The 112,846-nt window shown below is 45.9% G+C and overlaps 1 protein-coding gene across 1 annotated transcript; it reads right to left on the reverse strand.

Moving 5' to 3' along the window:
- Positions 1-37,305: 37,305 nt before the first annotated feature.
- LOC132831218 (brain-specific angiogenesis inhibitor 1-associated protein 2-like protein 2) lies at positions 37,306-108,189 on the reverse strand. The gene is made up of 14 exons (XM_060849229.1): positions 108,139-108,189; positions 102,335-102,410; positions 87,495-87,581; positions 82,000-82,061; positions 78,903-78,974; positions 77,170-77,286; positions 69,322-69,468; positions 65,548-65,652; positions 61,414-61,546; positions 60,446-60,653; positions 55,911-55,982; positions 51,496-51,721; positions 39,566-39,606; positions 37,306-37,381 (listed from the first exon to the last, which is right to left on the reverse strand). The coding sequence occupies exons 1-14, from the start codon at positions 108,187-108,189 to the stop codon at positions 37,306-37,308; spliced, it is 1,473 nt and encodes a 490-aa protein (XP_060705212.1).
- Positions 108,190-112,846: the final 4,657 nt, after the last annotated feature.

Below are 112,846 nucleotides of genomic sequence, written 5' to 3' on the forward strand. Positions count from 1 at the left end.
GACCCTATAACAACCAGAACTACTGGGAGATGGTTCAATTTAGTAGCTTCACAATGAAGCCTTGATCTGCAAGTGTCCGATAAATAGTCAAGTTTATCTGTAACATACTTCCTGATTTTTTAATTTCAAAAATGTGCTTTATTCATAAAAAAAATCTTTGTACTGTACATATAGAGGCACAAATGTAGATCTGTTCTGTATTGTTGTATATCAAGGAAACAACAAACATTGGAGTTTGACTCTATCCAAACAAACCAAAGACATCTCTTACATATAGAATATTATAATTACAAACATTCAGACTAAGGACCAACCAGAACTAGGTGGCAGTAGTGGCTGCTGGTAAGAGACAGTGCACTGTAACACCTGACTCCCTTCAAGGTGGTAGTAAGTGAGGACTGCAGATGCTGGAGATCAGAGCTGAAAATGTGTTGCTGGAAAAGCGCAGCAGGTCAGGCCGCATCCAAGGAGCAGGAGAATCGACGTTTCGGGCATGATCCTTTCTTCAGGAATGGCTCCTGCCCGAAACGTCAATTCTCCTGCTCCATGGATGTTGCTTGACCTGCTGCGCTTTTCCAGCAACACATTTTCAGCTCCCTTCAAGGTGGTGGTTATCAGTGACTCACAGACAACAGCAGATGTAACACAAACCTGCCTCAACTGGGTAGGACCGAAGGCTGGTGCCAGGATTTGGTGAATTCTCCTCCAGTCATCATTATCTGGCTGAAAGAAACTCTCACTAAATGGACATTTTGAGCGGTGAGTCTGAGGGGGAAAAGGAGAAAGGAAAATGAATCAGAAGACAAAAGAAGCATCATCTATAAATGAGTGAAGAGTACCCAGACACAGTTTGAATATAAACAATAGACTTAAACACTTTTATATTTATTTCCAAAGAAATGGGAAAGGTTTTTGCCTTGATATAGCACTTTGTACAACTTCAGGATGACCTAAAGTGCCTCACACCCAACTGGGCACTTTTACAGCATCATTGCTGCAATCAGTACAGAGGGAGTGCTACACTGTCAGGGTCACTGTCCTTCAGATGAGACACTGAACTGAGCAAAACCCCACCCCATCCTTCATCAACGGTGTGGACATAAAAGAATACATGGCGCTATCATCAAACCACGGGGTAGGTCACGTTCCATGTCCTGGTCACTGTTTATCCCTCAGCCAGTGGCTAAACCAATGCAGAAACATGGGAAACACCACCACTTGTAAAGATCCCCTCTAAGCCACTCACCATTCTGATGTGGAATTGTATCGTTATTTCTTCACCTTCACTGGGACAAAGTCCTGGAACTCCCTTCCCAGCAGCTCTGCAGCTCGCCTTCTATCACCTGGACTGTAGCAGCTCATGAAGGTAGTTCAGCACCACATTCTCAGTGGCAATCAGGGATGGGCACTTTATTGTGTAAGGCACTGGTTCTGAAATGGTTAATGTTAGCAACTGCATTAAACTCCACCCAAGGTGATGATGCTGCACACACTTGGGTGGGGAAAATTCAAGTCTTGCTCAACAATGGCCTTTGCAATTATGTCTCAATAGCCAATGTAACTTGTCCTTACTGTTATGACGATGTAAACTAGCTCTTGTTCAAGTAAGTGTCTCTTCTTATTAAGACTTGTGAGACTTGTCCATCATTTTCTACTTGGGGTGGCACAGTGGCTCAGTGGTTAGGACTATTGCCTCACAGTGCCAGGGACCCGAGTTTGATTCCAGCCTTAGGTAACTGTCTGTGTGGAGTTTGCACATTCTCCCTGTGTCTGTGTGGGTTTCCTCCGGGTGCTCCGGTTTCCTCCCACAGTCCAAAGGTGTGCAGGTTATGGAGGAAGGCCATGCTCAATTGCCCATTGTGTTAGGTGTATCATTCAGAGGGAAATGGGTCTGGATGGGTTAGTCTTCGGAGGGTCGGTGTGGACTTGTTGGGCCTGTTTCCACATTGTAGGGGAATCTAATCTAAACACGTCCCCCTCAGTTTCCTCTGCACTAAGGAAAAGGAGCCCTTCTCATGATTCAATCATTGATTCCACCCACCCCCCCTTCCCCCCCCCCCCCCCAACCAAAGGGTGAAGATTTATCCCATCTAACTTCTCTAGAGATGAGTTGTAACATTAAGTTGGTTAGAGATATCTAAAAGGGAGCATTTCAGATCTTTGTTCACATGTCCATGTATAGGATTTATGTGGAGTCTATTGGCTCAGTGCACATCTTTCAGGATGACTGGTTTCCATAGCAGTCTGGGTTGTACCTCCATCCCCAAAATGATATCTTCATTTAAATTTGATCAGTTTCCATTGCCCTTTAGTAAATTGCCATTAACATCGTGACATTTTTTGTCGCTGTGCCCCACTGGGGGCAGTTTAAAGCATGTATTTGTTCATTTTACAAAGAGTGGAAAAGGGGATTGGTGGTACAATTTTACCCTCGATTGTCAGCAGGTTGTGGTTGGTTCCACAGCACAGATGACAGAATCAATGCTGGCTCAGCTAATGTACCCCATGGATAAATAGCAAAGGAAAACACAACTAATCTCAACTGTACTGCCTTACTCTCGCAACAAAAACAGAAAATGCTGGAGAAACTTAGCAGAGTTCACTTCAGAGTGCCTTGGATGTAACAAGAGGAGGCTCAGTGATTAGCACTGCTGCCTCTACCTCGCCAGGGACCCAGGTTCGATTCCCACCTTGGGTGACTGTCTATATGGGGTTTACACGTTCACCCTGTGTCTGCGTAGGTTTCCCTCTGGGTGCTCTGGTTTCCTCCCACAGTCCAAACATGTGTAGTTTAGGGTAGATTAGCCATGGGAAATGCAGGAATAGGGGAAGGTGGTATATGTGGGTGGGATGCTCCTTTGGAGGATTGGTGCGGTAGGGTTCTATGATTCTGGAAAATATCCAGGCTTGAGCTGGCAAGTGCCAATTTTGCCACATTAATGCAAGGCAATTACCTCCTCAAATAAGAGACAATCCAACCCCCTTGACATTCAGTGGTTCTACCATCACTGAATCCTCCCACTATCAACTGGGGGGGGGGGGGAGTGGGGTGGTACCATTGACCGGAAACTCAATTGGATTTGCCACAAAAACACAGTGGCTACAAGGGCATGTCAGAGGCTAGGAATACCACGGTGAGTAACTCACCTCCTGACTCCCAAAACCTGTTGACAAGTCAGGAGTGTGGTGGAATATTCCCCACTTCCCCTGGATGGATGCAGCCCCAACAACACTCAAAAAGCTCAACACCGTCCAGGGCAAAGCAGTCCGCTTGAGTAGTAGCAGCTTGTACTATCTACAAAACCACTGCAGAAATTCACCAAAGACCCTCAGACAGCACCTTCCAAACCCACGACCACTTCCACCTAGAAGGACAAAGGCAGCAGATACTTGGGAAAATGCAAGTTCCCCTCCAAGTCACTCGCCATCCTGATTTGGAAATAGATCGCTGTTCCCTGACTGTCGCTGAGCCAAAATCCTGGAATTCCCTCCCCAGGGGCATTGTGGATCAACCCTATAGCATATGGAACTGCAGTGGTTCAAGAAGGCACCTCACCAGCACTTTCGTGGGGGGCAATAAATGCTGGCCCATCCACATCCCACGAGCGAATATAAAATAATTTCAGAACCGTTGTGAGGAAGGTCCACTGGGCCCAAAACATTAACTCGGCTTTGTCCCCACAGCTGCTGCCGGTCCTGCTGAGTTTCTCCAGCAATTTCTGCTTTTGTCTCTGATTTCCAGCTACCGCAGTCCTTTGCTTTTGACTTACTTTAGCGCTGGCAAAGATTTTGCCATGATCTTCAACAAACACCTTGTGGATTATCTCAGTATCAGTGAGCAGTAGGTACGCTTGACGGCCCAAGTACAACCTAAACTTTTCAGTTGGATGTCAAAGACATAGAACATTGATCAGTTGAAGCAAAGACAAATGCAGGCTTAAAAGTAGTTGTCTTAAGATGTACCACCAAAGTGTTGTAATGTCTGCAAAGCTTGCAATTCCTAACTGACAGAGCCCTAGGAGTAGCCAGTCCACCTATTCTCTTGGTTTTTTTTTTAGATTAGATTACTTACAGTGTGGAAACAGGCCCTTTGACCCAACAAGTCCACACCGACCCTTCAAAGTGCAACCCACCCAGATCCATTCCCCTACACCTAACACTACAAGTAATTTAGCACGGCCAATTCAACTAACCTGCACATTTTTGGACTGTGGGAGGAAACCAGAGCACCCAGAGGAAACCCACGCAGATACAGGGAGAAGGTGCAAACTCCACACAGTCAGTCGCCTGAGGTGGGAATTGAACCCGGGTGTCTGGCGCTGTGAGGCAGCAGTGCTAACCACTGTGCCACCGTGCCGCCCAGGAGAGGTGAGTGAGAGCTAAACCATTGTAAAACAAGGGTTAGGATTCCATTAGGCAAGGCTTGATGATGGGATTTTTAGAACAAAGAAACAAAATTGGGATTTAACAGGTGTGCTCAGAATTACAAAGGGACTTGAGGTTGAGGCAATATGGTGGAACTATTTTTCCTGAAGTGCTCCAGTCAAAGGAGATTGGAAGGACAACTTGAAGGAAGACATTTTTTTATTTGCAGGCAGTTATTATTGATCAGGGATGCACTTCCCGAAAGGGTGATGGAAGCAGATTCAATAGGAACATTAACATTCTGAAATACATTTGATAAGAAACTGAACTGGACCAGCCATATCAGTACTGTGGCCACTAGAGCAGGTCAGCGTTACTCTGTGAGTAACTCACCTCCTGAATCCCCCACAGGCTGTCCACCATTGACAAGGCGTGAGCCAGGAAGGTGATGGAAATCTCCCCACTTGCCTGGATGGATGCAGATTCAGCTGCATTCAAGAAGCTTGACTCTACCACCTGATGAAGGAGCATCGCTCCGAAAGCTAATATGCTTCCAATTAAATCTGTTGGACTATAACCTGGTGTTGTGTGATTTTTAACTTTGTACACCCCAGTCCAACACCGGCATCTCCAAATCAGGATAAAGCAGACTGCTTGATTGGTACACCCTCTGCAAACAATCACCCATCCACCACCTTCAACACTGACACATAGTGTCAGAAGGGAATGGCATCTACAAGACTTTTCAACAGCACCGTCCATTCATCAGAAATGGCCATCGCTAGTTGTACCAGCTTTTATTGCCCATCCCTAATTGCCCAGAGTGTAGTTAAGAGTCAACCACGTTGCTGTGGGTCTGGAGTCACATGTAAATCAAGATGGCAATTTCCTTCCCTAAAGGTCATTAGTGAACCAGTTGAGTTTTTCCGACAACACAGTCATCATTACACTCTTAATTCCAGATTTTTATTCAATTCTAATTCCACCATCTGCCCTGGCGAGATTCAAACCCAGATCCCCAGAACATTACCAGGGTCTCTGGATTAACAGTCCAGCAATAATATCACTACGCCATCGCCTCCTTTCTACGCCACTTAGAATGGCAGCAGATACATGGGAATACCACCACCTGCAACTTCCCCTCCAAGCCACTCACCATCCTGATTCAGTAATGTATTGCTGTTCCTTCAGTGACGCTGGGTCAAGATCCTGGAAATCCTCTCCCTGAGGGCACTGTGGGCCAACCTACAGAGCGTGGACTGCAGCGGTTCAAGAAGGCAGCTCACCCATCTCCTTCTCATAGGGGCAGTTAGGGGTGGGACAATAAACACTGGCCCAGCCCGCAACCTGTAAATAAATTTAGCTTCAAAGAAGCAGCGCAGACAGATTGGGCTGAGTGGCCTCCTTCATGAATCTGTGCTCCTTGTCAACGTGGTGGAGAGAGAGAGAAGGAAGCAACAAAGGCCACTGGCACAATTACAGGGTGAGGTAACAGAGCACTAGGAGAATCCACAACCACCCCATTGTGTTGATGAGTGCTGCTAAAGAATAGATTCCATCACACACTATCGAGGAGATCAGTATCTGAGGGAATTTCAATAATTAATCCATTATTATCCATTCTACCTCCAGGAGCCTCAATAACATTGGCTAAATTATTTTGAGAAGCTAATTAAGTTCTGCCCAAGAGAAGATAACCCAAGACTTATTTCCCCAAGTGCCATGTTGTGTTGCCATAGTCTTACGAGACCATAGGACGGCTCTCTCATCAAAGAGAGAGAGAGAGAGAGAGAGAGAGAGACAACTGGTGGTGATTTAATCTGAGGGCTACCATGTCTCAAGCAAGGGGAGAGGCTGAGGAGAAGAATCCTTCATGATAACCTCAGCCACAGATGGGAACTGGACCAATGCTGTTGGTATCTCACTGCTTTGCAAATCAACTATCCAGTCAACTGAGCTGTGCATAGGGTCAAGCAGCCATAGCACACTGAACTTAAGGTATAGACTGAGCTAAGCTTGTCACAGGAGAATAATGATCCATATATCTGTCAATGAATGGTTTTGAAAGGTCGTAGAGTCATAGAAATGTACAGCACGAAAACAAACCCTTTGGTCCAACTCATCTATGCTGACCAGATATCCTAAATTAATCTAGTCACATTTGTCAGCATTTGGCCCATATCCCTCTAAACCCTTCCTATTCATAAAACCATCCAGATGTCTTTTAAATGTTGTAATTGTACCAGTCTCCACCACATCCTCTGGCAGTTCATTCCATGCACGCACCATCCTCTGCATGAAAAATTGGCCCTTAGGTCACTTTAAAATCTTTCCCCTCTCAGTCTAAACCTAGGCCCTCTAGTTCTGGACTCCCCCAAGCCAAGGAAAAGACCTTGTCTATTTATTCTATCCATCCCCCTCATGATTTTATAAACCTCTATAAGGTCACCCCTCAGCCTCCGATACTCCAGGATAAACAGCTCCAGCCTATTCAGCCTCTCCCTATAGCTCAAACCAGTCTCAAATGTTAACTCCATTTCTCTCTCCAGAGATGTTGCCAGACCCACTGCATTCCTCCAGTGCCACTGGGGGGGGGGGTCACTTAGCTCAGTTGGTTGGATGGCTGGTTGGCACTATGAAGTGATGTCAACAACATGGGCCCTATTCCTGCGCTGGCTGGAGTCACTGTGAAGGAGTTTTGTTCTTGATCTTTCCCATCACCTGAGACGTGATGGCCCTCAGGTTAAATTGTCACCAGTCGTCTCTCTCATGAGACAGCAGTACTATAGTCTGGGAAGATAATAGCAACATAATACTGTAATACTCCAAGTCTGATAAGACCAAGGCATCCATGCCTCTTACCAGTCTGCTAGGTCCTCCCAGGCATCTCACTCCTATCAAAGTTAATAACCCAACCCTAAATACATGCTGAAAAGTTCTAAATCAACTTTGTTCAAATGTCTGTTTAGATCAGAGTGTTGCTGGAAAAGCGCAGCAGGTCAGGCAGCATCTGAGGAGCAGGAAAATCGACGTTCCGGACAAAAACATTTGTTCAAATGTCGGTCCATCTAAAGCCAGTAGGATTTCAGTCACCAAAATAAGATAACATGAGGTTCTTGTCAAGGGCTTACCTGGAACTTTTTGCTGCATGTTTTGTGAATCAGACAACCCACTAGTTTTATATATATATATATATATATATATATACACACACACACATACACACAAAACAGTTCCAGTCCAATGTCTGTGTATCCTGATGAAGCATGGCTGGCACCGTGGCTCAGTGGTTAGCGCTGCTACCTCACAGCGCCAGGGACATACGTTTAATTCCAGCCTCAGGCAACTATCTGTGTGGATTTTGCACATTGTCTTTGTGGGTTTCTTCTGGGTGTTCCAGTTTCTTTCCACAGTCCAAAGATATGCAGGTGAGTTGGATTAACTATGCTAAATTATCAGTAGTGTGCAGACTAGGTGAATTAACCAGGGTAAAATGCAAGGTTACAGGGATAGGGTGGAGGTCTGTGTTTGCTCTGCAGAGGATCAGTGAAGACTTGATGGATTGAACACCTCTTTCCACATCCTAGAGATTCTATCAACATCTCAATTTTCCATCAGCTAAGAGCTTCCAATAGAGCAGTTGGGTTGTTCAAAGCATTTAGTCCCATTTTGTGACTGGCTTAACTCTAGGTTCCCATAGAACCAGTAGGATGCTGTTTGTCTAATCTAGACCATGCCAGCTCTGCGCAGAGCGAGAAAAAGCCACAATCTTGACATTATTACAGGTACATTCCCACCAAACCAACAATATAAAAAAACAGTGTTGCCCAAACGAAGGATCGGTGTGGACCTGTTGGGCCGAAGGGCTTGTTTCCACACTGTGGGGATTCTATAACCAAAAAAATGCCTTTTTTCTCAGAATATGCCAGGACTTATTTTATATTTTACTAGACTCGATTCAGATTAACCTATTTGGACAATTCGGCTGCGTGCGAAATTGCTGCCTCTTTTGCCACTTTGCACGCTCCAAACTACCTTTGACCCCACCTGATCCAGACTAGCGCAAACCACCCTGTGGCCCAGAGCTCCTGAACCGACACCTGACAAAACACAGCACGGGTTACTGTGTCCAAAACTGTCTGTTTTGAGAGAGGGTACCTGTAGCATCGCGCTCTATATCTAACTGGGTTGCCTGGCTGTTTTGCTCCCTCTTTGACAAAGCTTCCTCTCTGCCTATCAACTTTCAATTCAAACATGGATTCCCCAAAAGTCAAAAAAGTGCACTGGCAGGAAAGCAGAAAGGGGATATTCCATAGCTTTGGCAGATAAGGCTACAGAGAATTCAAGGCAATTCTATAAATACATTAAGGGCAAAGGAGCAACTACAGAGAGAATAAGGCCCCTTAGAGATCAACAGAGGCTGACTATGCATAGAGCTGCTGGAGATGGGTGAGATACTAAATGCATATTTTGCCTCAGTATTTACTGTGGAGAAAGACGTTGAAGCTTGGGAACTTGCGGAAATAAGTAGTGATGTCTTGAAAACAGTCCACATTACAGAAAGTCCTGGAAGTTCAAGGTTTGTGCGAAGATTTGTGGCTCGGGTGCTCGTTGTTGTGGTTCTGTTCACCGAGCTGGAAGCTTTTGTTGCAAACGTTTCGTCCCCTGGCTAGGCGACATCATCAGTCGCCTAGCCAGGGGACGAAACGTTTGCAACAAAAACTTCCAGCTCGGCGAACAGAACCACAACAGTCCTGGAAGTCTTAAAACGCATAAAGGTAGCTAAGTCCCCAGGATCTGATCAGAAAGGTTTAGAGGGATATGGATCAAATGCAGGCAAATGGGACTAGTTTGGTTTGGAAAACCTGGTTGGCTCAGAGGTGCTGAACGTGGAAGGGCCTGTTTCTGTGCTGTCTGGCTCTGCGACTATATGATTCTACGGCTGCACTCCTGTGTACTTCCAATGTTTCATCCTTCTTTAAAATACGCTCCAAATAAATATAAGTTGGCTTACCCCCAGATATTGCCAAAAATATTGTAGCATTCCATATCTACAAAATGCAGGTCCTGCAGATGAGAAAAGGAAATTAGGTTACAGAGCACACAGAAACAGTTAGAGACACTTACCTTGAAGCCTGAGGTCTAGAACATAGATGCTGTGGCTTTGAAGTTGTTGTGGTACAAAAGTCTTACCAGACCATAGGAGCTGTTCACTCATTAGAGAGAGAAGCCACAGGCGGAGATTTAGATTAGATTCCCCTACAGTGTGGAAACAGACGCTTTGGCCCAACGTGTCCACACTGACGAGTAATTCACCCACACCCATTCCCCTATCCTACGTTTACCCCTGACTAATGTTTACACCTAACACTATGGACAATTTATCATGGTCAATTCACCTAACCTGCACATCTTTGGACTGTGGGAGCACCCAGAGGAAACCCATGCAGACACGGGAGAATGTGCAAACTCCACACAGGCAGTCACCCGAGGCAGGAATCGAACCCGGGTCCCGGGCGCTGTGAGGCAGCAGCGCTAACCACTGAGCCACCAAACCTCAGGCAAGGGAAGAGGTTGAGAAGGAGAGTCCTTCATGGTACTCTCAAACCAGTGATGGGAATTGAACCCACTCTGTTGGCTTCACTCTGTCAACGGAGCTAAACCTTTGACCTGTAGATGGTACCGGGCTCTGTGTCAGGAGCCAAGGGCAAATGTAAAGCCAAACTTGACAAACTGGGTCACCCTATTGGAAGATAAAGTGAAAGTGATCAAGGATACCTCAGCTCTCATGCCTGCACTGGAGCTTAGGTCTTTCCTTGGCCCGGTGAATTATTACAGAAAATTCATGCGGAACCTGGCTGCCATCCTGCCACCTTTGCATTAAAAGGGTTGGACTTGGGAATGGTCACGGAGCCAAGTCGTAGCTTTCAGGCAAGTGATGAAGTAGCTATCATCCTCTAATATGTTGACACACCATATTTCCTAGTCGAGATCTGGTATGCGATGCCTCCCTGTGGGTATTGGGGGAGTATTAGCTCATAGGTGGCACAATGAAGAGGAACACCCAATAATGTATGCAACTAGGACTTTACCTATGGAGAGTGTAAATATACCTAGATAGAGAAGGAACATTTGACAGTCATATTTGGAGTCAGTAAGTTCCACCATCACCTTTACGGACATAAATTTGTAATAATAACAGTCTCTGCTGGGTCCACTTAAAGAGGACAAGGCAATGCCACCCATAGATTCAGGCCAAATTCAGCAGTAAACTCTCATACCAATTGCGTATAAATATGAGTTGGAACACTGTCTGGGGGGTGAAGTAGCGAATGCGGAAGTGTTGAGTTACCTCCCACTGGCAGATACATGACCAATGGTACCACCACTGGAAGAGTCCATAATGACACACTTCCAGTCACAGCTGAAAACATCAGACTTTCGATGCAGAAAGATCCGGTCCTGGCAAAGCTGAAACAGCTGGTGGTGATGAGGGAAACCAAAGGGCCATCACGACTAGAACTGAAACCTTTTTGGACCCAGAGAGACCAGATCATAGTAGAGTCGCTGCCAGTTACTGACTGAACTCCACCAACCAGAATGAAGACATTGGCGAGGAGTTGTGTCAGGATTGGATACAGACTCAGTCACTTTGGTGGGGCAGGGCCCACAGTGCCAACAAGGACAGAAATTACTGGCAACAGCTCCTGCCGCATTCGTGGGAATGGCCAGGAAAACCCTGGGCTTGTTACATGTTGACTATGTAGGTCCTTTCATGGGTTCACATTCTTAGTCATTGGGGACGCCCACCCAAAGTGGCTGGACGTGCATTCATCAAACACAGGGATGAAGATGGAAAAACTCTGAACCTTTTCCAATACACGGACTCCTGGAAGTGTTGGTCACAGACAATGGAGCATCATATACCAGCAGGGAATTTGAGCATTTCCTAAATATTTGACTTATAAAGACATATACCATCCGTCCTCCAATGGTCAGGCACAAACAACAATCCAAACTTTGAAGGCAGGCATAAAGAAAAAACTGACAGCTTCATTAGATCCCAAACTGTCTCAGTTCCTGTTTGATTACAGGACCATTCCTCACACAACTACCGGAATGGCTCCACCAGAGTTGCCGATGGGGAGTAGACTCTACATCAGGTTAAATCTAATCTTCCTGAACCTGGGAGGGGAGGCTGAAACAACACCAGGAATGCCAATGCCAGACGCAAGACTCCGCTAAGTGAGAGACTGTTTACTTTAGGTGATGAAGTTCGAGAGTGGCCCTGCATGGGTAAGAGGTAGGGTCAACGCGAGGTCAGGTGCAGTGATGTATAATGTTCGGGTGGGTGTGACAGTCCTGAACAAGCACGCGGACCATCAGAAAGCTACAAACTCACAAACAGGGCAGGAATAAATCGCACGCGGCTCCTCAATAGCCTTTCCGACCTTTTCAAAACCCGTGGGCTCTCCCTCTCCATCAGGGATTGAAGAGACCTCGGAATCTGAGATGAACACTGGTGGATGTTGCTGCCTCGATGCCTTTGCCCCCTGAAGAAGAGACTGAATTTCTTCCGAGTCGCCCCAGGGACCAGAGGCTAGGGACTGTGTGTTACACATTGCCCGGATCTGAAGCAGAGTTGGAGAAACCTGACCCTGTGCTAAAACACCCCAGGAGGAGCTCCATAAAAGAAGAACCAGCCCATATCCTCGGACCCAGAGGGGGAGGGATGGAGTGATTGTAACAGTCAGGTGGATTTCATAAAATCTGAGTTCCCTGACTGGTCCAATCAGCGAGTCCTGCCTGACAGATATAAACAGAAGTGTCAACCTTTTCATCTGCTTTTGGCTGCACTTCAGTCCCACGCTCCTGATCTTCGGGCACCCGGTGCAGAGGAGGGGAGGGCAGGTCAGAGGACCCCCTCATGGGTGTGCTCCTGGGCCTGGCCAAACTGGCCATAAACAGGTCCAGGCAGCGGACCGTGGAGGGGGTCGTTAGGGCCTACTGCCTGCCCCTCTTCCGCAGTTACGTTAGAGCCCGGGTGTCCTTGGAGAAGGAGCACGTGGTGTCCACCAACACCCTGGAGTTGTTCAGGGAGAGTTGGGCGCCGCAGGGAGTAGAGTGCATCATTTCCCCCTCCAACTCTATTTAGATTTAGTCCCCGCCCTCCCCTTCACTGTTTGATCACACAGCATTGCCCTTTGATGTGAAGGGCACTGCTTGTCACTGGCCACTCGGATGTTTTCCTATCTTCCTGGTGGTGGAAACTGAATAAAGACTCGTGCACCTTGTGTCGCATCACTGTGTCTCACACTTGCACACACACACACACCAAATAAAAAAAAGGAGTGTCAGAGGTTCTATTCTCTCTGAGAGCTAGCAAAAAAATACAGGGATATCAGAGGTTCTGCTCACTGAGAGCTGGCTCTGAGGGAGCTGGGTCAGTGTGTGTGTGCGCGCGTGCAAAAAAAAGAATAAACAGGAGTGTCAACCTCCTCCTCCGCTTTTGGCTGCACTTCAGTCCCATACTCTTGATCTTTGGGCACTTGGTACGGAGGAGGGAGGGCAGGTCAGAGGAGCCCCCCGTGGGTCTGCTCCTGGGCCTGGCCAAACTGGCCATAAACAGGTCCAGGTAGCAGGCCGTGGAGGGGGTCAATAGGGCCTACTGCCTGCCCCTCTTCCGCGGTTACGTTAGGGCCCGGGTGTCCTTGGAGAAGGAGCACGCGGTGTCCAGCAACACCCTTGAGCTGTTCAGGAAGAGGTGGGCGCCGCAGGGAGTGGAATGTATTATTTCCCCCTCCAACTCTATTTTGATTTAGTCCCTGCCCTCCCCTTCACTGTTTGATCACACAGCATTGCCCTTTGATGTGAAGGGCACTGCTTGTCACTGGCCACTCGGGTGTTTCCTATCTTCCTGGTGGTGGAAAGTGAATAAAGATTTATGCACTTGTTATTTTTCACTAAAAAGAGAAAAGAATAAACAGGAGTGTCAGAGGTTCTGCTCACTCTGAGACTGGCTCTGGGGGAGCTGGATCAGTGTCAAGGACTCTCCACATGGAAATAAAGGGTGACAGGATGCTGCCCTCTGTGGAGTTATTCCAACCACTTTCCGTGTTGGGTCTTGAACCCATATCCTCAGAATGTCACCTTAGAGGCTTTTATTGCATTACTAGGCCTTGGGTGGTGTGGTGGCTCAGTGGCTAGCACTGATGCCTCACAGCAGCAGGAACCTGGGTTTGATTGCCACTTTGGGTGACTGCCTGTGTGGAGTTTGCACATTCTCCCCCAGGTCTGCATGGGTTTCCTCCCACTGTCCAAATATATGTAGGATAGGGTGAATTGGCCATGCTAAATTGCCCATAGTGTTAGGTACATTAGTCAGAGGGGAATGGGTCTGGTGGGTTACTCTTCAGTGGGTCGGTGTGGACTTGTTGGGCCGAAGGGCCCGTTTCCACACTGTAGGGAATCTAATCCAATCCATGGCATTACCACCACACTAATACCTCCCTGACACCTGAGATGGGGAGAAAGATGTTTTCCTAAATTCACAATCACCTTTATGATGGTGTTGGCACTTAGGTGTAACATTCCTCCCTCCGTACAAACAGAATTGTTCTTTTAAAGAAAAGTTTCTTGATTTTAAAATCCAAGTTCGACATAAGTTTGACTTTCTCCAAGTAATCGTTGACTGCGACACTTCCAGCGAAAGTGCCAGAAGTGGTGCTGTCTCAAAGTATATCCTCTTTTGACAGATCACATTGGAATCAACAGCCTGGAGGTCCCATGTATGATCCTGTGTACATTCAGGACTCGTTCCCTTTTGTCTAAACCCTCACCTTTCGGTATATGGATGGAATCGACCCAAGGAATAGCCTCGGGGAAGGCCCGGGAATACACTGCTCCTTAAACGTACTGTATGGCCATACAGCATATCTGAAACCGAATCAAACAGAATCATTCAATCACATGGCACTGCAAGAGACCATTTGGTCCATCAGGTAATACTAGCCCCTTTCTTCAGTTACTCGCTCTCCCGCTCTTTCCACATATCCTGGAAAAGTTTCCTCCTTTAAGTTTTCAATCCCTTCTCAAAGCCACTCTTGAACCTTTGTCCATCTCTTATCAGGTAGTGCATTCAAATGTAAAAACGATTCGGACGCTATAAAGAGTAATGGAGGTTCGGAAACCTTCCTGACAGGCTGGAGAGACTTGATAATGCCATCATGTTCCTACTTTATTGAGTGGGATACTTTTCAAGTGGAACATGATGGCTCAATGGTTGGTGCTGCTGCCTCAGGAACGTGGGTTTGAATCCACCCTCGGGCGTCTGTCTGTGAAGAGTTTGCGCGTTCTCTCCATCCCTGTGTGGGTTTGCTCTGGTTTCCTCTCACAGTTCAAAGATATGCAGGTTAGATGGATTGGCCATGCTAAAGCATCCAAGGATGTGCAGGGTAGATGGGATAGCCATGGGAAATGCAGGGATAAAGTGCGTCTGTGTGAGATGATCGTCCAATGGTCAGTGTGGACTTGATGGGCCAAATGGCCTGCTTCCACACTGTAGGGATTCCATGATCCCAGTCTTAGGATCCCTCCAGAAGGCATGGAGGGGAATGTGATGTGATGGAAAAGAAGGATCTTAGAGACTCATTGTGTGACAGGGTTTATCATATTGAGCATTAATGGGGACAATATCAATAAGAGGGTAACAGCTTGTGGCCATAGTGCGTGGGGAAGGGGCAAAACCAGGAGGTCAGTGAAGAGTGAGGTTTTGGGACTCATCCTCAAAGGGTGGCAGAAGCTGAGTCTTTGCATATTTTTTAAGGCTGATGGATATATCTTTAACCAAAAAGAGGAATGAAGGTTATCAAGACTTGGTGGGAATGTGGAGTAATTAAATCAGCCATGATTTTATAGAATGGGCCAACAGGCCTCAATGGGCTGAATGGGCTGGTCCAGATTCAAAAATTTGTCATGAAGTCATAATACGTGGAAACAGGCCCTTCAGCTCAACTTATCCATTCCACCCAGATTTCAGAGTTAAATGCATGCATTTGGTCCATAACCCTCCGCACCTATTGCAACCCTGTACCTATCCAAGTGTTTCTTAAATGACAAAATTGTACTCACTTCCACCACTACATCTGGCAGCCTGTTCCAGACACTCACCACCCTCGCTCAGGACCCCTTTGTATCTCTCCTCTCTTACCTTAAACCTGTGTATTTATGAAAAGTGTCCAGCGCACCTTTGCCTGGAGTGATAGAGAGAGATAAGGCCATGTCAGGATAATGAATACAAACCAGGAGAGAGAATGGCTTTCCTGGTATTCATTATGATCACTAAAGGCAGAACTCACAAGACACCAGGTTATAGTCCAACTGGTTTCTTTGAAATCGCAAGCTTTCGAAAGGTGAAGTGACTAGTGACTTCTGAACTTTGTCCACCCCAGTCCGACACTGGCACCTCCATAATAAAGGCAATTTCTTTCTCCACAGTTGCCCAGAGGAAAAAGCATTCAGATGTGTACAAAACCTCAGGACCAACTTTAACATCAGCATCCTCATGTTGACTGTCGACACTCAATAACTTGACACACAACCTTTGACCCTCTTGGGCAAAATGCCAGCTCTGGGTGGAAGTGCACCCTCTTATAAGGTGCCATTTACAGAAGGGGAGAGGACGAAGGAGAAGGAAACATTGAAGAGGAGAGATTGAAGAAGACAGACGAACATTTCAACCTCTTGTAACAGTGAATGCTAGAAATTGCTGGTGTCTGAGGGGGGCGTACTCACATGACAAATAGTCCTATCGTCAGTACTCTCCACAGCCAGGGATTGGATGTGACGTCACACAGGAATAGCCAGGAATCCGAGCTGACGAGGGGGATCACCCAGGGAGGTATCAGGAATTCTTGGATTAGGTCCATTGGAAAACCTGAAAAGCTATATCAAGAAACCCCATTGCATGAGTGAGATTTATTCCTGACTCTCAGGGATTTGCCCATGTCTAGCTGTTACGTAACATAGTGTGAAAATGTTCAAGGGCTCAAATACCACTGGTGTTTTGTGCATCTTCAAATGGTTATGCCTGTCCAGCCCAGTTAGTAACAGTGCAGTAACAGTCGTATAATATTGGGCCCGTTAGGGTAAAATTCCAGGGGCATGTTACGTTGTTTGTTTGGCTTTTTTGCTCTCAAATTTAAAGCTTTAAGACATACCTGCTGGAGATTCAGGAACTAAATATAACGGCCAAGAGCACACACACAGGGTCTTTGCTTGTACTGCAGTTGTCTACTCAAATTTGTTTTGAGTCTGCAGTTGACCCGATCTGAATGTGCAACTTCTCAATCACGCGATGGATAATTCCCTTGACAGCGCAAACACTTGCACCTTCCCACCCATTGCTTCCTCTCCACCCTCTTCCTGCCCTTTCCCCCACTCTCAAGCTAGAGGCAGCACAGTGGCTCAGTTGTTAGCACTGCTGCCTCACAGCGCCAGAGACCGGGGTTCGATTCCAGCCTTGAGCGACTGTCAGTGTGGAGTTTGCATATTCTCCCCTTATCTTTGTGGTTTTCCCTGCGGGTGCTCTGGTTTCTTCCCACAATCCAAAGATATGCAGGTTAGGTGGATTGGCCATGCTAAATTGTGCCCCATTGTGTCCAGAGATGCGTAGGTCAGGTTGCGGGGATAGGGTAGGGGAGTAACTGTGGATGAGATGATCTTCAGAAGGTCAGCCTGGCCTCGAAGGGTCGAAAAGCCTGCTTCTAGACTGTAGGGATTCTTCAGTGCAGTGGTTAAGTGCCCCAGGGCCTCTTCGATGGAGATTTACACAGAAAGAGGGCCCTTAACTGGAGGCGGCATGATGGCTCAGTGTTTAGTACTGCTGCTTCACAACGTCAGGGACCCATGTTCGATTCGTGCTTCAAGGGCAATCCTGAGGCAAATCCCACATCCAAAGATGTGCTGGTCAGGTGAATTGGCCATGTTTAATTGCCCATAGCGTTAGCTGCATTACTCAGGGGTAAATATACGGAAGGGGAATGGGAATAGGTCTAGGGTGGGCTACTCCTCAGAGGGTTAGTGTGGACTTGTTGGCCTGGATGGGCCTGTTTCCACACTGTAGGGAATTTAATCTAAACTTGTGGCAATCCCTCCAAGAATCAGAGGTGGAGGAAGAATCCATTAGAGATGGTGATGTAATGGCCTGGAACCAGAGGCCTAGGAGATATGAGTTCAAATCCCACCATAACCACGACACTTGCCACAACTTGACTTATGCTGCCGATGATCAGGAGAAAAGCCCATCTGCTTCACTAATGTTCCTCAGGGAAGGAAATCTGCCATCTTTACTCAATTTGGCCTACATGTGACTCCAGACCCACAGCAATGCGTTAACTCTTAACTGCCCTCTGGGCAATTAGGGATGGACAATAAATGCTGGTCTCGCCAGAGATGCCCAAGTCCCGTGCATGAAGTTTTAAACAAAAATTAATAAATAAAAAGCCAAAAACGGGAACAAGGGGAGGATGGGGTCTGTGTGGTGCAGAAAGGTTTGGAATGGACTCCAGTCATGTGAGAACTGAAGCCAAAGTGTGTTAATGGTGGTGGTGGGGGAGTACTTGGAGGGGGAGGCAAAACTTGGGGAGGCAGGTGAAGAGGGCAATACCCTTCCCTCCCTTACCCACGCTACCCGCTTGAGGCCTTGCTCACTGCCCTTGAAATGGCAGCCAGGCCAGGGGGGGATGGGGGTTGGAGGGGGAGGGTGCTTGGGAGCTGGAATGGGACCCCACGGAATTTCAAATCCCTCCCCGAGATCCGTCCTGTCCAAAATCTATCCGGGAGCAGCCATACGTCTCAAACGAGAGGCACCATTTGTCACGTGGAGTGGCATCACTCATTTCACCTCTTACTCTCTGGGCACCCTCACTGTCTGATCCACTCATTCCTCCTCCCCGCTGCTTTCGCAGCCCAGCACCCATCACCTGTCCAGCCCCAGGCAGTCCTGAGGACAAGTCCTATTGGGCGAGACGCATTGACTCTGTTTTCACTCCCTCCCCAGATGTTGCCAGAAGTTGCCCCCACACTTTCTGTCGTTAAATTAATGAGACACTTATGTTATTAAGTGGGGCAGCACATTGCAGGCAATGCCAGAGGAGAGCAAGTTGAGTGGAATACATGTCAAAGGTTTTCGAAATTAATTTTCAAAACCGTGTGGTAATTCAGAAATAGAGACTTATGTCATTTGTTCATTCTCATGTAGGCAGTTATGTAAATAACTAGACAATGAGGTCAAACAAGGCAAGGGAATACATGATGAACAGTAACACCCTGGGAATCATTGAAGATCAGAGAGACCTTGGCCTACACTGGTGGCTTAGTGACCTGTCTTCTCCTGTGCTGTTTCTGGTCTTGTCTTTTTGTTTAATTTAATTCACTTAATTTGTTGATTTGAATGCATGTCATGTTGTCCATCATGTTTTCTACTGGAGCAATACGTATCCTTCAGGTAGAGGCCTAGGAGACAGCTTCCATATTTTGAGGTGAGAGATTTAAAAAAGACATGAGGGGCAAGTGTTTTACAAAAAGAGTAGTTTGTCTGTGGCATGAACGTACAGAGGATGTGGATACACTTATAACGTTTAAAAGACATTTAGATAATTACACGAATAGGAAGGGTTTGGAGGGATATGGACTAGGAGCAGGCAGTGGGACGAGTTTACTTTGGGATTATATTTGGCATGGACTGGTTGGACTGAAGGGTCTGTTTCTGTGCTATATTTCTCTGTGGTGTGGATGCCCCCCAGTCCCTTCAGGTGACGCAATGGGAAGACTAAAGGGGATAAGAAGGCACATGCGATACTTGTCTTTATCAGACGAGGCATAGAGCTTAAGAGCAGAAACGTTGTGCTGGAGCTGTATAAAACGTTGCTTCGACAACAGCTGGGGTGTTGCGTGCAATTCTGGAATCCACATTATGGGAGGGATGTGATAGCACAGCAGAGAGTGCACAGCAGATTTACCAAGGTGGTGCCTGGGCTGGAGAGTTTCATTGATGAAGAGGGATTGGACAAAACCGGGGCTGTTTTCCATGGAGCAGATGAGGTCAAGAGGGGGCATGATTGAGACGTGTAAAATGATGAGAGCTATAGACAGGGTTAGACCTTTCCTCTTGACTGCAGGAGTGATGACCAAGGGACAAAAATTTAAGGGAAGGGGAAGAAGGTTTAAAGGGGATGTGACAAAAATAATTTTCACCCAGAGGGTGTTGGGAATCTGGAACTGACTGCCTTTAAGAGTGCTGGAGGCAGAAAACCTCATAACACTAAAGTATTTAGATTGTGGTGCCAAGGGCTACAATAGATCGAATCCCTACAGTGTGAAAACAGGCCATTCAGCCCAACAGGTCCACACTGACTCTCCAAAGATCATCCTTCTCAGGCTCACCTCCGTAACCTATCCCTGTAACCCTGATTTCCCATGGCTAATCCACCTAACCCACACACCTTTGGAATGTAGATGGAACCCACACAGACACGGGAAGAATATGCATACTCCCCCCAAACGGTCACCCGAGGCAGCAATTGAACCCAGGTCCCTGGGACTGTGAGGCAGCGGTGCTAACCACTGAGTCACCATACCACCTGGTTATGGGCCAAGTGCTGGAAAATGGGATTACAGTAGTTAGGTAGTTGCTTTTGACCAGCACAGACTCAACAGGTGGAAGGGCCTTTTTCTGTGCTGAAGACCTCTATGACCCTAACTTAACTTGGCTTCTCTCATTGCAGAAGTGCTACCTCTCATTTTAAGCTTCTATTTCGAGTTGCTTTCGGAACACTTTCATGGAGTCGTTTTGGTTTGAAATGACCACAGGAGGAAGGTCAGAGTCGATTCACAGAATAGAAATGGACATGAGAGGAAGAACAATGTGAGTCTTGGAATGATTATCCTCCCAATTGCCATCCCATTGAGCGATTCGAACAGCGATTACAGACATACCTTTGAGCGATTTCAGATCTTTCCACATACATTCAGCCAACTGCCAGCATGATTTAAACCACTCGGTGAAGTTCCAAGCTGTTATGAGGTCACTGAGACACCCTCACACTCAGAAACCAGCCCCGACGATATTGAAGTGCCAGGCTAAAAGGGGTTCTTGTGGCACTGTCCCAGTCTCTGAGTCAGAAGGCCTGGGTTCAAGACTTACCTGCTCCAGAGGTATGTCAGAACATTTCTGAACAGGTTTATTTATAAAAAACACTTGCACGCATCACTTCGTTTGTAAAAGTCCTTTCTCGTAGGAGGTGGGCATCATTGGCAAGAGCAGAATCTGTTGCCCAGAGTGCAGTTAAGCGTTAAGCATATTGCTGTAGGTCTGGAGTCACATATAGGCCAGACCGGGTAAGAGCTATTCAATTTCCTTCTGAAAAGGAATTACCGAACCAAATGATTTTCCCAACAAATAATGATAGTTTTTTTTTAAATGTCAATTCAAACCTCACCAGTTACTACCCTTTTAGCCAGGCACCTCAATATTGTCAGTGCTGGTTTTTGATTGTGGTTTGATTTGATTTATTGTTGTCACATGTGCTGAGATACAGTGAAAAGTTTTGTTCTACATGCAAAATGTATTAGGGTGATAGAACAGAGTGAGGAATGCAATGTTACAGTTGCAGAGAAGGGGTGCAAAGAGAGCGAGATCAACATTAAGTTTAAAATTTGGAGCTCCATTCATCAGTCTAATAACAGTGGGGAAGAAGCTGTTCTTGAACCTGTTAGTATGTGTGTTTAAGCCTCTGTAACTTCTGTCTGATAGTAGAGATTGGAAGAGATTATAACCGGGGTGGGATGTGTCTCTGATGATGCTGGCTACCTTCCTGAGGCAGTGGGAAGTGTATATGGAAGGAATGTTGGACTGGGTGATGTTCACAACTCTTTGTACTTTCTTACAATCCTGGACAGAGCAGTTGCTATATTAGGACATGGATTATGAACCCTTTTCCCACAAGCCTTGTGCATAGTTGTCTGGTGGTATCACTCCATTAGCATTGTACCCCTTACAGCATCAAAGACCAAAAAGCTCATTTTAATTAATAGTTAAGCAGTGGATTCAATCCTGACCTTAACACGTCTCTTTTTTTTTGGTTAAACCATTTTGTGGAGCACTGAAACGTGACGCAGCCTAGACCAAAGCACATCTCACCAATAATAAAGCCTCTGCATCCTACCACACAAAGATACATGAACTCAACTCCGTACTTTATTGTAAGATTCACTCTGCAGGAAGGTGGGGAGGTATCTGGTTCAGTGGTTAGCACAGCTGCCTCAGATTCCTGGGTTCAATTCCACCCTTGGCTGACTATCTGTATAGGGTTTGCACGTTCCCCCAGTGTCTACATAGGTTTCCTCCCATAGAGTGGGATCCATTTTGGAGGGTTGGTATGGACTTAATGGGCTGAATGGACTGCTTCTGCAATGTAGGGATTCTAGGGTCTTTATATTCCCTAAAAGCTCTCTGGAAATAGATTTACCAAATTTCTATTGTAAGATTGTTAAATGAATAGCTGAGTTATAATAAAAATTGAAAAGACATTTTTATTGAGGATATTTTGCATTATCTCACATTCTTGATTCTGCAAAGAGTGATAGATATTGTACAGTACAGAAATAGATCCTTCAGTCCAACTCCACCAATGCTGACCAAATATCTTAAATTACTCTAGTCCCATTTGCCTGCATTTGGCTCATATCCCTCTAAACCCTTCTTATTCATACAGCCATACAGATACTTTTGAATGTTGTCATTGTGCCAGTCTCCAGCACTTCCTCTGGCAATTCATTCCATACACGCACACCATCCTCTGTGTGAAAAAATTGCCCCTTCGGTCCCTTTTAAATCTTTTCCGATCCCTATGCCCTCTCATTTTGGACATCCCTACCCTGGGAAAAAAAGACCTTGACTGTTCACCCTATCCATGCGATTTTATAAACCTCTACAAGGTCACCGCTCAGCCTCCGCTGCTCCAGGGAAAACAGCCCCAGCCTATTCAGCCTCTCCCTATAGCTCAAACCCTCTAACACTGGCAACATCCCTGTAGATCTTTTTTAAATCATTTCTAGTTTAACAACATCTTTCATATAACAGGGAGGCCAAAATTTAATGCAACATTTCAAACCAATGTCCTGTACAGCCTCCCAACTCCTATAGTCAATGTACTAACCAATAAAGGCAAACATACAGATGCCTTCATCACTCTCCCATATAACTGGGACTCCACTTTCAAGGATAATATAAGTTATAGCCTTTTTTTCTCAAGTTATCACAATTGAGCTGAATGACATATTACCTGTAACAGCCTCAACTTTACATTCGTTATTTTCCAGGTATCCATACTTTTAACATTAATGAAATCTCATTTGAGATCTATGGGAGTGAATCCAAGATTTATCAGAGAGTGTACTGAGGATCTAAAGTTTGGATTTAGGCTGTTGTCAGGAGCAATCATTTACTAACGACAAAATGGCTTCTTGATGCAAGTAACATAAAGTAACATTACAAAATGGCTTCTAGGCTGCAAATGGACAATTCTGTTTAAAATGGCTTTTAGCATTGCTAAGAGCTTCATTCCTGAACTAACTAAACCAACGATTAGCAGACAATGCTTCCTTCACAGTATGGAACTAAGGACATTACTAATCATCCTAGCTAACCTTGGAGACTCAGGTGCCGAGAGATAAGATGTGTAAACAAAGTTAGTTCCCAGGAATTATCATTGGCTTTACCTTATGGTCTATAATGTCATTTTATTACATTTTTATTGGATTTGCTCTGTAATTAAGGCTGTACTATTCCTTAAGAATCATATGGCTTTATTTTAAGCCATTTGTGCAGTTTCTCCATGGGACACAAAAGGGTTTAACCTCTGTGTTGCTGGACAACCTGAGCAAGGCTGTGATAATGAGGTGTGAAATCTTGCTGAACCCGAACGAATTACTAGTGTTCTTTTGACCAATCACGGAACTGAGGGACCCTCGTGTGGGTTGAAATCTTCAGTGGAACAGTTTGGAAATATAATCAGAACTTCAGTTCTGGAGAAGGGTCACTGGACCCGAAACATTAACTCTGCTTTCTCTCCATAGATGCTGCCACGCCTGCTGAGTTTCTCCAGCAATTTCTGATTGTGTATAGCATCTGCAGTTCTTTGTGTCTGTTTTTCCCCCAGTTTGGATCTTGGGACATGGGATGGCGATCGATAAATGAATGACAAAGTCTCAGGTTATACATTTGGGGCTGATATGAGGAAACATTTCTTCACCCAGAGAGTAGTGAATCTGTGGAATTCTCCACCACATAAGATTGTAGAGGCCAAGTCACTGAATATATCCAAGGAATGTTTTTAAAGCATTTAAAGGCAGCAATGGGTAATAAGACAAAGCAGGAAGGTGGAGGATCAGCTGTGATGGTATTGAACAGCACAGCAGGCTCAATGGGCCGAGTTTCTATGTTCTATGGATTCAACAGCTGAACGCGTTACATGTCGGATTATTAATGCCACTTCTCACTCCATCTCATCATTTTGTACTGCTCTTCTGGAGTACTGGAGAGAGAGGGAGCTGGAGGCATGGCAGCAGCTGGGGGTCCGGAGGAGTATCATCTGGAGGTCCGAGCAGGGACGTCTGGGGGTCCTGAGCGGTGTTGGCAGGGCGTCCAGAGCGGAGTTGGCTGGAGGTCCGGAGCACTGCCGTATGGGGGTCTGGAGCAGTATCGTCTGAGGGTCCAAGCAGGGTCATCTGGGAATTTGGAGTGGAGTTGGCTGGGGGTCCAGAATTGTGTCGGCTGGGAGTCTGGAACAGTGTTGGCTGGGGGGTCTGAAGCGGAGTTGGCTGGGGGTCCAGAACAGTGTTGGCTGGGGGCCCAGAACAGTGTTGGCTGGGGGTCCGGAACACTGATGGCTGGGGGTCTGGAATGGTGTTGGCTGGGGGTCCAGAACGGTGTTGGCTGGGGGTCTGGAACGGTGTTGGCTGGGGGTCCGGAAAGATGTTGGCTGGAGGTCCGGAACGGTGTTGGCTGGGGGTCCGGAACGGTGTTTGCTGGTGATCCGGAACGGTGTTGGCTGGGGGTCTGGAACGGTGTTGGCTGGGGGTCCGGAACGGAGTTGGTTGGGGGTCCGGAACGGTGTTGGCTGGGGGTCCGGAACGGTGTTGGCTGGGGGTCCGGAATGGTGTTGGCTGGGGGTCCAGAACAGTGTTGGCTGGGGGTCCGGAACGGTGTTGGCTGGGCGTCCGGAACGGTGTTGACTGGTGGTCTGGAACAGTGTTGGCTGGGCGTCCGGAACGGTGTTGACTGGTGGTCTGGAACAGTGTTGGCTGGGCGTCCGGAACGGTGTTGGCTGGGGGTCTGGAACAGTGTTGGCTGGGGGTCCGGAGTGGTGTTGGCTGGGGGTCCGAAACAGTGTTGGCTGGGGGTCCGGAATCGTGTTGGCTGGGGGTCTGGAGTGGTGTTGGCTGGGGATCCGGAACTGTGTTGGCTGGTGGTCTGGAACGGTGTTGGCTGGGGGTCCGGAATGGTGTTGGCTGGTGGTCTGGAACGGTGTTGGCTGGGTATCCGGAACGGTGTTGGCTGGGGGGTCCGGAACGGTGTTGGCTGGGGGTCCGGAACAGTGTTGGCTGGTGGTCTGGAACGGAGTTGGCTGGGGGCCCGGAACGGTGTTGGCTGGGGGTCCGGAACGGTGTTGGCTGGGGGTCCGGAGTGGTGTTGGCTGGGGGTCCGAAACGGTGTTGGCTGGGGGTCCGGAATCGTGTTGGCTGGGGGTCTGGAGTGGTGTTGGCTGGGGATCCGGAACTGTGTTGGCTGGTGGTCTGGAACGGTGTTGGCTGGGGGTCTGGAACGGTGTTGGCTGGTGGTCTGGAACGGTGTTGGCTGGGCGTCCGGAACGGTGTTGGCTGGGGGTCCGGAACGGTGTTGGCTGGGGGTCCAGAACGGTGTTGGCGGGGCGTCTGGAGCGGTGTTGGCTGGGGGTCTGGAACGGTGTTGGCTGGGGGTCCGGAAAGATGTTGGCTGGAGGTCCGGAACGGTGTTGGCTGGGGGTCCGGAACGGTGTTTGCTAGTGATCCGGAACGGTGTTGGCTGGGGGTCCGGAACGGTGTTGGCTGGGGGTCCGGAACGGTGTTGGCTGGGGGTCCGGAACAGTGTTGGCTGGGGGTCCGGAACGGTGTTGGCTGGGCGTCCGGAACAGTGTTGACTGGTGGTCTGGAACAGTGTTGGCTGGGCGTCCGGAACGGTGTTGGCTGGGGGTCCGGAACGGTGTTGGCTGGGGGTCCGGAGTGGTGTTGGCTGGGGGTCTGGAGTGGTGTTGGCTGGGGATCCGGAACTGTGTTGGCTGGTGGTCTGGAACGGTGTTGGCTGGGGGTCCGGAATGGTGTTTGCTGGTGGTCTGGAACGGTGTTGGCTGGGGGTCCGGAATCGTGTTGGCTGGGGGTCTGGAGTGGTGTTGGCTGGGGATCCGGAACTGTGTTGGCTGGTGGTCTGGAACGGTGTTGGCTGGGGGTCCGGAATGGTGTTTGCTGGTGGTCTGGAACGGTGTTGGCTGGGGGTCCGGAACGGTGTTTGCTAGTGGTCTGGAACGGTGTTGGCTGGGTATCCGGAATGGTGTTGGCTGGTGGTCTGGAACGGTGTTGGCTGGGTATCCGGAACGGTGTTGGCTGGGTATCCGGAACGGTGTTGGCTTGGGGGTCCGGAACGGTGTTGGCTGGGGGTCCGGAACGGTGTTGGCTGGTGGTCTGGAACGGTGTTGGCTGGGGGCCCGGAACTGTGTTTGCTGGTGGTCTGGAACGGTGTTGGCTGGGGGTCCGGAATGGGGTTGGCTGGGGGTCAGGAACGGTGTTGGCTGGGGGTCCGGAACGGTGTTGGCTGGGGGTCCAGAACGGTGTTGGCGGGGGGTCTGGAGCGGTGTTGGCTGGGGGTCCGGAACGGTGTTGGCTGGGGGTCCAGAACGGTGTTGGCGGGGGGTCTGGAGCGGTGTTGGCTGGGGGTCTGGAACGGTGTTGGCTGGGGGTCCGGAAAGATGTTGGCTGGAGGTCCGGAACGGTGTTGGCTGGGGGTCCGGAACGGTGTTTGCTAGTGATCCGGAACGGTGTTGGTTGGGGGTCCGGAACGGTGTTGGTTGGGGGTCTGGAACGGTGTTGGCTGGGGGTCCGGAACGGTGTTGGCTGGGGGTCTGAAGCAGGGAAGTAGCTGTGATCCTGAGTCCAATGTGATCAGAGTGAGCCTGATGTGTCGATGATGGAGCTTCTCCAGCATCTGAGGAGTTGGGAGCAGGAAGCCCAAGGTTTCCCAGAGAGCAGGAATCCCGGGGTTTCCCGGAAAGCAGGAATCGCAAGGTTTCCCAGAGAGCAGGAATCCCGAGGTTTCCCGGAGAGCAGGCTGAAGCTGGGGAGGCTGAGCCCGTACAGGGAGCACACTTAAGAAAGATTGTAGAACTTTGACCTTCATTGTTTTATTTTTTTCACTCAATACCATGAAGGACTGTAATGTTAACTTTTAACTTCATCTCTTTTATTTTTCTCCTTATACGATGAACAACGGGAATGCTTCACTTTGAATTTTGTTTCTCGATGTTGTGACTTGTCCATATGTTTTGTCCCTCGGTACCTCCATGTGTTGGTGACATTATAAACTTTTCACTGTACTCCAGCACTTGTGACAGATAAGCTTACATCAAAAAAAATAAATCAAATCAATTCTCTACACCTGGTGACCTGGTGGCAAGTGTCAGGTTAGGTTCCACACAAGTTTGGGTCAGTGGGAATTAAAATACATTCCCTGAAGATAGAGAGGAGAGTGATGTCCATGGGAAACTGTTTATCCTATCTCTATTTGAGGTGGCACAGTGGCTCAGTGGTTAGCACTGCTGCCTCACAGCACCAGGGACCCGGGTTTGACTCCAGCCTTGGGAGACTGGCTGTGTGGAGTATGCACATTTTCCCCTTATCTGCGTGCTCCCATTCCTTCCACAGTCCAATGATGTGCAGTTTAGGGTGAATTGGCCATGGGAAATTGCCCACAGTGTTAGGTGCATTAGTCAATGGGAAATGTGTCTGAGTGGGTTACTCTTTGGAAGGACGGTGTGGATTTGTTGGACTGAAGGGCCTGTTTCCACACTGTAGAGAATCTAATCTATCACAGGTATCCGGGAACGTGCCCAAGATAGGACCTGGCCTCATTTTTAAGGATTTACTCCATGCCATGCCAAGAGACTGGCCGGGCACTCAATATGATCCTCTGATACGAGGATGACACCAAAAGGGCGAAAGAAGATGTCCACTAACACTCTTGAGAGGTGGGAAGCTCTAACTGATGATCAAAGCAAATAGCCACCAGCAGTTGAGCCTGGCATTCCGCCCACCCTGCCAACATGTGCTTTGGGAAACCTCAAAGCAGGTACCCACCCTGCTGGAGAAAATCCTCCCAGAGGAATTGGCCAACTTCCTGTGTGGCACCTGTGGCAGACTTTGTCTTTCCCGAGTTGCCCTGTTCAACCATCATGTAAAGGTCACAAGGCCCGACCTCACCAACGTCCTGAGGCAGCACTCCCACCATCTCTCTCAACGACAATCCAAACCATCCTCCAGATACTCGGGGCATTTAGGTGCCAACATCAGTAATTACTTTGCAAATGACCAAAATTACAAGCCAGAACTAAAAAAAAGGTGTGGTGGGGGGGATATCTAGAGAAAAGGTACTGGAGGGGGAAATGTGATAGAGGCGTGTATGATTATGATCTGATAGACCAAGAAAAGCTCTTCCTGTGAGCTGGTGTTGACAAGAACTAGGGAACACAGATTTCAGGTTGTGGGTATGGGTTGCCGGGAGGAATGGGAGGAGAAACTATTCGACTCTGCGAATGCTCACAACTTGACGCTCACTGCCTCTGAAGTTGATGGAAAGAGAAACAGCATTGAATTGGAGGTAGCTCAGAGAAGGTTCACTCGATTAATTCCAGAGACAAAAGCTTGTCTTATGAGGAGAGATTGTGGCATTTAGGCCTGCGCTCACTAGAGTTTCGAAGAGCAGAGAGGATGTTCCTCGTGTGAGGCAATTAGATTATTTTAGATTAGATTATTTACAGTGTGGAAACAGGCCCTTCGGCCCAACAAGTCCACACCGACCCGCCGAAGCGCAACCCACCCATACCCCTACATATACCCCTTACCTAACACTACGGGCAATTTAGCATGGCCAATTCACCTGGCCCGCACATCTTTGGACTGTGGGAGGAAACCGGAGCACCCGGAGGAAACCCACGCAGACACGGGGAGAACGTGCAAACTCCACACAGTCAGTCGCCTGAGGCGGGAATTGAACCCAGGTCCCTGGCGCTGTGAGGCAGCAGTGCTAACCACTGTGCCACCGTGCCGCCCCACGCCACCGTGCCGCCAATGTAGAAGGAGAAGTCATAGTTTTAGGATAATAGGCAGCAGATTTAAAACAAAGATGAGGAGGAATTACTTCTCCCAAAAGATGGTGAATCTATGGAATCCACTCCCCCAGAGAGCGTGGTGAGTGCTGGGATATTGAGTAAATCCAAGGAGGAGATTTCAAATCAGTAATGGGTTAAAGGGTTATGGGAGCGGGCAGGAAAGTGGAGTTAAGACCAAGGTAAGTTCATAAATGATCATATTAAATGATGGAGCAGGCTCAAGAGTCTGAATGGTCTATCCCTGATCCTAGTTCTTACATCCTTGTCAATTTTAAAAGGAAATTGAATGAGCACAGGAGGGAAATAACATTACATGGCTATGGAGAAAGCGATAGCACAATGAGACAAACTGGATAGTTCAAGCAGAGAACAGGGAGGCACTTCTGTGTCGCCTTGACAAAATACCCTGCATCATCAAGGTTAAGACACGATAACCCTGGAGGGTTGCTTCTCCATTAGAGAGAGAGAGATGACTGGTGGCAGGTTTAACCTGAGGGTCACCACACCTCAGGCAAAGGGCAAGCTTGAGAAGGCAGCACTTTCATGGTGGCATCAGCTAGTGCAGGAATCCAACCCACGCTTTTCGCATCACCCTACATTGCAAACTAGCTCTCCAGCCAACTGAGCTAACCAACGTCCATCAGCATTGCTTTGATATTATTCCTAAATATCTGAATGTTTCCTTTCCAACATCATAGAGTCATTATGGTAGAGAAGAAAGCCACTTGGTCCCTCAAACCAATGATATATGACAAAAATCTCCTTTAGTTATTGAGTTCCAGCTCTCTAGAGTCATAGAGTCATCCAATACTGAAAAAAACCCTTCAGTCCACCCAGTCCATTCCAACCCATAATCCCAAACTAAACTAGTCCGCACCTGCCTACACTTGGCCCATATCCCTCCAAAATGTCCTATTTGTGTACTTATCCAAATGTCTTTTAAACATTGTAACTCCACCCACATACATCACTTCCTCTGGAAACCATACTCTGTGTAAAGAAAATTGCCCCCCATGTCTTTTTTTAAATCTTTCTTCTCTCACCTTAAAAACATACCCCCTAGTCTTGAAATCCCCCATCCTAAGGAAAAGAGAATTGCCATTCACCTTATCTATACCCCTCAGGATTTTATAAACCTCTGTAAAGCTCACCCTTCAACCACTTATTCTCCAGTGAAGAATTCCCAGCCTATCCAGACTCTCCTTATAACTCAATCCCTCCATTCCCAGCAACATCCTGGTCAATGTCTTCTGAACCCTCTCCACTTCAATAATGACCTTCCTATGACAGAGCAACCAGAACTGGCTACATCACAAGAGGCCTCAGCAATGTTCTGTTCAACTGCACAACCTCAACATAACTTCTAATCCCTGAACACCCCAATACTCTAGTACTATACCACAGCTAGTCTTGCCTGTAGGGCCCTATGTCAGGGCACTATCCACTTCATGACTATTGTCTACTCAATCAGACGCAAAAGAACAGAGAGAATTCTAAGCTGCCTTGACATTAAAACCCATACTGTAACACTGAATGTCTCCAACCCAATGTCTCTCCTTGGCTGGGCTGCCCAGTACAGAAAGGCTTTTATGTTGAAACTCATGTCCATCTGGAACTGGTATCAAAGCTGGTTGCTAAGGACTCTCCATTTAATCTGTCTGAACTGCTTTTGAACCTGGGTCCCAGAGATGAAAGAAGAAAGTTGGTTCCCAACACGAAACTGGAGCCATCAGTAACTTGGTCTGACTTGGATCTGAACCAATCCAAAAGAATCCACGGGAGCCGTGAAACTGGAGAAGGCTCTGACCCCTTAGTCACTTAACGTCCTGCATCTTGTAGCCTCAGATCTCTATCAGGAGAGGATGTGGCCTTGAATCGCACTTCTGGCCTTGGCTAGTCAAGTCACCCCGGTGTCGCTCGGAGCAAATCGGCACTTGGTTTATCCTTTATGAGACATGGGCATCACTGGCAAGGCCAGCATTCATTGCCCATTCCCGAATTGCCTGCCAACTGAAACCCGTCTCAGAGGGCATTTAAGGGTCAACCACAAATCTACAGGCCTGGAATTGTTGCTCATCCCTAATTACCCCTCCAACCAGGTGGCTTGCTGAAGCCATCCCAGACGTCAGATAAGAGTCAACCTCATTGCTATGGGTCTGCATTTGTTGTCCAATCCTAATTACCCCTCCAACCAGGTGGCTCAGGAGGGCTATCCCAGGAGGCAGTTAAACGTCAGCCAAGTTGTTGTGGCTCTGGAGTCTCACATAGGACAGACACAGATTCCCTTTCCAAAAAATGGTTTTATTGAATCGCTTCTGCGTTAATTGGTAACTGTTTGCCCAGCCCCTACCATCGAGACTAGTTTCCCACTTCAGGTTTGAATCCCACCAGATGTATTGGTGCTGGGATTCAAACTCATGGCTCCTCCTGCCCCTCTCCCAGACATCAGCCAGGGCCACCCTACCATCAGGAGAGACAGCAGAGAATAACTATATTGCTCTTCTCCTGAAGGGATTAGGAAGGGGGAAGTGAAGACCCAATAGTATCATGACTGAACTAGTCATCCAGACTCACAAGTAATGTCCTTGGGGATCTGGGCTTCAACCAGGGCAGATTGTGGCATACAAACCCAATAAAAATCTGGAAAACGGGCGGCACAGTGGTTTAGTGGTTAGCACTGCTGCCTCACAGCGCCAAGAACCCAGGTTCAATTCCATCCCCGGCAACTGTCTGTGGAGTCTGCACATTCTCCTCGTGTCTGCGTGGGTTTCCTCCAGGTGCTGCAGTTTCGTCCCACAACCCAAAATGTACAGGTTAGGGTGAATTGGCCATGCTAAATTGCCCATAGTGTTCAGGGTTGTGTAGGTTATGTGCAATAGTCAGGGGTAAAATGCAGAATAATAGGGTAGGGGGAATGGATCTGGGTGGGTTACGCTTCAGAGGGTCGATGTGAACTTGTTGAGCTGAAGAGCCTGTTTCCACACTGTAGCGATTCTATGACTCTATGTAGTACAGTTATAATGGACAGTGAAGAAGGTTATCTAGGATTACAAAGCGGTCTTGATCAATTGGGCCAATGGGCTGAGGAGTGGCAGATGGAGTTTAATTGGATAAATGTGAGGTAATACATTTCAGTAAACTAAACATGGACAGGACTTATATAATTAATAGTAGGGCTCTGGGTAGTGTTGCAGAACACAGGGACCAAGAGTTTCAGGTACATAATTCTTTGAAACTGTGTCACAGGTAGGCAGGGGAGTTAAGAAGGCATTTAGCACACTTGTCTTCATTGCTTAGACCTTTGAATATAGGAGTTGGGACGTCATGTTGCAATTGTACAAGACATTGGTGAGACCTCTTCTAGAGTACTGTGCCGAGTTCTGGTCACTCTGCTATAGGAAGGATATTATTAAGCTGGAGAGGGTTCAGAAAAGATTTATCAGAATGTTACTGGGAATGGAAGGTTTGAGATAGGGACATTTTCCAAAGGAGCATAGGATCTTATTAAGGTTTATGAAATCATGAGATGCATAGATAAGGTGAATGACACCCACGGATGGGAGGGGTTCAAAACTAGGGGGAATATTTTTAAGGTGAAAGGAGAGATATTTAAAAAAGACAGGAGGGGCGATTTCTTTTTACACAGACAGTAGTTCCTGTACCGAATGTACTTCCAGAGGAAGTGGTGAATATGGATACAGTTATGATGTTTTAAAAACATTTGGATAAGTACATGAATAAGAAATGTTGAAGGGATATGCAGGTGGGATTAATGTAAACGCAGAAGGTGGGGCTCATGTAGTTTGGGATTATGACCAGCAGGATCTGGTCGGACCGAATGGTCTGTTTCCATGCTGTATGACTCTACGACTCTATTGATCTGATCTGGTTCACTACTGCCCTTCTGGAGAAGGTAACCGCTGTCCTTACCTGGTCTGGCCTACACAGGACTCCAGGTAGATCTTTAACTACCCTCTGGGCAATTAGGGATGAACAATAAATACGGGTTTTTTTAAAAAATCACCATTGTAGGACTTGTTACATCAAGCAGACAGAAAAGCCCTACGGAATAAGGTCTGCATCTGAAGGACCAGACCCAACCCCACGGCCAATCCTCCCTGACCTGCACATCTTTGGACTGTGTGAGGAAACCGGAGCACCCAGAGGCAACCCACACAGACACGGGGAGAATGTGCAAACTCCACATAGACAGTCACCTAAGGCAGGAATCGAACCTGAGACCCTGGTGCAGCACTCCCTGAAAAACAGTTTGGCATGTCTTGTTCTGAAATCCTAATGTGGGATTTGAACAAGGTAAGGGAGCTACAGGCTGAGTGACAGGAAAGCTGCTGCCGGTTTACACACTGTAATCAATTTCCCCTTTGGAACTATGACTACAGCTTCTCTGGAACTGTGTCAACTTTTGTGGAGTTAGACAGAAGATTGATACTCCCACAACCTTGGGCAATATGCAGAGGTTCTGTGATGGGAGGTTCTCTCTTTAGTCACCTCCACCCATTGAAAAACAGAAAAACATTTGGAAGCTTCACCAATATTTATTAATACAGACACAAGGGAGATATACTCTTCCCATGGGAAAAATCCGTCTCCCCGAGCTGTTACCCAACACTAATTTTCATGCTACTTTTTACATGGTGTTACATTATCAGAACGTAGCAATCACCTAAAGTAGACGTGATTCTATTCAATCATAGAATTCTTACAATGAAAAGAGGCCATTCCGTCCATGAAGTCTGCTCCAAAGAGACCCCCCCCGCATGGCTAATCCACCTGACCCGTGCATCCCTGAACACTTTGGGCAATCGCCCGTGGCCAATCCACCTAACCTGCACATCTTTGGGTTGTGGGAGGAAATCCACACAGACACGGGGAGAAGGCGCAAACTCCACACAGTCGCCCGAGGCTGGAATCGAACCTGGGTCCCTGGTGCTGTGAGACAGCAGTGCTGACCACTGAGCCACCTAATTCCACTCAGCTCCAATGTTTGAAGAGTAAATTAATACCAGGGCACGTGTGCACAAACCGGAAAGTAAATAGACAGCAAATTGCTGTGTCTTTAATCTTGTTTGGACAGGACATCTAACCGTTATTCACTGGAATATCTTACCTGGTTGTTGCCCAGTACAATGTCTAAGGGGGTACATCTAGGCTTCCATTCAAGATAAAGGAAGCATTTACTCTGGGCATCATTCAGACTGGAGTGCTATCCTTCCTCTGCCCTGCAGGAATCTTTCGTACCTCTGGGACATGACCGTTTGTTATAACCCTCTCTACTCTGGTTGTGCCACATTTGTACTGCTAACATATCTGACCCCAAGCAACCTTAATACGCTAGATTAGTTCATCCATTTTCCTAATCTCTGTGACTTGCCCCAAATGCTAACCTACTGAACATTTATTAAACTTTTATTGTACTTAATTATTTCTCTTTCAGCCAGCGTGTCAATACTGGCAGGAGTTTTCTTAGCCCATCTCCACAGAACTTCCAGAAAAACAAGTGTCAATGTTTGGAGAGTACAGTTTACCCAGTGTACCGATAATTACAGGTGCTTCCCAGGAATCTGCCAAAAAGGAGTGGGTGTTCCAAAATACAGGAGACAAATAGCATGCCATGAGAAATGACCTCCATTGTCCATTTGTGCACATGCACTCAACGGGATTACCATCTCTTCTAACTATCCCTTAACTTTATTTCTTTATTTTTCTATTTTTATGCTAAGAAGACTTGTAATGCTGAACTTTTTAACTTATTTCTTTACTTTCCTATTTCTGTAACTGAGATTTTGTATCCAGGTACTTTGTATCTAAGATGGCGTCACATGATACACTTTGCATTGTACTCATGTACTCCATACGTGACAACAAGACGCAAGTCTAAACCTATAACTTGCAGCTTGGACAATAATAAGTCTGGTCTAGTGTGCCCTTGTTATAATTGTGGATTACCAAACTGCAATGTAATTGCAATTTTGCATTTAGGTTTAAAGGTCATATACAGTTAGTGTCTTCAACCCAACTGCCACGCAACTCTTCTAGAATGGTGTTAATAACGCTCAAATTCAATTTGTTAACTCAACCGATTTAGACCATCACACGGTCATCATATCCCGAGGTGGGTCTTGAGATTGCATCTTCTTCCTTGAAGACAGATTCACTGAGGTACAGGTACACCACCTCTGCTATCAAACAGCAGTTGGATGGGAGTAGTGATCCGCCCACATTATATGTCGAGCTCCCAGAAGCTTTGATCAATATTCCAACCCGCCCCTCATCATAAACTCACTAGGTGAAGCACCTGATAGAGAAGGGTCCAAGCTGACCAGTAATGTCAGCTTATGTTTCTATCCCCCTTTTCAGATTGCTATGTCGCTCCTGATTACAGTGAGGATAGATAAATGTTATGAGAATATAAGGCTTGGCAGCGGGAGTAGGCCATTTGGCCCTTCTAGCCTGCTTCACCGTGCTATAAGACGCTGAGACATTCCAGCATTTTCTACAGCATTCCAGCCCCCTGTCAGCTCGAAAATCACAAAACAGAGCGGGATATAAACGGAGTTTTTCTCAGCCTGGGTGAGGCAGTAGGCCTCTGTAGATACAAAAGAATCAGGCCCGAGTTTCTCTGTCCTTCCTTTCCGATCAGCCTTCCCACTCTCAGGCAAGCACTGATTCTTAGCAAGTCATTCACCATCAATGTCTCATCAATGAGAAGGAAAAACATCCAAGCCTGCTTTTGTAGCTGGACTGTGTGGAACACACGCTTCCACTCTGCGCTGGCCCATCCCATTTTTTCCAATTCCCTCCCTACTCTTCACACAGCCCAGAATAAGGCCTTTCTGCCCATCGTGCCTGTACTGGCCTTTGGGAGGAAATGAAGACACAACGTTCCAACGCCACAACAGACAGCCGCCCAAGGATGGAATCAGACCCAGGTCCCTGGCTCCGTAACCACTGAGCCAACCACAAAGGAGACTGTTTCACCCATAGGATGTTTCCTCTTTCAGGGGAGCTGAAAGCAGTGGGGACACAGTTTAAGAGTAAGATGCCCCCTTTCTAAGATAGAGATGCAAAGAGTGTGGAAGGTGACAGAAACCTGACCCTTAAATATTTATTTACGGCTGAGTGAAATCGTTTTCTGATTGTCAAGGGATTCATAGTCTCTTGGGAGCAGGGGTGGGGGGGGGGGGGGTGGAGAAGGAAAGCTAACAGGAAAGTGGAGCCAAGACGACAACCAGAGACCACAGCCCTACAATCTTCCCAAAGCAGCTTCACCCCTCATGTCAAATGCTTTGCCTGGTGAGTGTATAAGGAGAGGCTGCTGAAAATGTGTTGCTGGAAAAGCGCAGCAGGTCAGGCAGCATCCAAGGAACAGGAAATTCGACTTCATCAGGAAGGGCTTATGCCCAAAATGTCGAATTTCCTGTTCCTTGGATGCTGCCTGACCTGCTGAGCTTTTCCAGCAACACACTTTCAGCTCTGATCTCCAGCATCTGCAGACCTCACTTTCTCCTATAAGGAGAGGCTGGTTGCAATATTGGCAGAAGGAGCTCCAGACATACTGAGGGCTGATCATAACCATCTAGACTCCCATCCAACTGTGCTTTGATATCAGAAACAGTGTACTTGTACCGCAGAGAGCCCAGGTTTAGGACCCACCTTAGGATATGTTGGCCATTTCCAAATTGGTTAATTTAAGAAATATATTCTGAAGCAGGATTGAAGGGCCAAATGGCCTACATCTGCTCCCATTCCCTATGTCTGACGTTCTTACAATTTCTTTTATCCTCACTCCAATTAGAAAGAGCAATGCTTCCACACCGCCCACTGAATTGAGTTAAATCTCATCATAAACCCAGTCCCTCACCACTGAAAACCCAGTGCTTGATAATTAACACATCGCTTGTGTTCAATGAATCAACTCGGCGAAAGTGAGGACGGCAGATGGCTGGAGATCAGAGTCTAAAAGTGTGGCGCTGGAAAAGCACAGCCGGTCAGGCAGCATCCGAGGAGCAGGAGAGTCAAATTTTCGAGCATGAGCTCTTCATCAGGAATGAGGAACCTTCACAGTCGGGAGCTTCACATTCCTGATGAAGAGCTCATGCCCAAAACGTCGACTCTCCTGCTCCTCGGATGCTGCCTGACCAACTGTGCTTTTCCAGCGCCACACTTTTTGACTTCAATGAATCAAGACTCACTGAAGAAGACAGTGGACTCATTCACTGTCTGTTTACTGTGACCAGTGTGTTACTCATTAAAATTCCTGAAGCATTAAAACATTTCTTATTGAATGGCTTTTCAGTGAAAATCAAGATACTTGTCTTTGCCTCTGGCATCTGAAGTTCCCAGAAAGGTTTGAAACCAAATCAACAGTTACTGATTATGCTGTCCACCAGCAGTTTGAAGTGCAATTTGCTTTGCTTTTTCAAAATGTCCGCACTGTTCACTTTTATCGCACAAAGGGTCTCGAACGGTCATTGGTAATAGTAGGCCGCAGCTTGACAGTGGCAAATGGATTGGTTCCCCTGTGAATAAAGACACAATTAATTAGCAACCACTCCCATTCTCACCCCCCTCTTCCAAATTTCATCAGAGCACAAGATGTGGGAGCAAGAGTAGGCCTTTGAGCCTGCCTCGCCATCCTGACTAATCTGATGTGGCCTACACTCCATTTTCCTGCCTGCCCCTCCGAGATCTCAGCACGTCAAAGACCTTTCTAACTCAGTCTTGATTAAAATATGTGTCCCAGACTCTACTGCTGTCTGGGGAATAGCACTCCAAACATTAACAATCCCCTGAGAAAAGAAATTCCTCGTCATCACTGGCTTAAATAAGAGACCCCTTTATCTTTCTAAATCATGTCTTCTAGATCCAGGTTCCCCACAAAAAAGTAGTTTCCTTTGACCTTTGCAGCGTTGGTGTGGGTGTCACTGGCAGGAACAGTATTGTTTGCCCAGCCCTAACTGCCTCTTGGACTGAGTGCCATGCTTGGCTATTTGAGGGGGCAGTTAACATTGCTGTGGGTCTGGAGTCACAAGTAGGCCAGGTCTAGTGAGGAGATTATCTTCTCTGAAGGACACGACTGAATCAGATGAATTTTAGTAACAGTCGACGATAGTCTTACAGTCACCGTTACTGAAACTAGCTTTCTGTCTGAGTTGTTTTAATTGAATATTAAAGTCCATGAGCTTACCATTGTGGGATTTGAACCCATGTTCTGAGACCATTAGCCCAAAATCTCTGGATTACTTAGCCAGGGACTTGGCCAATGCACCACTATCTTCTTTGTGGCTCAACATGGAATAGTCAAACTCGTTTGGAGATATGGGCCAGGGGCAGGCAGGTGGGACTAGCTTAGTTTGGGATTATGGTCAGCATGGACTGGATGGACTGAAGGGTCTGTTTCCGTGCTGTATGATTCTATGAGCCCGCACTGCTAATTGGTCTGTCCTTACACTTACCATTGCTCATCCTACACACTCTTCTTTGTGATGCAACACTGACCACTTGGAATGAAAGTAGACTCCTCGCTAAGGGAGTCCTTCAGAACATAAGACCATAAGAAATAAGACTAGGAGTAGGCTGTTCGGCCCCTTGAGCCTGCTCCACCATTCAATACGATATTGGCTGATCCAACACATCCCTATCCTTTTCGTTGGCAGCACAGTGGCTCAGTGGTTAGCACTGCTGCCCCATAGCACCAGGGTCCCAGGTTCGATTCCAGCCTCGGGTGACTGCCTATGTGGAGTTTGCACATTTTCCCCGTGTCTGCGTGGGTTTGCTCTGGTTTGCTCCCACAGTCCAAAGATGTGCAGGTCATGCTAAATTGCCCATAGTGTTAGGTGCAGTAGTCAGAGGGAAATGGGTCTAGGTGGGTTACTCTTCGGAGAGTCAGTGTGGACTGGTTGGGCCGAAGGGCCTGTTTCCACACTGTAGAGAATCTAAACTTTTCCCATAACCCTTGATTCCTCTCCTACCTCTCTCAACCTTAAATATACCACTGTAAGCAAGAGAAATAGAGTTAGTTAGCTCAGTTGGCTTGTAATGTAAAGTAATACCAACAGTTTGGGGACAATTCCCACACAGTCTGAGGTTACCAGAAAGGAATGTCCTTCTCAACCTCTCCCCTCACCAGAGGTGTAGTGACCCTCAGGTTAAACCTCATCTCTCTCTATGAGAGAGCAGCCCTGGTAACAGTATGGCAACTTTATCGGTTTTTTTTTATACCCCTCGTTAACTAAGTTGCTAAAACCTGACTGGCCATCAAACAGCCTTCTCCTACATTTTTACAATTACAAAAAGGGAACTGTTCAAAAATATTATTTTGAGGAGATTTAATTCCTGAAGACAGCCCTACTTATTGGCCATACTTATTGAGCATTTCCGAATGACCGACCTCAGAACATTGCATTGCACTAAAGGCCAATCTGTATCTGAAAGGGATGGACAGAGAAGAAAGGCAAGGGCCTGAATATGAGAAGCAGATAAAGACCAGCATGGAAAGGTGAAGATACACAGAAAACTGTAGCAACATTGCACCAATTAACACACACGAGATTGCATGACTTCAATGGTCGAACAACACTGTTACCAAGTAAACTTGGCAGCCAAAGGGCTGTCATACTCAAGGTCAACTCTCACACATTAAGACATTTGAATATGTCAAGCGTTTCTCAAATGTTACCTATATTCTCGAGAAGATGTCTTACCTTGGGAAGAGCTCTGGCTGGCTGTCGGAGCTACTTAATTTCTAAGAAGACAAGAAGAAATGAAAAGTTACTGTTCATTAGGATGAAGGGTCTTAATGCAGTAAATCCGCAGTTTTGGGTTCTTTGAGAGATACACCTGGACCGTTTCAGAAATTTATTGGTAGTTTATGAGCCATAATACTTTCTTTTAGATCAGAGAGACATTTTATGACAAAGTTACAGCAGTATTTATTGTTAAAATTGTGGGTGATTGGTATAACATCTGTTTTTTATGAGTAACTTGCACATTGTGTATTTCTAAGATATCCTGCAGAAATGGAACTTCAAGATTTTATGCAGCTAAGGATTATGTAGAGTGATGAAAAAAATGCACTGTAAAGGGTGAATAGGAGGAACTCAGGGAAGGATCATGAATGAGGGGGACACAGGTTTAAAGAAGCTTGTAAAAGACACAAATATTAAGAGTGTTTCCCACAGCAAGTGGTTAAGGAATGGAATGCACTGCCTCAGAGTGCGGTGGAAGCAAATGAACGCAAGGCACCCCAAAGGGAATTAGACAGTTCTTTGAAAAGGAGCAATGGGTAGGGCTTTAAGGAGAAGGGGCAGTCAAAAAGGATGGCTCTGGATAAGCACAGCAGGTCAGGCAGCATCCGAGGAGCAGGAGAGTTGATGTTTCGGCATCACATTCCTGATGAAGGGCTTATGCCCGAAATGTCAACTTTCCTGTTCCTCAGATGCTGTCTGACCTGCTGTGCTTTCCCAGCGCCGCACTTTTCGACTCTGACTCTCCAGCATCTGCAGTCCTCACCTTTTCCGTTAAGGAGAAGGGGAATGGGACAGGAGGTGCTTTGGAGAGCTAGCATGGATACATTGGGCTGAATGGCCTCTGTCTGTGCTGTAACAATTCTGGGTTCTGTTTGAGACCCCAACTTAAAAAGTAAGTTTCACAATACACCAAAATTTTGTTGGGCTTTTCGCAAATATTTAGTTTTCATAACTACTCACACAAGTAAACACCCATCCCACCAATCTTGATAGCTCTCTTACACCCAGCCCCTCTGATATCATCACTTTGGTGTCACATCAAGAATAACTTCTGAAAACATGACTTGATTCAATTAGTCTCCCCTTCCTAGCTACTGAATACCAGTCCTTTGCCCCCTTCCCTTTACCTCAACCAGCCTTAAAAAGCACACGAACTGAATATTCTCTTTGCAAACCCTTAGTTCCATATGAAACTAAGACAGAGAGTGCTGGAGAAACTCAGCAGCGCTGGCAGCATCTGTAGAGAAACAGAGTTAATATTTCGAGTCTGGTGACCCCTCAACAGAACTGTAGATTAATATTCAGTTTCATCTTCCTGAAGTTACCGTTGACCAGAAACTGAACTAGCCCAGCCACATAAAGAGTATGGTTGCAAGAAGAGGTCAGAGGCTGGGAATTCTATGATCAGTAATTAACGTCTTGACTCCTCAAAGCCTATCCACCATCTACAAGGCACAAGTCAGGAGTGTGATGGAATACTTCCCACTTGCCTGGATGGGTGCAGTGCCAACAACACTCAAGAAGCTTGATACCATCCAGGAAGAAGCAGCCCACTTGCCTGGCACCATATCCACCACCTTCAACATGCACTCCCTCCACCATCGACACACACACACAACACTGGCAGCAGTGTGTATGATTTACACGATATACTGCAAAAACTCACTAAGGCTCCTTTATGAATACCTCCCAAAGCCACCAATCCCAACCACATGGAAGGGCAAAGGCTGGACATTTATGCAAACACCACCAGCAACACATTGCCTTCCATATCACAAAACACATGTCAGTCCCTTGAATGTAAAAGGCCCCATTGGTGGATAAAACACTGAGACATACAGTCATAGGGATATACAGCATGGAAACAAACCCTATGGTCCAACTCGTCCATGCCAACCAGATATCCTAAATTAATCTAGTCCCATTTGCCAGCATTTGGCTCACATCCCTCGAAACCCTTAGATTACTTACAGCGTGGAAACAGGCCCTTCGGCCCAACAAGTCCACACCAACCCACCAAAGCGCAACCCACCCAGAAACATTCCCCTACATTTATCCCTTCTCCTAACACTACAGGCAATTTAGCATGGCCAATTCACCTGACCTGCACATTTTTGGACTGTGGGAGGAAACCAGAGCACCTGGATGAAACCCACGCAGACACAGGGAGAATGTGCAAACTCCACACAGTCAGTCGCCTGAGGTGGGAATTGAACCCGGGTCTCTGGCGCTGTGAGGCAGCAGTGCTAGCCACTGTGCCACCATGCCACCCGATATACCCATTCAGATTCCTTTGAAATGTTGTAGATGTACCAGACTCCACCACTTCCTCTGGGAGCTCATTCCAACACACACCACCTTCTGTGTGAAATAGTAGCCCTTTAGGTCCCTTTTAAATCTTTCCATTTAAACCTATGCCCCTCTAGTTTTGGACTCCCCCTCTTCTGGGAAGACATTGACTGTTCACCCCATCCATGCCCCTCATGATTTTATAAACCTCTGCAATTTTTTTTTTATTTATTCATTTGTGGGATGTGGGTGTCTCTGGCTGTCCTGCATTTATTGTGCATCCCTGGTCGTCCCTCGCGGAGGTGGTGGTGAGCTGCCTTTATGAACCACTGCAGTCCAGCTGCTGTGGATTGACCCACAATATCCGTGGGGAGGTCATCCCTCAGCCAAGGAAAACAGTCCTAGACTCTCCCTACAGCTCAAACCCTCCAACGCTAGCAACATCCTAATAAATCTTTTCTGAAGCCTTGTGTTCTACTTACACAGCTCCATTTGTTGTCAAATATCACCAAGGTCCGGTCAACCATGTACATTGTGGGTTATGGTGTAGCCCACCCATGAGTTGCATGGTTTTTGTTTTAAGTTCCAGTCCAGAGACCTAAGGACTGTGTCAAAACCCTGGGGATCCCTGCACTGCACAGAGTGTAATGGTTCTAGAGTGTAGCACAACAGCACCACCTGCAGGGCAATTACAGATGGGCAACAAACACTGGCTCTGCCAGCGACGTTCATATACTTTGGAAAAACAAAGACTGACTGACACTTGTGCAGTACTGAGGGAGACCACACCCTCAGAGGTTTTTCTGAAGGAAGATGTCTTTTATAAGAACAACATAATAGGTTGATCGAATTCCTACAGTATGGAACAGGCTAATCGACCCATCAAGTCCACAGCTCTGAAGAGCATCCCACCCAGACCCACCCTATCCCTGCAGTTACGTACACGCCACAGATCATCCATCTAGCCTGCATATCTCCAGACACTATGGGTAATTTCCCAGGGCCAATCCACCCAATCTGCATATCCCTGGACACTATGGGTAATTTCCCAGGGCCAATCCACCCAAGTTGCATATCTCCGGACACTATGGGAAATTTCCCAGGGCCATCCACCCAACCTGCATATCTCCGGACACTATGGGAAATTTCCCAGGGCCAATCCACCCAACCTGCATATCCCCCGACACTGTAGGCAATTTCCCAGGGCCAATCCACCCAACCTGCATATCCCCCGACACTATGGGCAATTTCCCAGGGACAATCCACACAGCCTGCAAAACCCCGGACACTATGGGCAATTTCCCAGGGCCAATCCACCCAACCTGCATATCTCCGGACACTATGGGCAATTTCCCAGGGCCAATCCACCCAACCTGCATATCTCCGGACACTATGGGAAATTTCCCAGGGCTAATCCACCCAACCTGCATATCCCCGGACACTATGGGCAATTTCCCAGGGCCAATCCACCCAACCTGCATATCTCCGGACACTATGGGCAATTTCCCAGGGCCAATCCACCCAACCTGCATATCTCCGGACTCTAGGGGCAATTTCCCAGGGCCAATCAACAAAGAGAAAGAACAACAAAGAAAATTTACAGCCCAGGAACAGGCCCTTCGGCCCTCTAAGCCTGAGCCGATCCAAATCTACTGTCTAAACCTGTCACCCAATTCCTAAGCATCCGTATCCCTCTGCTCCCCACCTCCTCATGCATCTGTCCAGACACATCTTAAATGAATCTACCTTGCCTGCCTCTACTACCTCAGCTGGTAACGCATTCCAGGCACCTACCACCCTCTGTGTGAAGTACTTGCCGCAAGGATCTTTCTGAAGCTTTTCACCTCTCACCTTTAAAGTATGACCTCTCGTCATTGAATTGTTCACACTGGGAAAAAAGCTTTTCTCTAACCGTCTATACCTTTCATGATTTTGTAGACCTCAATCAGGTGTCCCCTTAATCTCCTTTTTTCTAATGAAAACAATCCTAACTTACTCAACCTTTCTTCATAGCTAGCACCTTCCATACCAGGCAACATCCTCGTAAACCTTCTCTGCACCCTCCCCAAAGCGTCCACATCCTTTTGGTAATGTGGCGACCAGAACTGTACATAGTATTCTAAATGTGGCCAAACCAATGTCTTGTACAATTTTAACATGACCTGCCAGCTCTTATACTCAATACCCCGTCCGATGAAGACAAGCGTACCATATGCCTTCTTGACCACTTTATTCAACTGTGCAGCAACCTTCAGGGTACAATGGACCTGAACTCCCAGATCTCTCTGCTCATTAACTTTTCCCAAGGCTCTTCCATTTATTGTATAATTTGCTCTAGAATTAGACATCCCAAAATGCATCACTTCACATTTGCCTTGATTGAACTCCATCTGCCACTTCTCCACCCAACTCTCCAGTCTATCTATATTTTTCTGCATTATTTGACAGTCCCCTATGCTCTCTGCTACTCCACCAATCTTCATGTCATCTGCAAACTTGCTGATCATACTTACAGTGCCCTCTTCCAGATCATTTATGTGGACCCAACCTACATATCCCCAGACACTATGGGCAATGTCACAGGGCCAATCCACTTCAACTGCATATCCCTGCACACTATGGGCAACTTCTCAGGGCTAATCCACCTGACCTGCACATCTTTGGATTGTGGGAGGAAATTGAAACACCTGGATGAAACCCCCACAGACACAGGGAGAACATGCAAACTCCAAAGGACAGTGGATGGAGGGTGGGGATTGAACCTGGGTCCCTGGCATTGTGAGACAGCAGTGCTAACCACTGCGTCACCCGTGATGGTTGCATTTCAAAGAGCAGAGGACTTTATTCTGGTCAACATTTATCCTTCAACTAGTATGAGTAAGAAGAGTCATTGATCTGGATTTAGTTATAGGGCCTTTCTGTGTACCGCTGGCCGGCCATGGTTCTACATTCCAACCGTGTCCTTCCCAAGTCCATTCATTGTGAATAAGGTAATTTGGAACATCTTGAGGTCACGAAAAGAAGCTACCTCACTTGTGGATGCGATAAAACCACTTTTCCAGCACTCGACTGGGCAGCACTGTTGTGATACTAAACATAATGAATGAATCTCGCTGTTATGTGAAAGTTCTTTCCCTTAAATTGTGATCTAATATCAGGTGACAGGAGCTGGTTAATTTCAATTATGTCACGTTGATACAAATGAAGGACTAGTGCTTCCTGAATGCCATTGTCTGATTAATTACCTGGGGCGTGTGTGGATGGGGATGAGATGTTCAAAAACAGAGGCAAATCACTGACTCAAAATGGCCATAGCTATCACTTGACCACACACCAGGCTTCATATTCCCAGGGTGAAATTAACAAAATGGTCTGAACTGAAATCAATTGAAAGGCACTGAAACTAGTAAAAAGGAATAGACTTGAGGTGAGAGGGGAAAGGGACCTAAGGGGCAACTTTTTCACGCAGAGGGTGGTGTGTGTATGGAATGAGCTGCCAGAGGATGTGGTGGAGGCTGGTACAATTACAACATTTAAGAGGCATCTGGATGGGGATATGAATAGGAAAGGTTTAGAAGGGTGTGGGCCAAGTGCTGGCAAATGGGATAATGTTGGGATATCTGGTTGGCATGGACAAGTTGGACTGAAGGGTCTGTTTCCATCTTGTACACCTCTATGATTCTAAATGCAGTCAAGCATGAACAAGGTAACAGCTCCTGTTTTTGACTTACACCATATGCAATAATTCACCAAGGCTGCTCTGTCAGCTCCTCCCAACCTTGTGAACACTACCATCTAGGAGGACAAGGGTAGGAGATACATGGGAACATCACCACCTTCAAGTTTAGATTAGATTCCCTACAGTGTGGAAACAGGCCCTTCAGCCCAACAAGTCCATACCGACCCTCCGAAGCGTAACCCACCCAGACCCATTCACCTACCCTATACTTACCCCTAATTAACACAATAGGCAATTTAGCATGGCCAATTCGCCTGACCTGCACATCTTTTGGATTGTGGGAGGAAACTGGAACACCTGGAGGAAACCCACGCAGACACGGGGAGAACTTGTAAACTCCACACAGACAGTTGCCCAAGGCTGGAATCAAACCTGGGCCCCTGGCACTGTGAGGCAGCAGTGCTAACCACTGAGCCACCCCAAAGTTCCCCGCCAAGCCACTTGGAAACATATCAGCGTTGCTTCACTGTTGCTGAGTCAAAATCCTGCAGCTCCCTCCATAACAGCACTGCCTCCCACATCCTGCAGGGTAATTAGGGATGGGCAATAAATGTTAGCCCAGAGGCCACGGATGAATTGAGGAAATTAATATTCATGCATCGGAGATGGAAAAACCATCACCCACAGTTACCAAGCAGGGAAACAACAAACTCAGGCACGGAAACACGCCAGCCGGCCTGTTTTTCCAAGCAATTGTTTTTGGCAGAGCAGAGGTGATGGATGTTTGACTGCAGAAGTGAAACCCTCGGGGGGAAAATCTACTTTCTCGGCCTCTCAAGATGGAAAATGGTCAGTGAGAATATCAACTGGAAAGTAACCTCAGACCCCAAGCGTTGGGCTGAGGAGTAGCAGATGGGAGTTTGATTTGGGTAAGTGTGAGGTATTGTATGTTGGTAAAAAAACAGGGGGCAGGACTTATACAATTAATGCTAAGGTCCTTGGGTAGCGTTATAGATCTCTAAGAGTTCAGGTAAATAATTCTTTGAAATTTGCATCACAGGTAGACAGGGTGGTTAAGAAGGCGTTTATCATGCTTGCCTTCATTGCTCAAACCTTTGAGAATAGGAGTTGGGACATCATATACAGGTTGTACAGGACACTGGTGAGGCCTGTTCTGGAGTATTGTGTCCAGTTCTGGTCGCCCTGTTATAGGAAGGATATTATTAAACTGGAGACAGTTCAGAAAGGATTTACTAGGATGGTGCCAGAAATGGAGGTCTGAGATCTAAAAATAGGCAAGAAGGACTGGGACGTTTTCACTGGAGTGTTGGAGGTTGAGGTTTATATAATCACGAGAGGCACATTTTCAAGGTGAGAGGAGAAGGATTTAAAAAACGTGAGGGGCAACTTTTTTAGACTGGGTGGTTCACGTGTGGAATGAACTTCCAGAGGAAGTGGTGGATGCGGGTACAGTTACAATGTTTAAAAGATATTTGGATAAGTTAATGAATAGGGAATGTTTAGAGGGATATGGCCAGGCAGTTGGGACCAGTTTAGTTTGGAAACATAGTAGGCATGGACTGGTTGGACCGGAAGGTTTGTTTCTGTGCTGTATGACTCTGTGACTGAAAATAATCGCTATTGATCATAGTTCAAAGTATCAAATAAACAACATGGTCTTGGAGTGAATTCTTAAAACTCAAGGGTACCCCTAAGGACTTTAAACTGTGTGCTCCTTTCATTTTCCTCTTGCGCTAGGACACTATCCTTCTTTCACTATGCTACTGCGCTTGACGTGATTATTTTTCTTGGGGTTAATAGATAAAGAAATTATCTTCTTTTCACCCGTAAAACGGGGGCCTTTTCTCTTCAGTGGAAATTGCTGAACTGCATCGTAATTGGAGAAAGGTACAACCTTGCAATAGAAAGGACATAAATCCTTGCTGCGGCCAACCGGGGAGGTGGAATAGAGGGGAGACCTGTTGAACCCTCCTCACCCTGTGGTAAGCACAGGCACTACACAGCAAACAACAACTCCAACACCAGAGAGAACACCAGCCCACACCACACAGAAAAACATCGCTGTAGGGAAAGACGTAGATTTACATGCCATGCATGTGCCCCCCCCCCCCCCCCCCCCCCCCCCCCCTTTTCAGTGCAAATAGTGAGGGACATAAAAACACCAGCATTGTCAGCCATGAGTAAGGAATATTAAGTCTCGATGTGCTTTTGTAGCTGAATTGTGGTGATGGGCAACTCCGTTCAATATCTCATGGTCTTACACAGTGCAATAGCGCCACCTGCTGTAGACTCTCTCCTTCTGTCCCATGTCAAGGATGTGATTGTTAACCATCGCTTGGCCTGGCCAATGTGCCCTGTTGCTCGAACACCACCACAGCCTAGACACAATGCTCAGTGCAGGGAGATAGAGAAGCAACACGCAACACTACAGTCATGACTTCAGTCAGACAAAGCCATACAAATTGCTCATTCAGCTTGAGTATGTGCTTATGTTCAAATCATAGGACCCCTGCAGTGCAGATAGAGGCCATTTGGCACATCAAGTCTGTAAAGACTCTCTAAAGAGCACACCAAACCCATCCCCCTCAAATTGCCATAACTCCTCATTTAACATGGTTAAACCATACATCCCTGGACGCTATGAGCAATTCAGCAATCAGCCTTTTGACTGTGGGAGGAAACCAGAGCACCCAGAAGGGAGTTGTTAAGACATGGGGAGAATGTGCAAATTCCACACAGATAGTCACCTGAGGCTGGAATCGAACCTGGGTCCCTGGCGCTGTTAAGGCAGCAGTGCTAACCGCTGAGCCACTGTGCCACCCCTAATCTTTAAGGCTAAATTGTAAATCTGTCTTATCATTATACTGCACTCAGGCAAGGAAGGAGAGAAGTTCACATCAGGCTACACGTGCACAGAGCAGGAGGAAAGCTCAAAGTCCTCAAATAAAATACTCCATGTTAACTCTCTCTCAGCACATGCTGGTATCTGCAAGCTGTTCAGCTTTTTGGTTTGGCTTTCCAAGCGGTTTCAAAATAAGCACTGGGTCGTTCAAAGTGTGACAACTCCATCAGCACTTTCTCCACAGCTGCAGCACCTACCTTGGGACCAAATGTCTCTGATCAATATGTTCTCCATAGCTACATGTGAACTTGACTCAGGATGATACCAAAAGCACTTAGAAACTCAACACAGATAGCTAATAACAACTGCAGGCGTGTGTGCAGTACGCTGATTCCAAACATTAATCACTATCTGGCATTCTGTCTAATCTCAGTCAAACTGTCACAGGGAATAGCTGGCGGGGGAGGATGGATGAAATGAGAAAATGCGACTAGTACTCAGCTGCCTCGTGTCGGGTTTTTGTGAATTTCAGCCCCTGACTGCCTTCATTGTTCTCCTCCAATTCAGGCCTCCTGGAAATCCCTCCATCCTCCACCATTGGTGGATATGCCATCAGCTCCACGCCAACGCTGAGGAATGCCCATTGCCTTCAAGAGTGGCACGGTGGCTCAGTTGTTAGCGTTGCTGCAAAAGACCCAGGTTTGATTCCAGCCTCGGGTGACTGTCTATGTGGGTTTCCTCCAGGTGCCCTGTTCTCTCCCACAATCCAAAGATGTGCAGGCTAGGTGGATTGGCCATGGGAAATGCAGGGTTACTGGGACGGGTTTGGGTGTGCTGCTCTTCGGAGGGTCGGTGTGAACGTGATGGGCCAAATGGCCTGTTTCTACGCTGCAGGGATTCTATGAATCTTCAGAATACACTAATCTCCATCTCATCAGTCTTGCTTTTTTTATTGACAAAAATACATGTTTGAATATGTAGTGACATGCCTCTATGGCCATGAAATCTTGAGGTAAGTCTTAAAGCTAGGCCACCTCGTCCAGAGGGAGGAACACTTCCAATGTGCCACAGGCCTCTCTGATTGACTGAGCTATTGATTAGTTGTACTAATAGCTCCTGAGTGGCACAGCATTGATATGTCCCTGTGTCTACTCCAACACTACTGGATTGGTGTAATAGTGAAAGATGTTATTATAAAGGCTCTCCGATAATGAAGATCGACTCTACACCTTGATGCGGAACATCAGGAACTATGCAACGACCAGTGGGAGTGAGCAGACTGGGAGAGGGTTAAACACTGCAAGCAGTGAGGTCAAACAGCCATGCTTCCTCACAGAGCCTCCCCACCTCTCAGCAGAATGAGCTGCTGCCCTGGAGCCACCAGAAATCTGGCTGCGAGGTTGTGTTCAGGAGAATCGAGGCAAACTTTCTCTGCAAGCCAAGGGAGAAGAATGTGCGTCACCAACCATCCGATCAGAAGGCTTTGCCAGCAAACACAGGCTCCAAAGGACAGGCGACAGACTGACTCACAAAGACAAACAGGCAAACTCCCTACAGCCTCACTCAGTCTGTAAGTTCCCTCCAGCCTCACTCAGTGTTCCAGCTCCCCCACTGCCTCACTCAGTCTGTAGGTTCCCTACAGCCTCACTCAGTGTTCAAGCTCCCTACAGCCTCACTCAGTGTTCAAGCTCCCTACAGCCTCACTCAGTGTTCAAGTTCCCTACAGCCTCACTCAGTGTTCAAGCTCCCTACAACCTCACTCAGTGTTCAAGCTACCTACAGCCTCACTCAGTCTGTAACTTCCCTACAGCCTCACTCAGTCTGTGAGATCCTTACAGCCTCACTCAGTCTATAAGCTCCCTACAGCCTCACCCAGGCTGTGAGGTCGCTACAGCCTCACTCAGTGTGTAAGCTCCCTACTGTCTCACTCAGGCTGTGAGGTCCCTACAGCCTCACTCAGTCTGTGAGATCCTTACAGCCTCACTCAGTCTGTAAGCTCCCTACAGTCTCACTCAGGCAGTGAGGTCCCTTCAGTCTCACTCAGTTTGTAACCTCCCTACTGTCTCACTCAGGCAGTGAGGTCCCTTCAGTCTCACTCAGTCTGTAAGCTCCCTACAGCCTCACTCAGTGTTCAAGCTCCCTACAGCCTCACTCAGTCTGTAACCTCCCTACAGCCTCACTCAGTCTGTAACCTCCCTACAGCCTCACTCAGTCTGTAAGCTCCCTACAACCTCACCCAGGCTGTGAGGTCCCTACAGCCTCACTCCGTCTGTAACCTCCCTACAGCCTCACTCAGTCTGTAAGCTCCCAAGAGCAGTTGGATTGGAGTCTAGGATTAGGGACGGCTCGCTGCATTCATATGGGGCCTTGGTGAGGCCACACCTTGAGTACTGTGTCCAGTTTTGGTCTCCCAGTCTGAGGGAGGACATTCTTGCTATTGACGGAGTGAACTGAAGGTTCCCCAGACCGATTCTCAGGATGGCAGGACTGACATATGAGGAAAAGCTGCATCAATTGGGCTGAAATTCACTGGAATTTAGAAAATTAAGAGGGGAGAATCTCATTGAAACATATAAAATCCTGATGGGACTGGACGGGCTAGATGTGGGAAGAATGTTCCTGTTGGTCAAGTCCAGAAGTAGGGGTCACAGTCTAAGAATAAGGGGTAAGAGATTCAGGCCTGAGATGAGGAAGAATGACTTCACTCTGGAAGCTGTGAACCTGTGGTATTCTCTCCCACAGGAATCTGTTGGGACCAGTTTATTAGATATATTCAAGAGGGAGCTGGGCACAGCTCTTGAGGCTAAAGGGATCAAGGCATATGGAGAGAAAGGGGGAGTGGGATGCCGGGACTGCATGAGCAGCCATGATCATACTGAATGGTGGCACAGGCTTGAAGGGCCGAATGGCCCATTTTCTATGCAAAAAGCCAATGCTTAAAGAAATGTGCAAAGATTGGCTCCAGTTCTGTCCTTCACCACTAGCAGGACACTGAATTTTCTGAAAGTCCTCCCCCCGAATTAAAGAGGGCAAAGTGATCTTGTAAGAACTCACCCTGCTCTGGGCACTCTCCGACACTGCCTGGCTGGTCACACTGTTCCTCCGGCTGCTCAGGATCAGAGGAGCTGGACTCTGGCTCCTTGTGGAGGGACTGGATGGCAGAGGTGGTGCAGGGGGCACAGAGGATGTTGGGCCGCTCTTGTAATCCGCAGGCGGCAACACAAAGTCCTTCGGGTCCAGGAGGTCTTCGGCACTCCGGCTGCTCCGCATTGGAAATGGCCTGCAAGAGAATATTCAGGTCATCCTAGGGTTAATGCAGTCTGTGTACACACCGCTCCCGGCAAGCGATGTCAGTGTGGAACGCGCAATATCAATTGGCCACCCACTGACTGAAATGGGTAGGAAATCAGAGATCTAGTGACAGCCTTCAGGACATAGACGAGGGAGAAACTATTCCCAGTCGTAAAATTAACAAGAACATGGCTTTAAAATGTGTTGCCAACGTGAGGGGAGGGAGAACATTTTCGTGCTCAGATCTGAGACACACTGCCTGGAAGGGTGATGGAGGATTGGTCAATTGAGGGGGCATTAAATAATTATTTAAATAGAAACAATGTACAAGGGTATGGGGTAAATACAGCACCAAGGCATAATGGAGGGTTGGTACAGAACAATGGGTTGAATGGTCTCTTTCTGCAATATTGTGTCTGAAGGCTTCATAACCAGATGGCAAAAATTGATGTGAATCATAGAATCCCTACAGAACTGAAAAAGGCCATTTGGCCCATCAAATCTACACTGGCCCTTTAAAGAGCATCCCACCCAGAAACCCTATCCTAAAACCCTGCATTTCCCATGGCTAAGCAATCTAGCCTGCACATTCCTGGACACAATAGTGCAATTTAGCATGGCCAATCAACCTAACCTGCACATCTTTGGATTGTGGGAGCAAACCGGAGCACCCGGAGGAAACCCACGCAGACATGGGGGAGAACATGCAAACTGCACACAGACAGTCACCCGAGGCTGGAATCAAACCCAGGTCCCTGATGCTGTATGGCAACAGCACTAACCACTGAGCCACCATGCCGCTCAGTGTTTACAACCCAAAAGCTGCAGGAAGCAGAACGTAGGTGCGATGTTTGGAATGCATTGCCTGACAATTTTGTAGAGAAGAGTAGGGGGATCTCTCCCTGGGGTCCGGGCTGATCTTTATCCCCCCATGGTGGTGACCTGAACAGAAGATGTGGGTCATCGGCATGAATGGGATTTTGCTGTGCATGCCCTTATAGGGGTTTATAAAATAATGTGGGGTCTAGATTGAATTAATGGTAGCTGTCCTTTCCCTAGGATGGGGGAATTTCAAGATTGGGGGCACAATTTTAAAGTGAGAGGAGGGAGATTTTAAAAAGGCATGAGGGGCAATTTCTTTTACACAGAGAGAGGTTCACGTGTGGATTGAACCTCCCGAGGAAGTGGTGGATGTGGGTACAGTTGCAACATTTACAAGTCATTTGGATCAGTACAAGGATAGGAAAGGTTATGACAGATATGGGTCAGGAACAGGCAGGTGGGACTAATTTTGTTTGGGATTATGGCTGGCATGGACTGTTTGGACTGAAGGGTCTGTTTCCGCGCTGTACAACTCTATGACTCTACAACTTTTAAAAGGCATCTGGATGGGGACATGAATAGAAAGGGCTAAGAGGGATATATATACAAATCAATGCCTCAGTCCCTAACTTAGCAGCTGTGTGTCAAACTTCCTGATTTGGCCATAAATTGCTTTGGGGATGTCACATGAGGCTGTGCGGGGCGCTACATAAATGCACGCCTTGTGCTGGAGGGATGGCTAGCAGTCTCAAATGTTTTCCCAACTGTGAGTATTCTTCTATGTGTGTGTCTGTCTGTGTTTATGTGCGTGTTATGTATGTATATGTGTGTATGTGTGTGCATGTGTGTATGCATATGTGTGTGTATATGTGTGTGTACGTATGTGTATGTGTGTGTGTGTGTATGTGTATGTGTGTGTGTGTGTGTGTGTATGTCTGTGTATGTGTGTGTATGTGTGCATGTGTGTGTATGTGTATGTGTGTGTGTGTATGTGTGCATATGTGTGTGTGTGTGTGTGTGTGTGTGTATGTGTGTATGTGTGTGTGTGTGTGTGTGTGTGTGTATGTCTGTGTGTATGTGTATGTGTGCGTATGGGTGTATGTGTGTGTGTGTGTGCGCACGCACTTCTTTAGGTCTCAGGTCTTGAGAGGACACTGGCTATCATCGGTGTCTGTGTGGCTCTGTGGTTCAGCTCGGTAAGAAGTTATTGTAGTTTGCTGATATCTCCAGCAGATGGTGTCCCTCCTGTTCTTACCCCAAACCATTGGTCTCTGCTGGAAGGGTTCACAGGCACATACAAAACCTGTTTGTCTACATTATCATCACACCTCTCCCAACCATCAAGACCTGAAGTGGGACTCAAACTCAGCACCTCTGGTTCAGGGTGCTGTCCACTGTGTCACAAGACGCGCCCATCCGCCTGCGGGTACTAACTAGCAAAAATAATTTGAGAAGGAAATGAGAACAAGTTTCTTTCAACAATTATTGCCGGACTCCTTTATCAGATTGGGTATATCAGGAGTAGGCCATTCAGCCCCTTTCACTAGTAGGGACGCTCAGATTTCATATGCATTGATATCACACTTGAATGTCATAAACTCATTGAGATATACAGCATGGAACCAGACCCTTTGGTCCAACTTGTCCATGTTGACCAGATATCCTCAACTAACCAATTGGCCGTGCTAAATTGTCCATAGTGTTAGGTGAAGGGGTAAATGTAGATGGGTCTGGGTGGGTTGCAATTAGATTGGTTGGTGTGGACTTGTTGGACTGAAGGGCCAGTTTCCACAGTGTAAGTAATCTAATTTAAATCGAGTCCCATTTGCCAGCATTTGGCCCATATCCTTCTAAATCCTTCTTATTCATGTACCAATCAAGATGCCTTTTAAATGCTGTAACTGTACCAGCCTCCATCACTTCCTCTGGCAGCTCATTCCATACACAACCACCCTTTGCATGAAAAAGTTATCCTTTAGGTCCCTTTTGAATGTTTTCGCTCTCACCTTAAACCTAAGTCCTCTAGTTTTGGATTCCCATATCCCGGGGAAAAGACCTTGACTATTCACCTATCCATGCCCCTCAAGATTTTGTAAAGTTTTATAAGGTCACTCCTCAGCCTCTGACGCTCCATGGAAAATAGCCCCAGCATATTCAACCTCTCTCTATAGCTGCAACCCTGGCAACAACCTTGTAAATCCTGAAGAGATGAACCTCTGTGTAGCAAATGGTCTATCTTGACATTTCTCACTCATGATGAAGGAGGTAGGATTTCAACCCCTTACCATTTCCCCCTTTCCTATTACCCAAGTTACCCAGATACCCGTGCAGCTCATGAGAAATATGAGGAGAGACTAGCAGGTTTGAGTGTCAGTTGGTGTCACAATTTGTAATTCAGCATCTGTGCTCCACCGGGAGCTGTATCCCTCATTTGGGTTTCTGGAATTAATATGATCTACAGACGGTGGGGGAGCTCTGCTAAAAGAAGATACTTGTTGTCAAAGTTTTCCACCTTGCTTTCATCAAGAGAAATGCAAGAATACCAAATTTCAAAATATTATAACAATGTATACCACGAGGGAGTCAATGGACTCCTCAGTTAGCTCTGATAGGCCAAAGCGTTGCCATGGAGGGAACTACAGGCTTCTGCAAGCTCTTGGGTATGGCAGTAAACACACCACCATTACGTACTTGCCAAACACAAATCAAAATGTCTGTGTTGGATATGAGCCTATAATTGTGGCAACACTTGATGAACAATCCTAATATGCTAATGACTACAGAAACAACAGATAGTAGATAATCATTTGTGCTCAGTTATGCTTGCTGAAGAGGATATAAATTAATTTGCAGAGACATGTTCTCTGCAAACAAAAGGAATATGTTCAAATTTAACACCCTGAGATTGGGTAGCCTATCACACTCCATTACATTCTCCATGGCAAGACCTCAGAGTTTACTTGTTAACCAATCACTGCCACTCTGCGCCCCCCTCCCCCACCACCAACTCTTTTTTCTTGTAATTATGATTGGTTGAACTTTGACACTCTTGAATTTGTCCTGATGTGTCAAAGCACAGAATTTTGGGAAATGTATCCCTCCTTTCACCAATAATCCACAGGGACCTTTATCCTTGGTAACAATACAACAATAAGCGGCCAAAGGGGTTGAACGAGCTCAGTTCTTCAGTCCCCTGCCAAGAAAGTGCGGCAACAATTGGTTTTCCTTTGGCCAGATGTGTAACAAACACCAAGTTATGTCAGGATGGCCATGCAGAAGATGCTTTGTAACTGTATCTATATGGTTAATGTATCACTCAAACTGGTACTCATTCCCCCCCGCTCCAGTACAATTACCTAGTTGAAGGCTCTCGTCTTCGTATCTCTTCTTCCAAAGGCCTAACGAATGAGCATGGGAACCAGCCCTGTCTGTAAGCACAGATTCAATAGACAATCATGGATTAAAGAGAGAGAAACACAGAAGTATCCTCAACACTAACTATCGCAAATTTCTGAAAACATTCTACATGTATCCAGGCACCTCCAGTAAGGCAAGATCCTGTTGATCATTAATTATGTTTAACAGTTAACCACACCATGTCAGATCTGGAGTCACGTGTAAACCAGACCAGGTAAGGATGACAGATTTCCTTCCCTAATGGGCATCAGTGACCATGATGGGTTTTTAAACATCAATTGACAATACTGTCATGGTCACCAGAATCCATTAACTGGATTTAAGCTTCACCAACCGCAGGGGCAGGATTTGAGCCTCAGTTCTCAGGGCTTTAACCATGACTCTCTGGATTACTAGTCCACTGACATTACCACGACTCTACCGTCTCTAAAAGTAACAACAAAGTTGGAGCAACTTTACTATGTGGATGCTGACTGGTTCGAAATGGTTAACACGTGACCAACCGGAAGGGGCAGGCTAGGGGGAGCTGACAGCCTCATGGTATTTGTGCTGAACTAGTATCATAGACTCCCTACAGTGCGGAAACAGGCCATTGGGCCCAACAACTCCACACTGACCCTCTGAAGTGTAACTCACCCAGACCCATTCCCATACCTTGTTATCCTATATTTACTCCTGACTAATGCACCTAACCTACACATCCCTGGACACTATGGGGCAATTGAGCATGGCCAATCCACCTAACCTGCACATCTTTGGACTGTGGGAGGAAACCGGAGCACCTGGAAGAAACCTATGCAGACACGGAGAGAATGTGCAAACTCCACACAGACAGTCACCTGAGGGTAGAATAGACCCCAGGTCTCTGGCACCGTGAGGCAGCAGTGCTAACCACTGAGCCACTGTGCTGCCCCAAAACTATTAACTCAGAGGCCTACATGATGTCCTGGCACCCAGGTTCAAATCCCACTATAGCAGAATTTCATTTTAATAAAAAATATGGAATTAGGAGCTTAGTGATGACAGTGAGCCTTTGTTGATTGTTGGGGGAAAACCCATCTGGTTCATTAACATTCTTCAGGGAAGCAAATTACCATCTTAACTGGATTGGTCTACACGTGACTCCAGACCCACAACAATATGGTTGACACTTTAAAACCCTCTGGGCAGTGAGGAATGGGCTGCAGGTGCTGACCTCACCGGTAATGCACATTGCGAATGAATTGAAAAACAGTAAGGTGTTTTGCTAGCCCTCAATTCTCCAAGGTCAGCTCAATATAATTTCACAGAAATATCAGGTCAAATAAAAATGCACGTAAGACCATGTGGATGTGAAAAATTGCATCTAAATCAAATTTAAAGGGGATAAGCAATTAAAGGGAAAGTGTCAGGCTGGTGGGGTAAAAAGTATACTCAAGGCTAGTTTTGTATTATCTTAACTGCTGTGATTGGACAAAGTCAGAGTGACGATGGTAGTATTGGGGAAACTACAGATGCACATGGTGAAGATGTGAAATAGGCAACAGATAAGGAGCAAGGATAAAAGAGTAATATTGAGCTCAAGACTGAAGTATTCCAGACACTTAACAAGTCCATTGGTACAGCTCCCAGTGAAATATTGTGTGCAGTTCTGATACTTTTTCTTTTCTCAGGGGATGTGGGTGTCTCTGGCGAGGCCAGTGAGAGTTGCCAGTTCCTAACTGCCCTTGAATTGATGGTTTGCTCAGCCATTCCAGAGAGTAGTTAAGGGTCACAGAGTCATACAGCACAGAATCAGACCCTTCAGTCCAACTCATTTATGCCAACCCATAAACCCAAACTAAACTAGTCCCACTTTCCTGTGCTTTGCCCACATCCCTCCAAACCTTTCCTATCCATGCACTTATCTAAATGTCTTTTAAACGTTGTAACTGTTGCAACCCACATTCACCTCTTCCTCAGGTATTTCATTCTGCTCTCAAACCAAAACACTTGCCCCTTGGGTCCTTTTATAAATCTATCTCCTTTCTTTTTAAAAATATACCCCATGGTCTTGAAATTTCCCATCCAAGGGAAAAGGCACCTACCATTAATTCTATCTATAGCCCTCCTGATTTTATAAACTTCTATCAGGTCGCCTCTTAGTCTCCTATGTTGCGATGAAAAAAGTCCCAGCCTATGCAGCATTTCTTTATAACCCAAACATCCCATACCTGATAATACCCTCATAAATAAATGTCTGAACCCTCTCTAGCTTAATAATATCCTTTCTATAACAGAGAGACCAGAACTGGGCACAGTACTCCAGAAGAGGCCTTGCCCCATGTCTTGTGCAACCTCAACCTGACGCCCCAACTCCTACACTCAAAGGACTGAGCAATGAAGGCACGCTTGCTAAACACCTTTTTAGCCACCCACTCTATACTTGATGCAAACTTCAAAACAATCATGTGCCAGAACTCCTAGGTCCCTCTGTTCTAGAACACCATTCACCTTGCTGTGGCTCGGGAGTCACGTGTAGGCCAGACTGGCTAAGGATGGCAGGTTTCCTTCCCTAAAGGGCATTAGTGACTCCAGATGTTTTAACAATGGCTGTCATGGCCACTATTACATATTCCAGAATTATTGACCGCATTTGAGTTCAGTCAGCTGCCATGGTCAAAACTAAATCCAATCCCAATTCTCAGAGATAATGATAATCCTATCCTTCAGTGAATTTAAAGGAACATTTTGACCTGACTGCGTAATATTTACAGTTAACGTACATCACTCACTAATCATTTCGGTCGTACCTCCAACATAGAGTCATGAAGCATAGAAACAGACCCTTTGGTCCAACTCATCCATGCCGACCAAGTTTCCCAAACTAAACTAGTTCCACTTGCCTGCGTTCGACCCATATTCCTCTAAACTCTTCCTATTCATGTACCTGTCCATATGTCGTTTAAATGTTGTAACTGTGCCTGTATCTATCACTTCCTCTGGCACTTCATTCCTCACACGAATGACACTCTGTGTAAAAAGGTTGCCCCTCAGATCCCTTTCTCCCCTCATTTTAAAATTATGCCCTCTAGCTTTGAACTTTCCAATCCTAGGGAAAAGATCTTTGCTTTTCACCTTATCTGTGCCCCTCAGGATTGTATAAACCTCTGTAACACTTAGGATTATGCACCAATATCAAAAGTCAAATGGGGTGGCATGGTGGCTCAGTGGTTAGCACTGCTACCCTCAAAGGAGGAGTGTGGCTTTGTTCCAAACCTCAGGTGACTGTCTGTGTGGAGTTTGCACATTCTCCCAGTGTGTGTGCAATTTCTCCCAATGCTCTGGTTTCCTCCCAGAATCTAAAGATATGCAGGTGGATTGGCTATGCTAAATTGCTCATTGTGTCCAGGGATGTACAGTCTAGGTGGGTTAGCCGTGGGAAATGTGGGGTTATGAGGATAGGGTAGAGGTCTGGGGGCGTCAGGGTGGAATTCTCTTTGGAGGATCAGTGCAGGCTCAATATGCTGAATGACGTCTTTCCGCACTGTAGGGATTCTTTTATAGGAAGATGGAGGAGACATATTTGTTGCTGATCAGCATAGAGGGAGGTAAAAGCCAAACTGCTTTGCATTCATGAAACTGACTTCGCTGTTAAAGATAATATTTTACTGTCAGGGAGAAAAGAAAAACATGTTACTGAAGCTTTTCGTTTTGCACTCATCAGGACAAGTGCAAGAATCCCAATTTTCGATTCATCACAACTATTTATGCTGCAGGAGGAAAGGGTACTGATTGGTTGACTAATCAACCCTGATTGGCTAAGGTATTGCCAATGAGAAAGCACCAAGCTCCTGGCTGCTTCAAAACAGAAATAAGGTTAATACTTGTAGTGACAAGCATGAATGGGCCATGTTACATGTTTGACTAATTATTTTAAAGTGACTGCTAGTGTAGCTGATAATCTATCCAGGATTGTTCAGCAAGTGTTGCCTCATCACAGATGCACATCCAACAGTAGACATTATATTTTGAGATTTGCAAACTGCGTTTAATCGAATGGGCAGGCCCTGTTGGATCACCTGGGAGCAGAGAGAACCCTTTGCTCCCCGATGTTTTCTCCATGTCACTATCTTGCCAGCCAATAAAGACAATGTTCCCCTGTGGTAGCCATGACATGGAGGAGCCGGTGTTGGACTGGGGTGGACAAGGTCAGAAGTCACACGACACTGGGTTTTAGTTCAACAGGTTCATTTGAAACCACAAGCTTTCGAAGCCTTTCGGAGTGCATCCACCTGATGAAGGGGCAGTGCTCTGAAAGCTTGTGATTTCAGATAAACCCGTTGGACCATAACCTGGTGTGGTGTGACTCCTGACTTTCTCCTGTGGTAGTAATTGTTACGATTGTTTGAAATTTGGAACTTGTCTTAATGAGGGCAAGGCAGAAGGAGTTGGCTCTCTGTTTCTCTTCTCAACCACATTCACGTTCCATCAAGTGATTGTTAGAATTACGTACTTGGGTGTGCCTTCCAATTTTCCATAAAGCCAGCCATTCCTCGCCTCAGGAACCAAAATGGCGATAATATCCCCTCTTTCAAAACTTAACATGGTTTTATTGCTGCCGGCGGAGTGAGAGGCAATGGCTTGTACACGAGGATTGACCATTGCATTAATCTTTTCTCCAAGTGAGCCAGCCTTTGACAGACGCCCCTCAGAGCCTGCTCCTGAGAAAACAGACAACAGATATCATCACTCACTGGGTGTACATGTTCCTGCAGCCATCAATCATTGCACCATTCCACTCCCCTGAAGCTTCATAACCTATTTAGACTTCCCGCTCACACATGTCGCTCTGAAATTACAGCGTCAACAACAATATTAGTCTTGTTGGGACGCCATGTTGGGACATTGGTGTTGGGATGCCATGTTGCGGACATTGGTTGGCCACTTCTGGTCTCCCTGCTGCAGGAAAGATGTTGTGAAAATTGAAAGGGCTCAGAAAAGACTTACAAGCATGTTGCCAGGGTTGGAGGGTTTGAGCTATAAGGAGAAGCAAAATAGGCTGGGGCTGTTTTACCTGGAGCGTTGGAGGCTAAGGGGTGACTTTAAAAATCACGAGTGACATGGTTAGGGTGAATAGTCAAGATGTTTTCCCTGGGGTGGGGGAGTCCAAAACTGGAGGACTGGGTTCAATGGGCCAAATGGCCTACCTCTGTTTCTACTTTTTATGTTTCTATGTCTTCAAAACATTGATGATGTTTTGAAATGAATTAAAGGTTTATTATATATTGTTTAAGGGAACTGAAATCAAGTTAATGATAGAGAAGGAACATTATTTCATTTAAAACAGATTGTAGATGCATTTCCTTTGAAAGCTGTGGTCAGTTTGGGAGACTGGACAGATAAAAATTCAGTGCAGAGGCATGTGAGGTGATTATGAAGAACATGAGTAGTACGCATATGAGAAACTCCAGAACATCTTACTTGGTAAGGCATTTCTTTCCTCAAGTTGCCTGTGGTCAGAGTGTGGATACGTGGTCAGCTCTGCCCCATTTAATTCATGACTCGATGACTGAGGGCTGAGAACATAGCTAAACCTCGAGACATTATCATCACTCTGTGGGGACAATGTTTTGAGAAAGAAAAACACAAAAAACGTCAACAAGCTGGGTCCTTAGCTTTCAAATAACTTTATTTCCAGCAGTTACACAATACACTCTATCACGTGGTTCCGTTGCAGTTCTGTGCCAGATTACACCTGCACTTGCTTGTTTGACATAATAGTATGTATACGTAAACTAAAACTTAACTGAAGTAGTAAAAACACAATGCATCTGAAAGGGTTAATGTTGTAGACTGCACACTAGCTCACACTAGATCCTCATGGTAGTAAATATTTCATCCCTGTCTCCTGATTGTCTTAGTCATTCTGTCTAACTACCAGTGTAGCACCTATTGTCATCATGCAGTTAACTGTACAGTCATAAAGATATACAGCATGGAAACAGACCCTTCAGTCCAACTTGTCCATACCAACCAGATATCCTAAATTAATCTAGTCCCATTTGACAGCACTTGGCCCATATCCTTCAAAACCCTTCCTAATCATTTACCCATCGGCATATCTTTTAAGTGTTGCATTTGCACCAGCCTCCACCACTTCCTCTGGCAGCTCATTCCATACATGCACCACCCTCTGTGTGAAAAAGTTGCCCCTTTTTAAATCTATCCTCTCTCAGTTTAAACCTATGTCCTCTAAGTTTCAACTCCACTATGCTGGGAAAAAGACCTTGTCTATTTACCCTATCCATGCCCCTCATAATTTTGTAAACTTCTATAAGGTCACCCCTCAGCCTCCGATGCTCCAGGAAAAACAGCCCCAGCCTGTTCAGCTTCTCCCTATAGCTCAGATCCTCCAACCTTGGCAACATCCTTGTAAATCTTTTCTGAACACTTTCAGATTTCACAACATTCTTCTGACAAGAGGGAGACCAGAACTGAATGTGATATTCCAAAAGTGGCCTAACCAATGTCCTGTACAGCTGCAACATGATTTCCCAACTCTGATACTCGATGCTTGGTTTGTAGGTTTTCAGACAGAGCCTGAACACAACGAGTGATAGTGATCTGGATCTACATAACATTTTCTTCAATTCAACCCCAGGGCATCAATGTGGACTTCAACAGTTTCCTCATTTCCCCTTCCCCCACCTCACCCTAGTTCCAAACTTCCAGCTCAGCACTGTCCCCATGACTTGTCCGGACTTGTCCTACTGCCTATCTCTCCTTTGGGAATTCCTCAAAAAGCAAATTGAGAGCTAATGAACGTTTAGACTCCTGCTCAGAAATGATAATGCCAGCATGCTGTCCAATGGTCAATAGCTCTCTGGACCAATCCAACAGAAGAAATAAAGGAAAAGTCCTTTCTATTTTCTAAATGCCTCTTCCTACTAATGCCGATGTAAATACCCCTAAGATATAGGCACCACCAAAGTCATGTGACTGCTGCGTTCATCCTTTTGGTTTGGAAGGTGCTCTCAAAGGAGATTTGGTGGTGGGTTTCGGCAGTGCACCTTGTAGATGGTGTTCACCATGCATCAGTGCTGACAGGGAGTGAATGTTGGCAGGGGTGAATGGGCCAGTCAAGATGTAAGCTTCATTCTGGATGGTGTTGAGAACTTTGAGTATTATTAGAGCTATCTGGATTAGTGGGTGCTGGAAGAGCATAGCAGTTCAGGCAGCATCCAAGGAGCAGCGAAATCGACGTTTCGGGCAAAAGCCCTTCATCAGGAATAAAAAGCCTTTTAAAGGCAGTGAGCCTGAAGCGTGGAGAGATAAGCTAGAGGAGGGTAGGGGTGGCGATAAAGTAGCATAGAGTACAATGGGTGAGTGGGGGAAGGGATGAAGGTGATAGGTCAGGGAGGAGAGGGTGGAGTGGATAGGTGGAAAAGGAGCTAGGCAGGTCGGACAAGTCCGGACAAGTCATGGGGACAGTACTGAGCTGGAAGTTTGGAACTAGGGTGAGGTGGGGGAAGGGGAAATGAGGAAACTGTTGAAGTCCACATTGATGCCCTGGGGTTGAAGTGTTCTGAGGCGGAAGATGAGGCGTTCTTCCTCCAGGCGTCTGATGGTGAGGGAGCAGCGGTGAAGGAGGCCCAGGACCTCCATGTCCTCAGCAGAGTGGGAGGGGGAGTTGAAATGTTGAGCCACGGGGCAGTGTGGTTGATTGGTGCGGGTGTCCCGGAAATGTTCCCTAAAGCGCTCTGCTAGGAGGCGCCCAGTCTCTCTAGTGTAGAGGAGACCGCATCGGGAGCAACGGATACAATAAATGATATTAGTGGATGTGCAGGTAAAACTTTGATGGATGTGGAAGGCTCCTTTAGGGCCGTGGATAGAGGTGAGGGAGGAGGTGTGGGCGCAGGTTTTACAGTTACTGCGGTGGCAGGCGAAAGTGCCAGGATGGGAGGGGGCGTTGTAGGGGGGGCGTGGACCTGACCAGGTAGTCACGGAGGGAACGGTCTTTGCGGAAGGCGGAAAGGGGTGGGGAGGGAAATATACTCCTGGTGATGGGGTTTTTTTGGAGGTGGCAGAAATGTCGGCAGATGATTTGGTTTATGCAAAGGTTGGTAGGGTGGAAGGTGAGCACCAGGGGCGTTCTGTCCTTGTTACGGTTGGAGGGGTGTGGTCTGAGGGCGTAGATACAGGATGTGGATGAGATGCGTTGGAGGGCATCTTTAATCACGTGGGAAGGGAAATTGCAGTCTCTAAAGAAGGAGGCCATCTGGTGTGTTCTGTGGTGGAACTGGTCCTCCTGGGAGCAGATATGGCAGAGGCGGAGGAATTGAGAATACGGGATGGCATTTTTGCAAGAGGTAGGGTGGGAAGAGGTGTAATCCAGGTAGCTGTGGGAGTCGGTGGGTTTGTAAAAAATGTCAGTGTCAAGTCGGTCGTCATTAATGGAGATAGAGAGATCCAGGAAAGGGAGGGAGGTGTCAGAGACGGTCCAGGTAAATTTAAGGTCAGGGTGGAATGTGTTGGTAAGTTGATGAATTGCTCAACCTCCTCGCGGGAGCACGAGGTGGCGTCAATGCAGTCATCAATGTAGCGGAGGAAGAGGTGGGGAGTGGTGCCGATGTAATTACAGAAGATCAACTGTTCTACGTAGCCAACAAAGAGACAGGCATAGCTGGGGCCCATACGTGTGTCCATGGCTACCCCTTTGGTCTGGAGGAAGTGGGAGGATTCAAAGGAGAAATTGTTAAGGGTGAGGACCAGTTCGGCCCAAACGAATGAGAGTGTCGGTGGAAGGGTACTGTTGGGGACGTCTGGTGAGGAAAAAACGGAGGGCTTGGAGGCCCTGGTCATGGCAGATGGAGGTGTAGAGGGATTGGATATCCATGGTGAAGTGAGGCGTTGGGGGCCGGGGAAATGGAAGTCTTGGAGGAGGTGGAGGGCATGGGTGGTGTCTCGAACGTATTCTTTTAAAGGCAGTGAGCCTGAAGCATGGAGAGATAAGCTAGAGGAGGGTGGGGGTGGGGAGAAAGTAGCATAGAGTACAATGGGTGAGTGGGGGAGGGGATGAAGGTGAGTTTAAAGCTATATTAGAGCTATACTCATTCAGGCAAGCAGACAGTCTTCCATCCTCCTCCTGACTTGTGCCTTCAGGATATCCAACAGGCTTTGGGAAGACCTGTACATCAAATTTCCTGACCCCCTGTCTATCAGAACCCAATGATTACAGCCACTCGACCAATTCCTTGCCCTGTTCTAATGAGTTCAGCTAACTTGGCCACCAAATGGGACAATCAGAGCTCCATCTGATGCTGGAAACGGCACTGAAAGTAAAAAATGCTGAAGATCACAGCGGGTCAGGCAACATCTGTGGAGAGAGAACAAGGTAACGTTTCGAATTGAGATGAATCTTCATCAGAGCTGACGAAGACCTCTGATGAAGAGGCATCTAGATTCGAAACGTTAGCTTGCTCTCTCTCCATAGATGCTGCCTAACCCGCTGTGATCTCCAGCATTGTTTGTTTTTAGTCAGAGTTCCACCCTGGGAAATGACGACAAAGGAAAATGACCTGCCAACTTGCTGGTTACCGTATTGAGAGACATTACCATGGAAGAAGGCCGTGGGCTCGCTCCGCCAGAGAAGTTTCCAGAAGATGCTGGGCTGGTGTGTTCTCTCCACCCTGGGACTTTGCTGTGGAGAACTTCACGAGCCTGAAACAGAAAATGAGGAGAACGAAGAACAGATAAAGCATAGCAACCCAATGATGAACGGTGGGGCCATCATTTCAGTCTTACGACATTGTCAATCATGTAACCCTGCAGGAGCATCAAGGAACCTGCAATAAATGCTAGCCAAGTCAATGATACCCACATCCCACGAATAAACAAAAAGAGGAACAGTTTACTGATTATTACCAACAGCACAGGCACAATTACTGTCATTATTGAACTAAAATTATCTTAATTAATACAGAGAAAGAAATGTACCTCACTTTGTAGCTAATTTATAATTAACTTGGCTACATCATAGGCATCTTCTTGTCAACCTTTCACAAAGATGTTATGACACACCTCTGGAGTAGGTGGGATAACACTACCACTGTACCGTAACAGCCCTTAACAACATGAGCCACCTTGTTCAGGCAATACATCCTGGGAAGGTGGGACATGAACTTTTGGGCCAGAGGTTAGGCTGCTCCCACTGTGTCAGAGAACCCCAAAGTTTGATTAATTACATTGTTAACTTCTGTTGGCTGTGTAACACCATATGTTCATAATTCACAACAGCAGCGGGTGTGTGCCTACAGTACTGACTGTATCCTTTGATTGTGCTGAATTAGTTAGCCCTTGGAAGAGATGCTACTTGTGCAGACATTCAGATGGAAGACTAATACGCAAGTTCCCCCCTGTGTCAACAAACACAGGCCGAAGAAAAAGCCTTTGGGAAGGCTATGCATATCTCCATCCAATATGAATCAATACTCAAACACATGACAACAGGTGGAAAATACCTCAGGAGTGCCAATATCTTAATAGATGACCGAGTGGGATATTAATCCCAACAAACCAGATCACTTCATTCACTCAGAGGATGCATCTATGGTCTATCTCCTAACTACCCTTCTGTAGATGCTGATGAGCTGTCTTCCTGAGTGGTTTGCTGGGACATATCAAGAGGCAAGCAGAGAGCGTTCCATCTTGACTTGGGCCTTCAGGATGGTGGACAGACTTTGGGTGGACCTGTCCATCAAATTCCCTGTCCTGTCAATGATTACAGTCACTTGACTGATTCCTTGCCCTGTTCTAATGAGTTCAGCTTACATGGCCACCAAAAGGGACAATCAACCCTCCACCCTGGGAAATGACGGCATGGGGAAATCGCCTTCCAATTTGCCAATTATCGTACCATTACTGTGGAAGAGGGCCGTGGGCTCACTCTGCCAGACATGTTTCCAGTAGATGGGAGGCTGGTGTGTACGCTCCATCCTGGCACTTTGGTGTGCAGGTATCAGTCACATTAATGTCAGCCTGGAGTCATGAGTAAGGCCAGGCTGGTATGAAAGCTTGATTTCCCCACACACCCCAGGGTACCACTTGTGAACTAAATGGATGTTTGGGGCAATTTATATCTGCGAGGATGCAGTGGGGTGGGGTAGGGAGGGATGGTCTAGATGTTCAGAGGGTTGACGTAGATTCAATGAGCCGAATAGTGTCTATCTGCATTGTAGGGATTCTATGAGGAGACAGGGTGGTGAAGGTGGCCTGGATCGATCAGAATATCGAGTACAGGATTTGGGTTATCAAATGATGGCTGTACAAGACATTGTAAGGCCACATTTGGAGAACTACAAAGTTCTGGTCACCCTGCTATTGAAAAGATGCCATTAAACTGGAAAGCATGCAAAAACATTTACAAGGATGTTACGAGACTGAAAGGTTTGAGTTATAAGGAGAGGCATAGGCTGAAGGGTGTAGATTAGATTCGTTACAGTGTGGAAACAGGCCCTTTGACCCAACAAGTCCACACCAACCTGCCGAAGCACAACCCACCCAGACCCATTCCCCTACATTTACCCCTTCACCTAACACTACGGGCAATTTAGCGTGGCCAATTCACCTAACCTGCACATCTTTGGACTGTGGGAGGAAACCGGAGCACCCGGAGGAAACCCATGCAGACACGGGGAGAATGTGCAAACTCCACACAGTCAGTCGCCTGAGGTGGGTGACCATTTTGAGGTTAATAAAATCATGACGGTCATAAATAAGGTGATTAGCCAAGGTCTTTTCCTCAGTTAAGGGTCTCCAAAAATAGAGGGCATCCATTTAAGGTGAGACGGGTAAGATTTAAAAGGGACCTGAGAGGGTTCCATTTTCATGCAGAGGGTGGTGCGTGTATAGAACGAGCTGTCAGAGGTGGTAGAGATGGGTACAGTTACAACATTTAAAAGGCATTTGGACAGGTACATGGATAGGAAAGGGTTACAGGGATCTGGGCCAAATGCAGGCAAATGGGACCAGTTCAGTTTAGGAAACCCGGTTGGCATGGACAGATTGGGCCGAAGGGCCTGTTTCTGTGCTATATGATTCTGTTGTGCTTGGAAAATTGTCTCTCATTAACTTGATTGAGATTTTTGAGGATTGATGAAGGCAGAGCAGTGGATGTGGTCAATATGGACTTCACCAAGGTCACAGGGTCACAGAGATGTACAGCACAGAAACAGATCCTTCAATCCAGCCCGTCCATGCCAGCCAGATATCCCAACCTAAACTAGTCCCTCCTGCTAGTATCCGGCCCATATCCCTCCAAACCCTTCCTATTCATATACCCATCCAGATGTCTTTTAAATGTTGCAATTGTACCAGCCTCCACCACTTCCTCTGGCAGCTCATTGCATACATTATACTCTTCTAAGGATTCATTCCATCTATCTCGTCTAACCTGACATATGCTTCCTTCTTTTTCTTAACCAAGCCCTCAATTTCTTTAGTCATCCAGCATTCCCTATACCTACCAGCCTTTCCTTTCACCCTGACAGAAATATACAGTATGTGGACTCTCATTATCTCATTTCTCAAGGCTTCCCATTTTCTAGCTGTCTCATTACCTGCGAACATCTGCCTTCAATCAGCTTTTGAAAGTTCTTGCCCAACACCATCAAAATTAGCCTTCCTCCAATTTAGAACTTCATCTTTTGAATCTGGTCTATCCTCTTCCATCACTCTTTTAAAACTAATAGAATTATGGTCACTGGCCCCCAAGTACTCCCCCACCGACACCTCAGTCAGTGCCCTGCCTTACTTGCCAAGAGTAGGTCAGGTTTTGCCCCTTCTTCAGTGTTTGACAAGGTTAGATCACACAGAATACAGAGATAACTAGCCATTTGAATACATAATTAAGTGGTGGTGGTGCGTCGCTTTTCAGACTGGAGACCTCCCACCCCCCTCATAACCCTGCATTTCCCATGGCTAACCCAGACATCCCTGGATACCACAGAGCACAGCCAATGCACTTAACCTGCAAACCTTTGAACTGTAGGAGGACACCAGAGCACCTGGAGGGGAAACCACACAGACACAGGGAGGTTGTGTAAACTCCATGCACATAGTCACCCAAGGGTGGAATCAAACCAAGGTCCCTAGTACTGTAAGGCAGCAGTGCTAATCGCTGAGCCACCTCATGGATTAGCAGTTGAGAATGATCAGGTCAGCCCATGATCTCACTGAAAGGCACAGCAGACTCTATGGGCCGAATGGCTTACTTCAATTCCTATGTCAGCTGCAGGCCTTCATTCGCAGTGCTGAGTATTTTGGAGATGAGTGGTTTGGATCCTAGGAAAGGTGTTCAGACTCAGGGGATGATGGGGTGTCAGTGCCTACCTTGTTGTAAAAGCTGAGAAACTGGAACGACAGGTGGAAGTGTTTTTCAGCCAGAAACCGATAGCGACGTCTCTCCTCAGCCAAGGCCTGCTTGTAACTGTTGCGGAGAAATAAATCCAGACTGGACTCCAGGTTGTAGATCCTCTCCTGAAACAGATCATGAACAGACATGAATATGAGGGAACGGGAGAGAAGGGCTCTGGGTGAATGGAGGGAGCAGATTGTCCCAGGAACTACTTCTGCTTAGGGTTATGTCAGACTTTGTGTCGCTTTCTGTTCTGAGGAAGGAAGACGGGACCCGAAATGTCAACTTGGATTTCTCTCCCTGGGGTGCTGCCAAACTTGCTGAGCTTTTCCAACAACCTCTGTTTTGTTTCTGTCACTTTTGTGATGATGCGGCCCCTTTAACAAAGTTACGTTGACTTTGGGTTTTCTTGTTGAGAGTGTGGTGCTGGAAAAGCACAGCAGGTCAGGCAGCATCCGAGGAGCAGGAGAATTGAGGTTTCGGGCATGTGCCCTTCATCAGGGATTGTGTACAGAGCAGCCATAATGCAGAGTACTAAGAGGTCTGGCTTGGAAGGGTTTCAAGGCCAATTTGATTATAACTAACAGATACTACCTCAGGAAAAAAATCTTCCAAGTTTAAAAAAACACTTGTAGAAAGAAAGAGGAGTGGCTGGTTTCCTCAGTTCAGCTTTTCTCTGGTTTGGCTTGGTTTTGGTTTGGTTTTAGCCATTAGTCTGGCCACTCAGGGCTGTTAATGAGTTATGAAGCTGCTGGACCCCAAAAAGCAGGTCCATGCTGACCCTCCCTCTCTCTAACATCTCTCCTGGAAGACCCTGTGTTTGATTGTTCTTTTTGTCCCAAGGAGAGTTTATGGGGATTGTTGCAAGCATTGGGAACAGAATCATTAATTGGGGATATATTCTGCTGGGGTTTCAGGATAAGTTAAGTTATTCCATATTCTGTTCTCTTTTGTTTGTGTTTCTTTCAGTAATTTTGCAAATAAATTCTATATTGTTCAAAACGGAATGGTTGAGCCAGCTGCATCACTCCCAGAATATCCACTCTACTCCTGCTTAAAACAACTAGAAAAGTTAGGGTCGGGGCTACTTTCTTGAAATATTTTGAGGGGGCCTGGCCGGGTCCATAACATTCTATTCAGAAAGCTCAAACAGAGGACCTCCATAACACTGCCATAGCTTTCTGACTGGGGATCACTCTCCCAAGCATGCTGTCATCCCTCTATCCCTTGTACAGGTAGTTCTCCTACAATGCAGGTTGATGAAATTCGATTTGGTTTTAATGTGATTTGTGAATTGCAGGCCTTTATTTTCTATAAAGCGAACTCCCGTTCGCTGTTACGCGATTCCCATCCTCCGGCACCAGCTGAACGGCAAAACCCAGCCTCAGGATACTCTGTCTGCAAAATGCAAATTCCCAGCTCTCAGCTTGAACGGGAATCCTAGCCATTTGCATTTCTCTCATTTTGACTTCACCAAGACGTCAGAAACATTTATTTTCTCGGTTTGCAAGGGAATTTACCAATTAAATGAAAAAGGTAATTCCATGGAGGAGTTGGATAAGTGCCAAGAAGCCCATTAAAAAATTGTGGGACTTTTAGGGATATCGGACATTGTACTGTTGGAAAATAACCAAACAGATGTGAGACAGTCTCCAGATAAATGAACACTGAACCTTAAGAATTCATAAAGCAAATGATTTAAAAAAGACATGAGAGGCAACTTTTTTTTACAGAGAGTGGTTAGTGTGTGGAATGAACTTCAGAAGGATGGTATACGTAAGGGTACAGTTGCAACGGTTGAAAAACATTCGGATAAATTCATGAATAAAAATCATTTGAAGAGATATGGGTCAAACACAGACATTGGGGCTCGTTTAGTTCGGGATTATGGTCGTGGTTGATCAGAAGGGTCTATTTCTGTGCTGAATGACGCTATGACTTTTAGTGAGTGATAAAATTTATTAAAAATATCATTTTTCAGTTTGTATATTGAAATTATACTGAATTGTGAATACAATTTTCTTGCAATCTTATTTGCTTGAATGTCTAAAAGATTTTACAGTGGATATAGTAATCACCGCTATAATATAATCTCAAATAATTTATTACAGTAAATATTCATAAGCAATTATAAAAGAGTTTTGGCCTTATACTTACAACCTTACAAGATCATGTGGATAATCTAGAATTCATAAGTTAAGATATTGGTAAACTGAAAACAAAGGTTGTTTCTCTGATAATATATTGTACTCTAAGATACTTTTACTGATTGGAAAATCCTTACGTGGGCTGGGGGGACATTTCAATAAGGTTCCCAATGTATAGCTGGTAAAGCTGACTAAGCTCCTTTTACAATCTGACGAGAAGAGGTTTTACACTTGTAAAGGTGACTCAGTGGTTTGCAATGCTGCCTCACAACACCAGTGACCCCGGTTCAATCCCAGCCTTGGTGGAATGTGTAACATTTGTACATTCTATATGTGTCTTTGTGGATTTCCTCCCACTGTCCAAAGATGTGTAGGTTAGATGGATTGGCCATGCTAAACTTCTCATAGCGCGCAGGCAGGGTGGGTTAACCACAGGAAATATAGGGTAGGGGTGTGGGTCTGAGTGGGATGCTCTTTGGAAGGTTGTTGTGGACTTGATGGGTTGAATGTTGGGATTTTGTGAATATGTTTGGGTAGGTTTACCTTGCAGGAGGTGAAGATAATAATACCACAAACGTTTTCATGTGGACATCATTGACAAGGTCAGCATTTGACAAACTATAGCCAAATGTCAGCCAGGGATATGAAGAAATAGAGAGTTATCATGGGAGGATGACATTAGACCACATCATAGATATCTATTTATTCCTTTCTTCCTCTGTAAACCTGTTTCACTAGATTTGCTTCAATGTATTTGTTTTCAACTAAAATAAATTCTGATTCTGTAGCCTCCCTCACCCCTCCCACCTCCAAACAAATGAAATTTATTTTATTTTCTGTCTTTTGCAGCTGTGCCTTAATGTTGGTGATAATCACTGCGAGAGGTGAGACTTCTCTTTTATTCTCCATTGCTTTCCCTTTTCTAGCTCTTCACGTCGATTATCACCAAGTCGTCCCCTTTTCCCTGAGGGATTGACAAATTTATATTCTGTTGCTCCGCACAGCCCCTCCCTCACTGATTAGATTAGATTACTTACAGTGTGGAAACAGACCCTTCAGCCCAACAAGTCCACACCGACCCGCCGAAGCACCACCCACCCATACCCCTACATTTACCCCTTTACCTAACACTACGGGCAATTTAGCATGGCCAATTCACCTAACCTGCACATCTTTGGACAGTGGGAGGAAACCGGAGCACCCGGAGGAAACCCACGCAGACACAGGGAGAATGTGCAAACTCCACACAGTCAGTCGCCTGAGTCGGGAATTGAACCCGGGTCTCTTGCGCTGTGAGGCTAGGCCTCTGCATTTTCAAAACGTGACTTGCTTCTCTCTGTCCCTGGCCCACACTCACGCCCAGGCCTTCGTGCCAGTTTCTGAGTGAAGTTTTTTTCTTGGGAGTGCTGAGCTTGGTTTTTTTGCTGCTTCCAGAGACATTGCTCTCTTTCCCTGACAGTAACCGTGCATCCACTGCTAACTGACTGTGTCTTTGTTAAAATGGCAATGCTCTTAAAGTGGCCAACTCACGCGCTTGGAGGAGAAAGTGAGGACTGCAGATGCTGGAGATCAGAGCTGAAAATGTGTTGCTGGAAAAGCGCAGCAGGTCAGGCAGCATCCAAGGAACAGGAGAGTCGACGTTTTGGGCATGAGACCTTCTTCAGGAATTCCTGAAGAACGGCTCATGCTCGAAACATCGACTCGCCTGCTCCTTGGATGCTGCCTGACCTGCTGCGCTTTTCCAGCAACACATTTTCAAACTCACTTGCTTCAATTGTTTTGTTTTCTTCTGGGTTTTGGCGAGTTTTGAGAAGATTTGTAGCTCAGGTTGAGGTTCTGGATGTAGGTTTGCTCGCTGAGCTGGATGGTTTATTTCCAGACATTTCGTCACCCTACTAGGTAACATCTTCAGTGGGACTCCGGGTGAAGCACTGTTGATAATTCCTGCTTTCTATTTATATGTTTGGGTTTCTTTGGTTTGGTGATGTAATTTCCGGTGGTGACATCATTTCCAGTTCTTTTTTTCAGGGGGTGATAGATGGGGTCTAACTCAATATGTTTGTTGATCTCTCACCCTCTGAGAACCAGAACCGGAAATGACATCACCACAGGAAATGATGTCATCACAGGAATTGACATCACCAAACCAAAGTAACCCAAACATATAAATAGAAAGCAGGAATTATCAACAGTGCTTCGCCCAGAGGCCCACTGAAAATGTTACCTAGTAGGGTGACGAAACATCTAGAAATGAACCTTCCAGCTCAGCGAGCAAACCTACATCCATTTTTTTCTGGGTCTTTTGGGGATTCTTTTCATGTGGTCAGTGAGGTACTGTTGCAACTATGTGATATTATCCCTGCTGACCATTCCTCATGTTTTGTGCTATTTACCATCTCCAGCAGTATGTGGTACTGGTGGTAGGTAGTCTGAGCTTGTTTCCCTGTCACCAATCTTCCTTTACCCTTGCTTTACCTTGGATCTACCTATCAGTCTTTTTTTTTAATTCATCCACAGTATGCATGTGTCACAGGCTGGGCTAGTATTTATTACTCCATCCCTAATCACCCATAAGAATCAAACACATCGCTGTGCGACTGTAGAATGGCAATTTCCTTCTCTAAAGGGATTTACTGAACTAGATGGTGTTTTCCTGATAATCATAAATAAGCTTATGAGGAGAGATTGAGTCTAATCTCATTGGAATTTAGAAGGATGAAGGAGCTTCGGATTGGTTTCACAGGTTGGTGCAACATCGAGGGCCGAAGGGCCTGCACTGCCCTGTAATGTTCTATGTTCCATTTCATGGTTATCATTAGACAGTGTGTGTGGAGTTTGCACATTCTTCCCGTGTCTGCGTGGGTTTCCTCCACAGTCCAAAGATGTGCAGGCTAAAAGTGAATTGGCCAGGCTAAATTGCCCCATAGTATCCAGGGATGTGTCGGTTAGGTGCATTAGTCAGGGGCAAATGTAGAGTAAAGGGGCAGATGAATAGATCTGGGTAGGTTACTCTTCCAAGGGTAGGTGAGGACTTGTTGGGCCGAAGGGCCAGTTTCCACACTGGAGGAATTCTATGTTTCTTAATTACAGTTTTTTTTAACTGAGTTCAAATCCCACCATCTGCTCTGATAGGATTCAAACTCAGCCCCCCGGGACACAACCTGAGTCTCTGAATTAACAGCCCAGTGGGCCCTCACCTCCTCTGATAGCAGATACTTCACTAGAGAGTATTGACAGAAGATGCATTACATAGTAACAATGAAAGCAACTAAATTCAGTCAGGCATAGCATCCAGGACTTTAGGAGCTGGTGCAGATACATCTGCTCCCTCTGAAAGCTGGAGTAGAACTGCTTGTCCCTACTTACAGACTGTGGGCAACATCAGTAGAATGGGTGGAGCCAATGTGAACCCCTTCAGAACTCTACAGGATGATTTGATATGGATAGGTTAGATTAGATTCCCTACAGTGTGGAAACAAGCCCTTTGGCCCAACAAGTCCACACCAACCCTCCGAAGAGCAACTCAGCCAGACCCATTCCCCTACACCTAACACTACGGGCAATTTAGCATGGTCGATTTACCTAATCTGCACATTTTTGGATTGTGGGAGGAAACCGGAGCACCTGGAGGAAACCCACACAGACACGGGGAGAATGTGCAAACTCCACACAGACAGTTGCCCAAGGCAGGAATTGAACCTGGGTCCCTGGCACTGTGAGGCAGCAGTGCTAACCACTGAGCCACCATGCCACCTAAACTGCACATCCTTGAATTGTGGGAGCAAACTTCAGAACTATAACTTTAAATAACAATCATTACCCAAGCTCTCCAATTTCATCCAACATTCTAAAGCAGAAAACATCATTACTATACAGTTCTGCAGACAAGTTGACGGGAAGAATACTAGCTCGAGAGTGGCACAGTGCTTCAGTGGGGAGCACTGCAGCCTCACAGTGCCAGGGACCCGGGTTTGATTTCAGCTTCGAGTGACTGTCTGTGTGGAGTTTGTACATTCCCCCCGTGTCTGTGAGGGTTTCCGCCGGGTGCTCCGGTTTCCTCCCACAACCCAAAGATGTGCAGGTCAGGTGGATTATCCATGCCAAATCATCCTGTAGAGTCCAGGGATGTAGAGGTTAGGTGAATTAGTCAAGGTAAACACAGGGTTAAGCAGATGAAGTGGGGTGCTCTTCAGAGGGTCATTGCAGACCTGACGGGCCGAATGGTCTCTTGTAGCACTTCGGGATTCCATGATCCTTTTTGTTAATTTATTCAGCTAAGTCCATGCATTAACTTAACACATTGAGTCAGGGTTGCTTCCCTTGTCTCTGTCCAACTCATGCTTAAAGTTTCTGGGGTTCGTCACAATGGGTTTTGTCCTTTATCCAGCTAAGATTTGTCAGCTGTTTGGGTTGAAGACTCTTGAGCACTGTAATGACAGATGACTCAACATCCAGTTATAAGGAACAAATCACCTCACACAATATTACCCTATACCTGTTGACAAAATTCCACTGACAAAATTGGGCGAGTCAATTGGCAGACCTGAATCAAACATCAATAAATTAATCAACAATCTCAAAATCACTGATCTGCTCCCCAGATTAGCTCAGCTCCTTTACAGAATAGTGCACAAATAAGCTCCAACAGCCCTGACAAAGAAGGATAAGCAAACTGCTGAAACACACAAAGGGCCTCAAATCCCACTGCTACACAAAAGGCAATGCAGCCCGGGTCAACAATACTGTCCTGAAAGGCTTCAAGTAAATGCAAGTAGTTGTTGTTACAAGACCTACAATGCTGTCTTGAAAGGTTTTGACTCCGTGTTCTACAGTCTGTTCCCTGGGACGCACACTGAGACAGACATCGACTGCACCTGGAGGACCATCAACTTGGGGAACAATAAACTGGGTTATTAATTCAATGATAATCACACTCCAATAGAGCCTGCCCTCAAACTCATTGTGTTATCAAGTATATTCAAACTGCATTGGATGAAATATACACTGTAGGCTTTGGAGATGTTGCAGAAGAGGTTTACCAGGATGCTGCCTGGATTAGAGGGTATGAGCTATAAGGAGAGGCTAGAAAAACTTAGGTTGTTTCCTCTGGACTGGCAGAAGCTGAGGGCAGACTTGATAGAAGTCTACAAAATTATGAGATGCACAGATAGGGGTTGATGGTTAGAATCTTTTTCCCAGAGTTGAAATATCTAAAACTAGGGGGCAAGCATTTAAGTGAGAGGGTAAAAGTTTAAAGTAGATGTGAGGGGCAAGTATTTTACACAGAGGGCGGTAGGTGTCTGGAATGTGCTGCCAGGAGTGGTGATGGGGGCAGATACAATAAGGGCATTTAAGGGGCTTTTAGATAAGCACATGAATATGCAAGGAATGGAGGGATATGGACCAAGGGCAAACAGAAGGGATTAGTTTAAATTGGTGCAACATTGTCAGCCGAAGGGCCTGTTCCTGTCCTGTGTTGTTCTATGTTCTACATAGTTCTTAATGCTATAACATAGAGAGAAGTTAGAAAATTAATATGAAATCTTCACTGTTGTTATAACCCACCAATCCCTCAAAAACATTAACTGTGCAAGTTCATCCTGTTGACCTTTGCTCTACATACTGTCTCGAAAACGTGAGGTTTATCAGAACATACACTATTGTTCGCTCACTCACCTGCATGTCCCTGGTCTGTGAACTCCTCATTCTGTCCAATCGCTGGAGCTCCGCACTCGCCCCACTCAGAACCTCAATCCGTTTCCTATGTTCCATTTCAAATCGATGTTTGCTTTCCTACAGAGAACAAGAAGGACCATTTGTCATGTTTGCTCACAGAACTGGATTGTTCCAGAAGCAAAATGATAGAGTCTATGGCAGACATTCTCAAGTTAAGGGTTGCCCCCAAGGAGTAAACCCTGCGTCCCCTACGATCTGGACTTTGTCATTGACCGGAACATGCGGTTGAATAAAGTTGCTTAATTAAGTATTTGGGGCACATCTCAGGAGTCGAAGAGTGTGGCGCTGGAAAAGCACAGCCATTCAGGCAGCATCCGAGGAGCAGGAGAATCGATGTTTCAGGCATCAGCTCCTGGTGAAGGGCTTATGCCCGAATTGTCAATTCTCCTGCTCCTCAGATGCTGCCGGACGGCTTTTCCAGCACCACACTCTTCGACTCTGATTTTTAGCATCTGCAGCCCTCACTGTCTCCACAAAAAAGGACAGACTGCACCCATGACTGTGTAGAACCAACATTCAAAAGCAAAGTTTATTTTGTTCAGTTTCCTTTCTGAGACTTTGGTTTGAGTGCCCCCTTAAGGGGATGTCACCTCTCCGTTTCATTTAATTCCATTTGACGGATTTATTCCAAAATGAGTGGTGTGATCATTAGGGAGCTGTCACTTGCTTATTTTGCTTTACAGATAAGGGTCATTTTCCTTGGGACAGAGGAGCCTGAGGGAGAGTGAGGTCTCCAAAGCAATGAAGGGCTTCATGGATAGAGTGGGCAGGGAAGACCCCGAGAGGAGAGGTCATCAGCCGAGGGGTCAATAGGGGCACGGTAACTCATTGGGGGTGGCACGGTGGCTCAGTGGTTAGCACTGCTGCCTCAAAGCACCAGGGACACAGGTTCAATTCCAGCCTCGGGCGACTGTCCGTGTGGAGTTTGTACATTCTCCTCTGCTTGGGTTTCCTCTGAGTGCTCCAGTTTCCTCCCACAGTCAAAAAATGTACAAGTTAAGGTGGATTGGGCAGGCTATATTGTCCATATCGTTCAGAGATGTGTGGGTTAGGTGCATTAGTCAGGAAAAGTGTAGAGTATTAGGATAGAGGAATGGTTCTGGGTGGGATACTCTTCAGAAGGTTGGTGTGGATTGGTTGGACCAAATGGCCTGTTTCTACACAGTAGGGATTCTATGATAAAGGTGATCAGTGGAAGGATTAACGGGGACATGAGGATAAACATCTTCACCTGAAGGCTGGAGGTGTCTGAAGTTCACCACCCAGTTCAGTGGTTGAGGTGACCATCTGAAGCCCTCCAACCTGCATGGCTATGCACCTAATGTTGAAAATTGGGATTAAAATGGGCAGACTGTCCATTCACCTAGCACCGACCTGATGGGCCAAAGGGCCTCTTGCTGTGCTGTAACCTTCTGTGGTTCTATGGCTTATCCAGACCTCCAGCCATTGAGAGTTAAGCTTCAGAAAACTGAATCCTAACACTAAAACCGTATGACAGTCAAAAGCAAAGACTGCTTTCCGGACAAAACTCCCCAAAACACGGTATTCCGTATCTTTGCCTTGATCCATAAGAGTTGAAGTTTGGGGTGAGATCAGCCAGCACTCCTACACAGCTGGCACAGTCCCCACAGAGAAAGACTCTTAAATGCAGGAGGTCCATCACAGTTACTCACACTTATATACTTCATGTCCAACTGTGTATTACGGTCCATTTCCCGAAGGAGATCATCGTTGAACCTCCGAAACTGTGAAAGTAAACATTGTATGTTAGAACACTGAGCCAGTTGTGAAGCTCAAACGTCAACAGTATTGGGTCATTGCGTACAGGATGTCGCATGACTCAATGATCCTTCAAAACATGGCAAAGGGTTAGAAACTTCACAAAATTGAATGAATAGTGTAAACAATGAGTGCCTTTCTTTTAAACATGTAATCATGGGATGTGGCTGAGTCTGCATTTATTGCCAATTCCTAATCACAGTTCAGAGTCAGCCACATTGCTCTGGGTCTGGAAGCACATGTAGGTCACAGATAAGGTTTCCTTCCCCACTGAATCATAGAATCCCTACAATACAGATTCAGCCCACTGAGTCTGCACCAACCCTCCAAAGAGCATCCCTCCCAGACACAGACCCCCACCCTATCCCTCTAGCCCTGCATTTCCCATGGCTAATCCACCTAGCCTGCACATCACTGGACAATATAGGATAATTTAGCATGGCCAATCCACCAAACCTGCTCATCTTTGGATTGTGGGAGGGATCCAGAGTACCCAGAGGAAACCCATGCAGACACAGGGAGAATGCACAAACTCCACACAGACAGTCACCCGAGGCTGGAATTGAACCCAGGTCCCTAGCACTGTTTAAGTCTGGGCAGATTGGCTGATCACTCAGATAGAGAGATGGGTGTAGGCACATAGATAAACAGATAATTGGTTTATTGGAAAGTTGCCATTGCTGAGTTGCCATGACAATATGAAGAATTGATATCGATATGAAAATTCATAATATAGGTTTGTGAAGACCTTCAAAGAATCGTAGAGGTGTACGGCATGGAAACAGACCCTTTGGTCTAAATCATCCATGCCGACCAGATATCCTAAATTAATCTAGTCCCATTTGCCAGCACTTGGCCCATATCCCTCTAAATCCTTCCTATTCACATATCCATCCAGATGCCTTTTAAATGTTTTAACTGTACCAGCCTCCACCACTTCTTCTGGCAGCTCATTCCATACACGCACCACACTTTGTGTGAAAAAATTGCCCCTTAAGTCCCTTTCAAATCTTTCCCCTCTCACCCTAAACCTATGCCCTCTAGTTCTGGACTCCACCACCCCAGGGAAAAAAAGACTGTCTATTCACTCTATCCATGCTCCTCATGATTTTATAAACCTCTATCAGGTCACCCCTCAGCCTTTGACACTCCAGGGAAAACAGCCCCAGGATATTCAGCCTCTCCCTATAGCTCAAACACTCCAACCCTGGTAACATCCTTGTAAATCTTTACTGAGCCCTTTCAAGTTTCACAACATTCTTTTGTTGGAAGGAGACTAGAATTGCATGCAATATTCCAACAGTGGCCTAACCAATGTCCTGTACAGCCGCAACATGACCTCCCAACTCCTATAGTTAAGAATGTAGTGTTGGAAAAGCACAGCAGGTCAGGCAGCATCCAAGGATCAGGAGAATTGACGTTTCAAGCATAAGCCATTTATCAGGAAGCCCTTCACCTCCCAACTCCTGTACTTAATACTCTGATCAATAAAGGAAAGCATACCAAACATATTCTCCACTATCTTATCTACCTGTGACTCCACTTTCAAGGAACTATGAACCTGCAAGGTCTCTTTGTTCAGCAACACTCCCTAGGACCTTACCATTAAGTGTACAAGTTCTGCTCTGATTTGCTTTTCCAAAAGTAGCACCTCACATTTATCTAAATTAAACTCTATCTGCCACTCCTCAGCCCATTGGCCCATCTGATCAAGATCCCGTTGTACTCTGAGGTAACCTTCTTCGTTGTGCACAACACCTTCAGTTTTAGCGTCAATTACAAACTTACTAACTATACCTTCAATGTACACATTCAAATCATTTAAATAAATGAAGAAAAGTAGTGGACCCAGCAGCAATCTTTGTGGCACTCTCACTGGTCACAAAAATAAAAAATCCAGAAATCTCCAGAGAATCTGCACCAACTGCATTTTCCCATGGTCCTTCAAAACCCAAGTCTCATACATGTGGAGTACGAGAGCTAGAGAAAGTTTAATGTGCCCCTTCCAGTCTCAATCCTAACAATAGTTATAGCCAATCTGTACAATAAAATAAAGTATAAAATCATAAAAGGATTGCAGAATTATGAACATTTTAGTATACAAATAAATACAAGAGGTTGTAACTTTATTTGAAAGATATTTAAATTGTTCAATATTTAACCACTATGAAAATATTCATTAGTATCTTTATCCCATTGTAAGAGTTCTTTGCCTGAGCTGACACTATTCGGTATAAAGGTGCCACCATTTAGCTTAGGTTGTCCTGAATCAGGGTAAGAGAAGTTGCCCTCAGTGTATATCCAGTTACCCTGCTTTGAATACACCCACAGTAGACAGGCAGGAGGCTACAAGCCTGTAGATAGAGAAGTCGATGTTTCAGATGTAACCCTTCTTCAGGACTGGGGGATGGATGTGGGGGGAGGTGGCGGAGACAGGGTGGTGAAGTGGTGATAGGTGAAGTCAGGTAGAGGGTACAACCTGGTTGGTCAATGGGAGGAATGAATCCGGTTGGTGGCAGGGAGATTAGATTAGACTTAGATTAGACTTACTGTGTGGAAACAGGCCCTTTGGCCCAACAAGTCCACACCAACCCGCCGAAGCACAACCCACCCATACCCCTATATTTACCCCTACCTAACACTACGGGCAATTTAGCATGGCCAATTCACCTGACCCGCAACAGGAGGCTGGAAGGGGAAGAGATTCAATGGAGTGATTGAATAGGATGCATAGAGGCAGAAGGTCCGCTCAGGAGATATGAGCACCAGGTTGGCAGACTGAGTGCAGCACTGACATGGGGATGGAGAGAGAGAGAGAGAGAGAGAGAGAGAGAGAGAGAGAGAGAGAGAGAGAGAGAGAGAGAGAGAGAGAGAGAGAGAGAGTGTGTGTGTGTGTGTGTGTGTGTGTGTGTGTGTGTGTGTGTGTGTGTGTGTGTGTTGAGGGAGAGACTAACCTAAAATTTAGTCTCACTGCAAAGAGAAAGTACTTACAATTACTTCCAGGTCATTGCTGAGTTGCCTCTGAGTATCCGTCATCTGTAACAACACCTGACCTTAACAATGACAGGAGAATAAACAAGAAAATCAAATTACTGAGGAATAAGGACCTGCTTTGAAATTAATTAAAACATTTGAAGATAAAAGCAATTGGAGGAAGCCTTGCAGCCCACATAGTCCTGGCATGTTGTGGTCCTCCCATTATGGTAGCAGTAGTATCCTTGATGAACCTAATACATTTCCCTCCACTATCTAACCGTGAAGACCTTTCCAAATGTCAATTGCCAGGTTTCATATTATCACAGTCCCTAAAGTCAAGCAACATGCAAAGAGCATTGCTCACTTAGCCTAATATGTGTGTGAGGAAGGTGTTGACTTGTTCGCTAAGCTCTTATGTTTGTTTGCTGTATGTGTTTTGTAACCAGTCGTGAAGCAACTTAGGGATGTTTTACCAGGTTAAAGTGGTTATATAAATGCAAATTGTTATGGTTTGTTTTTGTAGTGTTCTTCCTAATACCTGACAGAAGTGAACTTTTACCAGTTTAACTTGCATCTGCTTTTAACTGAGGCTCATAGTGTTCTGGACCCATCCTACTTGTATTGTTTAGAACAGAGTTCCCATTCACCAGAAACTGAAGGGAATGGATTTGCCATATAAACAATGCAAGAGCAGGTCAGAGGCTTGGAATTCTGCAGCGAGTAACTCACCTCCTGACTCTGCAAAGCCTGTTCACCATCTACAAGGCATAGGTCAGGAGTGTGATGGAATATTTCCCACTTGCCCTGGATGGGTGCAGCTCCAACAACACTCAAGAAGCTTGACACCATCCAGGACAAAGCAGCCCCCATTTGATTAGCATCACATTCACAAGCATCCATTCCCTCTACCATCGATGCTGAGTAGCAGCAGTGTCTATCTATAAGATGCACTGTAGAAGTTCATCAAAGATCCTCAGACGGCACCTTCCAAACCCACGACCACTTCCATCCAGAAGGTCAAAGGGCAGCATTCAGATGGGAATACCATCAACTGTAATAAAAACCAAAAGAACTGCGGATGCTGTAAACCAGAAACAAAAACAGAAGTTGCTGGAAAAGCTCAGCAGGTCTGGCAGCATCTGTAGAGAGAACTCAAGAGTTAACATTTTGGGTCAAGTGACTCTCCTTCAGAACTGACTCAGGGAAATTACTGAGGAATCCAGAACCAGGGGTCGCAGTTTAAGGAAACATTTAGGTCCAAGATGAGGAGAAGTATCGTCACCCAGAGAGTAGGGAGCCTGTGGAATTCTCCACCACATAACGTAGTTAAGGCCAGAACATTGAATGCTTTCAAGAAGAAGATAGATATTGTTCTTAGGGCTAAAGGAATCAAAGGATATGGAGAAAAAGCAGGAACTGGGGACTGATTGGATGATCAATTATGATCATATTGAATGATGGAACAGGCTTGAAGGACCAAATGTCCTCCTCCTGCTCCAGTTTTCTCTGTTTTTAGGTTTCAAATTGGACAGAATGAAGCTGGTCTTGATGTGACCCAGTGAGGCCAGGTTCGATCCCAGAGGGTGCGTTCAGTGATCACTCCACAATCCACTTGTCATAGACCAATGGCCGAGAGGTATTATCACTGAACTGTTAATCCAGAGACCCAGGTAATGTTCTGGGGCACCCAGGTTCGAATCCTACTATAGCAGATGGTGGGCTTTGAATTCAATAAAAGAAAATCTAGAATTTAGATTCTAATGATGACCATGGACCCATTGCCAGTTGTTAGAAAACCCATCTGGTTCACTAATGCCCTTTAGGGAAGAAATCTGCACTACTTGCCTGGTCTGGTCTACATGTGACTCCACTCCCACAGCAACTCTTAATCTCCCTCTGGACAATTGGGGATGTGCAGTAAATGCTAGCAATAGCCAATGATGCCCACATCCCATGAATAAATAAAAAAATTCATTTATTTACAAATCCTATAAAATAAAAGACAAGTCAAGTCTGGCAACAGTGATTGGAAAATTACTCTATGCTCACTTGGTAACAAAGCATTGTGGCTTTGTTGACAACAGTCATTTTTTTGTACTGGACAGTGACTGTTGTCAGACCAGGTGCCACAACTACGTAAGGTGTGCTGGTGTGGAGTGCATGATGTGCAGGGCAGGGGAGGCTGCAAAGAGTTGAATAATGAACACCCTTTCAAACACCAAAGACGCGTTTCCACTAGGATTCAGCTCATTGTCACTGACCTGTGAAAAAACTGACGCCCCACATTTGGACTGAGACAAGGAAGTATTTCATCACTCAGAGTTTGCTCAACTCGAGGAATTCTCGACCCCAGAGGGTGGGTCACTGGTTGTATCAAGAAGGAAACCAATCCAGTTTTAATGGCATCAAAGGATATGGAAGGAAATTGGGATAATGTTGTTGAGTTAAAGCATCAGCCTTGTGGGCAGGCGATGACCTAGTGGTATTATCACTAAACTGTTAATCCAGAGACTCAGGATTATGTTCTGGGGACCTGGGTTCAAATCCTGCTATGGTAGACGATGGAATTTGAATTCAATTAAAGTCCTAATGGTGACCATGAATTGATGTTGGGAAAATCCTGACACTAATGCCCTTTAGGGAAGGAATCTGCCATCCTCATCTGGCCTACATGTGACTCCAGACCCACAGCAATGTGGTTGACTCTTAACTGACCTCTGGGTGATAAATGCTGGCCTGGACAGCACTGTCATCATCCCATAATATAATATCGAATAATAAGTAAAATCATATTGAATAGCGGGACGAACTGGAAGGGCCAATGGCCTACTACTGCTCCTGGTTTCACCTTATGCTATGATAAGACTGAAGCCTGCAGCTTATTACACCTCATGCGCATGATTCACAGAAAGCAAAGAGTAAGGAAACTGTTGTTTTGTACTTTATGTCCCCTGTGGGAGATAAGGAACTATCACAATGAACACATTTTATGAGTCTCTGATTCTTTCTCCCATCCTATCCTTGTACCCTCAGGCCAGATAACATAATATCGTTACCTAGCAACATGTAATTATTGTAGTGTGGAAACAAAGGTCCAAGTCAAATCACTTGGCAATGTTTTCTCTCTTAAATAGTCGAGCTACAGTGTTCAGTCCGATGTTTCTGGGGTTTCCATCTCACACAGTAAGGGGAATTTTTACACACAGCCTCTTGTAGGTTGGTTGGCCTGAGGAGTTAGGCGAAAGTGAGGACTGCAGATGCTGGAGATCAGAGTCTAGATTAGAGTGGTGCTGGAAAAGCACAGCAGGTCAGGCAGCAAACGAGGAGCAGGAAAAATTGACGTTTCAGGCAAAAGCCCTTCATTAGGAATGGCCTGAGGAATTGCTGAGTACCCACTGACCACCGTTCCGTCTGACTATGGCTCCCCTTTTGGGGCTGCATTGTGTCTCAAGTTAGTGACCATGGCCAATAAACGTGGATATGTTCCAAAGGAGACTTTAACAGCAGGTGTTAAGTAACGTTAGTCAAGGTGTAGACCCTCTCACCCTGACACAGTCACTTTGTTTAGATAGGAACGGTGTAGAAATATGGGGGGAAAAATACAGGGGATTGGGGTCATCAAACTGTAACAGCCCCGGAAGGGCTGAATAGCCTCCTTCTGTGCTGTAACGATGCAATGATCAGACAGAAAAGTGAATGACATGATTTAAAACACAGTCAGATATGAGAAAGAAATGACTTCACCTGGAGAGTGGGGAGCCTGTGGATTGTCTCCCACAGAAAGTGTTTGATGTCAAAATGTTAAATATTTTAAGAAGGAGTTGGATATAGTTCTTAGGGAATGTGTGATTCCTGATGAACACATTCCCAATGAAGAGCTTATGTTCAAAATGTCGACTGTCCTGCTCCTCAGACACTGCCTGACCGGCTGTGCTTTTCCAGCACCACACGTTTTGACTCTGGTCCAAGATTCACTGACAATGTGTGATGATGCTGTGGCTTTGAGAGGTTATTTTGTCCAGTTTTTTTTGAAGAGAGGTTTTAAGACAGAAGTGCAGAGCTATCTACTTGAAGAGGCAATAAACAGCTGGTGAGGCCTTGGAGTGTTTTCTTTTGTGAAGTTGGAACAATAGAAGCAGCCTGGCTGGGTGTGGCCAGCTCTCACAGGCCAGGATTTCTACTTTTTTTTAGGTTTAGCTTTCGGTAGTTGCTTTTGTGGTTAGGGTTAGGGTTAGGGTTAGGGCTTGAAGAAGTGGAAGCTATATTTCCAACTCCTGATGACAGCCAAAATCTGGGGGTTCTCTTCCCCTAAGACAGAACCCCCAGCAGGATTGCACATGAGACAAAATCTGTTTTTCTGAAGGGTGTGCTTATTGAATGTTATCATACTAGAACGGTTAATTAGTAATAGTTACTGTATCTTTTATTCTGTTATGATTTCCAACAGTATTAGGTTATTTCAAATTTCTCTTTCTTTGGTTGTATTTTAACAATAGTGTTGGAGTAAATTTTCGGTAGATGTGCAGCTGGAAAGGCACAGCAGGTCAGACAGCAGGAGAGTCAACTGAAACCCTTCGTCAGGACTGGGGAAGGGGAAGGAGCCCAGAAGTAAATAGAGGGGCTGGGAGAAGGGTAGGTTAGATGGTGATAGGTAGACGCAGGTCAGGGATTGTTGCAATTGGCCAGTGGGACGCGTAGAGAAATAGGCGAATGGGAAGACGGAGAGGTTAGGGCAGCTCAAGGAGGTGAGGAGGAGGGGGAGGGCTGGACATGGGATAAGGTTGGGGGAGGAGGGATTTGAAGCTGGTGAAAGGCGAAATATCAGGTGTTGTTCCTCCAGTTTCTGTTTTACCTCACAGTGGAGGAGGCCAGGAAGGGACATTGAGGCATGATCCGCGAATCTGTCCTGGAATTGCTTTGGGTCTCCATGGCATACAGGAGACCGCATCAGCAGCAAGGTTGGATGTCGGGCAGGTGAACCCCTGTCCGACCTGGAAGGATTGGTTAGGGCTTTGGGTTGGAGGTGAGAGGGGAGGTGTGGGGTCAGGTGTTATACCCCCTGCAGTTGCAGGGAAAGGTACTGAGTGTGGTGGAGAACTTGGTGGGTGGGTGCAGAGCTGACGAGGGAGTCATGAAATGAACAGCCCCTGCGGAAATTGGACAGGGGTGGGGGAGCAAATATCTTTTTGTTGTGGGGTGAGAATAACGTTGAATAGTGTGACCAATCGAATTGCATCTGGAACACAGCACAGCACACCGACCTGTAAATTGGGAAAAAGTTAGGGTGTAGACTACCTTGCTAAAATATTTTCAAGGCGGTCTGGTCTGGTTAACAAATGAAACATTCAACTTGACGGTTCTAGACCCGGACGAATACTGAACAAACCAAACACCACTGATCTTTCCCGGAGATGAGAGCTTCCCTGTTTCCCCGGCGCAAGAGCGGTGGTCAGCCTAGCTCAGGGGAGACTAGGGAAAAGCCCAAATTCTCCCAGGATTTTGACACTTACCCAGTGTCTGCGATGTGGAAGTCTGTAAGGCCTGTGCGCCAAATTTCTCGACGGCAGTGAAATAATCGTTAGCTGCCGTGACCAACACTGGAAAAGAGGGTTGAGAAGACAATAAGATAAAGATCTTTCGAAAAGGGGGGTTTGATAAAAGTGACCGAGGTGGATACAAGCAGAACGTTGAACCTTTCCCCAGCCATGGCTGCAAAATAGCGGGCGATATCCATCATTTAAAGATTCGTGCCACCCCTCAGCTGAGGGCCATTGTTTTATTTAACACTAAAAATCAATTGAGAAGACCCGGATTCACATCCCACTTTATCCAGAAGTGTGTGATGACATGCTTGTACAGGTTGTTTGGAAAAATGGGTTAATTACAAAAAAAACAGCAGACCCATGTCAGAAGAAGAAGAGAAAATGGGGAAAAAACATCAAGCAGAGGCCCTCCTGTGGTGCAGCGATACAGTTTCTACCCCAGGACAGAGCGCCCTGGGTTCAAATTCCCCCCTGTTCCAGTGATATGTAATAACATCTTTGAAGAGGTCGTTTAGAAAAAGCAGTGTGGTAAAACTTTGCCAAATGATTGCCTCTGGAACAAAATCTAGCACTGCCTCAGTTCTAGAAAAAACCTGAAATAATCAACATCATGGTGCAGTGGGTCGTATCCCTTCCTGTAGGCCTGGGTTCAAGTCCCACCTGCTCTAGAGGCATGTAATAATTTAAGAGGAGGAATAAGCCCTCCAGCCCATCAAGTCTAGTCTGCCATTTAAAGTAATTGTGGCGGATTATCCACTTCAATGTCATTTACCCACCTCATCTCGGTGAGCCGGTCGAACACCAAGAATCAGAAATCTATCAATCTCTACCTTAAACTTGCTCAAAGACTGAGCCTTCGCATCCTCCTGTGACATAAAATTCCAAAACAAAAAATTCACCACCTTCTGAGCAAAAATAAATAAATCTTGGTTCCACATCTCATCCTCTGTATTTTTTAATTGTGTGAAAGTGTTTGTAACCGAAGTGCATTACACAATTGTGCTTTGAGAAGGGACTGTAAAAGATACATCTCCTCCATAGAGTCATACAGCATGGAAACAGACCATTCAGTCCAACCAGCCCATGCTGAACCTAATCCCAAATTAAATAAATCCCACCTGCCTGAGCTTGGCCCTTATCCCTCCAAATCTTTCCTATTCATATACTTATCTGAGTGTCTTTTAAATGTAATTGTGCCCGGTTCCACCACCTACTGAGTAAGTTCATTCCACACACGGACCACCCTCTATGTAAAAGATTGCAGCTCAAATCTTTGTAAAATCTCTCTCCTCTCACCTTAAAAATGTGCCCTCTACTCTTGAAATCCTAGAGAAAAGACAGCTACCACCCACCCAATCTATGCCCCTCAGGATTTTATAAACTCCGATAAGGTGACCTCTCACCCGCCTATTCTCCATCGAAGGAAGTCCTAGCCTATCCAGACTTTCTTCATAGCTCTAACCTTCCATGCCCGGCAACATTCTGGTAAATCTTTTCTAACCCCTCTCTAGCTTAACAATGTCCTTCCTATAACAGGGTGACCAGAACTGGACACAGTACTCCTAATGTCCTGTACAACCTCAGCAAGGTCCCAACTCCTTTACTCAAAGAACTGAGCAATGAAGGCAAGTATGCTAAACACTTTTTTAACCATCCTGTCAGAGTGGGCAGCACGGTGGCACAGTGGTTAGCACTGCTGTCTCACAGCGCCTGAGACCCGGGTTCAATTCCCGACTCAGGCGACTGACTGTGTGGAGTTTGCACATTCTCCCCGTGTCTGCGTGGGTTTCCTCCAGGTGCTCCGGTTTCCTCCCATAATCCAAAGATGTGCGGGTCAGGTGAATTGGCCATGCTAAATTGCCTGTAGTGTTAGGTAAGGGGTAAATGTAGGGGTATGGGTGGGTTGCGCTTTGGCGGGTCGGTGTGGACTTGTTGGGCCGAAGGGCCTGTTTCCACACTGTAAGTAATCTAATCTAATATGATGCAAACTCCAAATAATTACGTATCCAAACCTTTAGGTCCCTCTATTCTACAACACTACCTACCATTAATTGTACAAGTCCTGCCCCCTGTTTGTTGTATCAAAGTGCAATATCTCATTTTTATCCAAGTTAAACTCCATCCGCTATTTTTCAGCCCATTGATCCATTTGATCGAGATCCCTTTGCAATCTTAGAAAACCTCAAACACTGTCCAGCACTAGATTCAACTGTGGCTCACATGTGTCACTTCCATATCTCAGTCAGAAAATTGTAACTTAAAGTTCAACTTCCGTGACTGAAATACAAATCCCAGGCTGAAATTAGAATTTGATTTAACGTCACACGTGCTCAAATGAGTCCAGAGAAAAGTGTGCAAGTCGTCACTTATGGCGCCATCTCAGATATAAAGGTCCCAAGTACAGTTTCTTCAGTCACAGTTCTTAGCAAAATGGAGAAGTAGAAAGTCCAGCATTGCAGATTTCAGGAATAAATTAGAAAATGGAGAAAGAAAAAAAATGTTCAGTGCAAGGGACTTCTAACTTCGTATACCCTGAGGTGAAGTCTGGAGCAGTCTCAAGTCAAGGCCCTAGCCATCTCTCCACACCAGGCCTTGACTCTAGATTACTCTAGATTTCCCCTCAAGGTTGACCAGGCCCTGGAATCATCTCAAGACCGGAAGGCCATGTTGAGGCCACACTGGCTGAGAGACTGTCATGATGGGCCATTGGGAGGTCACCAGGCTGGGCCGAGGGGAGTCCACATCAGCCTGAGAGACCACCACGTTTGACCACCAGGCATCCACGCCAGGCCGCTACGCCAGGCTGAGGGGACACTTTTGGTCAGGCCTGAGCAGAGGCCGAGAGTTCAGAGGTCAGAGGTAGGACACCAACACTGAGGGAGTGTCTTAGCGCTGGAGGTGTCAGCTTTCACATGACACATTCACTCGGCATCCAGCATAACTCAGGGGTCAATATGGAAAGTCCTGTTTGGGAGGGAGATCAGGGGAGCCCTTCCCGGCATCCAAAATAATGTTCATCCTCAACCATCCCCCAACCAACAGGAGCAAGAAGATCTTCCTGCTCATTTGTTCATGGCTGTCTATGGGTTATGCTGTGCACAATGTAGTGTCTGATTTATATGCAGAAGAGAGCAAAAGAATTTCTGGAAAGTACATTGCAAAATCCTGAACCCACGAGCAATGCCTTTAGAGTGTTAGTCTTCATTATGTAGAGTCCCTAAGGTGTTTCAACCTGGTTGTGGCCTTCCTTCACTCTTAGTTATTCTTTCTTGCTGTAAATGGACAACCCTCAGCTGTATCTGTTGCCATCTGGGAGCACAGTATGCTGCTGAGTCACAGAATGGACATAGCATCTGAACGACAGCCGATCGAAAACTCCAGTACCTGTATCCAAATTTGCACCAGCTATCTAGCTGCCTAAACCAACGTTTCCCAACCGCAACACAATTTTAGAATTCTCATCATCCATGTCCACCCTCTGCTCACACCTCCATCAGCCCTTGAATCGTCCAAGATATTTGCCCTCCCTGAACTCTAGCCTCTCATACTTACCCAATGCTGTTGCTTGGCACTGAAGGTCGAGGCTGCTGTCCTTAGACTTTGACTCCTCTCTCTTTCTCTCTCTCTCTCTCTCTCTCTCCCTTTAGATAGGAGTAAGATTAGGCCATTCAGCCCATCAAGCCTGCTCCATCATTCGATTAAGATCGTGGTTGATGTGACTATGCTAACCCCCTCCCCAGAGGCACAATACCCCTTGTTTATCAAACATCCAACTAGCTCAGCCCTAAGTATATCCAATGCACCAGCCTCCGCTATTCTCCATGGAAAAGAATTCCAAAGACAAGCAACCCTCTGAGCAAAGAAACTCAGCTTTCAAAACTACATGCTTGACTGAGTTTTTGCTCATCTGACCAAGTTCCCTTGTTAAGATTGCCAGTCTTTGTCTGATAACACTCCCTTCGAAGCCCCTATGACCTTCAGGGAGCTATACAAATGTAGGTTGCCTGTTGGGTGTGAAAGTCCAAGTCAGGACTGGCAGGATGAGCGTTAGGTGGCTTGAAGATTAAGAAGCAGGGAATGTCTTGCTACAATTGTACAGCGTCTTATAGAGGCCACACCTGGAGTATTGCATGCAGTTGTGGTCTCCTTATCTGAGGAAGGACGTTCTGATTTTGGAGGGAGTGTCATAGATTCACAGAGATATGCAGCATAGACCCTTTGGTCCAACTCATCCATGCCAACCAGATATGCTAACCTAATCTAGTCCCATTTGCCAGCATTTGGCCCATTTCTCTCTAATCCCTTCCTATTCATATACCCATCCAAATACCTTTTAAATGTTGTAATTGTACAGGCCTCTACCACTTCCTCTGAGACTCTGTTCTGTGCAAAGTGATGTCTGATTTACAAACAGAATATAGCAAAAGAAATTCTGGGATTGACAACTCAACATTAACATTTCCTTGGTATTTGTTCCTGGGGAAAAACTCATTCCATACATGCAGCACCCTCTGTGTGAAAGCAGTGGCCCTTAGGTCCCTTTTACATCTTGCCCCTCTCACTTTAAACCGATGCCCCTCTAATTTTGGACTACCCAAGTTAGGGAGTAAAAAGACCTTGTCAATTGGCCTATTCATGACCCTCACGATTTTATAAACTTCTATAAGGTCAACCCTCAATCTCCGATGTTCCAGGGAAAATAGCCCCAAAGGTTTATCAGAATGATTCCCGTGATGGTAGGACTGACATGTGAAGGATCAGTTAGGATTATGTTCACTGGAGCTATGAAATATGAGAAGAATAGAAACCTATAAAATTCTAACAGGACTAGGTAGGTTAAACACAGGAAGGATGTTCTAGATGGTGGGGGGAGTCTGCTTTCAGGGGTTACAGTTTAAGGACACGGGCTAAACTATTTAGGACTGAGATGAGGAGAAATGTCTTCTCCCAGAGAGTGGGGAGCCTGCGGAATTCTCTGCCACAAAAAGGGTTGAGACCAAATCATTGAATGTTTTCAACATGGAGTTAGATTATAGTCCTTAGGGTGTTAATTGGAGGATCAGCCATGTTGAATGTTGTAGCAAGCTCAAAGGGCCAAATAATCTAATCCTGCTCCAATTTTCCACTCCTTTTGATAAGAGCTATGGAAGACACCATCGTTGCAGAAGCCACGTGCACTTTAGGATGCCAGTTGACTATGAAAGGCGTTATATGAATGCAAGTTTGTTGTTGGTGTAGCCCAGCAAGAACATGAGAGAGAGGGGGAAAAAAAGATGTTAACCGCCCTCAAAAAACCGTTCTGGGAATGTCAGTTTGTTGCAGTAAGTACACTTGGTCAATTAAGAGTTCAGGAGCCAGCAGTTACTAAGAAAACAGCAATAGACAGCTGACTTGTTCAAGCAAGGTGCAATAAGGGCAATAAATCAATATGACGCCATGACTCATTCCTTCAATGAGAGAGTCACGCACACTTGATTACACACCATAAAAAGGAAACTGGACGTTCAGAACAAATAGGAGGATTGGAAAGAGAAGTTATTCAGGGTGAGGACCAGTTCAGTTAGTCGAAGGAGGGTGTCAGTGGAAGGGTACTGGTTGGTACGGCGGGAAAGGAAGAAGCGGAGGGTTTTGAGTCCTTCGTGATGGGGGATGGAGGTGTACAGGGACTGGATGTCCATGGTGAAGATAAGGTGTTGGGGACCGGGGAAGCGAAAATCATGGAGGAGGTGGAAGGCGTGGGTTGTGTCCCGAACATAGGTGGGGAGTTCTTGGACTAAGGGGGACAGGACCGTGTCGAGGTATCCCCTGAGGTGATGGATGGTCTCCCAGACCATCCATAACCTCATCATCTCCCAGACCATCCATAACCTCATCACCTCAGGGGATGTCTCATCCACCGCCTCCAACCTCATAGTCCCACAACCCCGCACTGCCCGTTTCTACCTCCTGCCCAAAACCTGACTGCCCCGGCCGAACCATTGTCTCAGCCTGCTCCTGCCCCATCGAACTCATTTCTGCATACCTCGACACGGTCCTGTCCCCCTTAGTCCAAGAACTCCCCACCTACATTCGGGACACCACCCACGCCCTCCACCTCCTCCATGATTTTTACTTCCCCAGTCCCCGACACCTTATCTTCACCATGGACATCCAGTCCCTGTACACCTCCATCCCCCATCACGAAGGATTCAAAGCCCTCCGCTTCTTCCTTTCCCACTGTACCACCCAGTACTCTTCCACTGACACCCTCCTTCGACTGACTGAACTGGTCCTCACCCTGAACAATTCTCTTTCCAATCCTCCCACTTCCTCCAAACCAAAGGAGTAGCCATGGGCACCCGCATGGGCCCCAGCTATGCCTGCCTCTTCGTTGGATATGTGGAACAGTCCATCTTCCGCAGCTACACTGGCACCACCCCCCCACCTTTTCCTCCGCTACATCGATGACTGTATCGGCGCTGCCTCGTGCTCCCACGAGGAGGTTGAACAGTTCATCCACTTTACCAACACCTTCCACCCCGATCTCAAATTTACATGGACCGTCTCAGACTCCTCCCTCCCCTTCCTAGACCTTTCCATTTCTATCTCGGGCGACCGAATCAACACAGACATTTACTATAAACCGGCCGACTCCCACAGCTACCTAGACTACACCTCCTCCCACCCTTCCCCCTGTAAAAACGCCATCCCATATTCCCAATTCCTTCGTCTCTGCCACATCTGCTCCCAGGAGGACCAGTTCCAATACCATACAACCCAGATTGCCTCCTTCTTCAAAGGCAGCAATTTCCCCCTAGACGTGATCGACGATGCCCTCCACCGCATCTCCTCCACTTCCCGCGCCTCCGCCCTTGAGCCCCGCTCCTCCAACCGCCACCAGGACAGAACCCCACTGGTCCTCACCTACCACCCCACCAACCTCCGTATACAACGTATCATCCGCCGTCATTTCTGCCACCTCCAAACGGACCCCACCACCAAGGATATATTTCCCTCCCCTCCCCATCAGCGTTCCGAAAAGACCACTCACTCCCTGATTCCCTCGTCAGGTCCACACCCCCCCACCAACCCAACCTCCACTCCCGGCACCTTCCCCTGCAACCGCAAGAAATGCAAAACTTGCGCCCACACCTCCCCCCTCACCTCCCTCCAAGGCCCCAAGTGATTCTTCCATATCCACCACAAATTCACCTGCACCTCCACACACATCATTTACTGCATCTGCTGCACCCGATGTGGCCTCCTCTATATTGGGGAGACAGGCCGCCTACTTGCTGAACATCTCAGGGAACACCTCTGGGACACCCGGACCAACCAACCCAACCACCCCGTGGCTCAACACTTCAACTCCCCCTCCCACTCCACCAAGGACATGCAGGTCCTTGGACTCCTCCATCGCCAGACCATAGCAACACGATGGCTGGAGGAAGAGCTCCTCATCTTCAGCCTAGGAACCCTCCAACCACAAGGGATGAACTCAGATTTCTCCAGTTTCCTCATTTCCCCTCCCCCCACTTTGTCTCAGTCAAATCCCTCGAACTCAGCACTGCCTTCCTAACCTGTAATCTTCTTCCTGACCTCTCCGCGCCCACCTCCACTCCGGCCTATCACCCTCACCTTGACATCCTTCCACCTATTGTATTTCCAATGCCCCTCCCCAAGTCCCTCCTCATTACCTTTTATCTTAGCCTGCTGGACACACTTTCCTCATGCCTGAAGAAGGGCTCATGCCTGAAACGTCGACTGTCCTGCTCCTTGGATACTGCCTGACCTGCTGTGCTTTTCCAGCAACACATTTTCAGTTCAGAAAGAATAGCCCAAGAGCCACAAACCTGCGCTTCTCCCCAGGAACAAATGTCCAGGGAACATTGATGTCAGAATGCCATTCCTTCTGGATTGTCCAATATTCTCCAACAATTAAACATTAGTCTCCTAAGAGCATGGCTACAAATAACAATAAAGCAGGGCTCAGTGGTTAGCACTGCTGCCTCACAGTGCTAGGAACCTGGATTCAATTCCAGTCTCAAGCGACTGTCCGTGAAGAATTTACACATTCTCCCCATGTCTGTGTGGGTTTCCTCCAGATGCTCTGGTTTCCTCCCACAGTACAAAGACGTGCAGGTCAGGTGGACTGGCCATGGAAAATGCCCATAGTGTCCAGGGATGTGCAGGCTGGGTGGGTTAGCCATGGGAACTGCAGGGTTACAAGGATATGGTGGGATGGTCGGTGTGGACACGATGGGCTGAATGTCCTGCTTTCACACTGTGTGGATTCTATAAATACACTGGGAACAAATAACAGAGGGTATTTGGAAAGCAGTAATGCTTTCGTTCATTCTCAAACCGATTTGAGACGGGTAACAAGGTTGTCAATGAAGGAACAGTCCATCAGTTAATGCAAAATGGGTGTGTCCATAGGCGTAGCACAAGGATAGACCAATTGGAGACTGTTGGAGGTTTGAAGGTCCCAATTGCTATTTCTACACTTACATAAACTTATAATATCTCCTGGTGCGTGATTGTTAAACCTTTATTTTAATCAACTTGTTTGAATATGAAATGATACACCCCTACAGCAGGTGAGACTTGAACACTGGCCCAGAGATAGAAACACTACCACTTTACCAATATAACCTCTACAGCAGGTGAGACTTGAACACTGGCCCAGAGAAAGAAACACTACCACTTTACCAATATAAACTCCTCTACAGCAGGTGAGACTTGAACACTGGCCCAGAGAAAGAAACACTACCACTTTACCAATACGACTCCATTTTTTTAAAGAGGGTGTGCTGATTTTCAAAATTCAAAACACATCTTTGATAGCTGTGTACAACAAGGAGGAAATTCAGCACATATTCTTTCCCAAACAGAAGAAAGTAAGATTGTGGTTTCTATAAAGAGCTAGCAACTAATTACACATAGAATCCGTTCCAGAACAAGTACTCCAATGGGCCGCATTCACAGCTGCACTGGAGCCAACCAGAGGCAGCCTGACAAGTTAGATTAAAGAGAAAGAACTCTAACATTTCCGTGCCTAACACAAAACTATCTAACATCAAGAAATCAAAAGACAAACAGAATATATAACAGTGGCCAAGTAGATCAGCAATCTTACATTGACCAGGATCCTACATATCAGTTATTCAGTTAGCACTGTGGCTATTCATGATGAAGGGCTTTTGTCCGAAGCATCGATTTTCCTGCTCCTCGGATACTGCCTGACCTGCTGTGCTTTTCTAGCACCACTCTGCTCTAAAAGCTGGGGTGAGATGACCCAGGGAAGTTGGTAAACTGGTCAAAAACATGCTGAGGATCCATGGCTTTCTTAATAGAATACGATTAACTGAAATAATACTCTCACTAACAGTGTGGACTTGGACTCAGTTCAAAAGCATTTGCCCTCTGGTGTATAACAACCACCACCTTCTCAAGGGCAAAGTAGTAGGGGCGCAGAATGGGCCTGCCTGCAACAGTAGCAGACTCGCCGACATTAAGGACATTTAAACGGGCATTGGACATACATATGGATAATAATGGAACGGTGTAGGTTAGATGGGCATCAGATTAATTTTGCAGGTCGGCGCAACATCAAGAGCCTGTGCTGCGCTGTAACGTTCAATGTTCTATATGTTTTAATTGGGGTTTTGTGGCAAAATTGTTGCCACTCACTTTTCAAGACAGAATTTTTTTAAAAAGAGCGATGTTCCGAACTACTTTCGTAGAATAAATATCGAGAAACGTTGGCACTAGCAGGAAGGTTTGTAACCACGGGGAACAGAATAAAAGAATCAGCAGAAGATCCAGAGTGGGGATTGTTTTTTAATTGAAAAGTTGCAATGATCTGGAATGCACTTCCTGAGCTGGGAACAGAGTTGTAACTTGTGACAAAGTATTTGGATAATTATTTTGGGAAATAAAAAAAATTGCAGGGAGAGAACAGGAAGTTAGGGACAGGAAGTTGGACAACTCCTTCATAGAACCAAGCATGATGGGCCAAATGGCCTACTTCTGTGCTGTGCGTTTCTATATAAGCTCTTGCGTTATTACAGCAGTTCAAATTGGTCCATCACCTTCTTCAGCGAACACTGCGTTCAATTCTGGTCTTCCTGCCATAGGAAGGATGCTGTTAAACTTGAAAGGGCGCAGAAAAGATTTACAAGGATGTTGCTGGAGTTGGAGAGTTTGAACAATAGAGAGAGAGGCTGAACAGGCTGTGGCTGTTTCCCCTGGTGTTTCAGAAGCTGAGGGGTGACCTAATCGAGGTTTGTAAAATCATGAGGGGCATGGATAGGGGAAATAGACAAAGTATTTTCCCTGGGGTGGGGGAGTCCAAAACTAGGGGGCATAAGATGAATGGGGAAAGATTTAAAAGGGATCTAAGGGGGGGAATTTTCATGCAGAGGGTGGTGCATGTATGAAATGAGCTGCCAGAGAAAGTGATGGTGTCTGGTACAATTACAGTATTTAAAAGGAATTTGGATGGGTACCCGGATAGGAAGGGTTTCGAGGGATATAGGCCAAGTACTGGCAAATGGGACTAGAATAATTGAGGATATCTGGTCGGTATGGACAAGTTGGACGGCATACATCTCTATGACTCAATGAAGGGAATCTGCCTGTTCCAACCAGTCAGGCATAGATATGACTTCAGAAACTGGGCTCCGAGTAATCTCTGCAGTGGCCCAAGTGCAACTTCCAGCTGGAAAACATTCACTGTCAAAAGATGGAGTTGCCAGCTCTGGCCACATCCCAAGGACAAAGCATTGACTAATCAGTCTCCCAATTTTCATCAAAACCAACCCTGAGGGGCCCTCCTTTGGCACAGTAATAGTGCCCCTACCCGTGGACTGGGAGGCCACCAGCTTCAAGTCTTACCTACCCCAAAGGTGTGGGATAACATTTCTGAACGGGCTTAATGGTGAAAAACGGTTATATTTTACAAGGAGACTTTCTGAGGTTCTCCTGTGGCATCGTGTTAGCATCCATCCCCTGGACCGGGAGGACCTGCTTCAAGTCTCACCTCCTCCAGAGGTGTGTGATAGCATCTCTGAACAGGTTGGTTAGAAAAAATAGGTCTGAAAGAAGCCCTCCTGTGGCTAGTGGTAGTGTCCCTACCTCTAGACTAGGAGCCCCCCAGGTACAACTCTCACCTGCACCAGCTTAGATAAAAACATTTCTGAACAGGTTGATGTAAAAAAAAAGGTTAATTTTTAAAAAATTTACAAAAGACTTTCTGAGGTCCACTTGTGGCACAGTGGTAGTGTCCATACCTTAGACCAGGAGGCCCAGCTTCAAGTTTCACCTCCTCCAGAGGTGTGTAATAACATCTCTGAACAGGTTGATTAGTACAAGTAGAATTAGGTTTTATTGTGGTGTGTACTCTAGGACAGGGATACAGTGAAAGGTGTACCAAGTCACAATCTTAGGTACAAAGGTACCTAGGTACAAATAAGTTAAAGGGAAAAAATTAAAAATCAATACTAGACTCCACTGGACTGAATACAGTTAAAACAGTCAGACAAATATAGAATTTGGCATTCAAATGGCAGAGAAACAGCAAAACAGATCATACAATTCAATAGCGATATACATCAGAACTGGCAACACAACCTAAGCAAAACACAAAAACCCATGTGTTCATAAGCAGTATTCTTTGTTCAGTGGCCAGGAGAAACTTTTATTGTCCACAGGCCTGACTTTGCTGAATTGGACGTGGACTCCGGTCTTGTGGTCTGAGACGTCATCCTCGTTCACTTTCAGGAGGTCTCAGTGCCCTTGGGATGAGGCCCAAGAGGATTTGGAGCTGTGTACCAACATCCGAGCCATACTTCTGAAAGATCAGCCTCGGTGGTCTGGCTCACACCCAATGAAAGGCCATTTTCGTTACATGCCGGCGACTGAAGTCATTGTTCACTCCTTCACACACTGGCTCACACCCTCTCGCAAACACATCAAGACAGCCCAACAATGCCTCTTCTCCCGCAGGAGGCAAAGGAAATTCAGCATTTCCTTAAGGACCCTCACCAACATTTACAATGCACCATCGGAAGTATTCCATCTCGGTGCATCACAGCTTGGTGTGGCAACTGCTCTGCCCAGAACCGTAAGGAACTACAGACAGTTGTGCACACAGCCGAGACCATTATGGAAGCCAACCTCCCATCCATGGACTCCACCTACACTTCTCTTTACCACAGAAAACATCATCAAAGACCACTCCCAACCTGGTAATACTCTCTTCCATCTTCTCCTGTCAGGCAGAAGATACAGAAGCTTAAACACATTCACCAACGGGTTCAAGAACATCTGCCCCGCTGTTATAAGACTGATGAGTAGACCTCACAAATTTCAAATCTAATGTTGATCTTGCTTTTGTGCACCTCCTGTGCAGTGTAACCTGTGTGCCTCACTCTGTCTAAACACCCTGTGATCGGTATGTTCTTGTTTACTATGATCTGCCTGGACTGCACACAAAACAAAACTTTTCACTGTACTTAGCTACATGTGACAACAATAAATCAAATAATATGTGTTAGAAATGATTAAATTCAGTTAACAAGAGCTGAATAGTTTACATCAATACCAATATCAATATCAAAGAGCCCAAAATCAACTACATGCCAACCACTCACCCCAATCTCATCAGTGAGCTACCTCCAGTCTACCTGAGAAAATCAATTCCTTGTTGCTCTCCACCATCTTGCTCTAAGGGGCTATTATTTCTGTCTGTCCCTCAATGTTAAATGCTGTCTGGTCAGTCTATAATGTCCTCACCTTATACTGTTTCCACATGATCAAAGCCAAGGGATCTCAATGGTTCCTGGCTGATTACTCTCTCTCAAACCCATGGCCACCACAACCAACAATACCACCTCTTCAGCTTCTCAGGATGAGTTTGCTAATTCAATCTTGACTGGAGTTGCAATCCGTGGATTCGAGAAGCTGGGGATGATCTCTTGGCTCCACAGGAGAAGCAGGAGAGGTGTGTGAGATTGTGGTTCAGTGGTTAGCACTGCGGAGTTACAGCGTCAGGGATCGTGTTCGATTCCAGCCCCGCGTGACTGTCAGTGTGGAGTTTGCACATTCTCCCCTTGTCTGTGTGGGTTTCCTCTGGGTGTTCCAGTTTCCTCCCACAATCCAAAGAAGTGCAGGTTCGGTGGATTAGCCATGCTCAATTGTCCGATGTGTTCAGGGTGCATTAGTCAGGGGAATGGGGGTCTTAGTTTGATTCTCTTTGGAGGGTTGGTATGGACTTGTTGAGCTTAATAGCCTGTTTCCATACTGTAGGGATTCTAATTCTAATTGTGACCGGTTTAGATAAGGTAGACAAAAGAAAAACTGTTCCCAGTAGTTACGAGCATAGAAACAGACGATTCAGTCCATCTCATCCAAGCTGACCAAGATTCCCAATCTAAACACATCACACTTGCCTGTATTTGGCCCATATCCCTCCAAACATGTTCTACTCATTTACATTTAAGATGTTAAAGGTCTTTTAAATGTTACAACTATACCTGCATCTATCACTTTATCTGCCGATCATTGCACATACAAACCACCCTCTGTGTGAAAATGGTGCCCCCTCAGATCCCTTTTATATCTTTCTGCTCTCACCTTAAAAATATGCCCTCTCATTTTGAACTCCCCCACCCTAGAGAGAAGACATTTGCTATTCACCTTATCCATGCCCCTCATGATTTTATAAATCTCCATAAGGTCAATTCTCAACATCTTATGCTCCAGTGAAAAAAATCTCCGCATATCCAGCCTTTCCTTCTAACTCAAACTCTCCATTTCCAGCAACATCCTGGTATATCTTCTCTGAACCCCCTCCAGCTTAATAACATCCTTCCTATAACAAGGTGACGAGAACTGAACACAGTATTCCAGAGAAGAAGCCTCACCAATGTCCTGTACAACCTCAACATGATGTTCTAATTACTCCACTCGGTAGGTGATGGCACAAGGACGAAGGGTCACAATTTAAGGTTCAGCACAAGATATACAGAGGGAGGTGAGGAAGCACTTTCTTGATGAAATTCTGCACTAGAAGGCTGGTGAAAGCAGAGATGGGGAATGGTTTCAAAAGGAAATTGGATCGCAAATGAAGGAAATAGACTTGCAATTTCAAGAGGTTAGAGAGGGGGCCACACAACGGACTGGTTTTGTCTAGAGAGGGCTATCATGGATTTAATGAGCTAAATGGCCATGTTTACTCTATGACCAAGGTGATCTATTTGGCTCCTGCCTTGTGAAACAGCCATGTTGCGTGTACCAGGATTCCACATTCTCAACAATCTGAACTTTAGAGATCAGTAGAGTGTGACAAGGGTGACACAATGGTTAGCACTGTTGTCTCACAGTTCCAGGGACCCGATTTGATTCCATCCTCAGGCAACTGCATGGAGTTTACATGTTCTCCCTGTGTCTGTGTGGGTTTCCTCCGGGTGCTCTGCTTTCCTCCCACAGTCCAAAGATGTGCAGGTTAGGCAGACTGGCCGCAATGTGCAGGCTAGGTGGGTTAACTATGGTAAATGTGGGGTCATGGGGAGAAGGTGGGATGCTCTTCGGAGAGTCAGTACAGACTCGATGGGCCAAATGGCCTCTATTTGCGCTGTCAGGATTCTATTATCTGTCCAGAAGATCCAGCTTGTTGAACGCGTGTTTAAAAGGTTTAGCAGGAGTTACTCTATTTGAAAATCCTTTATAAATCTGCAGTCGTTTGATCATGGGGTTTAACTGGCTTTAAACCAACATTACTACAAGAACTAAATATGATGGGAACCCTGTGGCTCAGTACTTACTTCTAAAAACTCGGACAAAGTTGGTTCCAAGGAACACCAGATTCTGTAATCCAGGATTGTACTGTTCCATAATGTTCTGCAATTGAACACAAAATGATTAAAAGCCAAACATCATAAGCAGCAGATTACAGTGGGAGCGATGGTAATGCAGCGGCAACAACACTGGACTAATAAACCAGGGGCTTGGGTTTAAATTCCACCACAGCAACACCTGTCATTTCAATTCACTTAAGGAAATATCTTGAATTGAAAGCTCGCCTCAGTGATGGTGACCATAACAAATATCATCGATTACTAGAAAGACCCACCCCAACCCATTTCCTTTAAGGACGGAAATCTGCCATCCTTACCAGATCTGGCCTGCGTGTGATTCCCAAACCACAGCAATGCCTTCCAAAATAGTCCTAGCAAGTCACTCAGTTTAAAGGCAATTAGGGGTGGGTAGGAAATGCTGGGCTGGTTAGCAGCACCACCAAACAAAAGAAAATAAAAGCTGGTACAAAGCTTGAGGATTACTGAAACAAAAAGACTTATTTTATCAAAGCTTATCAACTTAAACTCACAGGACAATTGGCAAGAAATACCAATGTAAAGTGGAACAATATATTTGCGCAGCCTGAGGAGACGATGCTGATTGGCTGGCAAGTGGAATCTGGTTGGTAGAAGTGTCACCAATGGTGTTTTTGCAAGTTGTCCTGATGAGTGCAAGAAGAAGAGCCTCAACAAAATATGTGTCATTTTCTAAAGATATTCAAGAAAGCAATGTCCATAAGACATTGGAGCAGGAATTAGCCCATCGAGTCTGCTCTGCCACTCAATCATGGCTGATATGTTTCTCAACCACTTTCTCCTTGTAACCTTTGATCCACTTGACAATCAAGTACTTATCTATCTCTGTCTTAAATATACTCAATGACCTGGCCTCCACAGCCTTCTGTGGCATTGAATCCCATTGGATTCCCCACTCTCTGGCTGAAGAAATTGCTCCTTATCTCCATTCTAAACGGTCTCCCCTTTACCCTAAGGCTGTGCCCTTAGTCTCTCCTACAATGGAAATACCTTCCCAATGTTCTCTCTCTGTCCAGGCCATTCAGTATTCTGTAAGTTTCAATTAGATCCCCCCATATCTTTCTAAACTCCATCGAGGAGAGACCCAGAGTCCTCAAACATTCCCCATATGTTAAGTCTTTCATTCCTGGGATCTTTCTTGTGAGCCAACATACATCTTGCTTGGATCTCAGTCAAACAAATTGTCAAGTCTTATATTCAATCTAAGGAGAGAAAAATAGGCTTGCTCATGTCATAAGGTAAATTAAAAACTTGGCTTTTCATTTAAAATACCTTAATGTTTAAAAATCAGAATTTGTGTGCCTGAATGTTTCACATGTATAACCACAACAGTTTTTTTTCCCCACAGAGTGATTTACACAATTAATTTATGTTTTGTTTGAGAGTGCAATGGCTGTTATCCATTGGCAGCAACATTGAGAAGAAAAGGCTGACCTCATAGAGGTCTTTAAGATTATGAAAGGTTTCTGCTATGAAGCACATGTTTCCTTTTGTAGTGGACACTGTGCAAAAGGGCCCAGGAGCAACCTTGAGACAATGTTAAAGAGCTGCACATCACTGGATATAAATAGTACAGCATGGGTGGAGAAACCCCAGAAGAATTTCACCAAACTTAAATAATCTGGAGTGGAAAACTCTCTTGAACACATGAAGAAGATAGATTAGTCTTTGCTTAATGTAACTATAAAATCAGAGTCTGATATACTTATGATTATTGTGTATAGCAGTATTTAGTGTTAATGCATAATAAGCAGTGATATTTTAAAGTCTACGCCTGAAGATAATGCTTGACTTTGCCTTCTCCTCAACCAGCCTAACTTGAACACAAACTCAGGTATACGATAAAAGAGTGAAGTGCAGATCTAGAGGTTTTCAGTAGGAGATAGTCACCATCAAATCCAATAGGGAATTCAAATAGTGATGAAAATGAGGAACTCACTACCACAGGGAGAGGTTGAAGTGAGTAGAGTAGATGTATTTAAGAGAAAAATAGACAAACACAAGGTGGAGAAGTGAATAGAGATAAGTGATGATGGATTCAGAGCAGAAAAAATGGAGCATAAGTACCTCACAGTGCCAGGTAACTGGGTTCAATTCTACCCTCGGGCAACAGTCTGTATGAAATTTGCACATTCTCCCAATGTTTGCGCGAATTTCCACCAGGTGCTCTAGTTTCCTCTCACAATCCAAAGATGTGCAGGTTAAGGTAGATTAGCCATGTTAAATTGTCACATAGCATTCAGGGATGTGTAGGTTAGGTGCATTAGTCAGGTGTAAGTGTAGAGTAATCGGGGAATGGGTGTGGGTGGGTTACTCATTAGAGGGTCAATGTGGACTTGTTGGACCAAAGGGCCTGTTTTCACACTCTAGGGATTCTGTGATTGGTCTGCCTCTGAGGTCATGTGTAAACATATGTATCATTGTCTTTCCTTCGTTGCCAATGGGTCAAATTCCTGGAACTCCCTATCTAATCCTTCACTACGTGGACTGCAGTGGGTCAAGATGATGCCTGACCACAATATTCCCAAAGAAAATCGGGAACAGACATTTAATTTTGCCTTTGCCCACATCCCGTGAATGAATAAAAAATTAAAACAGCCACGGGATGGAATGGTTTGCTCCGAAGGAATCATCGAGTGGCAAAATGAGCCAAAGTTGATTTCTTTTCCTGATCTACAACTACTTCCCTCTGCATTGGCCCAACCACAGAAACAGAGCAAGAATCAGATTTGGGGGATTTACCACAAAATTTTGACATATTTTGGATGTTTAGCAGCAGGGGAAAGTTGAGGCCTAACTGCTTTTTCCGAGCAGGCAGCCTGAAATTGTGCAACGAGCTAAGAATATTTCCCATAGTCTGGCCAGGTTCAGAGTTAATAAATAATGGAGCAGTAAACCGATAGTTTTAAGATGAACAATTACCTGATTAATAGAAATTGATACCTTCCGCTCCGTTTTCTTTCACCATCGCTCCCTCCCCAGTCTCCCCCCCCACACCCTCTCACAGCAAAAGACAGGTTGTTTCATCATATATGAATACATCTCAGGAGACAACCAGCCAATGTTGACAAAATGTCCTCAAATGTTTTACTGGGTTGGGTTTCAATACGTGGAGACGGAATGTTAGGCTAAAGGCAGGAGCAGCAATAATTAATCAGAACATCCTGTGATTGTCAGTGACTGCCTTCCCTCGAACTGATACGACTTGGATTCTGAAACAGAATAGTTGCTGTCCCCCTTCATTCTCAAATAATACCCTGTCTGCTGATGGCATAGTGACAATACTGTTACACCCTTGACCTGGGTATGCAAGTTAATCCTCAGCTAACACAGGTTCAAATCCCACCACAGCACCCTGTGGAATTTAACGTCAATTTTATAAAATCCAGAACTCAAAGTTTATCTCGATGAAGAGAAACCATCTGTCTTTTGTCCCATCTGGCTCACAAGTGACCTTCAAGGAAGGAAATCCTCTATTCTTATTCAGTCTGTCAATTCCAGACCCAAAAGCTATGCAGGTTTACTCTTAACTTCCATTTGAAGCAAGCTTTGATGACAACTCGAAATGTTAGTTTGCTCTCTCTCCGTGATTGCTGCCTGACCTACTGTGATCTCTGGCATTTTGTGTTTGCCAGTACAGAAGCCAACATCTGCATTAATTTGCTCCTGCTTTGAATCTAGCCATTCAGTTCAGGAGCAACTAGGGATGGACAATGAATACTGTCTTTCCCAGCAACAAAACATCCTGTGAGAGAGTAAAGATTACATATGGCAGAGTGCGAATAGGTTCCAGAGAGGTATCGGTTAGATGGGCTGAATGGCCTGCCTGCGCTGTAAATTCCATATCATTCTTGACATCAGCTGGTACCATAATGCCCACCATTTATTTTGTTGGGCAAATGTTGACACCTTAATTGTTACAGTCTCATTCCTGATGAAGGGCTCATGCCTGAAACGTCGATTCTCCTGCTCCGCTGATGCTGCCTGACCTGCTGTGCTTTTCCAGCATCACACTCTCGACTCTGATCTCCAGCATCTGTAGTCCTCGCTTTCTCCGCATTAATTATTACCCTTACCCGGTGATCAAACCTCTATGTGTTAAATTAGACACAGAGAGAGAAATGAACGGGACCAAACCAACTGGAAAATGAAAGTGTGAACAAAAGATCAAGCATGAATATTTTAATTATGAGAAAAACCATTAAGAATTTCTTCAATCATGAATCCATAGTCTAGTCTACTCCCTTTCTGGGCAGGAGTGGATGAGCGGCAATGAAACATTATGCACAATGCTGAAGGGTTCCTTACGATGTGAAGTGCCAGCCCTAATTTTCCACAGTGGCTTTTGTAACAAATCATAAGTCATGCTGTCTCTCTCTCTCTCACACACCCACTGCAGATTGAATCGCTTATCAATTTCAGGAAATCTTCCATCACTTTCCCAGGAAAATTCTAGGCCCCAAGACTTTCACATTCCTTCAGGTCATACATATAACAACAAGTCGCATTTATATAGTGCCTGTAAAGCAGTTACCTGTCAGTGGCACTTCACAGCAGCAACTACCAGACAAAATCAAACTACAATGTCAACTTCAAGATAAAGTGGAAGAGTTATTCCTGGTGTCCTGGCTAATATTTAGCATCAACGAACCATCAATGCACTGCTACCAATAGGAGCTTGCTGCTGGCAAACTGGGTAAGCTATTACAACAGTGACCTTAAAGCATTTCATCATCTTTGAGACCATGAGAAAAGGTGCAATGTGAATGTGTCTCTTTTTAGGTTTGACACGTTCACACTTCGAGAGATGTGAGGACAGGTGAGAGAGGAATTGGAGTTTTGGGGGCATTGGAAAGAAGGGAACAGCAACAAAACAAGTGATAAATACTGCGAGGAATTGGAGCAAAGGGATGTTAAACCCCTGCAGAAAGAAGCCATTCGGCCCAAAGAGTTCACACAGACCCTCTGAAGAGCATCCCACCCAGACCCACCGGGTCCCTGTGTTTCCCATGCCTAACCCACCCAGCCTACACATCCCTGGATGCTATGGGGACAATTTAGCATTGGTCAATCCACTTAACTTAGGTGAAAGTGAGAACTGCAGATGCTAGAGATCAGAGTCAAGGTTAGAGTCGTGCTGGAAACGCACAGCAGGTCAGGCAGCATTCGAGGAGCGGGAAAATCGACATTTCGGGCAAAAGCCCTTCATCAGGAATGGAGGTTTTTCTGATGAAGGGCACCTGTCCGAAATATTGATTTTCCTGCTTCTCGGATGCTGCCTGACCTGCTGTGCTTTTCCAGCACCATTCTAATCACCTAACCTGCACATCTTTGGACTGCGGAGGCAAACCAGAGGAGGCCAGCACAGACACGGGGAGAATGTACAAACTCTACACAGACGATTGTCCAAGGTTGGAATCAAACCCGGGTCCTGGGTGCCATGAGGCAGCAGTGCTAACCACTGAGCCACCGTGCCACACCCTAAGGGACAGTCTCACTATCTCAAGAACTGCAACTTATATCTACTCAATGTCAAAGGAAAACCACAGTTTATGTTCACTCTGTGACAAAAAAAAGCACCTTATGTCTTGTCTATGTCAAAAGAAAACTGCAGTTTATGTCCATTCTGTGACAAAATAAACTGCAATTTAAGTCCAGTCTATGTTTGGGAACTATAATAGAAGACAGATACCTCCAAAGCAACCGTTTGCACGCCTCAAACACACTGTACTCACCTGGTAGGTATTCAGTGTCGATCGATAGATTGGATCCGCTGAGCGAGACATGGTGCAGGTAAAAGCTAATATTTTACAACTAAGGAACGAATGGGGAAAAGTTTTTTGTGGGGGCAGGTGGGAGAAAATGATGTTTTTGTTAGTCCTATTCCCTCCAGCTGGTTACTTCCCCCTCGCTGGAGAGTTGGAAAAGCAGCTCCAGACCCAGATAAAAGGCGGACCGTCTGGTTAATTATTCATTGTTTGGAAAGGAAGGAGCTGCTGTTTGTAATTTCACTGGTTTTTTGCAGGACTCAGCCTTTCCAGCGTGGAGAGCTTGGTTTTAAACAGCTGGAAACTGGGGATGGCGGGAGAGTTAAGCACCTGAGGTCTCCTGTTTGGTCCCTGATTACTCATAGGATTTTTAAAAATTCTCTCTCTCTCTCTCTCCCCCATGTCCTGCAAATACAGAAAAAGCTGCATTGCCATGAGTGAGTTGGCAGTACCTAACTCAGTCAGATCCTCATTACAAACCACGCCTGCTGAGCCACAAGGTGTGGAGGTGGCAGGAGGCCATTTGGCCCATAGGTCCCTCTCTATCAGTGGAGCTGGAAAAGCACAGCCAGTCAGGCAGCATCAGGAAGGGCTGATGCACAAAACATCAATTCTCCTGCTCCTCAGATGCTGTCTGACCGGCTGAGCTTTTCCAGCACCACACATTTCGACTCCGATCTCCAGCATTTGCAGTCCTCACTTTCTCCTAGTGTCTATCAGTGGACACAATCAATGGCTGATCTAATGAGCCTCAATCCCACCTTGTCCTGCCTTTCCCCAAAAACCCATGATTCTCAGTCTCACATACTTCCAGCCACCATGGCAGTCTGCGATAAAGGATTGCACTCTATTCCGTTGGAAGAAATTCTTCCTAGTGTCAGTTTTCAATAGCAACCTTTTACTCTGAGATTATGTCCTCTGATCCTTAGATAAAGGAATCCAAACCACTCACTGTATTCCAAGTGTGGTATGACTAGTGCCTTGAACAGAATCATACTCAGCCCATCGAGTCCACACTAACCCTCTGAAGGGTCTCCCTCCCAGACCCATCACGCTAACCTATCTCTGGAACTCTGTATTGCCCATGGGTAATACACATCCCTGGACACTAGGGGGCAATTTAGCATGGCCAGTCCACCTAACCTACAGTTTTAGCAAGACCTTCCTATTTTTATACCTTGCATCCTTTGAAATAAAGCCCAGCATTCCACTCTCCTTCCCTATTGTCCGCTAAAATGTTGATGCTACATTTTTGTGATTCATGCACAAGGAGCACAATACACCCTCTCCTGCTATTTTAGTTTTTATCTTTCAGCAGTCACTCTCCATTTAAATAATATTCAGCTCTTCTCTTCTCTGTGCCAAAGTGCATAACCTGACACATTTTCCCACATTAAATTCTATCTGGCAAGTTCTTGCTCACTCACTAAACCTGTCTATATCCCTGTGCTTAATGAAGGGGATCATCCTCATCACTTGCTTTCCCTCTTATTTTTGTGTCCTATGCAAACTTGGCACTAGCACATACATTTCCCTCATCAAACTCATTCATGTACTCCAACTCTATTGCTCCAGCACTGATCCCTGTGGAACGCCACTAGTTATAGATTGCCAACCTGAAAATGCAGCCCTTATCCCAACTCTCCCTCTCCTCTAACAATTAGCCAATCCTCTATCCTTGCTAATATAATACCAAATGTCATGGTCTTATCTTTTTTAAGTAGTCCTATGTACTTATTGAATGCCTTTCAGAAGTTCAAATATATTATACTACAGGTTCCCCATTATCTATCTTGCTTGTTATTTCACAAAGAATTCTAATAACTTTGCAATACCTGATTTCCCCTTCATGAACTCAGCACCGCCCTCCTAACCTGCAATCTTCTTTCTGACCTCTCCGCGCCCACCCCACTCCGGCCTATCACCCTCACCTTGACCTCCTTCCACCTATCACATCTCCATCGCCCCTCCCCCAAGTCCCTCCTCCCTACCTTTTATCTTAGCCTGCCTGGCACCCTCTCCTCATTCCTGATGAAGGGCTCTGGCCCGAAACGTCGAATTTCCTGTTCCTTGGATGCTGCCTAACCTGCTGTGCTTTAACCAGCAACACATTTTCAGCTCTGATCTCCAGCATCTGCAGACCTCACTTTTTACTTCCCCTTCATGAAGTCATGCTGACTTTGCTTAATCATATTATGTATTTAGAGTCATACAGTACAGAAACAGACCCTTGGTTCAACCAGTCCATGCTGACCATAATCCCAAACTAAACTAGTTCCACCAGCCTGCACTTGCCCCATATCCCTCCAAACATTTTCTATTCAAGCACTTATCTAAATGCCTCTTAAATGTCGTAACTGTACCACCATCTATCAGTTCCTCTGGAAATTTATTCCACACATGAACTACTCTCTGTGTAAAGAATTTGCCCCCGTGTCTTTTTTTATAACCTTTCTCCTCTCACCTTAAAAATATACCCTCCAGTCTTGAAATTCCCCACCCGAGAGAAAACAAATGTGCCTTTCACCTTATCTATATCCCTTATGATTTTACAAACTCTATAAGGCCTCTCAACCTCCTACGCTCCAATGAAAAATGTGCCAACCTATTCTAAGTGCTGAGCTGTTAAATGCTTTATAATAGATAAACATGTTCCCAATGACAGATGTTAAACTAGCTGACCGATATGTATCTGTTTTTCTTTAATAAGGGTGTTTCATTGGCAATTTTCCAATCAGCTGATAGATGGTGGAACAGTTACAACATTTAAGAGGCATTTAGATAAGTACTTGAATAGAAAATGTTTGGAGAGATATGGGGCAAGTGCAGGCAGGTGGAACTAGTTTAGTTTGGGATTATGGTCAGCATGGACTGGTTGGACCAAGGGTCTGTTTCTGTACTGTATGACTCTAAATACATAATATAATTAAGCAAAGTCAGCATGGCTTCATGAAGGGGAAATCAGGTATTGCAAAGTTATTAGAATTCTTTGTGAAATAACAAGCAAGATAGATAATGGGGAACCTGTAGTATAATATATTTGAACTTCTGAAAGGCATTCAATAAGTACATAGGACTACTTAAAAAAGATAAGACCATGACATTTGGTATTATATTAGCAAGGATAGAGGATTGGCTAATTGTTAGAGAAGAGGGAGAGTTGGGATAAGGGCTGCATTTTCAGGTTGGCAATCTATAACTAGTGGCGTTCCACAGGGATCAGTGCTGGAGCAATAGAGTTGGAGTACATGAATGAGTTTGATGAGGGAAATGTATGTGCTAGTGCCAAGTTTGCATAGGACACAAAAATAAGAGGGAAAGCAAGTGATGAGGATGATCCCCTTCATGAAACACAGGGATATAGACAGGTTTAGTGAGTGAGCAAGAACTTGCCAGATAGAATTTAACGTGGGAAAATGTGTCAGGTTATGCACTTTGGCACAGAGAAGAGAAGAGCTGAATATTATTTAAATGGAGAGTGACTGCTGAAAGATAAAAACTAAAATAGCAGGAGAGGGTGTATTGTGCTCCTTGTGCATGAATCACAAAAATGTAGCATCAACTTTTCCAGAGTTTTGGGAATCTTGAAGCTTACTGCCAGTGCATCCATTATCCAAGCTGCTACTTTCTTTAATATCCTCTGATGCAATCCATCATGTCCAGGACTATTATTAGTCCTTAGCCCCATTAGTTCCTTTGTACTTTTTTTCTTGGGATAGTTATTGAACTTAATTACCCCATCCCCCACCCTCTTTCGCCACTTGATTATCTAGTATTTACTATTAGCATCCTATACCCTGAAAGCTGTCACATGTATTTATTCAACTTTTCTGCCATTTCACAATTCCCCATTATTATTGACCCAGCCTTATTCCTCAGGGGCCTATGTTCACTTTGGTCTCTGTATTCCTTTCTTTATTATTAAATAAGCCCTTACTGTCGTAATTCTGTTTCATTTCTGTTTTTATTACTTGCAAATTTATCTTCTTGGTTTAGTTTTTGTTTGTTCGGTAAACTTTTGGTTTTTAACATTTTCCCAATTCTTTGGTTTACCAATAACCTTTGTCATCTTTCAAATTGATACATCCTTAACTTTCTTGGTTAATCATAATTGTTTTACCAAAGAGTTATAGAGATGTACAGCACAGAAACAAACCCTTCAGTCGAACCCGCCCATGCCGATCAGATATCCTAAATTAACCTAGTCGCCTTTGCTAGCACCTGGCCTATATCTCTCTAAAGTCTTCCTACTCATATACCCATCCAGATGCCTTTTAAATATTGTAATTATCTCCAACTGCTCCCACCTCCTCTAGCAGCTCATTCCGTACACGCTTAACGCTCTGCATGAAAAAGTTGCCCCTTAGGTCTCTTTAAAATCTTTCCCCTCTCACCTTAAACCTATGCCCTCTAGTTGTGGACTCTCCCAACCCTGGGAAAAGACCTTGTCTATTTATCCTATCCATGCCCCTCATGATTTTATAAACCTCTATAAATTCACCCTCAGCCTCCGATGATCCAGGGAAATCAGCTCCAGTCTATTCAGCCTCTCTGGGTAACTCAAACCCTTTAACCCCAGCAATATCCTTGTTACACTTTTTTTGCATCCTTACAAGTTTGACAACATCTTTCCTATAGCCAGGAGACCAAAACTGAATTATGGAATTGGTAGAGT

The sequence above is a fragment of the Hemiscyllium ocellatum genome, chromosome 33, assembly GCF_020745735.1.
Source record: "Hemiscyllium ocellatum isolate sHemOce1 chromosome 33, sHemOce1.pat.X.cur, whole genome shotgun sequence".
Lineage (NCBI taxonomy): Eukaryota > Metazoa > Chordata > Chondrichthyes > Orectolobiformes > Hemiscylliidae > Hemiscyllium > Hemiscyllium ocellatum.

Bases quoted from the DNA above. Each gene is read 5' to 3' on its own strand.
- LOC132831218 (XM_060849229.1), bottom strand. From the start codon at position 108,189: ATGTCTCGCTCAGCGGATCCAATCTATCGATCGACACTGAATACCTAC. The intron at 78,975-81,999 runs GTAAGTACTTTC...TTACTTTCACAG, and splicing joins GCAATGACCTGGAAGTAATT to TTTCGGAGGTTCAACGATGA. The intron at 77,287-78,902 runs GTGAGTAACTGT...TGTTCTCTGTAG, and splicing joins TGGACATGAAGTATATAAGT to GAAAGCAAACATCGATTTGA.